The following is a 142618-nucleotide window of genomic DNA, read 5'->3' on the forward strand; positions in this document are numbered from 1 at the left end:
GGTTTTCCTGGCCTCCTGGGAAGAGGAGGGGGAGCTGCTCCCTCCCAGACAGGAAGAGGAGGAGAGCCATCCCCCATCGCAGCATCCATGCTCCCCTTGTAGTGTCTTCTCGGCTGCCTCTTCTGCCTTCCCCTTGGGACACCTGCGAGGGCAGGTCGAGCTCGCCTAATGGAGCTGAAACCTTCCCCACAGCTGCTCTCTGCTGTGGAGGGAGGCAGAGCCTCACAGAACAGGAATCCCAGACAGTGTTCCTGTCTATGATTTCCCATGCTGTGAGCCTTTGTGAAGCCCCTAACGTGTGTACGTGTGTACGTGTGTGTGTGTATTCAGCTCTGTTGGGGGATTATGTCCATGTGGATGTAGGTGTCCACAGAGGCCAGAAAGCATGTGCCAGATCTGGAGCTGGAGTGCCAGGCTGTTGAGACGCAGGTGTTGGGGATTTAATTCTGGTCCTCTTTAAGAGCAGCAAGGGCTCTTCACCACCACTGAGCCTTGGCTATATGTGTGAAATAGAGAGACAGAGGCAGACAGACGGGGTCTCTTCGCTGACCTGGAGCAGTATACTAGCCAAGTGGACTAGGCTGGGTGGCAGCAAGGTCTTGGAATTCAGTTTCTTCAGTCCGCAGTTCTAGGATGGTCAGCCCACACTGCTACTGCTGTTGCTTGGCCCCTCCTCCACTGAGACAGACTCCTGATGCTAGTGTTCGCCTACTGACTAAACTAGCCCCCCCCCACCCCCACATTTTTTGTGTCCAGGATAGCCTGGAACTCACTATCCTCCTGCCTCGGCCTCTGGAGTGCTGAGATCACAGGCATGAAATCACACTAAATTCTTTATCTCCTCTCTTCCTGGGTGACATTTAATATCCCTGGAGGGTGGGAGGGGCTCAATACTACAAGGAAGATCAGTGTCCAGGCGACTGCCTTTTGATGCCCCACATACACCCTGGCGAAGAATGAAGATGGTGGCCAAAGGAACGGAGCTGCAGAGATGGGGCCAGGTGGAGAAACTGGGCTTAAGGCAGGAGTCTGCTCTACAGAGGTGCGCTGTGCCTTCCATGCAGGGCCCTCCTTGCCCACCCTTTCAATACTTTAAGATTGGGTTTGGCTGCCTTCAAGAAACGTCCCCAAAGGTCTGGTTGTCACACAGAAGGATTAATCATACCTCTCCAGGGCATGTGTCAACCTGCTAAGTCCTAGTTTCTTGAGGTCCTAACAGTCTGATCCACCACTAGGTTTCGCCTAAGCAAGGAGGAACATAGGAGACAGACTCTCAGGGTGTAAAGTATACACGTTGGCCTTTTCTGGCTGGGCTAGGTGGTGGTCCTTTCTACTTGGGTTGTCAGAAGGGCTCCCAAAGCCTGTAACCCCACCCACAGTTTCCATGGTAACCAACTGAAGGGCTCTTTGGAGAAAGGGAGGAATGAAGAGGGTGTGACATCCTCTGCGAGGAGGCCAATTAAACAAAACCCAGAATAGCCTTGCTTCCCCCTAGTGGAGGAACTGAGAGGCCAAGTCCTCCATGAACCTGGGCTCTTAGACCGATGGAGTCCCTAGGAGCCTGAAGTAGGAAGACGCTGAGCACAATGAGTGCAAGGCCAGCTGGGGTTATAGAGGAAGTCTGAAGCCATCTTAAGAAAAATAACTTGGGGGTAGGGGCACAGCAGTGACATGGCTCAGCTGGTAAAGGTGCTGGCTGCCCAACTTGAGTTTGGCGCCTAGGTAAAGAGAACTGACCCCCTCTAGCTGTCTTCTGACCTCTACACGTATGTGTGAACATCAGAACAAATAAAACCCAGTGGGTGCTGGAGAGATGGCTTGGTGAAGTGTTTGTTGCCCATTTATCCCCATGGCCCGACGTAGCGGTGCACACTGTAGAACAGCAGTGGGGACCGGCCTGGAAAGATAGGTAGATATGTGGAAGCTGGCTGGCCAGATAGCCTAGCTGCTGGGCAAAGAAAAGGTGGAAGGGGCCTGAGGAATGACAGCAGGGCTGTCCTCTGCCCACTACATCGTGAGTGTGCACACAGAGAAATGTACAGCTGCTGGGCCACAATTTCCTCCTAGTTGGAGAGAAGTGTGTTAGGGTTCGGGATGCTGGGCTGAAGAGACCGCTCCAGGCTTAAGAGCACTTGCTCTCCGGGAGGATCTGAGCTTGGTTCCCAGCACCCACAGCAGCTGGCTTAGAACCGCCTGTGACTCCAGTTCCAAAGAGCTCAGTGTCTTCAGGTTCTGGCTTTATGAGCATCTGCACACATACGGCAGACATTCTCTCCTACAAGCACACACTTACAATGAATAAAACAAAGTTCTGACTCGGGGTGTTCAAGGGGAAGCTCCCGCAGGCTCAGGAAGTAAACAATTCAGGATGTCCTTCGAGCTGAGCAGACGCACTAGGCCCCTCTTGGCCCAGCCTACATCTGCAGTAAGGACTGCTGAGAACACTGGGACAAGCTGGGGATGCCCTCCGATCTGCCAGGCTGCCTGCAAGTCGTGCAGCGAGCACTGGGTCTCCAGCTTCCATGAGCCGGCACAGCTACCTCCAAGTCATTTCTGCTGCTGTGACCGCTCAACGATACTCATTGGTTTACCATGCTGGGATTGGGCAGTGTTGCCACTTGGTCCATTGTTGGTTCTCTGTCTGGGATAAACAGATGTCTGTTCATGTCTTTACAGGAATGGTGTCACACAACAGCACCTGTACACACACGACACATATGTGCACACACTCACACATATGTTTTTTAAAATGGGGTCTCTGGGGTAAAGAAAATGTACGATGAGCGCTGGAGAAATGGCTCAGGTGCGGAGTGCTTGCCCAGCACAAACTAGGTATAGTGACATATGCCTGTAATCTCAACAGGTGGAGGCAGGGGATTCAGAAGTCCAAAGTCATCCTCAGTTACATAATAATTTGTCCTAGAAAAACAAACAAACAAACAAATAAACAAAGGATGTGCACGGGAAGCCTTTTCTCCTGACTTGCAGGGTTCTGGGGCCACAGTTCATCCTTCCTTCCAGGAGTTTCCGTCCCTGCCCCTTCTGTCTTCCATTGCTGGTTATCAGGACTGAGTGGCCCGCCAGACTGGCTTTCAGTGAATGACATTCTCCTTCCCGAGCCCTAAGCCTCTCTCCCTGTGGACATTCCCTCCCCTTGCACAGCATCCAGCCTCTAGGGACCCACACACACCTCTTTGTCTCCCAGACAAACTGCCTCCACCACAATCAGGGGAAATCCACATCTAAAAGCATTAAGTATGGGGCATTAAAGATTAAAATATCTGAAAGCATTAAGTATGGAGAGCTGGTCCAGTGGTTAAGAGCACTGCCTGCTCTTTCAAAGGTCCTGAGTTCAATTCCCCAGCAACCACATGGTGGCTCACAACTGTCTGTAATTAGATTTGGTGCCTTCTTGAGAAAGAGACCTGGTCAGTCCTCCTCATAAATTTTAGACCATGAAACCCAATATGGACAAATTCAATAGAACCTCCATATATGGGCTGCCCATGAGTGCTTCAGCATTGCCAGGGCATAAAATAAGTAAATAAGTAAATAAATAAATAGCGAGGTATTTCAGTGGAGAAGGCATTCACTGTGAAGTGTGCTGACCCAGGCTCAATCCCTACATCCCACAAAGTAAAAGGAGAAAACGGATTCCCACAAATTGCCAGACTTGGGAGTGGCAGCCATGTGCACCCCACATACACATAACACACAGCCACACAATAACAAATGTAAAAAAAATTTAAAAAAATAAATTATTTCATCTGTTTGTTTGAGGACAAGTCAGAACTTGATGGCTTTGAAGGCAGGCTCTGGAACATCTGAGGAGAGAGCAAGGAAACCCACATTGGAGGAGGACTCACCTCTTAGCCAGGACTTGACGCCCCCAGAGCTGGCTCTTACCTGTATCCTCCAGCCTATGTCTATTTCGTCTCAACAGTTTCTCCCTAGAGGTGGTGGGGGACAGATGAGGAGCACAGCTTTTGTGTGCATTAGGCCCCACCCTCAGACTACTCGTTCCCTCCCTGTATGAGGACTTACCACCTTCTTCTCGCTATGGCAGTTCTCACGTAAATATACACTCTAAGCAGTAAGACAGGGACTAACAGCATCACAAGCACTCCCGGCAGGATGGCCAGTAAGCTGGATGATTCTGAGTGCAGAAAGGAAACAGCAATGGGGCTGGGAGTGGGCTCAGTGGGTAGAGTGCTTGCCCTACACGCTCAGAACCCTGGGGCCCATGTAAAAGTCAGATGTGGTGGCTCATGCCTGTCTTCCCAGCAATAGCAAGAGGCCCCCCCTAATCCTAGCCCTAGTGGGTGAAGACAAGTGAATTCCTGGACACTGGTTCAGTTTCCAGCCAGTGAGACCGTGTGTGTGTGTGTGTGTGTGTGTGTGTGTGTGTGTGTGTATGCACTTCTGGAGGTCAGAGGATAACCTGCAGGATTAGTTCTCTATTACCATCTGAATCCCAGGGATCAGATTCAGGAGGCAAATTGGAGACAGCCACGTTGACTCACTGAGCCATTTCGTCTGGCCCCAGAGCCCCTGTCTTAACTAAGAGGTGGGAGACATCTGAACAACCACACCCAGGTTGTCCTCTGGCCTCCTGTGCTGTGCCTGTGCATATTCACACCCTCCCCCACAACAGGGATAGGTGAAAGGGTGGGAGGCTGAGGGAAATGGGAGGGAGCACTGCCTTCAGATCCTTGGCTGTCAGCCTAAGGCATCTTGTCCTCCTAAATCTCTTGACGTCTAGTTCTTCCTCCAGGAGGCTCAGGGACTCGAAGATCTGGATGCCCTCGTCCAATAGCCCTTGTTATCTGCAGTCACAACTCCCTAAGACCATGTGTGTGCGTGTGCGTGTGCGTGCATGCGTGTACAGGAGCAGATGTCTAGTCATGTGTTTATACACATATGTGGAGGTCAAAGGACACCCCCTGCTGGCATTCTTCAAGCATAATCCTCCTTCCCCAGCACTAGGATTGCAAGTGTACGCCCATATTTTCATGTGGTTCTGGGGATCAAAGTTGGGTCCTTGTTCTTTCAGAACAAGTAACTATGTTACTTCCCCAGCCCCCAGCTTCTTGTTTATTTGCTTGCAGCATGATGTCATGTAGCCCTGGCTGGCCTTGAACTCACTATTTTGCTGAAAATGACCTTGAACTTGTTCTGACCTTCCTACTCCCACCTCCCACGTACTAGGATTATTAGCACACACCTGGCTGAACTTCTACCCCTCACCAGTTTGCTTCGCTCTGGCTATTCCTGTTCAGGACCTCTCCATCACCTTTTGACTTTCCATATATATTTGTTATTTATTTATAAGAAATATACATATTTTCCATATATAAAATATATAGCACAATGTCATTTATATTTTACATTTAAAGTATATTAATATACAATGCACCCAAAATATTTATATATAATCATAAACTATATGTGTTAAGTAATCATGTATTTTAAATATCACCTATAGTATATAATACACAATATTGCCTATGCTATATTACTTATCATACTATATGTAATAGCTGGTGATAGATTAATAATATTGTATAGTATACCTATCATTGTCACCCCATCACATATCTGTATACATAACAAATGTTATAATTGTAAGAAAATTTAATTAAAATTAATAAGACACATGAAAATTAAAAACAGAGTAATATGTAATAGATACAATGTATATGAAGATTAAAAACAGTAATTCTGTGGCAATGGCCCCTGGGATGCAGTGGGGTGTAGTTGTTACCTAGCTTTTTTCTGGAGGGGATATCCCGAGGTTCTGTGCAGAATTCTCCTCCATAACCCAGGTCACAATGGCAGATGAAGGTGTCCCCTTGCTCCTGACACCGGCCATCATTGTGACAGGGGTTCTGTAGACAAGGGCTATCTGCAAGGGCAGAAGGGTGTGAGTGGATCCCAATAGGACATCCACAGTGTAGGAGATGCCTGGCTGCGGGACAGCCCAGGGAGAAGCAGCAGTCACCAAAGCTGCTCTGGGGTCCACTCAGCAACCTAAGCTTTAACCCTGTTACCCCGGGTTCAGGGAGTTTGCTTAGCCTCCCAAACCCCCATATGTGTGTGAAGTTCCAGAGGTCAACTTCAGGTGCCATTCCTCAGCTCTCATCCACTTGCTCGTCTGTTTGTCTGTTTGTTTTTCAAGACATGGTCTCTCTGTAGCTCTAAAGCCTGTCCTAGAACTCACCCTGTAGACCAGGCTGGCTTTGAGCTCACAGAGATCCGCCTGCCTCTGCCTCCCGAGGGCTGGGGTTAAAGGTGTGCGCCGCTGTACCTGGCTGGAACCCTATTTTCATTGCTCATAAAGTGGAGTGCTGTGCTTTCCACTAGGTAAGGGTCAAAGTCTATCCTGGGGGCAGAGCTCTGCATGGCCGGTAGTCAACGCCTGGTAAGAGATGGTTCTTTTCATTCAGCCCTTCCTACAAAGGAGGGCACAGACTTCCTGAGACCAAGCAGGAATCCCACTCGGGCAGGAATCTGACTCAGGGAGGAAGGGTACGCCTGGTGTTAGAGACCACAAGGACCCAGGCTCACCCCGGAAGCAGCCTCGAGTAAAGTTGGCCACGGTGCAGGCCTCTCCAGCCCTGCAGCCGTAGGGCTCACACAGCAGGGTCCCCTGGCTGGCGCAGGTGCAGTGCTGGGAGCAGTCATCAGTCACATAGCTGTCACCCAGCTGGAAAAGAGGAAGTGAAGGCAGCAGACATTCTAGATTCACCCTGCATCTCATTCTCCATACCTGGATTCCCAGGCCTCCGCTGCCCAGACCTTGTAATAGATGCCTTTGGCGGTGCAGCCGCACTGTGTCACTGGGAGGCTCTGAGTATCACTGTAGATGTAGCCTGGGATGGTGGCACAGCCTTCCACGCAGGGGCCTTCACAGGCCTTGGGGGTCACAAATTTGGCACAGGATGCTGGGCAGGGCGTCATACAGGGCTGGTACACAGTATTGGCAGGGCATGTCATGGCTGAGGGTATAGAAGCATGGTTAGGAGCTGGCTGGCCTTGGGACTGGTGAGTAAGAAACAGAAAGCAGGGTATACGGTCATTCAAAAGAGCACATGGCTCCCTGTACACAGGGAAGCTAGAGCGAGCAAGCCAGTTCTGCCTCAAGTGTTGTCTGGAACATAAGACATTTGATGAAAACAGATGGGCATGGTCGGGTGGATACAGTAGCACATAATCCCAGCACTCAAGAGCGGATCCGGAAGGAGCACCAAGAGTTTGAAGCCAGCTTGGGCTATAGAGCGAGATTTTGACGCAAAAGCCAAGAACAGGAGCTGGAGACGGAGCTCAGCGTCAGGAGCTGGGTCCTGCAGAGGAGCCTGCTTCTGCTCCCAGCGCCCACATGGCAGTGTGACCACCTGTAACCAGCTCCAGAGGCCCTGACACCCTCCTCCAACCTCTGTGGGCCCCAGGGTGCACACGGTGCACAGAACGCATGCAGGCAAAGCACTTATACATATAAATCAAATAAAAATCAGTAAAGTCTTAAAATAAATCCACCCCAAAGCATACACAGTGAGTGTGGGCTGAGGGATAGCGCTTTTGCTCCAGTCAGGGGTGGAGACCTGAGGAAACCTGGGAGCTGCTAGGCAGTCAGCACTGCCTAATCACCAGGCACTGGGCCAGGGATGGAGGGAGGGAGAGAAACCCTGTCTTAAAAAACAAGGTGGGGCCGTTAGCGGGTGAAGGTGACCTGACTGGATCCCTTCCCACATGGCGGAAGTTGTCTTCTGACCTTCACATGTGTGCTGTGGAACATGTGCACCCACACATACATACAAAATAAAGAAATGTAACTGTCCCCCACCAAACAAACAAAAAAAAACAAAATAAGTGGCTCCTGTTCTCTGGTCTCCACACGTATGTCTGCATGCATCCAAACACACATGGACACACACATATATAAATATACAAAAAATAAAAGAAGAGAAAACACAACAGAAAAAATGGGCAGAGGAGAAGGAGGAGGGGATTGGACAGTGGAGGAGTGGATGGGAGAGGGGTCAGTCTGGAATCACTTGCTGTCTTGAACTAGGGATAGAAGAATCAAGGCCAAAAGGCCACGGTGAGGGCGGTGGCAGCAGCAGAGCTGAGCAGACAGCAAAATGACTGAGGAGTCAGAGCCTCACCACAGTGCGTCTGGTCCCGCCAGCCAGTCGTGTTGGCACCTGCCTCCTGGCAAATGATTGCATATCCACTGAGGACCCGGCATCGAAACTCCTCTTCTTCCTTGGTTTTCCAACCAGAGCACACGTCGGACATACAGTGCCTTGGGTAGAAGAGGAAGGGTGCAGGAGGTGTGCTTTAGAGAGGGGAGCAAGGAGAGCCAGCCTTGCAGAAAAATGGCCCAGGCGAGGGGCTGGAGGCGGGGGACATGGCTCAGCTGACCAAGTGCTTGCCTTGCAAGAATAAGGAAGGGCCTGTTTGATTCCCAGTATCCATGCTAAAAACAAGCAGGGTGTGGTGAGGTGCTTGTAATTCCAGTGCTGGTGATGGGGAGACAGGAGGGTCCCTGAGGCTCACCGGCCATCTTTGCTTAATCAGTAAGCCTTAGGCCCAAGTTAGAGACTTGTCTCAAAACAAGGTGGAAGCTGGGGAGATGCCACTAGGAAAAAGTACCCGCTGTTCAAGTATGAGGAACTGAGTTCGAATGCCACACATGCCTGTAATCCCAGCTTTGTCAGGGAGTAAAAACAAAAGGATCGATGGGGCTCACTCTCTCACAGTCTAGCCAAAAAAACCCACCGAGCTGCAGGTTGGGTGTGAGACCCTGTCTCAAAGGAATAAGGCAAAGAGAGAAAGCAGGACACCTGACTTTAACTCTTGATGACCCAACAACACATATCCACACCCACACTCACACAAAAGGAAAGAAAGGTGGATGGCCCCTGAAGTTGATCTCTGACCTATGTAAACATACATGGCACGTACACTGGACAAACAAGTGCGTGCCCATTCCCCTCGCAAATCCCCCCATATAGATAATAAGCGAAAGCTGAGGATGCGGCCGAGTTGGTAGAGTTTGCTTAACATGCATGAAGCCCTGGGTTCCATCCCCTGTACCACAAAAGCAAGGCATGGTGGTCCATGCCTGTAATCCCAGCACTTGGGAGGTGGAGGCAGAGGATCAGAAATTCAAGGTCATCCTTAGGCATATATTAGCCTGGGCTACACGAGACCTAAATAAATACAGGATAAAATGGATTAAAAATAAAATAGAGAAGAGGGGCCCAGAACCCCACACAGAAAGTCAGCAGGCTAGAGGGGTAGCTTGGGGATAAAGGCCCTGGATTGCAGAAAAACAGGATGTAGAATGGGGGGAGTCAGTAGGAAATGGGGTCACAAGGGAGAAGAACCAAGCCCACAGAGCTAGAGGGGGTCAGAGAGGAAAACCACAGCAGAAATCTGGAACATTCTTGTGAGTACTGGGCCTGTGACTCACTGCTCGAAGGGCTCTGGGGCTACAATCTGGTGACAGGCAGCAAAGGGACCCTGGGGGTCCACCACCACCCTGCAGGCCTGGGTGCTGCTGAGGAGCGCTGTCTGCTCTGGGCTGCACTCTGACGGCAGAGGGTCAGACTCTTCCTCTCCCCCATCTTCTTCTGGTAAGGCCCTGAAGTAGGGATGGCAAGGGGCTGTGTGAGGTTTGGGAGGGAGGTGAACTTGAGGGAAAAAAAAAAAAAACCAACAAGTGTGCAGAAAAGTGAAGGGAAGGACGAGGGCACATGGGGATTTCCAGTGAGAAGCTGTGCCCACTGGTCAGTAAGAGACCGAGAGACTGAGTGCGTCCTCGTTGAGGACCAGAGGGTTATGGCAGTGGAAAAAGAGACTTGCTGGGTAGGAGACACCAACTCAGAGGGACAGTGCCCGAAGAGAATCCCCAGTGAGGGGCTTGGGTGTGGCTCATTGATAAGAGTACTTGACTTTGATTCTCAGTAAGGGGCAAGGAGTGTGGCTCAGATTATGTGACAAGTTTACAGGTTCAATCCTCTACCACCTCCAATGAAAGAGACTCTTAGTCATCTCCCAATCCCCAGCCCTCACCTTGGCAATCGGAAGAGGGCTTTCACCATCTTCACCTCCCAACTGTTGCCAAAGACATTGATGTTTGAGGTGAGTGTTCCACTGGGCAACATCAAGTCATTGGCTCGGTCCTTATCATAGTTTCCACACAGGCCCCGTATCAGCCCACGGTACATGGTAGGCAAGGAGATCACTGCAGGAAAAGTAGTGAGCCAAACTCTGTTCTCCCCTCCACAATCTGAGTCTCCCTTTCAGGCTGGGGGCTCTATTCCCAGGTATAACACATCTTCCTCTGACCTATCTGAGCTGTGCCGTTCCATCCCAGAAATGGGGTTATTTTCTGTGGTTATTGGCTTTATTGTTGCTGTTTTCATTTTTGAGACAGGGTCTCATATAGCCCAAGCTGGACTCAAACAGGCTATGTGGCTGAGGCTAGCTTCACACTCCTGACCCTCCTGCATCCATCGTCCAACTCAGAGACTACAGGTGTGCTCCAGCTGTGTAGCTGAGGCTAGCTCCTCCACACCTGCACTGTCAGTTTCTTGATTAGGGTTTGATTGGGTTCTTTTTTTTTTTTTCTTTTTTCATTTTTTGAGACAGGGTTTCTCTCTGTAACAGCCTTGACTATCCTGGAACTCACTCTGTAGACCAGGCCGACCTCAAACTCACAGAGATCCACCTGCCTCTGCCTCCTGAGTGCTGGGATTAAAGGTGTATGTCACCACTGCTTTACTGGGTTCTTTGAGACAGTATTGCACTATGAGCCCTGGATAGACTGGAATTCACGATGTAGACCACATTGTCCCCAAACTCACTGGAGATCCTCCTGCCTCTGGCTCCTGAGGGTTGGGATTACGCGTGTGAGCTAGATGCCTGGCTCAGAGACAGGTCCTCTGCGGTCTGAGTCTGTGCCCCAGTTACCTGCACTGTGCTTCCCATCGAAGTCCACCACCATTTCAAAGTCAGTGATGAGAAACAGCCGCTGTGCCCGCAGGAGGACCCGCAGGTGGTCATTTGGATTGTAGGGGACTGCCACCTTTTGATTGTTGACCTTGAAAAGGAAGACTGCAGCTGCACAGCATGCTACGTGGGCCACACTCACTGCTGCTGTTGTCTGTGCCTGGCTTTGCCCAGCTCGCTAGAGTTTTCATTACCCCCAGTGTCAGAGACCTCCCTTTACACCCCAGTTCCTTCCATGCAAACACTCAGAAGAGAGATGGCTCAGTGGGTAGAGGCCGCTGCTCTGGCGGACCTGACTGAGGCTGACTCCTCCGCACATGCACACAGCACGTGCACGCCCATGCACACACATGTACAATAAATAAGAACGTGTGACAGAGAGATGACCCATAGGTTGGCAGTGGTTGCTGTGTCTCCAGAGGACCTGCATTTGGTTCCCAGAATCCTTGTTGGACTGTTCACAACTACCTATAACTCTAGGTCCAGGGTTCATGACACCTCCTGGCCTCTGTGGGCACTCATACATATGTGGATATATTTACATAGACACACATAAATAAATAAATGATAAATAAATATTTTAAATGGAAATAAGTGTAAAAGAATGCTGCTTTTCTAGCCAGCACTGAGGCTGCTCCAGCCCTGTTACCACATGCCCGCCATCCTCCCTTCCGCCACGTCGCTCCCTTCATCCTCCCAGCCCTTTGTTCAGCCCTACTGCCCTGTGCCACCTTTCTCCAGGAAGTGGCACCAACTCTGACTTCTGAGAGCATTCTGCACCCTTGGAAACTCCCTGACAATGGGGCACTCTGGTTTTGTTAACCAGTGGTCTCCTGGTTCCCTCCAGGTCTGGTCCTGCCCCTTTACTCACCAAAGCCACCAGCCCTTCTTGGAGCTGTATTTTATAGCCATAGACGGTAGTGGTCACTTCATGCAAGGTTGGACTCCCTTTGGGGGATATTTTGTTGCGCCCCTCTATGACCAGGTGCTCCATCCCCTCGGGGAGTTTGTCCATTGTCTTTATGAGATAGTAGTTCATCCGACCCAGGAAGCGGTAGGAGAAGCCATCAAAAGTGTGGTAATAGGGGTCCCCAAAGATGCTACATTTTTCCAATTCTGTCAAGAAATGTGCACACTGGAAAGGACCTCAACCCAGCTACTGGTCTCTCAAAATCTCTTCCTAACAGTGGTATTTCTGATCACCGTCCCTCTTAGGCCAGGGGCCCTGCCTCTGATTCTTTTAGTCACCACGGCTTCTCTCCCCTCCCCCACAACTCCCCACCAGAGCTCCTCTCCCCTCCCCCTCCCCACAACTCCCCACCAGAGTTCCTCTCCCCTCCCCCTCCCCACAACTCCCCACCAGAGCTCCTCTCCCCTCCCCCACAACTCCCCACCAGAGCTCCTCTCCCCTCCCCCTCCCCACAACTCCCCACCAGAGCTCCTCTCCCCTCGCCCCCCACGGCTCCCCACCAGAGCTCCTCTCCCCTCGCCCCTCACGGCTCCCCACCAGAGCTCCTCTCCCCTCCCCCATGGCTCCCTTACTGTTGGCCGCACAGTTACTGCTGCCATCATCACTGTGCTGGCAGTGGGACCCTGTGGGGCAGATGAAATTCCGGCACTGAACAACCCCGTCCACGCAGGCACAGCTCTGGGTGCAGCCACTGGAGATCCAGGTCTTGCCTGCCTGCAGAAGCCAGGAAGAGAAAGGGAGTGAGGACAGGGGTGATAATTCTAAAGGCTTAGCTTCCGTGAGAATGGTTTGCATTTGACCTCCCTATTTGCAGGTCCCATATCTATCAAGCCAACTAACTATGGGATGAAAATATTTGAAACAATTGCCTCCAGCCTTTATATGTGCCTGGTCTTACTGTAGCTTGCAATGCTGTGTTTGGCTGGTGTCCCTGGGAGGTCTGCTCTTCTCTGAAGGGAAAGGAGGAGAAGTGGATCTGGGGAAGAGGGAAGGTGGAGGGAGGAAGTACTGTGTGAGAAAAGAATAAATAAAAAGAAAACGTAATAAAACTACCACATGGTCCAAATATCAAAAAACTGTATCTATGGTTAGGGGTAGAGCTCAGTGGTAGAGCCCCTAGAATCTCCTAGTGAAGGGCTAGTGTATGGGTCAGTGGTAGAGTTAATAACTACCATGAATGAGGCCCTAAGTTCTAGAAAGAAAATCTATTTGTAATTTTATGTTATTATTCCCTAAATTATACAGCAGAACTATTTGTGTAATCCCAGCCTTAGCCTCCAACTTTGGAGAACTCTCCCCTGTGCCCTTCGAACCTGGACCCCTCCCTGAGGAGGCTGAGGCAGGTAGCCTGCCAAACCTTGACCCCTCCCCAGGAAAGGTCAAGACCATTCTCACAGGCAATTTAAACAGCTCCCCAGAAAATAAACACGTGGTTTTCCCTTTTCCTCTCCAGTGGGTTATCGTGTTGGCGGCTTCCCCTCAGGGTCACCTGGGAGCACAGGTATCTAATTAAACCTGGCTATATTTAATTTGGTCTGATTTGGTTTAATTAGGATTATTGTGTGTTGGCAGAATGGCTGGGTTAGAAAATATTCCTAACATCTTGGAGGTCCCACCAAGGGGCTGTTTTTCCTGAAGGCCCACAACCACGTGCTGGAAACGCCCTTATCTGCCCCCCCATCTCCCCCATGTTCTCTGCAAGGCAAAAATTGGCTCCCGGCTAGATAGGCTTCGTCGTAGTAAGTTTCTTTTTTTTTTTTTTTTTTTTTTTTTGCCTATATTACTAAGGTTTTGGGGGATTTGTTTGTGTTTACTTTTGTTAATTTTGGGCTTTTGTGGAAGACGCTGTCCACGCCAAAAGCCTCACCCATGTGTTGAAAGCTGAGACTTTCGCAGAGGTGAATTTTGTTTGTGCAGGGACGCCTGACATTTGATTTTCACAGCCCTGTTTGGGCCCAAGAGTTATTTCAGTGGACGCACTGTGATAGACTTGAGCCACACAACTGGGCATAGACTTTTAAAATGGGCGCTTGCAGTTCAAAGCCAGATCCGCCATCGCCCCTGGGACACCTCTTACAAAATCCTTATGAATCTGTCCGGTACAGTCTGTCCCAAGCGGCTAATTCTCTGTGCATTAAGATTTGGCCTCAGTACCATCTTGACAACGGGACGCGACGGCCACCGGAGGGAAGCTAGGAGTTTACCGTCCTCCGAGACCTAGAAAATTTTTGTTGCTGTGGGGACAAATGGACAGAACTCTCGCATGTCCATGGTTTTTGGGTTCTGCGTTCTTGCCCCTCCCTCAGTAGCCAGTGTCATGCAGCATGGGTTTTCGCTTCCAGATTCCCAGCCATCTTGGAACTGGGATCCCGATAGCTAGGTCTTAACCATGCAGCCAGAGGCACTGGCCCCTCACCTACTCCCTGGAACCCTTAGTACTCCCAACCCCCCTGTGGACCAACTTTCTTTCTTCTCTTTCTTTCTTTCTTTCTTTCTTTCTCTCTCTCTCTTTCTTTCTTTTTTTATTAAATTATATAATTTTACAAATTTTCACCTCCTCCCCTCTTCCCATTTCCCTTCCCCCTCCCCCCGCCCCCTCCCTCTCTAGTCCGAGGAGCAGTCAGGGTTCCCTGCCCTGTGGGAAGCCCAAGTTTCCGGAGCAACATTCTTTACATTCTTCTCCACACCTACTCCCTCCCTAGCCAAAGTTCAAGGTCAACTTTCCCCTTACCCACCTCCCCCCCCCCCCCCATCTTCCTACCCTTGGACCCCCTCTGCACACACTGGGTTAATTCCCCCCAATCCTCCCTTGTCTCCTCTCATATCAGATCCCACCATGACACTGTCCTTCTCTATCCTCTCTGGAAAGTAGCGGGAGCCCATGGCATTATTAAAGTCCATGTTCCCTTTTCTCTTCCAGATCTTCCTCAGATAGAAAAGCGGCTGGGTTCCTTCTCTGCTAATCCTTCTGTTTACATTAAAGAGTTTCACTATCTGTCCCTGGTCTCCCATCTAAACTGGCCTGACTTCCATGTCATCCAGGATTCTACTCTCACTCCTGGGGAGCGAAGTAGAATTCAGGCAGCAGCTAGACAGGTTGCAGACCAGACTCATCTCTACGGTCCCTGTGGGGGAAGTGGCTGTGGGACTACCAACCTGGCCAAAGCGGTCGACAGAGGTGGAGCATCATGGTTCATTGCCTCCTTCAGGGTATGGAAATGGTCTCGGAAAAAGTAGTTAATTTTGACAAACTTCAAGAGATCACATAGCTAGCTGACGAAAACTCAGCCATTTTTAAAAATTGGTTACAAGAGACCATGGTCCAATTTACCAGGCTGGATCTAGCCTCCCCAGCGGGAGCCATGGTCCTAGCTACCCATTTCATTTCTCAGTCAGCATCAGATATTAGAGAAAAGTTAATTCCTACAGAAGAACTGGTGAAAATGGCCTTTAAAGTTTTTAATGCCCAAGAAGAGAAAGCAGAGTCTTCCCGACAGATGAGGGTGTAACAGGCAGTAACGCTACAAGCCCAAGCCTTAGCAGCTGCCCTAAGGCCAACAGGACTCCATCCCAGCAGAGCTCAGCCCAAGTCAACCTTGCCAGTAGGCTGCTTCAAAGGTGTTCTAAATGGCAGGCCATGCCCTATCTGCTAGCAACCTGGACACTGGAAATCACAATGCTCCCATGGGGGCTCGTCCCCTATGCAACACCACGGAGGTCCAGCCTCACCAACATCAACAAGTGAGATGGTGCCAGCCTTCGAAATTCTCGGCCTTGCAGAGGATTGATGCAGTTCAGAATTAGTGACTCCCATAATCCAATCCGAGCCTACGGTAATGCTACAGGTAGCAGGTAAGTCCATTGCTTTTCTTTTGGACATAAGAGCTACCTACTCTGTTTCAACATCTCACTCGGGCCTTATGTTCCCCTCACCAATTTCACTTATGGGGGTAGACGGGATCCGTTTCTCCCCACTTAAAACTTTGCCACTGCCCTGCATTCTTTTTTTTTTTAAGATTTATTTATTTATTATATATACAACATTCTGCCTTGATGTGAAAGACCCCTGAAACCTCTACCCAAAGACAATAAGCTAGCAGCAGTAACGCCATTTTGCAGGGCTTGCACAAACAGGGCAGATGAAAGGTTAGGGCCCTTAGGCACCAAAAAGATATCTGTGGTCAGCCATCTGGCCCCAAACGGGGAATAGAAAGTCCCTGGGACCCGTTCCACACCCTAGATAGGGCCAAGTCAGCTATTATCTGAGTCCCTTCATGTCTCCAAGGTGAACCCACCACCCTATTTGAATCCACCAATGACAACCCTGTAACCAGGCATCTGCTTCTGTACGCGCGCTTTTGCTTCCCCTACCCTATATAAAGGGGGGTCACCTTGCCTAATGGCGCGCAAGTCTCCCGAGTGACTTTGCCACCCGCAGGTACCTGTGACTACCTAATAAACCTCTTGCAGTTTGCATCCGTGGTCTCGGCTTGATCCTTGGGTCCCGGGGTCTCCTCCTGAGGAAAGGTCTTCTTCGGGGGTCTTTCATGTGGGGGCTCGTCCGGGATTAGAGACCCCCACCCAGGGACCACCGACCCACCATCGGGAGGTAAGCTGGCCAGCGCCCTGTCTGTGTCTCTGTCAGTCTGAGTCTTTTGTCATTCTGTTACTCAGTAAGATTCGATCGGATCTATCAGTGTCTGGCGGGCCGGGAAAGGAGCTGACGAGCTCTGTCTCCCTCCCACACCCCCCACCCCCGCAGCCCTGGAAGACGTTCCAAGGGTGTCTGGAGCCCGATTTTCGATTTTTCGGGGCTCAGCCCGTATCGGAAGGATACGTGGTCCTGGTTGGAGAAGAGGGATCTGGACCCTCGGAGTCTCCATCTGAAATTTTGCTTTCGGCTTTACGCAGAAGCCAGAAGCCGCGCGGCGTGTCTGTTTGGTCTGTGTCTAATTGTTGGATTTCTGTGTCTAATTCTAACCTACCTCTCTTTTGAAATTATGGGACAATCATTAACGACCCCCTTGAGTCTCACTCTAGATCAATGGGCTGATGTCCGGGACACCGAGCCGACAACCAATCGGTCGAAGTTCGAAAGAAGAAATGGGTGACTTTTTGCTCATCCGAATGGCCCACTTTCAAAGTGGGATGGCCACGAGATGGCACCTTTAATCTTGAAATTATTTCACAGGTAAAAGCACGAGTGTTCAATCCAGAACCCCACGGACACCCAGACCAAGTTGCCTACATTGTCACTTGGGAAAGCCTGGCATACGATCCCCCGTCCTGGGTCAAGCCATTTGTCATTTCCAGCAAACCCCAACCACCCCTTACTCCCCTTGCCCCCACGGCACCCCCTCCTCTGCGAAAACAGCCGCTCACCCCCCTTCTCCCTCCCCCCTCCCCAACTCCCACCTCTTCCTCCCTATACCCAACCCTCCTTAGTAAAGAGAAACCTCCAAAACCCTCTGCAGCACCTCCTGTTCTTCCCCCAAACCTTGATTCTCCCCTCATCGACCTCCTGTCAGAAGATCCCCCTCCCTATGTAGCTCCGGAGAGCCCAGAGGGGCCAGAAGCAGCGGTGCAGCGGCAGCAGGTGGATTGCCCCCTCAGGAGTCTTCGGCTCCCTCACCTATGGCCCGACGACTGAGGGGCAGATGTGAGCCGCCCCCTGATTCTACCTCTCATGCCCTTCCCCTGAGGGAGGGTCCGAATGGCCAACAACAGTAATGGCCATTTTCAGCCTCTGATCTTTACAATTGGAAACAGCACAACCCTCCCTTTTCCAAGGATCCAATGGCGTTAACTAATCTAATTGAGTCTATTTTAGTCACGCACCAGCCCACTTGGGATGATTGTCAGCAGCTCTTACAGGCTCTGTTGACCTCAGAGGAGAAACAGAGAGTTTTTCTGGAAGCACGGAAAAACGTCCTGGGTGACAACGGACACCCGACCCAGCTACCAAATGAAATCGATGCGGCCTTCCCTTTAACACGCCCAGAATGGGACTTCACCACCCCTGCAGGTAGGGGACATCTACGTCTTTACCGCCAGTTGCTCATAGCCGGTCTCCGGGGGGCAGCACACCATCCCACCAATTTGGCTCAGGTAAAGCAGGTAATACAAGGAAATGAGGAGACACCCTCAGCATTTCTAGAGAGACTTAAGGAAGCATACAGAATGTATACTCCCTATGACCCCGAGGACCCTGGACAAGTCACTAGCGTATCAATGTCCTTCATTTGGCAGTCCAGTCCAGACATTAGAAGCAAGTTACAGAGACTAGAGGGTCTACAGGGATATACTTTACAGGATTTATTAAAGGAGGCAGAAAGGATTTTTAATAAAAGAGAGACTCCAGAAGAAAAGGAAGAGAGACTATGGCAGAGAATGAAAGAGGCCCAGGAGGAAAGGGACAAAAAGAAAAATAAGGAACTAAGAGGGAGGTAGGCTGGGAGACTGAAAGGGGGCCAAGGTGGACAAAGACCAATGTGCCTACTGCAAGGAACAAGGACATTGGGTCAGAGATTGCCCCAAGAAGCCCAAAGGACCCCGGAAACCTAAAACTCAGACCTCTCTCTTGACATTGGAGGATTAGGTAATTCAGGGCCAGGAGCCCCCCCCCCCTGAGCCCAGGGTAACTCTTAACGTCGGGGGGCAACCAGTCACCTTCCTAGTGGACACCAGAGCCCAGCACTCAGTCTTGACCTAGACACCGGGGCCGCTCAGCGAGCGATCCGCTTGGGTCCAAGGGGCCACCGGTGGACACCGATGGACGACCGACCGGAAGGTTCAGCTGGCTACCGGTAAGGTGATGCACGCCTTTCTGCATGTTCCAGACTGTCCCTATCCCCTATTGGGTAGGGACCTCCTCACCAAACTAAAAGCCCAAATTCATTTTGAGGAAAAAGGGGCCAAGGTAACAGGTCCAAGTGGCGGTCCTCTTCAAATCTTAACTCTCCAGCTGGAGGATGAATATAGACTTTATGAGCCCCCAGGGCACCAGACAATTGACATGACCCCTTGGCTCAATGACTTTCCACTGGCATGGGCCGAGACCGGGGGGATGGGGCTAGCCTTGCAACAGTCCCCAATCGTCATTCAGCTAAAGGCTACAGCTACCCCCCCCCCCCCCGTCTCAATTAAACAGTATCCCATGTCTCATGAGGCATATCAGGGTATAAGACCCCACATAAAAAGACTGTTAGACCAGGGCATTCTTACTCCCTACCGGTCGCCATGGAACACCCCTCTCCTGCCCGTAAAAAAGCCAGGAACTGGGGATTATCGGCCCGTACAGGACCTGAGGGAGGTTAACAAAAGGGTGGAAGACATACACCCTACGGTCCCTAACCCTTATAATCTATTGAGTACTCTGCCGCCGTCCCACGTCTGGTACACAGTGTTAGACTTAAAGGATGCCTTCTTCTGCTTGCGCTTACACCCAAAAAGTCAGCACCTTTTTGCCTTTGAATGGAAGGACCCAGATCTCGGACTTTCGGGTCAGCTAACCTGGACCAGACTCCCCCAGGGATTCAAAAATAGTCCTACCCTCTTTGATGAGGCTTTACACCGGGACCACCCTGATCCTCCTCCAATATGTTGATGACCTCCTCCTGGTGGCTGCTTCCGAGAAGGACATTGGGACAGTTAGGATATCGGGCTTCAGCTAAAAAGGCCCAAATATGCCAGCAGCAAGTCATCTATCTGGGATACCAACTGAGGGACGGACAACAATGGCTGACCGAGGCGCGCAAACAGACTATCACCCACATCCCTGTCCCTCAGACACCTCGCCAATTGAGGGAATTCCTGGGGACATTGGGATTTTGCCGCCTTTGGATTCCAGGGTTTGCAGAAATGGCTGCACCTCTGTATCCTCTCACCAAACAGGGGACAATGCTCAAATGGGAGGGAGAACAACAGGCGGCTTTTGAGAACATTAAACAGGCCCTGCTGACCTCCCTAGCATTAGGCCTCCCCGACCTCACCAAACCCTTTGAATTGTTTATAGATGAGAGACAGGGCTACGCGAAAGGGGTCCTAACTCAGAAACTAGGCCCCTGGAGGCGCCCTGTAGCCTACCTATCCAAGAAACTCGACCCTGTCGCATCGGGATGGCCGCCCTGTCTGCGAATGGTAGCGGCCATTGCCGTCCTTACCAAGGATGCGGATAAATTGACTCTGGGTCAGCCATTGACCATCCTGGCACCCCATGCAGTGGAGGCCTTAGTCAAACAGCCTCCAGATCGCTGGCTTTCTAATGCCTGCATGACTCACTACCAAGCCATGCTCCTGGATGCCGACCGAGTGCAATTAGGACCTGCGGTTGCTCTCAACCCCGCAACCCTGCTCCCCTTGCCTGAAGAGGCAGAGCAACATGATTGCCTCCAGATCCTTGCGGAAATGCACAGGACCAGACCGGATTGACGGATCGCCCTCTCCAGGACGCTGACTACAACCTGTTACCACCGATGGTAGCAGCTTCCTGGAAAACGGGGAGCGGAGAGCGGGGGGCAGCAGTAACTACGGAAACAGAGGTAATTTGGGCTGAAGCCATACCAGCAGTGGTTACCTCAGCCCAGAGAGCAGAACTCATCGCATTGACCCAGGCGCTCCAGATGGCAGAGGTAAGAAGCTTAATGTCTATACGGACAGTCGATACGCCTTTGCCACTGCTCACATTAACTGGGAAATTACCGACGGCAAGGGTTGCTGACCTCAGAGGGAAAAGAAATTAAAAACAAGACTGAGATATTGGCGTTGCTTAGAGCCCTATTTTTGCCTCTCAAATTAAGCATCATGCACTGTCCTGGCCACCAAAAGGGCCATAGCCCAGAGGCAAAGGGAAATCGATTGGCAGATACAGCCGCCAGGGAAGTTGCCCTAAAAACCACCAACATCTCCGGAGCTTTTCCCCTGACTGACAAGGGAGACGCACAACTACCCTGGTGCGCATGGCCCTATAGTCAGGAGGACATTGATCTCCTAAAGAAAATGGGGGCCACCTATGACCCCAAAGAACAACACTGGATTTTTAAAGGAAAGGCTGTTATGCCCATGAGGCTCACCCATGAACTGTTAGAACACCTACATAAACTGACCCATCTAGGAACCAAAAAGATGAGAACTCTCTTGGAGCGACAGGAAATTGGCCCCTACCTACTGAACCGAGATGAGGCCCTACAAGAGGTGACTGATAAATGTAAAGCCTGTGCTCAAGTAAATGCAGGCAAGTCCAAGCTCGGACCAGGGATCCAGGTACGGAGACATCGTCCCAGTGTGCACTGGGAAACTGACTTCACTGAAGTTAAGCCCGGCCTCTATGGCTATAAATACCTCCTGGTGTTCATGGACACCTTCTCAGGATGGGTAGAAGCTTTCCCCACCAAACATGAAACAGCGACGGTGGTGACAAAGAAACTCCTGGAAGAAATCTTTCCCAGGTATGGAACGCCTCAGGTCCTGGGCACCGACAACGGCCCGCCTTCGTTTCCCAGGTAAGTCAGTTGGTGGCTAAGCTTTTGGGGATTAAATGGAAATTACATTGTGCATACAGACCCCAAAGTTCAGGGCAGGTAGAACGTATGAACAGGACAATTAAGGAAACTTTATCCAAATTGGTGCTTGCAACTGGCTCTAAAGACTGGGTGCTCCTCCTGCTGCTGGCCTTATACAGGGCCCGCAATACCCAAGGTCCCCATGGATTGACTCCCTTTGAGATACCTTATGGGGCGCCACCCCGTTTATAAACTTCTTCGATTCAAACATTGCTGATTTCGCTAACAGCCCCTCTCTGGAAGCTCATTTGCAGGCATTACAGATCATACAAAGAGAGGTCTGGAAACCACTCTCTGCCAGCCTACCGGGAACAACTGGACAAGGCTGGTGGTGCCCCACCCTTTTCAAATAGGAGATACCGTGTGGGTCCGCCGGACACCAGTCCAGGAATTTGGAACCTCGGTGGAAAGGCACCTTACACCGTCCTCCTGACCACCCCAACGGCACTGAAAGTTGACAGCATCACAGCCTGGATCCACGCCTCCCACGTCAAGGCTGCCCACACCACCGAGGAGGCCGAGCCAACTGCGACCTCATCATGGAAGATCCAGCGCACCAAAACCCCTTAAAGATAAGACTTGTTTGGGGGGACCTCTCATCCTCCTTATGGGGGTCTTACTGGGAATGGGGGCAGTCACCCTGGGACAGAATAGCCCTCATCAGGTTTACAATGTGACCTGGAGGATTACTAATCTCATGACAGGAATCATAGCTAATTCCACTTCCATGATAGGCACATTGACAGACGCCTTTCCAAACCTCTACTTTGACCACTGTGACCTAGTCGGCTCAACCTGGGACCCCTCGGACCAGGAACCTTTTCCTGGCTATGGTTGTCATCACACAGGGGGGCGAATTGGGACCCGGACCAAGGGATTATTCTATGTCTGCCCCGGTCAAGGCAAAGGAAAAAAAATGTGTGGGGGGCCGGGAGACGGATATTGTGCTCAATGGGGATGTGAGACCAATGGGGGATGCTTACTGGAAGCCCTCCTCCTCCTGGGATTGATCACCTTAGACGAGGAATACTCCTGGATACTCAGGGGGAGGACCTTGGACCTGTGGAGGAAAAGACTGTGGCCCTTGCTATGACTCCCTGACTACCTCCAATGTCCAGGGCTCAACCAGTGGGGGCCGATGTAATCCCTTGATTTTGAGCTTTACCCCAGCAGGGAAGAAAGCTGCATGGGATGGACCCAAGTCATGGGGGCTACGCCTATACCGCCCCAGGGATATGATCCCATTACCTTATTCTCAATAACCAGACAAGTCACTAGCGTGACTCGACCCTCAGCCCAGTAGGACCCAATACAGTCTTAACAGACCAAAAGATGCCTTCTCAGCCAGGAGCAGCCTCTCTACCCCCAGCAGCGCCCCTCAACTCCTCCTTGGCCCCCCCCAAATATTAGCTCCACTCCGATCACCACCTCACCTACCCACCGCCCTGGTACGGGAGACAAGACTACTTAATCTAGTACAAGGAGCCTACTTGGCTCTCAACCTCACCGATCCTAACAAAACTCAGGATTGTTGGCTATGCCTGGTTTCGGGACCCCCTTACTATGAAGGAGTGGCCGTTCTAGGTAACTACTCTAATCAGACCTCCGTATCCCCTAGCTGCTCTTCCATCCCTCGACATAAGATGACTCTGTCAGAGGTATTAGGAAGGGGCTTTGTATAGGAGCTGTTCCCAAAACCCACCAGACTTTGTGTAATTCCACTCGAGATGGTACCCAGTGGATCCTATTACCTATCCGCCCCCCAATTGGACTTATTGGGCATGTAACACCGGATTATAACTCCCTGTGTTTCAGCCACAGTACTAAATATAACCTTCTGATTACTGTGTTTTAATAGAATTATGGCCCAAGGTTACATATCATGATCCTGAATATGTCTACAGCCACTTTGAAGGGAGACCTCGATTCAGGAGAGAGCCCATCTCCCTAACCCTGGCCCTACTCCTGGGGGCGTCACCATGGGAGGGATCACAGCCGGAATAGCCACTGGGACCAAAGCCCTCATAGATACCAGTCAGTTTCGCCAACTACAAGCAGCCATGCAGATAGACATTAAGACACTAGAGGAATCGGTCAGCGCCCTCGAAAAATCACTAACCTCCCTCTCTGAGGTAGTTCTACAAAATAGAAGGGGACTGGACATGGCTGTTCCTAAAAGAAGGAGGGTTATGTGCAGCCTTAAAGGAAGAATGCTGTTTCTATGCAGACCCTAATGGATTAGTAAGGGGACAACAGGGCAGAACTTAGAGAGAGATTGAGTCAGAGGCAAAAGCTGTTCCAATTACAACAAGGATGGTTTGAAGGATGGTTTAACAAGTCTCCCTGGTTTACAACTCTAGTGTCCTCTCTGATGGGTCCCTTAATTATTCTCCTTCTGATACTCCTGGTTCGGGCCTTGCATTCTTAAACCGCTGGTCCAATTTATAAAAGACAGGTGTCTGTTATTCAGGCCCTAGTACTGACCCATCAATACCAAAGGTTACAACAACAGAAACTGAGATTTTCATAACGACTATGAGTAAAAGATTTAACTCAATGATAAAAGAAAATGGGGAATGAAAGACCCCTGACACCTCTACCCAAAGGCAATAAGCTAGCAGCAGTACGCCCATTTTGCAGGGCTTGCACAAACAGGCAGATGAAAAGCTTAGGGCCCTTAGGCGCCAAAAAGATATCTGTGGTCAGCCATCTGGCCCCAAATGGGGAATAGAAAGTCCCTGGGACCCGATCCACACCCTAGATAGGGCCAAGTCAGCTATATCTGAGTCCCCTGAATGTCTCCAAGGTGAACCACCACCCCTATTTGAATCCACCAATGACAACCCTGTAACCAGGCCATCTGCTTCTATACGCGCCGCTTTTGCTTCCCCTACCCTATAAAAAGGGGGGTCACCTTGCCTAGGCGCGCAAGTCTCCGAGTGACTTTGCCACCCGCAGGTACCTGTGACTACCTAATAAACCTCTTGCAGTTTGCATCCGTGGTCTCGGCTTGATCCTTGGGTCCCGGGGTCTCCTCCTGAGGAAAGGTCCTCTTCGGGGGGTCTTTCAGATGTATGCCGCACGCCAGAGAAGGGCGCCAGATTCTCAGTACAGATGGTTGTGAACCACCATATGGTTGCTGGGAATTGAACTCGGGACCTCTGGAAAAGCAGCCATCTTAATCTCTGAGCCATCTCTCCAGCCTGCTACTGCTCTGCATTCTTGCAGGGCAGTTTTTCTTCTCATTCTTCCCTTGTGATACCTGCTTGCCCTGCACCTCTACTGGGTTGAGATATTCGCAGCTGCTTCGGGGCCACACTCCCTTTGGCCCCACACACTCTCTGAAGTCACACTTTCTTCTCACTTTAATGGCCTCACAGGTTCCTATCCCAGACTGTTCTGTACCTACTCTCCTGATCCAGTAGATCCCCAAGTATGGGACATTCTACTCACCACCAGCCCAAAGACCCTTTGTCCTCCCTTCCAGGACCCCAGTTTCCTATTTCTAAAACCCATCACCAAGGCCTCAAGCCTATTATCACCATCTCCTGTCAGCTCACCTTGCAACAGTCCAATTCTTCCTGTTGCATAAGCCCTCTGGCGCTTACCCCCTTGGTTCGAGACCCTCCGCCTCTGTAATAGGCAGTCATTCACAGTTCACCCCACTGGTCAACAACCCATACAATCTCCTGTATAATGCCCCTCCTACCACCTTTCTACTTTACTGTTCTGGACCTAGAAGGAGCCTTCTTTACTGTCCCTTTATACCTTTACTTCATCTTGCCTTCACCTGGGAGGACCCTGACTCCCAGGACAGTTTACAACGAACTGTCTCCCACAGGATTTTTGGGCAGCCCCCAATTCCTTGGCCAAGCTCTGGCTCCGGTTTCCAAGATGTCACAATGAAAGGCCTACCTGCTCTCCAGTCTGTCACACTCATCTCTGGTGATAAAAACAAGACCGGTAAAAGGGTCTCCTAGATACCTGCCTTCTTATCTCCCTCAAGAAACAGAAGGCCTGGAGTTTCTGGGATGACAGTTAAACCTGGATGCCTCTCCAGCCACACCCTTCGTGAGCATGAACTCACCAACACCCAGCTCTTCCCCTCCCTCATGTCTCCCCATGCCTTGCAGGAAGTAGCCAGAACTTGAGTCAACGCCCCTTTCTTCCAAAGAGAGCCTAAAATGTTGGTCATAAATATCACCTTAGTTGCTCTCACCCCTTATACAAACAGTCTTCACCCCTCCCCCAAGAAGAGTCAAGGTACCCCGCCAAACCCTTGACCCCTCTCCATGAAAGGTCAAGGCTACTCCCACAGGCTATTTAAATGTTCCCCAGGGAAAATAAACCACATGGGTTTCCCTTTTCCTCTCTGGTGGCGCATTGGCGACTTCCTGTTCCCCCTCTGGGCCACCCAGGAGTGCAGGTGTCTAATAAACCTGGATATCTTTTTAATTTGGTCTGATTTGGTTTGATTGGGATTATTTTGCATTGGCAGAGTGGCTTGGTAGGAAATATGCTAAACAATTTGTATAACTTTCATAGTCTTATTATAATTCATGTAGAATTACTTACAATCAAATAGGAAGATATATAAGTACTATGTATTTTTATTATTACTTGTGTGTGGATTTCTGTGTCGTGAATGCACTGTGTTATGTGTGTGGTGTGTGTGGTGTGTGTTGTGTTGGTGTACACATATATGCATGTGCATGTGTAGAGGAGGGCCAAAGGACAAGCTTTTCCTCCGGAACTGTTCACCTTGTTCTTTGAGGCAGGGTCTCTCATTAAGTCTTGAACCTTGCCTAAGTAGGCTAGGTGGCTGGCCAGTGAGCACGGAGATCTATCTGCCTATCTCCACTTCTTCAGTGCTGGATTACAAGTAAATAATACTACATCTGACTTCTCAAAAAATAGAAAAATATTTATTTTGGGCATTGGATGCCATAAACATGCGTGGGAGGGGTGGCCAGAGGACATTTCTTTCGGCAGCCCATTCTCTGTGATTCTGGGATCAAAGTAAGGTCACTGGGCTTTGTGGGAGGTACGTTTACCTGCCCAGCTACCTCCTGTTTTTTTTTTTTTTTTGGGGTTCTAGGAATCAAACTGGCACCCTCATGAGCACGGCAAACACTTATGACTGAGCTATCTGCCCAGTTCTGTTTGTTGTTTAGAGAGTTTGCTTGGAGGTTCTAGTAGGAAGCCCCAGCTACCTATACCCTTGACAAAAAAGAAAGAAAAGGGAAAAACAAACAAATAAACAACAAAAAACCCAGTCCTTCTCAACCAAGTGGGCAGCTTTGGGAGGGACACATAAGAAGTGGTAAGGGGGAAGGAGAAACCTGCTTAGCCAGTCACATCATCCAAACCAACCTTGGGATCAAGGGGTGTCAGATGTCACAGCCAGATGGCTTTCACATTCTTCCTCATTTCTTGAAACAGTCTCATCTAGAGCAGGCTGGCCTCCAATTCAAAGAGGACTTTGAACTTCTGCACCCTCTGCTTCTATCTTTCCCGCATTAGGAGGACAGGTGCACATCATCACTCCTGGTTTATGTGGTGCTGGGGATGGAACCCAGGGCTCTGTGTGCCAAGTCCTCTATGTGGGTCATAAGTATCACCTCAGCTTCCTGTCACCCCTTATACAAAGAGTCTGGAATGTAATCCCAGCCTCCAGCCTCCATCTTTGGAAACCCCCTCCCCTGAGCCCGTCAAACCTTGACCCCTCCCCAGGAAAGGTCAAGACCACTCTCACAGGCTATTTAAACTGCTCCCCAGAAAATAAACATGAGGTCTTCCTTCTTTCTCTCTGGTGGTTGTGTTGGCTTTCCATTCCCTACCTCGGGCCACCCGAGAGCACAGACGTCCAATTAAACTTGGATACCTTTTAATTTGGTTTGCTTTGGCCTGACTGGAATTAGGAATATTCCTAACACTCTACCCACTATGCTGCACTTCCAGGCCTACTACATCATTTTATATAAGGGCTTGAACATCTGTACATTTGGGTTTCTTCAGGGTATCCTGGAACAAAGAACATAATTCCGTGGATGCCCAGGAACTGATGCAACTGGCCTTCTCTAGAAGACAGTTACAGCGCCATCTGAACCTTGGTACCATATGTTCCTCCTTCTCAAGACACTGTTCTTGGCATTTTGCTAAGTTTAGTTGAGATAAGATCTTAAGTAGCTCAGGCTAGTCTCAGAGTCACTATGTATCCCAAGATAGCCTTCAACTTCTGATTTTCCTGCTCCGACCTTCCAAGTGATAGGTGTGTAGAACAACACACAGCTTGTTCTTGGTGTCTTAAGTACATTGCTTAAGAGGGGCTACTGGACCCTGATGAGGAAATGGAGCAGCAGAGTTCTTCCTGTTTGGTCACCCTCTACCTTGGTTTCAGCTGTGGGGATTCCCTGACACAGTTCCCATGAGGGCTGGGAATGTGGCTCGATTGGTAGAATGCTTGCCTATGATGTACAAAACCCTGGCTTCCACCCCAGGCACCACATAACCCAGGCATGGTGGGGCAGCATGTCATCCCAGCGCTCCAAAAGTCAAAGCAGGAGGACCTGGAGATCAAGACCATCTTCAGGTATGCAGTGAATTTGAGACCAGCCTGAGTTATAGGAGTCCTTATCTTTGAAAAATGAAAAAACAAAAATTAAAACTCATTCTAAGGTCTACCAGCTTTCACATTCCAGGGCCAACCATATAAACAGGTGCATCCAAGGCTGAGAAAGGCAGAGGGTGCCTGCCCCCCATTCCCCGCCATCCCAGGCTCCACACCAACTCACCGGGATGAGGTCACCCTTGGCATCTTTGCAGCCACATTGGTTTCTGGGTACACACTTGTCCTCATTGAGCAGGTAGCCAGGTCGACAGACACAGCCCTCCTTGCAGGTGGAGGGGACTTTGGGGCTGATGCCCTCACAGCTGCCATTTGGGTTGGAGCAGGAAGGCAGACAGGAGGGAAGGCAACTTGTGTAGAGGCTGTTGGCTGGGCACTGCAGAGCTGTGGGGTGGAAGAGGAACAGAGCTCAGGCCACGCCTCGGATTTCTCCAGCCATGAGCTGGCTCTGTCCTTCCCTTCCCATGGGCTCCCTTACTATCGGAGACACAGTTACTGCTGCCGTCTTGATATTGTTGGCAGTGGGTCCCTGAGGGGCACTGGAAGTTCTGGCATTGAAAGAGTCCTTCCTCGCACACACAAATCCGGGTACAGTCAGTAGAGATCCATGTCTGGCCGGTCTGCAGAAGTCACCAGAAGGGAAAGAAAGAGAGAACATAGGGCTTAGTTTTTTGTCCAAGGGTCTTACATTTGCCCTATACATCTGCAGGTTCCATATCCACTGAGTCAACCAACTGCAGATGACAAAAAAATTCTTTTTAAATTACCACCAGGATTGTGGGCATAACTGAGCCTGACTAGAACACTCAGTGAGGGATGGGAACATGGCTCGGGGGTGTGACCCAGCAGTAGCTAGAGTACTGGCCCAGAATTCTTAGTGAGATGTTGGCGGTACCCAGTGGCAGGCATAGTGCTTGTTTAGAATCCCCCAGTGAATGTTAGAGGTATGGTCCAGCAGAGGATATCTGTCTAGAGTCCTCCATTGAACACTAGGACATGTGGTTCAGTGGCAGAGCAGTCCCCTGGCACGTGCCAAGACTCTAAAACCTTCAAACCCCGGAGCTAACCAGAGAGACAGAGAAAAAGAGAAAGAAGCTCTAATCCTAATCTTAAAAATCTAGGTGTGTGTGCTTGTGTGCGTGTATGAGAGTGTGGGCATACATCCATGTTGAGGTGTCACCTCTTATATCATAAGAAAACTGGGGTCATAGACAGCTGTACCCAGCTTCCACGGGTAGTGGGAACTCAACTCAGGTCCTCACATTTTTGGAGCAACTCACGGAGCCAACTCCCATTCCCTCATGGCAGTCTCCAGGCCTGCTCACCAGGATGAGGCTGCCCCGGGTGTCCTTGCAGCCACAGTGAATTCTGAGCACACACTTGCTGTCATGCAGCACGTAGCCGGATCGACAGACGCAGCCCTCCTTGCAGGTGGAGGGACCCTGGGGGCTGGAGCCCTGGCAGAGGCCCTCGGGGTCCGAGCAGGTAGGTAGACAGGACGGGAGGCAGCTGGTGTAGAGGCTGCGGGCCGGACATTTCAGAGCTTTGTGGTGGAAAGGGAGTGGCATTAGTGTAGAGAACCAGAGGAGCCCAAGGAAGCAGAGGCCACGGTAAACAGGGTGGGGAGAACAACTAAGAAACTTTAGGGCTTCCTCTGCCCCTTTTGTTATTCATCCAGCAAAGATTTACTGAGCATGGACTGTGTGTCCCTCAGAGAACTACTTTCCTTCTTACCGCTGGCGACACAGCTTCTGCTGCCATCTTTATTGTACTGGCAATGGGACCCTGTTGGGCATTTGAAGTTATGACACTGAACAGTCCCTCCCCTGCAGGTACAGCTCTGGGTACATCCACCAGTGATCCACGTCTTGTTTTCCTGTAGAAGCCACAAGAGGACGAAGTCCCCAGTGAACAGCAGAGGGTGGAGCTCAGTGACAGAGCAAGGGGACAGAGCAGCAGTAGGGCACTGGTCCAGCATATGCCAAGAACTGACCACCCTTCAACTCCAGGGCAAGCCATAGAGATAGGAGCATCACATGACAAGACAGATAAAAGGGGAAAATGGCTCCCAAGACCCCTTTCAGAAACGTGTTTGTGTGCGCACACACATTTGTGTTCACGCACGTGTGGGTGTGCATGTATGCATGTACTCCTGAAGGGCAGGAGACATCCTCAGGTGTTGGTCCTTCATTCCACTTTGCACCACAACAGGTTCTCTCTCTCTCTCTCTCTCTCTCTCTCTCTCTCTCTCTCTCTCCCTTCCCCCCTTTCTCTTTCCCATCTTGGTTTTGATGATGTTCACTACTATGGACACCAGACTGTCTAGCCTGCACATTTCTGAGGGTTGTCCATATTTCGGCAGGAGCTCTGGGATTACAGACACAAACCACTGTGCCCAGTTTAAATGGACTATGGGGACTTGAACTGAAGTTTTCACCCCCCCCCCCCCCCAATCCCATTTTCCACGCTCACTCACTGGAACGAGAGCACCCTGGACATCTTTGCAGCCACACTGGATTCTGGGCACACACTCGTCATTATTCAGCACGTAGCCAGGTTGACAGAGGCAGCCTTTATTACAGACGGCAGGGACTTTGGTGCTGGTGCCCTCGCAGTGCCCATCGGGATTCAAGCAGGAAGGTAAACAGGAAGGAAGGCAGTTGGTGAAGTGGCTGTGGGCTGGGCATTGAAAGGCTGTCGGATGGAAGTGGCATGGTGTTAGTGGGAGAGGGCCTGAGAATGATGGTGGGAGCAGAGGCTTCAGAAACCAGGCTAGGATGAATGACCAACACAGCTTGTTTGTGGGTTTCCCCTCCCTTCATTATTCATTCAGCAAATGCCTAGTGAGCATGGACTGTGTGTTGATTCCTGAGAGAGGGGCCTTCAAAGTCAACATGGGAGCTGAACCACTGGGAGGCGAACACTGAACAGAGGCCCTGCTGTGGGTCCCCAGACCCCTCCCCTCTGTGGTAGCTCCTACCTCCCATCTCTAAGGCCCAGGAGACTAGGTTCCTCTTGCCCTGCCTCTGATTCCTCCAGTAACGAGGATACCCTCACCACCTTTCCCAGTAGCTCCCTTACTGTTGGAGGCACAGTTACTGCTGCCATCATCACTGTGCTGGCAGTGGGTCTCCGAGGGGCAGCTGAACTTTTGGCAATGGATGGCCCCATTGATGCAGGCACAGCTCTGGGTGCAGCCACTGGAGATCCAGGTCTTGCCTGCCTGCAGAAGCCAGGGAAGAGAAAGGACGTGAGGAGAGGATGATTCTAAGGAACCAAGCTTAATTTGCAAGTTCCACACCTACTGAGTCAACTACTAGAGTGAGAAAAACTACATCTGAACTTATGGTAGAGTGGCTCAGTGGTAGAGCCCCTGCCTAAAATCCCTCAAAGAAGGGCTAGCTAAGATGCTCAGAGAACATTTGTCTAGCATGTTCCAGGCCCTGACTGATTTTCACAAACCAGGGCCAGCCATACAGACAGATTTATCCAATATGGAGAGAAATAGACAAAAGGAAAAGGTCATCCACAATCTAACTTTTTTTTCGGGGGTAGGTAATCTTAGTGCTTGTGTGGGAGAGCAGGTGTCATACATGTGGGGGCAGGAGGACAAGCTCAGGTGTTGGGTGTGACCTTCTACTTTGTAATGAGACACGCCTTCCCCTTGTTGTCGTTTGCTCTGGATACAGAAGACTAACTGGCCCCCAAATTTCAAAGGATTCTGCTGTGTCCCTCCCATTGCTTAGTGCAGCCCTAGGAGTATAGACACAGGTTGTCGCATTCAGTTTACATGGATAATGAAGATTAGAACTCAGACCCTCAGCTGGGCGTGGGGGCGCACATCTTTAACCCCAGCACTCAGAAGGCAGAGGCAGGCGGATCTCTGTGAGTTCGAGGCCAGCCTGGTCTACAGAGCGAGTTCCAGGACAGTCGGGGCTATCCAGAGAAGCCTGTCTTGGAAAACAACAACAACAACAGAACTCAGATCCTCTCCACATTTTCAGCTTCAGCGTCCCCAACCCCACTTCAGAGGCCCACTCACCAAGATGAGGTTACCCTGGTCATCTCTGCAGCTGCACTGCGTTCTGGGAATACACTTGTCACTGCTCAGTATGTAGCCAGATTGACAGATACAGCCCTCCTTGCAAGTGGGGGAGGCTCTGGGGCTAGTGTCCTTGCAGAGGCCCTCTGGGTCCGAGCAAGAAGGCAGACAGGAGGGAAGGCAGCTGGTGTAGCGACTGTGAGCTGGGCACTGTGCAGCTATGGAGTGGAGGGAGAATAAGATTAGTGGGGAGGACGGGGTGGGCTAGGAAGCAGTGACTAGAGAAACAAGAACGGGCAGAGTGGCTAACAGAACTCATTTATTGTTATTCATTCACCAGAGCATGGACTCTGCGCCAAGCCCTGAGGAAAGAAAGAATGGTTTCCTCAACTCAGTATGGGAAACTATTAAGAGATTAGCACTGGGAAGGGACCGTTGGGTAAACATTTACTGATGTGGGCTATGTGGGAATCCCTAAGAGAAGAAGGTAAGAAAAGGTAGATCTCCCAGGGTAACACGGGACACTAATTCTGATGGTTAGCTTTAACTATCAATTAGACACAATGTAGAATCATCTAGGAAGAGTTGTAATAAGGCTTGTCCAGATCAGACTGGAACCGTCTGGACCACATTAATTGATATAGGAAATTCAGCCCACTGTGGATAGCAGAATTCCCAGGGTTGGGCCCTGGGCTGTATAGAGTAGAGAAAGCTAGCTAAATGTGAGTGAGCGGGCATGCATGCACTGCCCTTTGTCTGTGTGCCTGTGATTAACTAAGTCCCCACAGTGATGGGCTGGAACTGTGAGCCTAAAGGAGCCCTTTGTCCCCAAGCTGCTTTTTGTCACAGCGACAGAAGTGGGCCGTGACATGACCAGGAGGGACTGACACTGACAAGGACACAACCTGGCCACAGTCTCCAGAATCCCTTCCCACCACGTTATTCCTCCAGCCCCTGAACTCCCAAGCCCAGGAAGGGGCCTGAGCGCTTTCTTGCCCTGCCTCTCTTTCCTCCAGGCACAAGGACAGTCTCTTCATCTCTCTTCAAGGTTCCTTACTGATTTCAGCACAACTGCTGCTGTTATCGTCGATGTCCTGGCACTGAGTTCCTGAGGGGCACTTGAAGCCCCGGCACTGAATAAGTCCTCCTGTGCAGGTACATCTCTGGGAACAGCCTGCAGCAATCCAGGTCTTTCCTGCCTACAGAAGTCACAGGAGGATGCAGGAAGTAAGGACAAAGGGGGCAGCTGTAAGGAGACAGGCTTAGCCTGCTGTCTGAAGGGCTTATATTTGCCCTCCTTACCTGCAGGCTCCACATCTATTAAGTCAGCTAAGTACAGAACCAGGGGAAAATTGTATCTGGAGCTGCCTGGTGGGAGAGGGCCTATGTAGACTCCACTAGGAAGAAGGTGGGAACAGGTCTTAGCCACAGATTATCTGTCTGGAATCCCCCAGTGAGGGGCTGGAATATGGCTCAATGAATGAACATCTCTAGGGCCAGTGATATAGTCATGTACATCCCAGGCGTGCAGAACAGGGGAAGAAGGAAGACCCCAGTCCCAGATTCTAAGCCCACTCACCGGGATGAGAGCACCTCGGGTGTCTTTGCAGTCACACTGAATTCTGGGTACACACTTGTCCCTGTTGAACACAAAGCCGGACTGACAGAGGCAGCCCTCCTTGCAGGTGGAGGTGTCTGTGAGGCTGGTGACCTCACAGTGTTCGTTCAGGTTGGAGCAGGATGGGATGCAGGAAGGCAGGCAGCTGGTGTGGTAGCTGTGGTCTGGGCACTGCAGAGCTGCAGGTGAAAGGGTATGAAGTCAGTGCACGGGGCTCCAGAGAGCCTAGGAAGTAGGGACTAAAGAAACTATTCAGGACAGGGCAAGAAGAGCTTGTGATTGTCCTCTTTGTTTATCCATACAGCACACCCTTAGTGAGCATAAACTGTCCAAGTCCTGAAAGAAGAAAGTAAGAAGAGTGGGTCTCCCAAGTCAGTGTGGGAGCCAAATGACTAGGAGACGAAAGCTGAGAGGAGACCCTGCTGTGGTCCCCAGAACCCTCCCCACTGTGGTACCTAGTATCCTGATCTCTCAGGCCCAGGAGACTAAGCTCCTTCTTGTTCTATTTCTGATCCACCAGCCATAAACACACCCTCTCCATTTTCCTTACCAACTTTGGCACAGTTACTGCTGCCATCATCACTGTCCTTGCAGTGAGTCCCAGTGGGACACTGGAAATTCCGGCAACGTATGTCCCCTGCCATGCAGGTACAGTTCTGGGTACAGCCTTTGGTGAGCCAGGTCTTGTCTGCCTGCACAGATCGTGGAGAGAAGGAAGAAGGAGACATCTAGAGATGGCGGTTCTAGGGAGACAGCTGTGCCCTGTCTGCAGGGCTCACATCTGCCCTCCCTGTACACAGGGTTCATTCTACAGAACCAACCAATCGCAGCTGGAAAATACGGAAAAACTATTACAACTGGGAATTTTGGTATAGCTCAGTGGGATTGTGCCTATTTCAAATCTCCAGGTGAGGGACAGGTATGTGGCTCAGTGGTAGAGCCCCTGCCTAGAATCCCGCAGAGAGGGGCTGGAGTGTGGCTCAAGAGAAGAGCACCTGCCTAGGATCCTTAATGAGAATGGATGTGGCTCAGTGGTAGAACCGTGGCTGAGAAATTTCCTGTAGAGGTCTGGGAGCATAGCTCAGTTATAAGGCAAGGCTTTTTAGTATTTGCCTTGAATCCCCAAGTGATGAACATGTAAGGGGATGTGTGGTTAAATGATAGAACACTTACATAGCATGTGCCATGCACGACCAAGTTTCACACTGCAGGACTAGCCATAAAGACAGGAGAACCCCAGATAGACAAAAGCAAAGGGAAAGAGAAATGGCTACCCATCTCACTTTGAAAAAAATCTTACATTTATATTACATTTATATTTTTCTTTGTGTGTGCACAAACATGTACATATGCCATGGCACAAGTGTGGTCGTCAGAAGGCAGCTTGCTGGAGTCATTTCTCTCCTTCCACCACATAGGTTCAAGAAATTGACTTGGACTATAGGCAAGTGCCTTTACCTCTGGAGCCAAGTTCCAGGTACACTACTTTTTTTTTTTTTAAAAATTACTTTTATTTTATGTGCATTGGTGTTTTGCCATGGTGTTGGGTCCCCCGAAACTGGAGTTACAGACAGTTGTGAGCTGCCATGTGGGTGTTGGGAATTGAACCCAGGTCCTTTGGAAGAGCAGTTAGTGCTCTTATAACCTCTGAGCCATCTCTCCAGCCCCTACTTTTTTTAAAAACTAATCTTTGTGTTTCTATATTTAACAATGGCATGCATATGTATGGGGGTCAGAGGACAAATCTTGGGTGTTGGTATCACCTTTCATCCCATATTCAGATATCAGACAACACAGATTAGCAAGCCCTTAAATTCTGGGGATTCTCCTATCTCTACCTCCCATCTCACATAAAACCCTGAGATGACATAAAGGCCTCCGGCAATCAGTTCGCCGGACTGTAGAGATTCCAATCATGTCCTCCACTTGTGCTGAATCAGCCTTACTCACTGAGCCATCTGCCTAGGTCCACCAGGCTTACATTTGGCATACACTCACCGGGATGAGAACACCCTGGGCGTCTTTACAGCTGCACTGAATTCTGAGTATACACTTGCCGTTATGCAGCACAAAGCCAGATCGACAGATGCAGCCCTCTTTACAGGTGGAGGGGGGTTTTGGGACGGTGCCCCCACAGAGGCCCTCTGGGTCTGAGCAGGAAGGTGGACAGGAGGGAAGGCAGTTGGTGTAGCGACTGTGGGCGGGGCACTTCACATCTATGGAGAGAGAGTAGTGTTAGCAGATGGGGACAGAAGGGCCCAAAGATACAGAGGCTGCAGAAACCGAGCTAGGATAAATGACCAACACAACTTGTGTTGTCTGCTTTTTTTGGGGGGGTGTTATTTTTCCTTTGCAACCACTTGCTGATCATGTGCTGTGTGCCAGCCCTGAGGAGAGAACAAATGAATATATCTCCCAAGTCAGTGTGGGAACCTAGCACTAAAGAGACTAGCACTAAAAAGGGATGCAATCCAGAGTGGGGCACCCAAATTCCTCTGTATTGTGCTGGTTCTCATGACCAGCCTCCGAAGCCAGAGACTACCTATGCTCCTCGCCCTGTCTCTGATCCCTGCAACCACAAGCACACCCTCCCTACTATCCCCATTGCCCTCTTACTGATGATTTTGGTGCAGTTAATGTTGCCATCTGGGCCATTCTGGCACTGAGTCCCTGGAGGGCAGTTGAAGCTGCGACACTGGACAACCCCTCCCATGCAAGTACAGCTCTGGGTGCAGCCACTGGAGACCCAGGTCTTGCCTGCCTGCAGAAGCCAGGGAAGAGAAAGGGAGTGAGGACAGAGAGGCTGTTCCAGGGACACAACCTCACCCCTGTCCGAACAGCTTCAATCTGCCCTCCCTATCTACCCATAAGTTCCACATCTATTGAGTCAACCAGCCATAGGTGGAATATATTTGAACAGAGAAATATATGGGGAAGGAGGATTAGCAGTTCATTGGTAGATCATGGTCCTAAATCCTCAGTAGGGACCTCTAAGGATAATAGCTCAGTCACACAACTCACCTGTTTAGAATCCCCCAGTGAGGGGCTGGGGTGTGGCTCAGCAGGTAGAACTACTGTCTAGAGGGTTTTTTTTTTTTTTTTGGTTTTTCGAGACAGGGTTTCTCTGTGGCTTTGGAGCCTGTCCTGGAACTAGCTCTTGTAGACCAGGCTGGCCTCGAACTCACAGAGATCCGCCTGCCTCTGCCTCCCGAGTGCTGGGATTAAAGGCGTGCGCCACCACCGCCCGGCTAGAGTTTTTATAATGAGGGTTTGGAGGTGGGGTTCAGTGGTAGAATCTTCCACTGATGGACTGGAGGTGTAGCTTAGTAGTCGAGCACTTGCCTAGCCTGTGCCAGAACCTGACCATCCTTCAAACTCAAGGGCTAGACATACAGACAGGAGCATTCCAGAAGGAATTAGATGAAAGAAAAGCGGCCTACAATCCAACTTTAAAAAAAAGTTTTGTATGGCTCCAGAGATGGTTTAGCTGTTAAGAGCACTTGCTGCCTTGTAGAGGACCTGGGTTCAATTCCCAGCACCCACACGGCTGCTCATGACTCCTGTAACTCTAGTTCCGGGAATCTGATGCCTTCTTTTGGCTTCTTGATACCAGATTCCCAAATGATATACATGAATACATGCAGTCACCCACACACATAAAATAAGAATAAATCTTTTTAAAGATTGTACAGTGTGTGTGTGTGTGTGTGTGTGTGTGTATGTGTGTTTACATGTGTGAGTGCTGACCCACATGCTAAAGCAGTTCTGGGGTTCTCCTTTCTCTGCCCACCATGTTCTGGTAGAGCGATGGGATTCCAGACACAGGTAACTGCCCATCTCTAGTGAGTTGTGGAGATTCAAACTCAGGTCCCCACACGTGCACAAGAGAACAACCGACCCACTGAGCTAGCACTCACAATCTCTCCTCCACACCCACTCACCGGAATGAGGTCACCCCGGGCGTCTCTGCAGTCACAGTGCATTTGGAGCACGCACTTGTTGTTATTCAGCACGTAGCCAGGTTGGCAGATGCAGCCTTCCTTGCAGTTGGGGGGGGCTTTGGGGCTGGTGCCCTCACAGTGGCCCTCCAGATCAGTACAGGAAGGAGGACATGGGGGAAGGCAGTTTGTGTAGCGGCTGTGGGCCGGACATTGCAGAGCTATGGGGTGGAGGGAGATTGGGGTTATTGGATGGGGGCCTAAGGAAGCAGAGAAATGGCCCACAAATCTTCAGGATTTTTCCCTATTGTTATTAATTTTGAAAATATTTACTGAACATGGGGTGTGTGTCAAGTCCTTAAAAAAGTAAGAATGGATCTCCCAACTAAATGGGCAAGACTAACCATTGAGAAAGCAGCAATGAGAAGGGTCTCAGCAGAGCCAAAGGTCCACAGACTCTCTCCCAACCTCTGAGGCCCAGGGGCTAAGCTCCTTCTTGCCCTGCCTCTCGTTCCACCAGTCATGAGCACACCCTCCCCACCTTCCCCCATGACCCTCTTACTGATTTTGACACAGTTGTGGCTGCCATTATTGCTGTCCTTGCAGTGAGTCCCTGGGGGACACTGGAAAGTCCTGCACTGGACGGTCCCTCCCATGCAGCTGCAGCTCTCTGTGCAGTCTTTGTTGAGCCAGGTCTTGCCTGCCTGCAGAAGCCATGAGAAGAAAAGTGAGGAAAAGGCAGCTCTAAGGAGAAGCCGCTTTACGTGGGTTTGGGACGTAGGTCTGTTCTCACTGAATCTACTGAGTCAGCAAACTAAGAGTGGAAAATCTTTGAAAAAATAATTGCATTAGGGGATGTGGGCGTACCTTAGAGGCACAGCACCTGCCTGGAGTCCTGTAGTTAGAGCTGGAGGTGTGGTCAGTTATGGACAGCCTGCCTAGAGTTCTCAGTGACAGGCTATGACCAGCCTTCACACTCTAGAGTCAGTTCTGAAGACAGGCACATCCATGTGGTGGCACACACCTTCACTCCTAGCACTCAGGATACAGAGTAAGCGGATCTCTGTGAGTTCAAGACCTGCTTGGTCTGTCTAAATAGTAAATTTCAGGACAGTCAGGACTACATAGACAGACCTTGTCTCAAAAAACAAAAATAAAACAAATAAAAATATAGGCACATCCCAGGTTAACAAAAGCAGAGGGAAGAAGCATATTCCACTTTTACTTTAAATCTCTGTGTGCATGTTTTCATGTATGTTCATGTGTGTTGGAGTGTTTGTGCAGATATGTGTGAAAGTAAGTCAGAATATAGCCTGGAATGCTGGTCCTCACCTTCTACCTTGTGTTGTGAGGCTGTCTCTGGGCAATCACAAGACTAGCTGGCCTACAAGTTTCCAGTAGAAGCTAGGAGCTACCACATCCAGCTTACATAGGTTCTGGAGATTCAAACTCAGGCCCTCACACTTGTAAGGCAAACATTTTACCCAGTGAGCCATTTCCTTAGCCTCCCCACCATTCCCTTTTTTTCCACATCTACTCACAGGAATGAGGTCACCCTGGGCGTCTCTGCAGCCACACTGAATTCGGAGCACACACTTGTCATTATTCAATAAGTAGCCAGGTTGACACACACAGCCCTCCTTACAGGTTGCAGGGACTTTGGAGCTGGATTCCTCACAGTGGCCATCCATAATTGAACAGGAAGGTGGACAGGAAGGAAGGCAGCTGGTGAAATGGCTGTGGGCGGGGCATTGTAGAGCTTTGGGGCAAAGAGAGTGGAGTCAATGAGGGGCCCAAGCGAGCACAGGTTATAGGAAGCAAGTCTGGCAGAGTGAGCAACAGCTCTTGGGGCCTTAGTTCTCTTCTGTTTTATTCATTTAGTAAACATTTACTGAGCATGGCCCTGTGACAAGTCCCAAGTCGGTGTGGGAGATCACCCACTGAGAGACTGACACTGAGAGGGGACTCAGCTGCGGGTCCCAGAACCCACCCCCACTACTGTAACTTTTATACCTAGCCTCTAGGCTCAGAGGAAGAAGCTCCTGTCTTGCCTCTGGTTCCTCCAATCAGAAGCACGCCCTCTCCACCTCCCCTATGGCTCCCCCATGGCTCCCTTACGTATTTCAGCACAGCTACTGCTGCCATCATTGCTGCCCTTGCAGTAAGTCCCTTGGGGACACTGGAAATTCCTGCACTGGATGGCGCCTCCCACACAGGTGCAGCTCTGGGTACAGCCTGCAGAGATCCAGGTCTTGCCTGCCTGCAGAAGTCATAAGAAATGGGAGAAAGTAAAGTCTGAGGGTGGCTTTTTATTTATTATTTATGCTTGTGTGTGTGTGCACATGTGCATATACGAGTATGATGGCCCCTGAGGCATTTGTTATAGGCGTTATGGGCATCTGTGAATAGCTGGGGTCAAAACTCCAATCCTGTTGATAGAGGAGCAAGTGCTCTTAACCAAGGAGCCATCTCTCTGGCACCTAGTTCTCAGGAGACAACCTCACTTCCTGTCAGAGGTACTTACGTTTGGCCTCATTGTCTCCAGATTTCACATCAGTTGGGTCTACCAACTATCTCCCTTCACCATCCTGATTTCCCAGCTCACTCACCGGAATGAGAGCACCCTGGGCGTCTTTGCAGTCACACTCAATTTTGAGCACACACTTGTCACTACCCAGCACATAGCCGGGTTGACAGACGCAGCCCTCCTTGCAGGAAGGGACTTTAGGGCTGCTTCCCTCACAGCGGCCAGCAGGGTCAAAGCAGGAAGGTTGACAGGAGGGAAGGCAGTCCGTGAAGCTGCTGTGGGCCGGGCACTGCAGAGCTTTGGAGGAGAAGGATGGTAGGGTTAGTAGAGAGGGCACAAGGAAGGCATGGCTGTAAATACCAAACTAGGCAGAATGACCAACAGAGTTCGCGGCTTTTCCCCTTCCTCTTAGTGTTCATTCACTGAGGATGGGCTATGTGTCCAACACATAGGACAGATGGAAAGAATAGTTTTTTTCTAACTCAGTGTGGAAGACTAACCCTGAGAAAGGAAGGACTCAGCTACACTCTATGCTCCCAGGATCCCTCCTATTGAATTCCAGAATTCCTACTTGGACCCTCGAATCCATGACCTCTTAAGTGTGAACTAAGTGCCTTCTTGCCCTGCTTCGGACTCTTCCAGTCATGAGCACACCTGCTCCACCTCTCCCACGGCTCCCTTACTGATTTTCACACAGTTACTGTTGCCATCGTGGTTGTCCTTGCAGTAAGTCTTCGAAGGACACTGGAAATTCCGGCATTGGACAGTCCCTCCTGTGCAGGTACAGCTCTCAGTGCAGCCTCTAGGAGTCCAGGTCTTGCCTGCCTGTAGAAGCCACAGGAACAGGAAGGGAATGGGAAAGGGGCTGGTTCAAGGAAGACAGCCTTACTGCTATCTGCAGGACTTTCACTTTCCCTCCCATTCTATAGGCCCATATCTATTGAGTCAACCATTAGTACATGGAAACTATTTGAAAAAATACTGCATCTACCGATGAGGCTTAGTATATGATAGCGAGCTGCTGGCAACTCTTTCAACAGAGAGCATCTGTCTAGAATTCTCAGTGAAGGGCTGCGGCATGACTCAGTGGTAGAACAAGTGCCTAGAATCACCCAACAGGGGTAGGAATGGTTCTCAGGGAAGAGTACTTGCTTAGCCTATGCCAAGACAGACTTTTCTTCACATCCCCAGGCCAGCCATATAGACATGAGCATTCCAGACTGACAGGAGCAGAAGAAAGAAGAGGAAGAGGAAGAGGAAGCCCAGGAGGAGAAGACATTCCCACTCTCCAAGCCCACTCACCGGGATGAGAGCACCCTGGGCATCTTTGCAGTCGCACTGAATTCTGGGTATACACTTGTCCTTATCGAGCACAAAGCCAGAGTGGCAGAGGCAGCCTTCCTTGCAAATTGGGGGCACTCTGGGACTGGTGCCTTCACAGTGGCCCTCCAGGTCTAAGCAAGAGGGTGGGCAGGAGGGAAGGCAGTCGGTGTAGTGGCTGTTGTCTGGACACTGCAGAGCTATGGAGTAGAGGGAGAAAAGACTTATGGAGAGGACCAGAGGAAGCCCAAGGAAGAGCTTCTGTGCAGGGGTCAGGGGTCAGACTCGACAGAATGACCAGCAGATTCTTCTCCACCCCACCTGCACAAGCATTCACTGAGCATGCCCTGTTTATCAAGAGAAAAAGTAATAAAAATGGGTCCCTCAAGTCAGTGTTGAGGCTAAGAGTGAGAAGGGACTCAGCCCAGCCACGGTTCCACAAACTCTTTCTCTACTGTGGTAACTTCTAACCCCAAACCTCTAAAACCCAAGCAACAAGAACTAAGCTCCTTTTTTCTCTGTGTAACAGTCCTAGCTGTCCTGGAACTACCTCTTGTAGACCAAGCTGGCTTCAAACTCATAGAGATTCGCCTGCCTCTGTCTCCCGAGAGCTGGGATTAAAGGTGTGCACCACTACTGGCAGGCTCAAAGCTCCTTCTTGCCCTGTCTCTAGTCTCTCCAGCCATCAGTACAACTTCTTCACCTTCCCCCATGACCCCCTTACTGAGTTTTGCACAGTTGCTGCTGCCATCATTGTTGTCCTTGCAGTGAGTCCCTGAGGGACACTGGAAATTCTGGCACTGGATGGTCCCTCCCGTGCAGGCACAGCTCTGGGTGCAGTCTCTGGAGATCCAAGTCTTGCCTGCCTGCAGAAGGCATGGAAAAGACAGAAAGTGAGGAAGGGGAGGTTAGCTAGAGACAGCCTCATTTGTCTGACTTAGGTTTGCCCTCCCTATTGCTACTGCGGATCTACTGAGTCAGCCAACAACAGGTAGGAAATATTTAACAAATATTTCCTTCTGATTCTGTATGCACAACTCAGCAGAACAGAACCTGCCTACAATCTCCCAGTGAGCAGGTGGGGGGCATGAGCGATCAGCAACATTTCTGCCTGGAGTTCTAGGTCAGGACACTGGGGGCATGGCTCTGTGGTAGAATGGTGGCCCTGAATCCTATATATATACTAGGGACTTAGTATAACATAGCTCAGTTGCAGAGCACCTAACTAGAATCCTTAGTGATGGGTGGTTGTGTGATTTTGAAGTAGAATACTTGCCTGGAATTCCCAGTGAGGGCTGGGGAGTGGCTCAGTGGTAGCACATTTGCCTACCCTGTGCCTGGACCTGAACAATCTTCACATTCTAGCACCAGCCATACAGGCTGGAGAATCCCAGGTGCAGAGAAGCAGAAGAAATGAGTTAGTGGCTCCCAACCCTGCATGGGTGTTATTTTCGTTTGTTGATCGGTTTGTCTGTTTTTGAGACAGGTTCTCACTATGTAGTCCTGGCTGGTCTGGGACTTGTTATGTAGCTCAGGTGGGCTCTGAACTTTTAGGGACATACCTGACTCTGCTTTCCAAATACTGGGATTAAATGCATGAGCCGTCACCCTCCCCCACCCCGTGTGTGTACTTAGACATGAAGGATAGAGGATAATCTCAAGTACTGGTACTCATGTTGTACCTTGTATTGAAAAGTTCAGTGTGTCTCTCTGTATCTGTCTTTTTCTCTTTGTTTTGGCCACCACAGCATACACAAGACTAAACTAGCTCTCAAGTTTCTAGGATTCTGCTGTCTTCCTTTCCCATCTCCCAGTAGAAGCACTGGGGTTATGGGCATAGGCTACTGTGCTCATCTCACATGGGTTGTGGGGATTCAAACCCAGGTCCGAATACTTGCAGGATGAATACTTTATAATGCAGCTATCTTCACAGACCCCACTAATCCTACCATCTGTACCCACTCACCGGGATGAGCGCACCGTGGACGTCCTTGCAGCCACACTCAGTTCTGAGCACACACTTGCTATCATGCAGCACAAAGCCAGGTTCACAGACACAGCCCTCCTTGCAGGTGGAGGGGGCTTTGGTGCTGATCCCCTCACAGTGGCCTTCTGGGTCTGAGCAGGAAGCCAGACAAAATGGCACGCAGTGGGTGTAGTGGCTGTGGGCGGGGCACTGCACAGCTATGGGGAAGAGAGAGTGTGGTTAATGAAGAGGAAATCAGGGTCAAAGCAGAATGCTCAAGAGAGAGTGAGGCTCCTGGCACTGGAGAGGTGGCTTAGCACTTGAGACTACTTGTTGTTCTTGTGGACCCAAGTTAAGTTTGTCGTGTTCAAGAATCTCGTGTAAGCCGGGTGGTGGTGGCGCAGGCCTTTAATCCCAGCACTCGGGAGGCAGAGACAGGCGGATCTCTGAGTTCGAGGCCAGCCTGGTCTACAAGAGCTAGTTCCAGAACAGGCTCCAGAAACTACAGGGAAACCCTGTCTCGAAAAACCAAAAAAAAAAAAAAAAAAAAAAGAATCTCGTGTAAGTCAGGCTCCAGAGCATATGATGTCGTCTGTGGCCCCTGCATGAACTCGCTCGGGTGCACATACCATATACAGACACACCACTATACATGGAATTATAAATAAAATCTTTACAAAGAACACGTCTTCCAGGTGAATGTGGAGACTGACAACCAAGAGACTAACAGTGAGAAAGGATCCAGCTTGGCCACAGCTCCCCACAACCCATTCCCGTAGTGGTACCTCTTGTCCCAGATTTCATAGGCTCAGGGGACTAAGCTCCTTCTTGCCCCACCTCTGGTCTCCTCAGCCATGAGCACACCCTCCCCACCTTCCCCATGGCTCCCTTACTGATTTTGGTACAGTTGCTGTTGCCATCCGCCATGTTTTTGCAGTAAGTCCCCGAGGGGCACTGGAAATTCCTGCACAGGATGACCCCTCCCACGCAGGTACAGCTCTGGGTGCAGCCTCTGTTGACCCAGGTCTTGTCTGTCTGCAGAAGCCAAGGGAGGGGAAGTAGGGGCATAAGATTTATTAGGGAGAAACAGCTTTGCTTCCTGTCTGAGGGACTTACCTTTGCCTCCCGTATCTGCAGGTTCTGTATGTATTCATTTTGCCAGCTATGGATGGAAGGTATATGGGAAGAAAATGCAGTGGAGGTATGCCTAGAATCCTCCAGTGAGGGACTAAGGGCATAACTCAGTGACAGAGATGAACCCTAAGAATTCTCAACTGGGGGTTTGGAAGCATAGGAGCACAGTTCAGATGAAGAACTTATGCCTAGAATCCTCAGAAGTAATAAGTGGGGTGGTGGGGAGGCTGTGGTTTAGAGATAGGACATTTGTTTAGAATCCTTCAAGAGGGTATGGGCTATGGCTTAGAGGTAGGAGCCATCTAGGAGCCATCATTGAGGACTGAGAGGAAAGCTCAGTTGTAGAGTACTTGACTAGAATTTCCCAAGAGGGGATGAGCTTATTCTCGAACCTTTATACTTACAGGACTAGCCATACAGACAGGAGCATCCCAGGTGGAGAAAGCAAAAGGAATGAAAAAAAGCAGCCCTTAATCTCACTTTTTACAAAAAGTTTCAAGTGTTTATGGGTGGGAGCAGGAACACATGTATGTTTGGAGGCCGGAGGACAATCTTGAATATTGGTCCTCACCTTTTACTTTGTTCTGAGACTCTCTCTTCTTCCTTCCTCCCACCCTTCTTTCCTCCCATCCACTCCCCCTGTCTTTATTGTCGTTCACTCTGTTTCCCATCTCCTAGTAGGGCCCTGGGATTACAGACGCACACCACCAAGGCCTACATTGACTGGATAGATTCACACTCAGGTCCTCAGTTCTCTTCAGCAATGTTTACCCTGAGCCATTTCCCATCACCCACCACCCCACTTTAGATGCCCACTCACCGGGATGAGCGCACCCTGGGCGTCCTTGCAGCCACAGTGATTTCTGAGCACACACTTGCCGTCATTCAGCACGTAGCCGGATTCACAGACACAGCCCTCCTTGCAGGTGGAGGGACCTTTTGTGCTGGATCCTACACAGCGGCCATCAGGGTCCGAGCAGGAAGGTTGGCAGGAGGGAAGGCAGTTGATGAATAGGCTGTGTGCTGGGCACTGCAGAGCTATGGGGTAAAAATAGAGTGGGGTTAGTGGAGAGGCCCAGAGGTTGCCTGAAGAAGCAGAAATTACAGAAACCATGCTGGGCATAATGACCAAGAGACCTTGGGCTTTTTTTTCTTTTTGTTATTTACTCAGCAAACATGAGCACGGCCTATGTGCCAAGCCCTAAGAGGAGAAAGTTAGAATGGATTCCAAGTCAGTGTCAGAGACTATGGAGAGGCTAACACTGAGAAGGGTCTCAGCAGAACCCTCTCTACAGTGATAGCTACTATTATGACCTCTTAGGGCAGAGGCCCAAGCTCCTTCTAGCCCTGCCTCCAGTCATGAGCACACACACCCTCCCTACCTTCCCCCATGGCTCTCTTACTGATTTTAGCACAGTTGCCGCTGCCATCATTGTTGTCCTTGCAGTGAGTCCCTGGGGGACACTGGAAATTCTGGCACTGGATGGTCCCTCTTGTGCAGGCACAGCTCTGGGTGCAGTCTCTGGAGATCCAAGTCTTGCCTGCCTGCAGAAGCCAGGGAATGAGAAAGACATGGAAAGCGAGGAAGCGCTAGAGAGCCAGGCTTAGCCTCATGCCTGCAGGGTTGATGTAGGCTCGCCCTATCCAGTTTCCACATCTGAGGAGGACAGGAAGGAAGGCAGTGGGTGTACTGCTGTGGGCGGACACTGCAGAGCTAGTGAGTGCACAGATTTCACGCTGGTCCTCTCCACTAACGCCAAAGATTTGCTAAGAGCTCGAGTCCAAGGCCGGGGCTAGAGGAGGCGGTACATGGGAGTCCTGTAATGGGAGCTGCTGCAGGGCTCTCAGAGCACTGGCCACTGTGAGTCAGGCTCTGAGCAGTCTTCTTCCAGGGCCAGTCTTTGAGAATGGAGTATCCCAGGCTGAGAAAAGCACATAAAAGGAGAAAATGACCCTCAGTTCCACTCTCCACGCCCACTCACCGGGATGAGAGCACCTTTGGCATCTTTGCAGCCACACTCAGTTCTGGGTACACACTTGTCCTCATTGAGCACAAAGTCAGGTTGACAGACACAGCCCTCCTTGCAGCTGGAGGGGACTCTGGGGCTGGTGACCTCACAGTGGTTGGAGCAGGAAGGCAGGCAGGAGGGAAGGCAGTCCGTAAACTGGCTGTGGGCAGGGCATTGCAGAGCTAGAGTGTGGAGGGAGAGTGGGGTTAGTAAAAAAACAGGAGCAGAGGGGGCCCAAGGAAGCAGCAGTTAGGGCCACTGTGGTAGGCTGAGTCACAGGTGAGTTTGGGATCTTTTCTGACTTTTCTTATTCATTCAACAATTTTTTTTTTTTTGATTTTTCAAGACAGGGTTTCTCTGTGGCTTTGGAGCCTGTCCTGGAACTAGCTCTTGTAGACCAGGCTGGTCTCAAACTCACAGAGACCCGCCTGCCTCTGCCTCCCGAGTGCTGGGATTAAAGGCGTGTGCCACCACCGCCCGGCTCAACAAATGTTTTTAAGTTGTTACCAAGTCATGAGGAAATAAAAAAAGAAGATGGATCTCCCAAGGAGTAGTAGGGAGACTAAACAGCAGCTAACACCGAGAAGATGCTCAGACCAGCCACAGGTATCCAGAATCCCTCCCCCCACTGTGTTTCCTCCTATCCCTACCTCTATGGCCCAGGGCCTATGGTCCTTCTTGCCCTATCCTGGATTCCCCATCCATGAGCACACCCTCTGGGCTCTCTCACGGCCCCCTTACTCATTTTGGTGCAATTAGTGCTGCCATCATCCCTGTTCTTGCAGTAAGTCCCTGAGGGACACTGGAAGTTCCTGCACAGGATGGCCCCTCCTGTGCAGGTGCAGCTCTGGGTGCAGCCTCTGTTGATCCAGGTCTTGTCTGCCTGCAGAAGGCATGGGAGAGAAAGGAAGTCAGGACAGAAGGACTGGTAAAAGGGAGAGAGCTTTACCTCCTGTCTGAAGGGCTGACCTTTGCCCTCCCTATCAACAGCTTCTGCATCAATGAGTAACCCAATCATAAGTGGAAAAAGATTTTGGAGAAAAAAAAAGATATCTCTGAGATTGTGGACATAGCTCAATGGTACAGTGCATGACTGGACTCTTTCAGTAAGGGGTTGGGGGGTCATTGGTAGAACTAGGGCAGAGAGCTCTCCTTTGCTGCTTGGAAGCACAGCTTAGATGCAGAACCTATGTCTAGAATTCTCAGCAATGAGTGGCAGGAGTTTGGGAGGGGCTGAGGAGGTTGTGGCTTAGAGGTAGACCTAGAATTACCTAATATTCTCTAAAAGAGTCTGGGAGCATGACTCTGAAGTACAAAACTGCCTAGTATCCTCCAGTGAGAGGCTGGGAGTGTGGCTCAGTTGTAGAGAACTTGCCATGGGTCCTCTGAAAGGGCTAGGGGACGGGCTTAGCAGTAGAGCAATGGCTTAGGAACTAACAGGAGGATAAAGGCCTCGCTCACTGCTATAACAGCTGTCAAGAACCCAGAAGAGGTCGTGCGAGGGGGGCTCAGGAGTAGCACTAGGGCACAGAGCCTCAGTGAGGCCCCGGGAGTATATGGCGGTGTTACAGTGAGGGGTTAGGAGTGTACCTCGGCGGTAGAACACTGGGTTAGGATGTTACACCAGGACAAAGTTTCACATTACAAGACCAGCCACACAAACTGAAGAAGAGAGCATAGGAAAGGAGAAAACGGTCCCCACTCCTGCCTTTAAGAAAAAGCATTAGGCAGGGTGGGGAACACAGAGTGTGTGAAGGCCAGAAGACAATCTCTAATGTTGGTCCCAGCCTTCTGCTTCATACTGAGACAGTCTCTTTCTTTCCCTCCATTCCTCCAGTCCCTTCCCTCATCTCTGTGTCTCTCTTCTCTCTGCTATTGCCCCTCACTCCTGCCCATACACTCCTAGCTCTCCTGTTTCTAGGGATCATCCTGTCACTCTGACTTCCCTCCTACCTCCCTCTAGGATCCCTGGGATTACAGATGCACACCAACAAGGCTTACATGATTGTACACATTCAAACTCACGTCCTCACACCAGGGAGGCAAACATTTTACCCATTGAGTCCTCTCTCCAGCCCCAACCAATACCACTTTAGACGCCCACTCACCGGGATGAGCACACCCTGGGTGTCCTTGCAGCCACAGTGATTTCTGAGCACACACTTGCCGTCATGCAGCACAAAGCCAGGTTCACAGACACAGCCCTCCTTGCAGGTGGAGGGGGCTTTGGTGCTGATCCCCTCACAGTGGCCTTCTGGGTCTGAGCAGGAAGCCAGACAAAATGGCACACAGTAGGTGTAGTGGCTGTGGGAGGGGCACTGCATAGCTATGGGGAAGACAGAGTGTGGTTAATGAAGAGGAACACAGGGTCAAAGCAGAATGCTCAAGAGTGTGTGGAGCTCCTCACGTCTTTTGCCAATATTTACTGAATGTGAATTTTATGCCAAGTCCTAAGGAAAACAGGGAGGGTGGAGCTCCTGGGACTGGAGAGGTGGCTTAGCAGCTGAGACTACTTGTTGCTCTTGTGGACCCAAGTTAAGTTTGTCCTGTTCAAGAATCTCGTGTAAGCCAGGCTCCAGAGCATATGATGTCGTCTGTGGCCCCTGCATGAACTCGCTCGGGTGCACATACCATATACAGACACACCACTATACATGGAATTATAAATAAAATCTTTACAAAGAACACGTCTTCCAGGTGAATGTGGAGACTGACAACCAAGAGACTAACAGTGAGAAAGGATCCAGCTTGGCCACAGCTCCCCACAACCCATTCCCGTAGTGGTACCTCTTGTCCCAGATTTCATAGGCTCAGGGGACTAAGCTCCTTCTTGCCCCACCTCTGGTCTCCTCAGCCATGAGCACACCCTCCCCACCTTCCCCATGGCTCCCTTACTGATTTTGGTACAGTTGCTGTTGCCATCCGCCATGTTTTTGCAGTAAGTCCCCGAGGGGCACTGGAAATTCCTGCACAGGATGACCCCTCCCACGCAGGTACAGCTCTGGGTGCAGCCTCTGTTGACCCAGGTCTTGTTTGTCTGCAGAAGCCAAGGGAGGGGAAGTGGGGGCATAAGATTTATTAGGGAGAGACAGCTTTGCCTCATGTCTGAGGGACTTACCTTTGCCTCCCGTATCTGCAGGTTCTGTATGTATTCATTTTGCCAGCTATGGATGGAAGGTATATGGGGAGAAAATGCAGTGGAGGTATGCCTAGAATACCTCAGTTGTATAGGGCATGCCTAAAATCCTCCAGTGAGGGACTAAGGGCATAACTCAGTGACAGAGATGAACCCTAAGAATTCTCAACTGGGGGTTTGGAAGCATAGGAGCACAGTTCAGATGAAGAACTTCGATGTAGGTGGGTCTTCTATCTATCTGTTGCTTTCATTGGTTAGTTAATAAAGAAAACTGCTTAGCCTGATAGGTCAGAACATAGGTAGGCAGAGTAGACAGAATAGAATGCTGGGAAGAAAGCAGAAAGTCAGTTGCCATGATTCTCCGACCCGAGACAGATGCAGGTTAGGATCTTTTCTGGTAAGCCACCACCTCGTGGTGCTACACACATTAATAGAAATGGGTTAATCAAGATGTGAGAGTTAGCCAGTATGAGGCTAGAGCTAATGGGCCAAGCAGTGTTTAAAAGAATACAATTTGTGTGTTGTTATTTTGGGTGTAAAGCTAGCCATGCGGGAGCTGGGCGGCAGGAATGCATCCTGCCGCTCCTTCTACAATTGGCGCTCCAAAGTGATGGACTAAATCCACTTAAAAACCTGAGAGGGCTTTAAATAAAGGAGAGAGAGAGTTTAACACAGCTTTTTGCTGTTTGCTATGGCGTGCTGTAGAGAGATTTCCTGAGTCAGCAATAGCGGCAGAAAAAAAGCCGTAACAGCCATTTTAAAATGTGGCTTCCTAGGCCCTGCCGCCGGTGCAAACTCTGGCTATGGAGCATTTCTGGGCCTGCTTGGGATCAGGAAGACAGTACTAAGAGACTATGCCAATGGCTCAGCGCTTCCTGCCTGGGCAGACTGTGGGATCAGGCTTAGGCGAGCAGGAGAGCATGGCGGATTTCTGCCACCATACAGAGAGATCTTTCCAGGCTGCACAGTACTCGGTGTGGCAGATTTGGATGTAACTCAGATTAAAAGCTCATTCTCAGAGTTAAACTGCTACGGCTTGCTTGATTTCAATGTGGACTTGCTGTGTGCCTGGAACTGTGGGCAGCTCAGGGGCGCCAAATGGCTCTGAGGCAGGAGCGGCTCCGCCTTGCTGAACTGTGCTGAACTCAGGCAGGATCTATCATAATTACCATAATAACAGCGCAGTTAAGGTTTAGGCTGGGCAGGACACAGGCAGTACCGTATTATTCCTCTGTGACGCAAGCTTAAGTTTTTAAGAAGTGCTTAGCATTTTAAGAAGTGCTCCTAGGGCCTGGCGGTGGTGGCGCACGCCTTTAATCCCAGCACTCGGGAGGCAGAGGCAGCCGGATCTCTGAGTTCGAGGCCAGCCTGGTCTACAAGAGCTAGCTCCAGGGCAGGCTCTAGAAACTACAGGGAGACCCTGTCTCGAAAAACCAAAAAAAAAAAAAAAAAAAAAAAAAGAAAAGAAGTGCTCCTAGACAGTAAAAAATTACAGATTCACAATAGGACAGATTCAGACATAAAAGACCTCTAAATGGGTCACAATGTTGGATGAGTGTATGTGGGCTTGAGAGAGAGAAGAAAAAGAATATAGAAAATAAAGTTAATACTTTAAAAAATAAAGGGTAAAGTCTTTAAAGAGACAGAATGAAGTAAAATGATAGAGTAAAAATAAGTCATGTAAAAATGGAAAATTCACAGAGGGTCTGGATTATGTATTTTATTGAGTTTTCTTTAAAACTTTTGACTGTGAAGGGGCTAAGTACAAAAAAACCATTTCATTGAATTGGCTGCTAAACTGAACCTGCATATATGTTCTAAAGGTATCTTGACTTCAGAATTTGGATCTAAGGATATCATGCTTTGGAAAAGAGTTTCTTCTTTTGTTTTTACAGAGGATGAGACCCTGTGGATTGCTTCTATCCCAATAGGGTATGATAGACCACACCCTCCTAAAAAGTTGCTGTGAACAACCACAAAAAAATTACTTCACTCAACTGCCGACTGAGATGAACCTGACACACAGGTTACACCATGAGAGACCTAAATAACAGCGCCCCCATTCAGCACGAAGCAATTTGGAGAGAAATAACTGTGCCCATATTCCCAAATATTGTTTATAAATGTTCTTTTACATTTAAAGGAGGATATGATATATATATATGAATAATTTGCATTGGTATAGATTTTAAGGTTAATTTTGTTATATGTATACGTATTTCTGATCTTAAGGTATTGTGACTGTGTAGTTCATTTAAAAATGTAATGTATAATTAAGAAATATAGATTAATAGATAATCATCTATAATAGTCAAGTTTGTATTCATGTTAGTTAGACTTTCTAGGTGTGCATAGATATACTTCATATAGGCATTCTTCATATCTTTCAAAGACTACAGAATATGGCATTTTAAATGTTTTAATAACTTAGAGCTTTTCATGACAATGAGACACATCTGCTCCTGGCAGCACCAAGCTACTTCCTGAGGAAGATGGGCATCGAAGAGGCTCCTTATGGAGTTTGATAGCCATTTGGGCAAGAAACTGCTCTTGGCTGGACTGTTGCATAAACTGGACACAGAGAACTCACAGAGAGAGGACTGTTGAACTTGCCTAAAGGTGGCATTGCCTTTCAGGGTTCCTGATTCATGAAAGAGTCTGCGAGACATTCTGCAGGACACAAAAGAAAGTGACTGAACTGTCTTTGGAATTTCCTGCTTCATGGAAATATCTCTGGATACTATGGGCCTGAAGGCCGAAGATGGATGCCCCAATGGTACAAAAGAACTTTGGGTGACTGTCCAGGCAGCGAGTTGTCTCTGTCATTCTAGAGTTTTAGAAGTTGCTTACTTCTTGAATAATTAGGTAATATATCCTTCTGGAGTCTTTGATGGAGTTGAAGAATGGATAGTCATAGTTTTAGTTTTCCTTAGTTATGATAAAAGATAAAATAGATATAAATATTGTAACTGTAATTCTTGCTTGATAACTGTTTTGTTATATGTAATTTTACTATGTTAAACTGAAAGCCTTTTTTGTTTAAACAGAAAAAGGGGAAATGATGTAGGTGGGTCTTCTATCTATCTGTTGCTTTCATTGGTTAATTAATAAAGAAAACTGTTTGGCCTGATAGGTCAGAACATAGGTAGGCAGAGTAGACAGAACAGAATGCTGGGAAGAAGGCAGAAAGTCAGTTGCCATGATTCTCTGACCCGAGACAGACGCAGGTTAGGATCTTTCCTGGTAAGCCACCACCTCGTGGTGCTACACACATTAATAGAAATGGGTTAATCAAGATGTGAGAGTTAGCCAGTATGAGGCTAGAGATAACGGGCCAAGCAGTGTTTAAATGAATACAATTTGTGCGTTGTTATTTCGGGTGTAAAGCTGGCCGTCCGGGAGCTGGGCGGCAGGAGCGCATCCTGCCACCCCTTCTACAGAACTTATGCCTAGAATCCTCAGAAGTAATAAGTGGGGTGGTGGGGAGGCTGTGGTTTAGAGATAGGACATTTGTTTAGAATCCTTCAAGAGGGTATGGGCTATGGCTTAGAGGTAGGAGCCATCTAGGAGCCATCATTGAGGACTGAGAGGAAAGCTCAGTTGTAGAGTACTTGACTAGAATTTCCCAAGAGGGGATGAGCTTATTCTCGAACCTTTATACTTACAGGACTAGCCATACAGACAGGAGCATCCCAGGTGGAGAAAGCAAAAGGAATGAAAAAAAGCAGCCCTTAATCTCACGTTTTACAAAAAGTTTCAAGTGTTTATGGGTGGGAGCAGGAACACATGTATGTTTGGAGGCCGGAGGACAATCTTGAATATTGGTCCTCACCTTTTACTTTGTTCTGAGACTCTCTCTTCTTCCTTCCTCCCACCCTTCTTTCCTCCCATCCACTCCCCCTGTCTTTATTGTCGTTCACTCTGTTTCCCATCTCCTAGTAGGGCCCTGGGATTACAGACGCACACCACCAAGGCCTACATTGACTGGATAGATTCACACTCAGGTCCTCAGTTCTCTTCAGCAATGTTTACCCTGAGCCATTTCCCATCACCCACCACCCCACTTTAGATGCCCACTCACCGGGATGAGCGCACCCTGGGCGTCCTTGCAGCCACAGTGATTTCTGAGCACACACTTGCCGTCATTCAGCACGTAGCCGGATTCACAGACACAGCCCTCTTTGCAGGTGGAGGGACCTTTTGTGCTGGATCCCACACAGCGGCCATCAGGGTCCGAGCAGGAAGGTTGGCAGGAGGGAAGGCAGTTGATGAATAGGCTGTGTGCTGGGCACTGCAGAGCTATGGGGTGGAGGGAGACAAATTACTGGAGATGACCTAGAAGGTGCAAAGTGAGCAAGCTGCAAAAAGCAGATTAGGGGGCTGGAGAGAGGGCTCAGCCTTTAAAGATTGCTCTCTGCTCTTACATGGGCCTTGAGTTCAGATCCCAGCATCCATATAAAGTGGCCTTCAGTACCCCCTGTAATCCACTTCAGGGAATGCAGCATCCCTTCTTGCCTCCACATGCACTGCACTCAGGTGCAAAACACACACATATAGGCACCCCATTATACATGTATTAAAAACATCTTTAAAAAAATTTCAATCTGCCAAGTCAATTGGAGACCAACAATGAGGAAGACTAACAGTGGGTTCCAGCCCAGCCATGGGTCCTCACGTACCTCCCCACCATGGTACTCCCCATCCCAGATCTATTCCCCTTTTCCCCCTGCGATCCTTCCAGCCATGAGCACCCTCCCCACCTTCCCCATGGCTCCCTTACTGATTTTGGTGCATTTACTGTTGCCATCTTCGAAGTCCTTGGCAGTAAGTTCCCTGAGGGACCGGAAGTCCTGCCAGGATGGCCCCTCCTACGCAGGTGCAGGTCTGGGTGGCAGCCTCTGTTGATCCAGGTCTTATCTGCCTGCAGAAGCCAAGGGAGAGAAAGGAAGTCAGGACAGAAGGACTGCTTAAAGGGAGAGAGCTTTACTTCCTGTCTGAAGGGCTGACCTTTGCCCTCCCTGTAAACAGATTCCAAATCTATCATAAACATGGAAGGAACAGATTTGGGGAAAAATGCATCTGGGGCTGTGGACATAGCTTAGTGGTATAGCGCAGATCTAGAGCCCTCCACTGGGGAGCTGACAGTGATAGCACTCAAGCAGAGAGGCCTCCACTGATGGCTTGGGAGCATAGCTCAGATACAGAAACTCTGTCTAGGATCCTCCGTGATGGTGGGGGTTAGAGAAAGTCAAGCAGAGCTATAGAACACTTGCCTAGAATCCTCCAGTGAGGGGCTGGGGCCTGGCTAAGCTTCCCCAGTGGAGAGAGAGGAGTGTAGTTCAGGGGCAGAGCTCAGCCCCAGTCTTCAAGTGAGGTCTAGGTAGTGTAACCCAGTCTCATAGTTCCTGACCAGAGTGCCCCTGGGAGGGGACAGAGGCATGGTTCAGCACCAAGGCACTCGCCTAACCTTTATCCATTCACTTTGCAGACCTGGCTGTCATGGAGCTCACTTTGTAGATCTAGTTGGTCTCAAACTTAAGGGGATCTGCCTGCCTCTGCGTCTGTCTACGGAGTGCTGGGCTTAAAGAAATGTGCCACCGTGACCAGTACAACTCAGTTTCATGACAAGCAAGGCTGCAAAGTGAACCCTGTCTCAAAACAAAAGCAAGTGTGTGTGTGTGTGTGTGTGTGTGTGTGTGTTCGCGTGCGTGTGCGTGCACGGGCGCACGTTTGTTTTCTTTGGAATGCCTGTAAATATGACGTATGTATATGTGAAGACAGAGGAAAACCTCACATTCCACTTTTTACTGAGACGCGTCTCTCTCTTCCTCCCTCCCTAGCCCTTAAATTTCTGGGAATTCTCCTGTCCCTGACACCACCACTTCCCATCCTAGTAGGAACCTCTGGGACTAGAGACAGCTAACAAGGTTAGCTAACATGGCTTGTAGGGATTCAAACTCAGGTTCTCATACTTGTAGAGCAATGTTTTACACACTGAGCCATTTCCCATTCCCCACACCCCACTTTAGACGCCCACTCACCGGGATGAGAGCACCCTGGGCGTCTTTGCAGCCACAGTGAATTCTGAGCATACACTTGTCATTATGCAGCACATAGCCAGGTTCACAGGTACAGCCTTCTTTGCAGGTGGAGGGGGCTTTATGGCTGATGCCCCTACAGAGGCCATCTGGGTCCGAGCAGGAAGCCAGGCAGGAGGGAAGGCAGTTAGTGTAGACGGTGTGGGCTGGGCACTGCAGAGCTTTCAGATGGAGAGAAAGCGGGGTTAGTGGAGAGGAACACAATGACGCAAGGAAGCAGAGGAAGTAAGGCTGTACCAAATGACCCACAGAGCTTGGGAGCTTTTTCTTTCCTTTTGTTATTTCTTTAGCAAACATTTACTGAGCATGGGGAATGTGCCGAGTTATGAGGAAAGAAACTAAGAAGAGTGGACCTTGGACTGGAGAGTGAGTGGTTAACTTAGTGGTTAGTGTTGCTTGCTGCTCTTGTAGAAGATCTGAGTTCAGTTCCCAGCACCCGGGTTGAGTGGCTTACAGTATCCTATAATTCCAGGGGCTCCAACACACACACACACACACACACAATCTTTAGAAAGAAGAAAGAGAACGAAAAGGAGGAGGAAGATCTCCCAAGTCTGTGTGGAAGACTAAGATCTGAGAAAGTATCACTGACCCAGCCATGGATTCACAGAATCCTTCCCCTCTGTGGTCTGTGGTGCCCCTGAACTCTCAGAATGTGATTTCTCTGATCCCTTTGGCCATGAGGCCGCCCTCCCCACTTTCCCCATGGCTCCCTTACTGATTCTGGCGCAGCTGCTGTTGCCATCATTGCTGTCAAAGCAATAGCTCCCCGGGGGACACTGGAAGTCCTGGCACTGGATGGCCCCTTCCACGCAGGCGCAGCTCTGGGTGCAGCCTCTGGAGATCCAGGTCTTGCCTGCCTGCAGAAGCCACAGGAAGAGAAAGGGAGTGAGAACTTGGCAGTGTGTTTAGAGACAAGTTTAAGGCCTGAATGGATTACCCACATACTCTAGAGAAGCAGAGCTTCCCATCTTCGGGGTCAACCATCCACAGTAGGTGGGAGATACTTGATTCACAAAGCCGCGTTCAGGGACTGGCGAGATGACAACATTAAGTGCACTTGCCGATATTTACACTCCCCAAGTTTAGACTCCTGCACTCACACTGGGACCCTCAAAACTATAGCTCTCGTTCTAGGCTGTCTGATAGCCTCTTTTAGCCACTTCAGGCACGTGTACTTAGCTGGCATACATTCACACAGACACTCAAGATATACACTAAATGAAGTTATGAAATTTTTTTAATTGCATTTAGTGCTGGTGGATGTGGTTTGACGGTTGAAGGTCCGTGCAGAACACTCCCCCCACCCAGCCCCCAGTGAGGAGTCGAGGGCACGGCTCAGCAGTCGATTGCTTGCCTGGAGCCTTCAAATGAGTGGCTGCTGTGCGGTAAGAGTTAACCCTACCTGGAGCTTAGAGGACTACTCTAGTCCACGGAGCACCAGGCCCTGATCAGTGCACACTCCAGGGTCAGCCATTCGGACATGAGCATCCTAGGCTCAGAGAAGCAGAGGGAAATATGAAGTTATACCAAAACGACTCTCCACACCCACTTACCAGGATGAGGGCACCCTGGAGTCTTTGCAGTCACACTGAAGTCTGGGTATACACTCGTCCTCGTTAAACACAAAGCCTCGGTGACAGAGGCAGCCCTCCTTGCAGGTTGAAGGCACTTTGGTGCTGACTCCCTCACAGTGGCCATCCGGGTTGGAGCAAGAAGGCAGGCAGGAGGGAAGGCAGTGGGTGAATAGGCTGTGGGCCGGGCACTGCAGTGCTATAGGGTGGAGGGAGAGTGGGGTTAGCGGAGAGGTCCAGAGGAGGTTTGAGGAAGCAGAGGCTACAAAAACCAGAGGAGATGGAAGGTTTAAGAGAACTTGAACATAGGTTGCATTTTTTTTCCTCCCAAACAATTACTGGCCACAAAGTGTGTGCCAAACCCCTAGAAAAGAAAGTAAGAAGAACAGATCTAAATTATTGTGGGGTACTAGCCATAGAGACACCCAGACTGAGAAAGTACCCAGTCCAAAAGTACCAGTCCCCAGAATCTCTCCTCACTGTGTGACCTCCTGCCCTGCCCTCCCAGGCCCAAGAAAGCTCCTTCTTGCCTTCCCCTGCTCTGTCCAGCCATGAGCACCCTCCCCACTACTTTCTGCAGCTCTCTTACTGATTTTGGTGCAGTTACTGCTGCCATCCTTGATGTCCTTGCAGTAAGTCCCCAAGGGACACTGGAAATTCCTGCAATGGATGGCCCCTCCCACGCAGGCACAGGTCTGGGTGCAACCTCTGTTGATCCAGGTCTTGTCTGCCTGCAGAAGCCAAGGGAGAAAATGAAGTGAGGGCAGAAGGCTGGTTAGAGGACAACAGTCTCGTCTCTCTGAAGTGCTGACCTTTACCCTTCCTATCTGCAGGTTTCTTATTTAGTTAACCCATCATTGATGGAAAATTTGGGGGAAATGACCTGTGTAATTGGTAGAGCACCTGCCTACAATTCCCATGAAAGTGCTTACAAAACAACCATCCATTGGTGGCCTGGGAGCACAACGCAGTTCACACAGCTTCTGACTACATACAGTCTCCTGGTGGCGTTTGGATGTGGAAGGTCAACTATAGAGCACTTGTCTAGTATATTCCAGACCTGATCAACCTCACACTCCAAGGCAACCATGTGTATAGACAGGCATATCCCAGGTGCACAAAACACAAGAAAAGAGCAAGTCGCCCCATCCCACTTTTCAAAACAATCTTTTATGTGTGGAGATGGGTTTATTTATGTGTGCAGAACTAGGGCACATGTATCTGAAGCGGTCAGAGGATTCCACTTTGTATGAGACAGCTCCACTCCCCTCCTTTTTTCTTTTTACATGTCCTTCTTCACGGAGCACAAAGACTCCCTTGAGTTTCTAGGAATTCTCTATCTTCTAGTAGGAGCCTGGACTACAGAGACAGGCTACCCAGCCAGTTTATGTGGGCTGTGGAGATTCAATCCAGATTCAAACCACATTCTAAGCCGCCTCCCCACCCTGCACCGTCCCAGTCTCCATGCCCACTCACCGGGATGAGCGCACCCTGGACGTCCTTGCAGCCACACTCAGTTCTGAGCACACACTTGCCGTCATGCAGCACAAAGCCAGGTTCACAGACACAGCCCTCCTTGCAGGTGGAGGGGGCTTTGGTGCTGATCCCCTCACAGTGGCCTTCTGGGTCTGAGCAGGAAGCCAGACAAAATGGCACGCAGTGGGTATAGTGGCTGTGGGCGGGGCACTGCACAGCTATGGGGCAGAGGGAAAGTTGGATTAGTGGAAAAGCTCAGAGGGGCTCAAGAAGCAATGGCTACAGAAACCTGGTGGGGCTGAATGGCCAACAGAGCTTTGAGGGTTTTTACCCCTCTTATATTATTCATTCAGCAAACATTTATTGAGCATGGGATGTGTGCCAAGCCCCCAAAGTAATAAAATGTCTTTCCAAGTTAATGTGGGAGACTAACCATGGAGAGGCTAACACTGTGAAGGTACCCAGCTGAGCAGTGGGGCCCCAGAAGTTCTTTACTTTATCCCCCACCTATAAGGTCCAGAGAACTAAGCCCCTTCATGCCCTGCCTCTGATCCATTGAGTCATGCGCAAACCCCCTCCACCTTCCCCCATGGTGGCTTCCTTACTGGTTTTGACACAGTTACTGGTATAATCTTCATTGTCCAGGCAGAAAGTCCCTGAGGGACACTTGAATTTCTGGCATCGAATGACCCCTCCCATGCAGTTACAACTCCGGGAACAGCCTCTGGAGATCCAGCTCTTGCCTACCTGAAGAAGTCAGGAGAAAAGAAAGTCAGGAAGGAGGGGCTGGTTTGAGGTGGCCAGCCTCACCCGCTGTCTGAAGAGCTTCAGTCTACCCTCCCTACTGTACATTCAGAATCTAGTGTGCCAATTAACCACAGGTGGAAAATATTTGGAAAAAGGAAAGAAAAAAAACCACTACATCTTGTCAGGATGTAGTGTCTTGTCAGGATGTAGTGTCTTGTCAGGATGTAGTGGCAAACACTTCTAATTCAAGTGCTTGGGAAGCAGAAGCAGGTAGATATCTGTGAGTTCAAAGACAACCAGAACTACATAGTGAGATTCTGTCTCAGGAAACAAAAACAAACACAAGGGCAAATGCTGCATCTGGGGCTGGCAGTACAGTTCAGGGGTGCAATGCTCGCCTGGACTCCTCCTGAGGGGACTAGAGTATTAACTCACCCTTAGACAATCTGTCTATAATCCGTACTGAAAGGCTGGGGTGGCTCAGTGTTAGAGCTGAGGCCTAGAACTCCCAATGGGAGCCTGGTGTGTAGGTCAGCCACAGAGCACCAGAGTAGGGCCCAACTGACAGGCAGGGGTGGGAAGTGGTGTTGGGGCATGTACTAGAGGTAGAGCCCCTGCCTAGAATCCCCCAGTTTGGAGACAGAGGTGTGGCTCCTTGGAAGTAAGCCTGCCTAGACTATGGCAGGCCCTGACAAACCAGGGAAGGACATCCCAGGTGGAAAGAAGCAGAGGAAAGTAGAAAGTGACCACCAAACCTATTTAAAAAAAAAAAATTTGTATGTGTTTGCGTATGTTTGTGTGGGGGAGTGACTGGGGAAGGACTTATCCATCGAGGCCCGAGGACAAGCTCTAGTTCTGACGCGTTGAGATAGTCCCTCCATACCTCACTCTCTGCTGCTGTTCTCCACAAGACCTGCCAGCTCCCGCCTCCCAGAAGGAGCACCATAAGAGAACTACTACAGCAGTCCTGTGGGCCGTGGCCATCTGAACCCAGATCCTTACCCCTGCAGTGTGTGGCCGTTCTTGGTTGTCAACTGACTACATCTGGAATGAACTAAAACCCAATGATGGGGCACACCTGTGAGGATTTATTTTTTTCTTAATTAAATAATTTGAAGTGGGAAGACCCACTTCTAATCCAGATCTTTGAGATAGGAAGATCGACCTTTAATCTACCTGCTGGCAGCCCATATAAAAGACATGGAAAAAGGAAGCTTTCACATCCTCTCTCTCTCTCTCTCTCTCTCTCTCTCTCTCTCTCTCTCTCTCTCTCTCTCTCTCTCCTTGCTCTCACTGGCAAATCCATTCCTTCACTGGCATTAGGGCCTTCTTTTTTGGGACTCTGGTGTATACTAAAGACCAGCTGAGAAATCCAACCTCACAGACTGAACAACTATTGGATTCTTGGGCCTTCCATTTACAGGCAGCCATTGTTGGATTAGACTTACAGGGTAAACCATTCTAATAATTTCCCTTCCTATATCTAGATTCATTCTGTCGAGAACCCTGACAAATACACACAGCAAGAGATTTATCCACTGAGCCCTCTCAAACCAACTTTCTATACCAACTCACTGGGATGAAGGCACCCTGAGTGTCTTGGCAGCTACACTCAATTTTGAGCATACACTTGTCATCATGCAGCACAAAGCCAGGTTGGCAGACACAGCCCTCCTTGCAGGGGGAGGGGGCCTTGGTCCTGGCGCTCTCACAGTGTCCTTCCGGGTCCAGGCAGGAAGGCAGGCAGGCAGGAAGGCAGTTGGTGTACTGGCTGTGTGCTGGGCACTGCAGAGCTAGGGATGGAGGGAGAGTGGGGTTAGTGGGAAGAACAGAGGCAGACCATAGAAACCAGGCTGGGTGGAATGGTCAGCAGAGCTTGGGGGTTTTCTTCCCCTTTTTGTTGTTCATTTAGCAAACATTTACTGACTGTGTGCCATGGCTTGGAAGAAAAAGGTAAGGCTATGGAATATTGACGTGGATATGGAAGACTAACCTCTGAGAGCTAACGCTGAGAGGAGCGCAGCCACGCTGTGAATCCCCAGCATCCCTCAGCACTGTGGGATTGCCTATCCCTGAGCTTTAAAACCCAGTGGACTAAGCGCCATCTTGCTCTGCCTCTCATCCCTCCAGCCATGAGCACACCTTCCCCACCTTCCCCCATGACCCTCTTACTGATTTTGACACAGTTACTGCTGCCATCATTGCTGTCCTTGCAGTGAGTCCCCGGGGGACACTGGAAATTCCGGCACCTGATGGCCCCTCTCACACAGGCACAGCTCTGGGTGCAGCCTGTGGACATCCAAGTCTTGCCTGTCTGCAGAAGCCAAGGGGTGAGAAAGAAGTGGAGACGGAGGATGCGCTGGAGAGCCAGTCTTAGCCTCATGCCTGCAGGGTTTACGCAGGCCCTCCTCATATTCAAGCTCCATATCTATTCAGTCAACCATGCACCAGTAGAAAATATCTGACTTTTAAAAAAATGGCATTTGGGGCTGCAGGTCCAGAGACAGAAGGCCTGTGTAGAATTTCCCTGTGAAAGTCTAAGGGTGTGGCTGAGCAGTACATCGCTTGCCTAGAATTACATCAGGCAGGGTGTGCTGCATGGCTCAGAGTTAGAAGGCTTGCCTAGAATCCAGTACTAAGATGCTGGGGGCGAGGTTCATCCTTAGAGCCTTTGCCTGCTGTATGCCAGGCTCTGAGGAAACAGGTCTTCACATTTCAGGGACAGCCATACCGACAGAAATTTCCTAAGCAGAGAGAAGCAGAGGGAAGGAGGAACGGACCCCAAGCCCACTCTCCACACCTACTCACTGGGATGAAGGCGCCCTGGGTGTCTTTGCAGCCACAGTGAGTTCTGGGCACGCACTTGTTCTTATCGAGCACAAAGCCGGGGTGGCAGATGCAGCCTTCTTTGCAAGCGAATGGCACCTTGGGGTTGGTGCCCTCGCAGTGGCCCTCCAGGTTGGAGCAGGAAGGAGGACATGGGGGAAGGCAGTTGGTGTAGCGGCTGTGGGCCGGGCACTGCAGAGCTAGGGGAGGAGAGATGGGTTACGGGCAGGTCCAGTGGGACCCAAGGGAGTGGAAATTACAGAGACCAGGCGGGCTGAACAACCAACAGAGCTTAGGAGAGCATTTTCATTCTTTTGCCATTCACTTAGCCACCGTTTACTGAGTGTGGGCTGTGTGTGTCAAGCCCCTAGGAAAAAAAGAAGATGGATCTCCCAAGTTAACGGGAGAGTAACCATTTAGAGATTTAAATTGAAAAGGAACACAGCCCAGCCATGCATCCCCAGAGTCCCTCTCCACTGTGGTGCTGTGGTGCTTCCTATCTTCCACTTCTTAGGTCAGGACACTGACCCCTCTAGCCATGAGCACACTCTTTCTACCATCCCTGGGATTTCCTTACTGATTTTGACGCATTTGCTGCTGCCATCTTCATTGTCCTGGCACTGAGCTCCTGAGGGACACTGAAAATTCTGGCACTCAATGGCCCCGCCAATGCAGACACAGTTCTGGGTACAGCTACTGGAGATCCAGTTCTTGCCTTCCTGCAGAAGCCATGAGAAAAGACATATAGTGAGGGGAGAATGGCTTCTGGAGAGACAGCCTCCCCTCCTGCTGAGGGCCTTGTTCTTTTAGCCTGCAGGTTTCACTCTACCAAATTTAAAAAAAAAAAACAGATAGAAAAATATATATTAAAAAATTGCATCTGAGGCTGGAGGTGGAGCTGAGTGAAGAGCCCCAGTGTCCAGTCCCCCATCAATGGCTGGGAACACAGCTCAGGGTGGAGCGCCTGCACAGCCTGCATCAGGCCCTGACCAGCGTTCATACTCCAGGGCCATGCACAGAGAGACGTTCATTCCAGACTGAGAGAAGTGACGCAAAGGAGAAAGTGGTCCCCAGTCCTGTCTCTACGCCACTCACTGGGACGAAGACACCCTGGGCGTCTTTGCAGCCACAGTGAGTCTTGAGCACACACTTATCATTATTCAGCACGTAGCCCGGTTGGCAGATACAGCCCTCCTTGCAGGTGAAGGGGACTTTGTGGCCAGAGCCCTCGCAGCGGCTGTTTGGGTCCAAGCAGGAAGGTGGACAGGAAGGAAGGCAGTTTGTGTAGTGGCTGTGAGCAGGGCATTCCAGAGCTATGGAGTGGAGGGAGAACAGTATCAGTGAAGAGGGCCAGAAGGGGCCAGAGGAAGCAAAGGCTGCAGAAACAAGGCTGGGTTAATTCATCAACATAGTTTGTCCCCGCTTTTTATCCATTCCACATTGACTGAGTACACATGGGCTGTGTGCTTAGCCCTGAGGAAATAAATAAATGTATAAGGTTCTTTTAAATTAATATGAGAAACTTAGCCAGGTCAGTCAGCATTAGCAAAGTGACCTTCATGTCCTCAGTCCTCCTAGACTTATGAGTATAGGACATACAGCTATAATGGGGACGCAGGGCAGGGAGGAGAAACTGCCAAGGGATTTAAAATGGTCTTTCAGGGAAACAGCTCTGTGTGGTGCCTCAGAGCTGTACCATCAGCACTTGGAGTACAGAGGCAGGAGGATCCAAACTCAAGGCCACTGTCAACTACATAAGTAAGTTTAACAACAGAGAAAGGGCTGAAGAGATTTCCCAGAAATAAAGGTGCTCTTCAGCAAGCCTGAGGCCCTGGATTGGATTTTCAGGATCCGTACAGTGAGAGGAGAGAATTAACTCCCAAAAGTTGTCCTCTGACCTCCACATGTGTGTTCTTACATGCATGCATATATACACACATGCACACACCCACAATAAATAATGTAATAAACAAAGCAAAACAGAGAGTGACCAAATGGAATATACACTGTGTTCATGAGTAAGAAGCGTCAGAAATATGCTGTTTACATCAATTATTCCCCAGCTAATTAATTTGCTCCTCCCCCAACCCCTCACTGAGAGATTCTAGGCGATCACTCTACCCCAGAGCTACATTCCTAGCCTGGCTGACTTAGCATGTATATTATATCATATATCTTAAGCTATTTAGAGATGGTTAAAAGTGTATTGGAGGGTATACATAGGTTCTATGCAGACTCTATGCTATTTATGAAAGGGACTTAAGCATCCTCAGATGTTGCTACCCTTGGGGTTCCTGGACCCAATCAGACCCCTGCTGATATGGACAATTATAAGTACTAAAAAGTTTTAATCATCCCCCTAGCTTTGCATTTTAAGATATCTTACTTATATGTGTATGTGTGTGTGCATGCATGTGTGCATACATGCATGTGTATGTGTATCTGTGTAATGTGTATAAGGGTGCTCACAGAAGCCAGAAGAAGGTATCAGATGCCCTGGAGGCGGAGTTACAGGGGTTTGAGAGTCACCTGATGTGGATGTTAGAAACTAAACTTGGGGTCCTCTGCAGGAGCACTTAACTGCTGAGCCATCTCTCCAGTCCCATGTTTTAAAATTTTAAAGGATCTTCATTTATGGTGAGGGCTACACAATTGTAGAGATCCCCAAAATTGTTCTTATCTACTGAGTCATCTCTCTGGCCTTACTGTTTGTTTAGCTACACAACTGAGCCAGGCTTGGGGGCACAGGAAGAACAGAAGCTCAAGGACATGTTTGCTGCCTAAGGATTCTGAGGCCAGTCTGGGTGGGTGACACCAAGGAGTCAGTATTTTCCAGACACAACAGGTCATTTGCATCTATGAACCCCCATGCTTGTGACAGCATGCACAAGGCCTGCACAAGTACAAGCCAAACAAAATCTCAGCATGGAGAAAAGAAACGGGGTGAACTCCCACCCCCAGCTGAAGACCTACTGGCGGTTGGTATCTGCTGGGAGACAGAGTTGGTTTTCTTTAAGGATGTGGCCCCTGGGAGGTGGACTACACTCCAGCAGATCAAAAGTAAATAAAGAGCACAAACTGATTCAATTGGTTTAAAAAAATTCACAAACTTGAATGGGTAGGTGGAGCGGGGGGAACTTGGGGGAGGGGTGAATATGATCACAATACAGTATATAAAATTCTCAAATAATTAATACTAATAAAACCAACACTAAGGATGTTTGGAAGAGCCATAAGGAGTCACAGTACTTTTATTTACCTAAAATTACATATAATAGTTTAAATGTAGGCGGATCTCTGTGAGTTCGAGACCAGCCTGGTCTACAAGAGCTAGTTCCAGGACAGGCTCCAAAGCCACAGAGAAACCCTGTCTCGAAAAACCAAAAAAAAAAAAAAATAGTTTAAATGTATACATATATAGTTTAAATGAAGTTGTTTCACTTGGGCTGACAATGCTCCCCACAAGAGCAAAAGACTAACAAAAACCCCAGTATCAGGTGTGAGAAATCCCTTTGAAGTTATTAGCCAGGGACATCTGAAAGACTCCCCAAACACTAGAGGCTACTGTCCTTGGTTGTCCTCCCTAGGTAAAGGTAAATCCCTTGGGTTGAAGACACACACACTTGGGATACAGTACTTAAGGATCTTGAGGATCTGAGCTGGCTCCTACCCAAAAGCCTCCTCCCTGAGGACTAGCATTCATGGTACCAACAGATACTGTTGGGGTTCCAAAGGAAGGGAACAACCAATAGCCCTGTCTCGCTGGGACATCCACGAATCACTCCACTGCCCAGCACGAAAGATATTCCCATGGGTGCAGTAGTGACACCCATCTTGGTGATCATCAACAGCTGTCTAATTGGACTTAAGGCCTGCTCAACAACAGAGAAAATAAAACATGCTTGATACTGGAAACCTACCCTTGGGCTCTTAGAAAAGACTCTACCTAGGTTAGGCCTTTAATCCCAGCACTCAGGAGGCAGAAGCAGACGGATCTCTGTGAGTTTGTGGCCAGCCTGGTCTACAGAGCTAGTTCCAGGGCAGGCTCCAAAGCTACAGAAAAACCCTGTCTCGAAAAACCAATAAAATAATCTACCATTTACTAAAGCAGAATGATTTTAAACTGCATTCCAAATACCTATCTGTGTACCAACAGAAGCTTGTAGCTCTCTCTCCTCACCAAAGAAACTTCTCTTCACAATAGATGGGGACCATCTGCATCACAACTTCTGCAGCAAAGGCTCAGGGAATATTGCAGAAGAGGGGACAAAGGATTGTAAGAGCCAGAGGATGACAAGATCAGCTGGGGACAGAAAAGCTTCACTCATGATGCTTCAATAATATGGCTGCCTAAACAAGACCTGCACAAGCACGCCACCAACAGATGTCTAACACGGGAAGGGGGAATCTCACGGGGCCTCAGGCAACTTAGGAATGGTGAAAGTGGGAGAAACAGTTGTCCCTAACAGACTATCCAGTACCAACAGGTCAGCCATGAAATCACACACACATATATACATATACATATGTGTGTGCATATATATCAAATATACATATATATGTTACTTATATGTAACACTAAGTGGACTAAGTTGTATTTATTTATTTATGCATTTATATTGTCATTGTAACAATGATAAAGAGAGGTCACAAAATTTGCAAGGGAGCAAAGGCACAGAACATCAATAGAATTGAAGGGAGAAAAGGGGAGAGAGAAAATGGTGTAGTTACATAGTAACTTTTTAAAAAGACACTAAGAATGTCAGGTATAGTGGTGCACATCTCTAATCTCTAAGTGCTGGGGAGGCAGAAACAGGCAGATCTCTGTGTGATTAAGGACAGCCTGGTCTACACAGTGAGTTCCAGGACAGCCAGAGCTGCACAGTAAGACCCTGTCTCAAACAGAAAAAGAGAAGAAAAGAAAAGAACAAAAGCTCAAAATTCTTCATAGTTCAAGTTCTGAAATCTGAAAAAGCATATAGTAGAAAAAATAAAGAAAAAACTGTTGTGGAATAATCATTTTGTGCACTCTAAAGAAGTGTCTTTGCCAAGGCGCCTTCTGATTGGTTTAATAAAGAGCTGAACGACCAATGGCTAGGCAGGAAGAGGTTAGGCGGGACTTCTGGGCAGAGAGAAAAGAGGAGGAGATGAATCTTGGTGCAGGGCAGACTCCAGAGCACACAGAGAGGAAACAAGAGGTGCAAGATGGAAGAGTAGTAAAAAGCCATGAGGCAAAACGCAGATTAATACAAATAGGCTAATTTAAATTATAAGAGCTAGTGGGGGCTGGGCAGGGGTGGCACACGCTTTTAATCCCAGCACTCAGGAGGCAGGAGGATCTCTGTGAGTTCAAGGCCAGCCTGGTCTACAGAGCTAGTTCCCGGACAGGCACCAAAAAAGCTACAGAGAAACCCTGTCTCAAAAAACCAAATAAATAAATAAATAAGAGCTAGTGGGATAAGCCTAAACTATAAACTGAGCTTTCATAATTAATAATTAGTCTCTGTCATTTCTTGTAAGCTGGTGGCTCACAAAATCCACCTCAAAAGGCAGAAAAGAACTTCAGAAAGTCTCCAGACAGCTAGGGATGTGGTTCGGTTGGTAGACTGTGAAGTCCATCATGAAACCAGGCACGGTGGTGCAAGTCTGTAATCCTGGTACTCAGGGTGGAGGCAGAAAGATCAGGAGTTCAAGGTCATCCTTGGTATATAGCAAGTTCAGGACAAAACTGTGCTATACGAGACCCTATCTCCTCCTCCTCTTCTTCCTTCTCCTCATCAATATATAAAAGAAGGTACCCAGTCTAGTCTAGAGGTGCAAAGAGCTTTCTAGGGATATGTATGAAGATAAACAGTGTGTGGGAAAACGAGGTTTTTGGTGTGAGCTGCATGCAGATGAGAGGTAATAGAGCCAAGACAGTCTTCGGGTCTTAGAGTCACAGCACAGAATTTAAACTTAACTTCAAAGGCAGCAGCAACCAGGCAGGATAGTGATAACACTGCCTCCGGAGAGGTGAAAACGGAGAGGCTAGAAGTGCCGCTCAGTGACAGACTGTTTATCGGTATGAGAAAAACTCTGGGTTCCACCCCCAACAGTACAACTTCATTCACAAAGTTCTTGTATTAGCTGGACTGGCTTGGGGATTTATTAGTCTATATTGCCTTCCCACAGCAGGAAGACCCAAATTCAATCCCAAGAGCCCACATGAAAGCCAGGCATGGTGGACAGTGCCAAGAAGGCAGAGACAGAAAGACCCCCTGGGGCTCAGCAGCCAGCCTAGCCTTAGTGGCAGAGGGCCTATTGGGACCCTGGCTCAGGAGACAGCACAGCTGGGAGAGTGCTTGTCATATAAGCACAAGGACCATGTTTCTCCCCCAGCACTCACATAAAAACCCAGGCATGTGGCATGCACTTGTAATTCCAGTGCTGGAGGCAAAGACAGGCAGATCTGCTGGTCAGCCATTCTAGACAGTAACTGAGCTCCAGGTTCAGTGAGAGACCTTATTTCCAAACAGAATGTAGGGAGGAGAGAGAAATGGCTAAGTGGGTAAGAGCACTTGAAGCTCTTCCAGAAGATTTTTCCTTATAGTCATCTAAGGTACTGGGGCACACACACACACACACACACACACACACACACACGGTAGATTGCTATACTGAAGAACAACACCTAAGGTTGGCTTCTATGCTTCCTGTACACATGAATATGATCCTACACACACACAAACACACTTATTAAAAAATATTTATTCATTCATTCATTTATTATTTATTTATTTATTTATTATGTATACAATATTCTGTCTGTGTGTATGCCTGTAGGCCAGAAGAGGGCACAAGACCCCATTACAGATGGTTGTGAGCCACCATGTGGTTGCTGGGAATCGAACTCAGGACCTTTGGAAGAGCAGGCAATGCTCTTAACCTCTGAGCCATCTCTCCAGGCTCCCCCCCAACTTTTTAGGTTATAGTGGAACACACCTATTACCCTGGTGTTCAGGAGGCAAAAGCAAAAGAACCTTGAGTTTGAGGCCAGCCTAAGCTACAGAGATATGTGGAGAGAAATGGGGTTTGGGAATAACTATGGGGTGACTCCAGGGGAAACTCACGGCAGAAGCTGCTGTTCCTCCAGATAGGTGGCTTGAGCCCCTGTTTTTGGCAGGCATCCTGGAAGGACTGCAGGGCCTCACAGAGGGCACGGAAGAGTTCTCTAAATTCACAGAAGTTGTTCATACATCCCAGCAGGAAGGGCTTAAGGGATACCCGGGAAGCACACTGGGCCCAGGTAGGACCCTGGAGAGCAGTCTGGCAGTTTGCTTGGGCTTTCTCGAAGTCAGTGGGCCTGCAGTTTCCGTTCATGATCTCCTGTTGTGCCACTTGGATATTCTGCTCTTCAATTTTCTGGCAACTAGAATGGGAAAAGCAAGGGCTCAGAAGAGCTGGGCATGGTGATGGATGCCTGCGATCCCAGCACTTGGAAGAGGGGAGGCTGGAGGATCAGAAGTTCAAAGTTGAGGCTGGTGAGAAAGTTCAGCAGGTAAAGCACTTGCCACCAAGCCTCAGGACCTGAGCTTGATCCTTGGAACCTATATAACAGAAAGGGAGAGAATGGATTTATATAAATTGTTCTCTGACTTCCACACATGCACCATGTCACGTGTACACACACAAACACAATTCATAAATTAAAATAAAATGTTTTAAGTTGCTCAAGGAGGCTGGAGAGATGACTCAGTGGTTAAGAACTTGTTGCTCTTGCAGAGGAGCCAGATTCAGTTCCCAGTACCCACACGACAGTTCACAAGCATCCATAACTCCAGTTTCAGGGGATCCAGTGTCCTCTTCTGATCACAGTGGGCACCAGGAACACATATGGTACACAGACACACCTACAGGCAAAACACTCACGTAAAATACAATAGAAATCTCAAAAAACACAAAGTTGCTGGGTAGTGGTTGTGCACGCCTTTGATCCCAGCACTTGGGAGGCAGAGGCAGGTGGATCTCTGTGAGATCAAGGACATCCTGGTCTACAGATTGAGCTCCAGGACAGCCAGGGCTATGAAAATCAACCTTGAAAGAAAGTTAGTTGTTCAAGGTCATCTTTAGCAAAAGTGAGTTTAAGACTGTTGTGGACTATGTAAGATTTTGCCTTAAATACACAGACACAGACACACACACACACACACACACACACACACCATATATAACCAATAACAATAAATTAAAAATGGAAGTTGGGAGTGTAGTTGGAGGGTAGGGCCCTTGCCTTGCATGTCTGAGGTCCCCTGTACTGCAAAAATAAAAGAAGCTAAGTCTGGTGGTACGTGCTTGCAATCCCAGTGCTCAGGAAGCAATGGCAAGAGGACGTTGTTGAGTTCAAAGCTAACCTGGTTAATTTATTAAGTCCCAGGCCAGCCAGGGCTACACAATGAGACCCTGTCCTGAAAGGGCAGAAGGAAAGAAAGGAAGCTGAAAGGAATGGAAGGAAGGAAGAAGGGAAAGAGGAAAAGAAGAGGTGGCCAAACGCAGAAGACCATTACTTTGGGTCGATGTGCTTATCTTTCCAGCTGTCCATGAACTCCTGCTCATCCTGGGCTAGTTCATCACTGGATGTCATGAGTTCATCCTCTTCTTCACCATTGAAATTCCCACACACACCGCAGACCTAGGAGGGCAGAGAGGAGTAGGTTTTCTGGACTAAAAGGGTAGAAAGGTTTTTTTTTTTCTTTTTCTTCTTTTGGTGCTGGGGGTGAAACCCAGGGCTTCAGCAGGTTTTCTACCACTGAGCTACAGACCTCATTGCCTTTTCATTATTTTAACTTTTATTCTTTGGAAACAGAGTCTTCTGTACCCTAGGCTAGCCTCAAACTTGATGTGTAGCTGAGAATGACCTTAAATTATTGATCTTTCTGCTTCCAGCTCCTAAGTGTAGTGTGTACCACTACACATAGCTTATGCATTGAAGGAATGAACTCAGGGCTTCCTGGATAGTAGGCAGGCACTCTTCCAAAAGAAGTAAAACTTATGCCTTCTAATATTTGAGACACGGTCTCTCTGTGTTATCCTCTCAAGAGCCAAAATGCCAGGTGCTAAGAGCATTTTTCATTGATGCATACTTGCCATCTTTAAATAGACAGGAACATTCGGCCTTCTTCCTCTGTGCTGGGGAGTGACCTCTTTGGTGTGTTCGAATGGGGTACTATTCTATCCCCCAAAAAGTCACCTCCCCACCAACACAGCCAGTTGTTTCCCTTCTCACCTTTCCATTAGAGGATGCAGGGATTTTGATATCTAAGAAATTGTTGCTCTCAAATTTGACTTGAACTTCATCCTTAATTGTGACAATGGTGTAGACGTCTTCGGTCGTGATGCTGACTCCTGGGATCTGGGTCGTGGCAGGAAGGGTGACCAGCGTGTCATTGATCTGAAGAGGAAGACAGAACCATGAAGAGATGACGAAACCAGAAGCCTCTCCTTCCAGATGTTGCTCCTCCTCCCTCCCACTGTACCCACTCACCAGGACTGAATGGCGCTTTTGCAGAGTGACTCGGAAGCTGAAGATGTCAATATATAGCTGATAGACACTGAAGGTCTTGGGTTTAGTGCGGGCATCCTTGTCAGCCTTGGCACTGATCGTGAAGAAAGGCAGGTTCATGCTGGGGTGGCACACTTTGACCATGATGTAAGTACACATATCTTGGATAGGATGGCTATGGCCATCGAAGCTCACGATCTGGGAATCCTCTGAGATATGACACTCTCCCATCTCTGAGGAGAAAGAGGTGGATGAGGGATCATTCCAAGATCCCTAGGAACACAGTTCATCCTTCTCTCTGGTCCAGGCCAGAGAGACCCAAGAGAGCAGCGACCACATTAAAGAAAAGAATCAAAGGGCAGGTGGGGTGTGACTCGCACTGCTGGGGACTTATGCCATGTGTGGTAGTGTGAATGTAAGTGACCCCCCATAAGCTCACAGAGTGGCTTTATTAGGAGGTGTAGCCTTGTTAGGGGAAGTGTGTCTCTGTGGGGGTAGGTTTTGAAGTCTCCTTTGCTCAAGCTACACTCAGTGTGACAGACAGTTCACTTCCTATTGCCTGCAGACGAAGATGTAGAACTTTCAGCTCCTTCTCCTGCACCATGATTGCCTGAATGTCATCCACCATGAAGACAATGGACTAAATCTCTGAACTGTAAGCTAACCCAATGAGATGTTTTCCTTTATAAGAGTTGTTTTGGTCATGGTGTCTCTTTGCAGTAACTGAAACCCTAAGACACCAAGGGAGAGCAGGTGTGGGCAAGTGAGATGCGGAAACAGGTAGGACACTTGCAGCCAGGCCTGAAAACTCAGCTTTGATTCCCAGAACCCACATGGTGGAAGAAGAGAACTGACTGACATAAGCTGTCCTCCATGTGCACAGGGTCCTGCTGACTTCGCCACACAAAACAAATAATAAATGTATTTTTAAAAAAATTAAAGAAAGAGCTAGGTATGGTGGGACATGCCTAAAATCCCAATACTTGGGAGGTAGACAGAGGAAGATCAGAAGTTCAAGACCAACCTAGGGTAGGGGTGAGGGAATGGCAGTGTGAGTTCTGCTACGGGTCCTTCAGATATAGTCAGGCTACGTCAGACTCAGCACAGCAGGGGATGTAGGAAGGAAGGTGGAGGACTTGGAAAGCCGCTCCTAGTGACTGAGGGCTCCCTTGCAGCATGCCCTGCTTACCTGCAGCACAGCGCAGCAGCCCGTTCTGGCGCAAGCACACATGGTTGGCCTCACAGGCCGTTTGGGTGCAGGTGACATTGCTGTGGACCGAGCACGTGCAGAGGGTGGTGCAGGTCTTCTCTGTGTACCAGCTCTCCCCCAACTGTGGGGCATGGCCAATCCAAAAGGGTAACTGCATTTGGTCTCTTCCCCTCCCCCATCTTTCTCCCTTCCTTCCTTCCCTCCCTCCCTCCCTTCATTTTCTCCATTTTCCTCCTCTTCCCCAACCTCTGTTCTCCTTCCATCTGTCCATCTATATTTTCTATGCAACAGAGTCTCACTATGTAGCCCAGGCTCTCCTTGAGTTCACGACTCTTCTGCCTCAGCCCTCCCCAACACCTGGGTCTATATCTCTATTTTTCTCAGTCTCTCAGTATCTAGCCTTTGTCCTGATCCCCACTCTGTCCGGTCCCACTTTTTCCTGCACTCTGAAGCTTCCACTTCCTCTTGCCTCCCCATACCCACATGAAGCCAGGAAGGGAGACCATCCCCTGCCATATGGCCTCTCACCAGGTGATAGGAGCCGCCCTGGTCACTGCAGCCACACTGTCTGAGGGGCACACAGGTAGTTCCACTCAGGATGTGGCCTGTCTGGCATTCACAGCCCTCGACACAGGGCAGGGTTGGACAGTCTCTTGGGCTGCTTAGGGTGAGGCAGGTGGCTGGACAGGGGTTGGCACATGGGTTATAGCTGCTCCTGGGTGGGCACCTCAGAGCTAAGAAGAACACACATGTTAAGAACGGCAGAATGGCACTGCTAGCTCCTGACCTCGGAGTGACAGTCCCTGGGAAGGCTCACTGATGAGTGAGGAACCCTAGTCCATCTGGGGGATAGGTTTTTAAATCTTTTTCTGTTTTCAAGGCAGGGTCTCATGTAGCCCCAGCTAGCCTTGAACTTGCTATGTATTCAAGTATGATCTCGAATACCTGATCCTTTTGCCTCCATCTCCCCTGTTCTAGGATTAGAAGCATGTGTCACTATGCCTTATTTCATTAATTAACTGGCTGATCATTACAGGGTTTGGTTCTGTAGCCCAAACTGACCTCATAATCCTCTTTATTCAGCCTCTTGATTCTGGGTTTGAAAGCATGGACTACCACACATGGCTCTCATAGCTCTACAATGAACTATTATGTAGGCTTCCAACGGAAGTATGACCTGGGCATGGCAGGCAGGACACACCTAAAAGCCCGAGCTCAGGAGGCTAATGCACAAAGTCTGCTATGAGTTCAAGGTCAGCATGAGCTATATGACACCTGTCTGAAATCTTATCTTCCTCTTCAACCATGATGAATGCCCTGGTATGTGCTACAACATGGATGGACCTGGAAAATCACGCTAAGTGAAAGAAGTTAGTTATCTTAAGACACACACAATATGATTCTGTGTGTGTGCAAATGTTCACACATGTGGATATATGTGTGGGGATGGGTGTGTATGGACAAGGATGTGGGGTAAAGCCTAACTTCTGGTATCATTTCTCAGGTGCTGCCTACTTTTTATGAGAGAGAAACAGACAGACATGCACAAAGAGAGGGGGAGAGAGAGAAGACAGAGAGAGAAAGAGGAGAGATAAAGAGAAAGGGTATAAACTATGCAGCCCCTACTGGCCTGGAATTCCCTAAGTAGCCCAGTCTGACCTTGAACTCTTGACCTTCCTGCCTCCACCGCTCAAGTGCTAGGATTACAGGCATGAACCACCACTCCTATTCTTACAGGGCTGAGGTGGGGGATGGAGTGTTAACAGGTCAGACTTCCAATGGAAAGAAAAGGTTTGGGTGATGGTTGGTCGTAGGGATTGATGGCTGGAGAACAAAGTGCATGCCTTTCTTACCACTCAATTTTTTTTGATTTGTACACTTAAAAATGCCCAAAATGGTTTGGACATTTATACAAATGGTGTCACATACAATCCTTTGTGGCTTCTCTAGTAAGCAGAGTTTTCAACATTCATCGCTGTTGAGCTAGTATTTCATTCTTTTTCCAGCTACATAATTGTATGAATGTGCCCTATTCTGTCTACCCACTGCACAGTAGATAAGACATTTGAATTGTTCCCAATCTTTTTTGCTCTTGGTATGGTCTTGCTAGATAGCACAGGTTGGCCTCCAACCATCCTTCTCCTGGCTCTGCTCCCAAGTACAGGGATTACAGGTAAGCACCTAGCCCAGATTTGCGTCCACTTGTTGGCTGTGATGAAAGGTGTTGTAGACCTAGGCTGATGAATTGTGGTTCAAATAAGTTATTGTCCTCAGCACGCATGCCAGACTGAATTGCAGGTCAGATGATAAATCTACTTTAATTATTTTTAGGAACTGCCATACTGTTTTCCCCAAATGGCTAAAATGGGGTTTAGCTCCATGGTGCTCCATGGTGGTGGGTCTGTCTAGTATACACAAAGCCCTGGGCTTGATCCTTAGCACTATGAAGAGGGAAAAGGAGGCTGTAAATCTCAAATCCCAGCAGGCAAGAGGGTGTTTTTTTTTGGGGGGGGGGTCAAGACAAGTTTTCTCTGTAGCTTTAGAGCCTGTCCTGGAACTAGCCCTTGTAGACCAGGCTGGCCTTGAACTCACAGAGATCTGCCTGCCTCTGCCTCCCTAGTGCTGGGATTAAAGGCATGTGCCACCACTGCCCAGCAAGAGGGTGTTCTGAGAACACTCCAGACTGTACAGAAGTTCAAGGCCAAGCTACTTACCAAGGCAATGTCTCAGAAATCAAACAAACGGGATTGGGAAGATGGCTAAACGTGAGAAGTGCTTGCTAAGTAACTGCAGACTAAAATTGGGATAGCCCAGCACGGCATAAAAACTGGGTGGGTGTGGCTGTCTACCTGTAATCCAACAATTCAGAAGGCTGAGACAAGGGATCCCAGGTTCAAGCTGGCTAACTGGACTAGCCCACGAAAAAGTTCCAGATTTATTGAAAGACCCTGTCTCAGCAAATAAAGTGGAGAAAGATCAAGGGAGACACCTGAGGTCAACCTCTGGTCCTCTCTCTCTCTCTCTCTCTCTCTCTCTCTCTCTCTCTCTCTCTCTCACACACACACACACACACACACACACACACACACACACACGGGCATAGATATCTGCATACATGTGTGCCTACACATGTAAAAATAAATGCACAGAGGCCAGTAATGGATCAGACGGTAAGTAAGTGTGCTTGCTGACAACCTGTTGACCTGAGTTTCATCACCAGGACCCTCATGACGGAAGGAGAGAACCAACTGCTGCAGTTGTTCTCTGACCTCCACATGCACACTATGGTTTGCACATACATGCACTCGTGAAAGAAAGGAGTGCATACCCACATGCACACCACATGCAAATACACATTAAAAACCAACAAATCCAAGCAGAAAACAAAATAAACTTAAAGCAATTAAAAGAGTGCTTCTGGGCAGGTGGTGGCGCACGCCTTTAATCCCAGCACAGGAGGCAGAGGCAGGCGGATCTCTGTGAGTTCGAGGCCAACCTGGTCTACAAGTGCTAGTTCCAGGACAGGTTCCAAAGCCACACAGAGAAACCCTGTCTTGAAAAACCAAAAAATAAAAAAAAAATACTTTCTTAAAAAGGAAGAAAAGGACAATAACTAGACACAAGGCCAAATTTTTGATGATATAAAAATCAGACAGAGTCAAGCATGGTTGGTATGTACCTGTAATAATCCCAACTCCCCTTCACCTACTCAGCAAGTTGGAGGCAAGCCTAGGTTACACGAGATCCTGAAATCCTGCCTCAAAAAAGGGGTGTGGGGTGTGGGGGAAGGGAGGCTCTGGCACTGTAAGACAGAGCCAAGCTGAGAAAGGCAGAATGGGGAAGAGAAGAGAGCTTCCTGTGGGTGAGGATGCAGGCTGAGGGGCAGAGCTGCAGGATGGGACAGGATGGGGTTCTCAGGATTCACCAAGGGTGTAGGAGCTAGAGGGGGGATCACTCACGGCAGAAGGTGCTGTTGCGCCAGGTAATCACTTGGCCAGCTTGGGCACACAGCGATGCATAGGCCTGCAGGGAGCGGCACAGGGCCAGGGTGTCTCCTTTGGTCCCACACTGACCGTACACACAACTGGAGAAGCTGGCCTGCGGGGGCACTGCCTCGTGGCAACTGGAGAAAGGTCCTGGAGGACAAGACAAGGTTGGGGAGAGGAGAGTGAGCCCTGTGAGCAAGCTGGGCCTTGAGGCTTCTGTATAGCTGGTTTAGAGGATGCATATGTATCTGTATGTGTGTGCAAATGCACACATAGGCCAGAGGACAACCTCATTCCAGTCCTCAGGATTCATCCACCTTGGGGTTTAATTTTTATTACTATTATTATTACTGCATGTCTGAAATATGTCTGTATTGGCATATGTGCTATGGCATGTGGAGGTCAGAAAACAACTAGGTAGAGTTAGTTCTTTCCTTCCAAATTTACATGAATTCTGGGGACAAAACTCAAGTCAGAGCACGAACCTTTACCAGCTGAGCCATCTCACTGACCCGCCTCATCTATACTAATTGTGTGTGTTTGGTGTATAGAGACACATGTGCCGTAACACACATGTGAAGATCAAAAGACCACCACAGGAGTCAGTTCTCTCCTTCCACATGGGTCACAGGGATCAAATCTGATGGCAGGCACCTGTGTCCTGCAAATCATCTTTCTAGTCTTCCATCTTGCTTTTCGAGACACGGTCTCTCATTGCCCAGGCTGGAACACACCTAGTCAGCTAAGCTGGTTAGCCGTGAGCTCCAAGGATTCGCCTATCTCTGTTCTCTTATCCCCGGGATTACACATGTGGACCAACATGCCTGGGCGTTTTATAAAGGTTATTATTGTTTTGTGAGGAAGGGGTATATGTGCATACCACAATACCCATGTGGAGGTCAGAATACAACTTTCTGTAGTTGGCTCTGTGGGGATTCCAAGGATTGAACTCCGGTTTTCAGGTTTGACGGTAAGTGCCTTTACTCTCTGAGCCATCTTTCCAGCCCCACATTTGGGTTCTAGGGACCACACTCAGGGCCTGTGCTTGCAACACAGGCCCTTTCCAACTGCGCTATCTCCTCCGCTGTTGCACAGCGAACTTCATGTCCACTTGCACCAAAGCCTGGATGTAGTCGGGCATGGAATCCTAGGCCTGTAATCCCAGCACTGGGAGAATGGGGGAGGAGGAGCACCATGGCTTGAGCTACACGGTGAGACTGCACCCACCCTGGTCTGAAACAAGCATGGCCTAGAAATGTAGCTCAGTTGTGCTTGCCTGGTGCACCCTGGCTTTGATCCCCAGCACCACATGAACTGGATGTGATGGTGAACATCTGCAATCCCAAGCATTCAAGAGGTAGAGGCAGGAGGATCAGAAGTTCATTGCCGTCCTTGGTTACACAATGGGTTCAAGGCCAGCCTGCGACACACACACACACACACACACACACACACACACACACACGGGACCTTGTCTCAAAACGAAAACAAACAAAAACCAAAACAACAATGGCAAAACCAGGAGCACTGGGAACCTGTGGCTGAGAAGGCCTGCCAGTCATGGCTCCTAAGAGACACATAGTCTGTACTCCTGCCGGCCTCCCTGCCTTTCTGTCTGCTGCTTCTCTGGCTTTATCCCATCATGACCTGTTCCACCTCTTGTCCAGGGCAGAGGACAAAGGGCACTGGGAGGAGACGCCTCTCACCAACAGGGTTCATCAAGATGGCGCATTTCTTAGTCCAAGCGTCGTCCATGCTGTTCTCTTGGCAGCTGGAGGACCTACCCCCGACTACAAAGCAGCTGCAGAGGAGGAAAAGAGAGGTTAGAAAGGCTAGGTTTGGGGGAGAACCCTCCAAACTGAAGCTAAGCCATGGAGGGGGAAATGGGAGGCCAGGGGACATATGGGGAAGGAAGAGGCTGGAGGCCAGCAGGGCTTCTCAAACCTCTGTGTCAAAGGCAAGCATGAGAGAAGTCAGCTAGCACAAGCCTGAGGAGCTAAAACCATTTTACTTAACTTTTTACATTTTTTTGAGACAGGGTCTCTCTACATAGTCCTGACTGTCCTGGAACTCACCATGTAGACCAAATTGGCCTCCAACACAGAGAGATCTAACTGCTTCTGCCTCACAAATGCTGGGATTAAAGGCATGAGACATATGCCTGGCTTGTTTACATTTTATTATTTATTCTTTAATGTTTGGTTTATTATGTTTAATTACATGCATGTGTGTCTGTGTGTGGATGTATGCACGAGTGCAGATGTCTAGAGAGGCCAGAAGAGGACATCAGAACCCCGTTAGCTGTAGTTATAGGTGTTTGTGAGCCACCATGTGTGTGCTAGGAACCAAACCTGGGTCCTCTGCAAAACAGGCACTCTAAATGCTGAACCACCCTCACCACTTTTCTGAGACAGGGTCTCATGTACCCCAAAGTAACTTTGAATCCATTATATTGCCCAGAATGACATCGAAATACTGAGCCCTCTGCCTCCATCTCCCATCTGCTGAAATTACAGTTATGTACCATCATGCTTGATATATGCTAGTAGATCACTTTCCCACTGGGTTACACCCCAATATTGTTGGAACCTTTCAGACTTGCGGTCTTAGGTCAGGAATGTGGCCCTAGCCATTGGCTATGTGTTTATCTGTCATAGGCAAAGCCCTGAGTTCCATCTCCAGCACTGGAAATTCAGAGAGGATAAAGAGCAGAATTGGCTGGATTCCAGGCAGTCCGATGTACAGCACAGAGGAAACCCAGACAAACAAAGGACACTCATGTGCAGACTTCCCCCCAGAAACTAGTTTCCCTAAGCCCAGCTCAAAGACGCCAGGTCCCCCAAGTTCTGATCCCCATGTCCATCTTCCTATGCCCATTTTTCCCTAGACCTAGCTCGCTTGCTAAGGCTCAGTCCTCACCAGACCTACCTCACCCAAGCACAATTCACCCAGGCTCAACTCACCTAGTCCCAGATCCCTACACCCAAACTCACCCAGGCTCAGAAGCTTCAAGTATTTTCCAAGCTGCTCCCAGAAGAAGTGAGTTGCCTGCAGGCTTCCCATCTGGACGCAGATTGTCATCCAAACTGTTATTGTTGTAGTTCCCTAAGGAAGAGAGACGTCATAGCGATGGCGTACATTGCATAGGGTCACCCTTGAACTCACTAAGTAGCAGAGCTTCAGGTCCACCTAGTTCTGAGGCCACTTCCTTCCCAACTAGAAGAAGACGCATTGCTTAATGCCATATCAAAGCTAACCCTTTGGTCTTTTTGTGTTTCTTTTAGATGACAAGGTCTATATATAGCAGTCTAGCCTTGAACTAACTGTAGCTAGGGATAGCCTTTCAGGTTCATCTCCAAGTCTGGTATTACAGACATGTACTACCGCCTAGGTCATGCAGTCCTGGGATGAGACCCAAGACTCCCTGCATTCGAGGCAAGAGCTCTACCGATTGAGCTGCAGCCCCATTCCACCTGCCATCCTTGTTCTGAAACAGGTTTTTATGAAGCCCCGACTGCCCTTGACCTCACTGCCTTACAGGATGGCCTCTACCTGCTGAGGACCATGGTTATAGGCATGTGCCATCGCATCTGGAAACCCTTTCCTCTTTCCCTCTGGCTTTCCCAGACACCTGCTCTGGGGTGTCCTCAACTCATTCATTGGTTAACAAGTTCTGAGGACACCGTGGAGACACGGGGAGTGGGGGAGATTTCCCCAAGGGTCTTACCACACAGCCCACAGAGCAAGCCAGCGTATAAGGAAGGCACTGTCACCTCCACCAGGTGCTTTCCGTCATATCGAACCTGAAGCCCAAAGTTCGTGTAGAGCAGGACAAAGATGCCGCTCAACCTGATGGTCACCCGTCCTTTCAGAGGCCACACAGGTAGTGCTACCCGTTGGTTGTTCAGCTACAAAAATGGGTAGAACATAGTAGACAGAGTCAGAAACTTGGGACAAAGATGAAATGGGGCACAGTGAAAAAAATGGAGAACAGCATAGAAGGGTTTGGAGCTCAGCTCTTGGAGGTGGAAGCAGAGGCAGGGGTAGTAGTTCAAAGTTCTCCTCAGTTACATAGCAAGTTCTGGGCCAGTGCGGACACATGAGACCCTACCTCAAAATAACAAGTGAAAGAAAGGGGAAGGAGAAAGAAGTCGGGTGGTGGTGTGGGGTTGCAGAGGCAACAGAAGACACATACCACGACCGTTCGACCTTTGAACAGGGAGACTTTGAGGTCGAAGACCTGCACGTGGACAGCTTTGACATTGGAGACTTCCAAGTTGCCGTCATGAACCTCGTTGGTGACACTCACTACAAAGTTGTTGTCGTGAGCACTGGACCAGCAAGGCTGCGTCAGTACGTAAGTGCAGGTGCCCATAAAATGATGCAAAGCTCCATCAAATGTCAGGTAGTGGGGGTCACCTGAGGCAATGCAGGTGGCTGCACCTAGAGAAGAGAGGTCAGGCTTTGGTGTCTTGTTGCCCCCCAAACCAGAAGCTTTGAGTCAAGGCTGCCATCTTAGGGAGGCTGTTTTGAGGTGGTACACATCCTTGGATTTCAGTTCCTTCTAGGGCGATTTGTTGGATTGGCTCAGGAAGGTCAAGGAAGGAGACTACCTTCCTCAACTTCACGTTCTCAGCCCTTGAAGATGCTGATCCTACTTTGAAAGTTTGGATCTGGAATCCCAAAGACACATGCATGTGCCAGAATCTTGATTCTCCAGCTCAGTATTATTGGGAAATGGTAGAAACTTTAGGAGTGGCAGAAGGTTTGAGGTCAATTGGGGGGATGTTGTTGAAGGGGATTGTGCTTCTTTCTCCTTCTTTCCCTCAAGTCCCAGACATGATGCAAGGAATGCTTTGGTCTGCTGTTTCCCAACAGGATGTGCTGTCTAACCTTACAGGACCCAAAGCAACAAGATCAAACGATCACAGACTGAAACCTCCCAAACGGGGAGATCAAGGAAAACGTCCTCCTTGTCCCCCTCACCTTTCTCCTCCTTCCCCCTCCCTCCTTTTATTCAATAATAAAACATTTGTTGATTTTTCACACAGTCCAATTACTTCTACACAAATGGCTTCAAAGTAGTTATATGGCCCCAAAGGATTGTGGGTTAACAGTCTAGCCAACAGTCTCAGGACATCTGCCCCTCTGCTCTCAACTGTTCCCCTCTCTCTGCTATCACTTTGAACACTTACTGATCCTAGGGGGAAAGAAACCCCCTGAAGCGTCTATCTAAGCAGTGATATTTCCAAACCCATAAAAACTCAGGGAGATGGAACTGAGCATCACAGTGGACAGCCTTAAACGTTGGGTTCTTCTGCCGTCATAGCTTCAGATAAGACCCTGACACACTGGGAAAGAGGGCATCTCATGGCAAAATCGCCTCCACCAGTTTGGCCTGTGAGTACCCTTTGGGGCATTTCTGTGATTCTTAGCTGATGTATGAGGGCCCGGTTCCCTGGAAGCAGTACAGTCCCCATGCAAGCGGTGCTAGGCTGTTGAAGACAGCTGAATTTGACTTTGGAAGAAGCCAGCAGCATAGTTTCTTCAGCTCCTGCCTCCAGGTTCCTGCCTCAGCTTCCCTCAATGAAGGACTGTTAACCTGTAAATTGAAATAATCCTCTTCCTCCCCAGGCTGTTTTGGTCCTGATGTTTATCGCGGCATAGAAAGCAGAGGAGAACACTTTGAGAAAAACCTTGCTTTGTTTCATGAGGTTTTAAGTAAAGTCTGAAAGCGCAATGCCAAATCAGAATTTTACAGCTAAACTGTACTCTTAACAGCGACTTCTCTCAGTTAGGGACTGATTTCCAATGGAAACTGTTCTGCACATTGACTCCCCGGTATTGCCGGAGGGCTCTAAAGTTTCAGTCTCCTGATAGAACATGTAATAATCATGCAACAACACAAACCAAGAAACCCTTTGCAAGTAAAGATTAATGTGACATTTAGGCCAAAGAAAACATCAACGTGGCCTTAAAAATATGACCTCTCCACAGAATGATCAACCAATTAAAAAATAAGAGAGGCCTAATTTTTGAACCACAAACTGCTGCATTACTCTTATTTCTGAAGGCAATAAATCAATAAAAACTCCCCCAGTGGAAGTCCTTAAACAAACTAAATGGCTTACTTCTTATTTTTGTTTGTTTGTTTGGTGTTTGCTTTTGGTTATTTAGATGATGGTGGTTGTTTTGGGGTTTTTCGTTTTGTTTTGTTTTTATCTTTTGAGACAGGGTTTCTCTGTGTAGGTTTCATTTATTTATTTATTTATTTATTTAGTATACAATGTTCTGTCTGCATGTATGCCTGCCCGCCAGAAGAGGGCATCAGATCTCATAGATGGTTGTGAGCCATCATGTGGTTGCTGGGAATTGAACTCAGGACCTCCGGAAGAGCAGTCAGTGTTCTGAACCTCTGAGCCATCTCTCCAGCCTTCTCTGTGTAGGTTTCTTGTTTGTTTTTGTTTTTTTGTTTGTTTGTTTTTGGTTTTTCGAGACAGGTTTTCTCTGTAGCTTTGGAGCCTGTCCTGGAACTAGCTCTTGTAGACCAGGCTGGCCTCAAACTCACAGAGATCCTCCTGCCTTTGCCACCAGAGTACTGGAATTAAAGGTGTGCGCCACCACCGCCTGGCAAAATGGTTTATTTCTGAAAGTATACATCATATCTGCTCCAAAGAATAAAGACACCCAGCTTGTTGGTGGCGCACACCTTTAATCCCAGCACTCGGGAGGCAGAGGCAGGTGGATCTCTGAGTTTGAGGCCAGCCTGGTTTACATAGTGTGTTCCAGGACAGTCAGGACTACACAGAGAAACCCTCAAAAAAAAAAAAAAAAAAAAAAAAAAAAAAAAAAAAAAGGGATAAAGACAGACACAACAAAGAATACCTCACCAAGAATGTTCGCAGTAGTAGGAAGTAATGAATCGAATGTAGCCAAGGATATGGAAGGAAACGCATTCTAAGACCAGAGAGTTTTCCCATAACTGGGAGAACAAAAGTTATTACTTGATACCCGGTGTTTCTCATTTCTTTCTTGAAACCTTGGTAAATGTTGGGGTGTCGACAATGTCCATTAAAGGCAGTATACTCAGAGAGGGTTCGAACGTACTGGATCTTTGCCGAAGAGTCAGGCTCCAGGCCCCGCAGGTAACTGTCTTCTCGGAATTTTCTTCCCTCTCCCGGCGACCTCTGCTCTTCTCTTTCCGGCTTGAGTGTTCGCTGAAGATTTTCAGAGGCCTCTTCCCCGGCGCTCCTGATGGATACTGTTGCCTGGAAGTGCCTGCCGAGCTCCTCACAGGTTCTTCTCCCGGAAGTGCCTGCCGTGTTCCTCGTGGCTTCTCCCGGATGTGCCTGTCACGTTCCTGGGAGCTGCTCTTACCGGAAGTACCTGTCGTGTTCCTCGCGGGTTCTCCCGGAAGTACCTGTCACATTTCTTACAGCCGCTTCTCCCGGATGTGCCTGTGGCTTTGCCTACAGCTGCTCCTCCCAGACCTAGAGGTACTCGCTGGACACCTGGAATTTCCTGTTGCACTCCAGGCTCCTCACAGCTCAGAGCAGAATGTTCTGTCAAGCTCCTGGTTTCATAGATTCACTTCTTCCCAGGAACCATCTTCTGCAGTCTTCCTCTCCTTTCCTTCCTTTTTTTTTTTTTTTTTTTTTTTTTCTCTGTAGCTTTGGAGCCTGTCCTGGAACTAGCTCTTGTAGACCAGGCTGGTCTCGAACTCTTTCCTTCCTTTTTATTTGTTTGTGTTTGTTTTAAACAGCCTCTGGGCTGGAAAGATGGTGCAGGATAAGTGAAGAGCACTTGCTGCTTTTGCAGCTAGAATTCAGTTCCCAGGGCTCAGGATGTGGGGTTAGGGGAGTTTCCAACTGCCTGCAACTGCAACTCCAGGGGATGTGGCGCCCTCTCTGGCTTCTTCAGGTACTTACACTCACGTGTACACCCAGTCTCACACAGAGAGACACAAACACATACATTTACAATTAAATATCGAGACAGTCACATGTAGCCCGGACTGGACTCAAACCAGCTATGTAGCTGAGGATGGTGACCTCAAACTCCTGATCCTCCTGCCTCCAACTCCCAAATGCTGGGGTTACAGGCAGACACCACCACCGCCACAGCTAAACCTTTCTTCTTCATAAATGGTTCTTTCTCAATATTTGTTCCCATCTCGGTAAAAATGACCAACGCAAATCTGTAGTTGAGTCCCTAGCTTTGGGGAACACTGCTTTTGGCAATGTTTTCCATGTTACTTTACTAAGTTCTGCTTTCCACATTACTGTATTACCAGATCTTGACAAAAGCAACGTAAGCATGGGGCTTTCTGGCATGCAGTGTGCAGGGGAGGCCACCGTGGTGGGAAGGTGTGGTGAAGAGGATGTCAGATAGCTCCTGTGGCATCCTTATAGCCAGGGAGCAGAGGGAGATGGGTGCTGGTGCTCGGCTCGATTTCCCCTGTTCACGTGGTCCAGGGCCGCAGCCCATGCAACCATGAGGCTTCCATTTAGTGTGGGTCGTCTCACTTCGGTTAACTGAATCTAGAAACTTGCTAACAGACGTGGCCAAAGGCTTGTTTCCTAGATGCTTTTAGACCCTGGCAAGCTGACACTCAGTATTAACCGTCACCATCCTCTCAGATGAAGGCTCTGCTCACCTTCCACGGTGACTTGACTGCTCACCTTGGGCGTGACAGCCTAACACACCATTCTTATGGCTACAGACTTCCTGAGCCCTACACTTCCAGGGCCGGCAGCGAACGCTGTTGTTGCCATCACAAGTGCAGATCTCTTTGCAGTCTGGATTAAACCATTGTTCCTGTACCTGGGTGCAGAAGGGAACGCAGTAAGAGATGGCTTCCTTGCCTGGTTATTGTGTCTTCCTGAAGCTCTGGGCTTAGGCGCAAAAGTCTGGTATCAAATAGGCTTAGTAGTATACCAAGTGCAGTGGGAGGACCCTGTTCTGGAAAGCGATGGAGAGGGATGCCTGCATCCTCCACAGGCCTACACACTACACACACTACACAGACAAATTAATAAGATGCTTTAAAAAAAAAAAAAAAAAAGAGGGCCAGCAAGGTGACTCAGTAGGCTGGAACACTTAGTGCCACAAAGCCTGAGGATCTGAGTTCAATCCAGAGACCCACACACTAAAAGGAGAGCACCAACTCCCAAAGATTTTCCTCTGAGCTTGGCATGTGAGCCCAAGCACACCACATGCTCCCAGTTAAATTAGACAGACACCCAGGAAAGCTTCCCTCCATGACTATCCACTGTCACCAGTTAAAGTAGACAGACACCCAGGACACCTTCCTGCCATGAATATCCGCTATCAATATTTGCTACTAAAATAAATTTAAAAAGAATTTATCTTTCTTTAAATGTAAATGTAAAGATACACTCTTTTTTTAACTTATTTTATGTTGTGTGCATTGGTGTCTCGCCTACATGTATGTCTGGGTGAGGGTATCAGGACTGGAGTCACAGACAGTTGTGAGCTGCCACATGGGTGCTGGGAATTGAACCCAGGTCCTCTGGAAAAACAGTCAGTTCTCTTAACCACTGAGCCATCTCTCCAGCCCTGAGAGATACATTCTTTTTGTTTGTTTGCGATAGAGTAGCTCAGCTGGCCTGGAGCCTCCCAAATACTGTAATAACAGGTAAATGTCACCACATAGATGAGAGATGTCCCTAACTTAGTTGTCAGGAGAGCTCCAGGCAGGAGGAAGGGTTGCAACAGAGCCTCAAAGGAGGTGAGAGATTCCAATACAAAGAGGTGACTTAGAGGCAGAGCAGGGTGTGCAGGGAAAGGCTTGCAAAACAGGTTTGGTGATGGTTACATGTAACCCTAGCACTGGGGAGGCAGAAGCAGGAGGACTGAGTTTGAGGCCAGCAAGGGGTACATAACAAGATCTTGTCTCAAAAATTTGTGGTAAAAAAAAAAAAAGGAAAAGAAGAACAAGTAAAAAGCTAGAGCTGGGGCTGGAGAGATAGCTGGGCAGTAAAGAGCACTGGCTGCTCTTCCAGAGGGCCTGGGTTCAATTCCCAGCACCCACATGGCAACTCACAACTGTCTGTAAATCCAGATCCAGGGGATCTGACATCCTCAAGCCAATGTACATAAAACAAAATTAAATAAATCATTAAAAATTTCTTTTAAAAAAGCTAGAGCTTTGGTACATTAACTGGTACTACAACTTGGTTGGTAGAGCTCCTGCTTAGAATGCCCTAGTGAGGGGCTGGGTGTGGTTCAGTGGTAGAGCCCCTGCCTAGAATCCCCTAGTGAGGGGCTGGGGTGTGGCTCAGTGGTAGAGCCCCTGCCTAGAATCACCCAGTGAGGGGCTGGGGTATGGTTCAGTGGTAGGGCTCCTGCCTAGAATCCCCCAGTGAGGGGCTGGGGTGTGGCTCAGTGGTAGAGCACCTGGCTAGAATCCCCTAGTGAGAGGCTGGGGTGTGGCTCAGTTGTTAAGCTCTTGCTAAACATACATAAGGCCCTGGGTTCCATCTTCAGCAACATCAAAAAAAGGAAAAGAGGGAGGGAAGGAAGGAAATTAGAGTAGAGCCAGGAGAGAGAGAGAGAGAGAGAGAGAGAGATAGAGAGAGAGAGAGAGAGAGAGAGAGGGAGAAAGAGAGAATGGATCCAATATGCCAGCCTTAGCTATTCTTGCTTTTGCTCTGACCTTCTCTTTCCCCTGCCTATCCCCCCATTGCCCTCCCCCACCTCAACTCAGGGCTTCAGAAACTCAGAGCAAGTCCTTTCTGTCTGTAGGGCTGAGGGGTTCACGCCAGCTGCTCACCTTGAAGTAGCGTCCCTCAAGGCTGGTGCACCCACACTGGATCTGAGGGACACACTCAGAACCACTGAGCACGAAGCCAGGGTCACACTCGCACGCTTCCACACACTTTTCTGGGCAGGGCTGGAGAGCAGATCCAGGATGGCAGGTGTCCGGGCATGGTTTGGCACATAGGGAGTACCTGCTATTTTGAGGGCAGACCAAGGCTGTGGAGGGAGAAGCTTAAGTAAGAGAACAGGCAAGCTGGCTGTGCAAGCCTGTACATCCAGGACTCGAGGAGGCTGTGGCAGCAGGGTTGAGAGTTCCAGGACAGCCTGGGCTGCAGAGTGAGAACCTGTCTCAGAAAATAACTTCAAAAGGAGATAGATGAGGCCAAGGGACAAGAGGAAAGAACATGCTAAGAAGGTCCCAGCTAGAGATGCCAGGACCAAAATTGAGAAATAAGCCTTGGAGACGATGAGCCCAGGAGCTCAGCTGACAGCTAGGGCTTGCTGCTGAAGCTAAAACAGTGGCCTGCAGTCTGAGGATACAGTTCACTCGGTAGAGTGCTTATATGCATACATGAGGCCCTGGGTTCCAACCCCAGTGCGACATAAACTGGTTGTGATCGCGCAGGACTGTAACCCAGGACTGGGGAGGTGGAGGCAAGAGGATCAAGAATTCAGTGCCATCTTAAACTCCATGGTGAGTTCAAGTCTAGCCTAGGCTACATGAGACCCTGGCTCCAAAACCAAACCAAACAAAAGCCAAGCCTGTTGCTTGGGTGCTACCAAGGCCCTCTATGGAAGGCAGATGAGCTCCGAGTTAGAAGATACACCCACTCTGAAAGATAGACATTCTCAATAAGCAAGTATGGTACCCAGCAAGCAGAGGACTTGGGGGTAGGGGTGGGGTCCATGCCAGAGCTTCAACACAGACTCGGGGATTCACGACTTCATGCATGAGGACTTGGGGGAGCACAAAAGTACACTATCTTTTCCCTACCGAACCAAGTACCATGCACCTAGCCCTCCTTATGCCTTTATGTTTTGAACCGAGCCTCCCTAAGTTGGCCAACTTGGCCTTCAACTTGAGATCCTCCTGCCTCGGTCTCCCCAGGAGCTGAGGTTACAGAACCTGCTGTCTGGCCAGCTTACTCATTGTTCTCAGGCATCCTTCCAACTCTCCTCACTACCCTCTCCTCATAGGTAACCGGAGTAGAGGGACAACAGGCATACCCTGTCTGTATCTATAGGAAGCTCTGCCAGATCATCCCCCAATGCTTTGGGTCCTAACTCACGGCAGAACTGGGGTCTCCTCCAGGGCTTCACGGCATAGCCAGCATCTTGGCAGACAGCAGTCATGGCTGACATATGAGTACAAAGTGTCTGCTGGAGCCCCTGGAAGCTACACATGTCCGTCGCACAGTTATCCAAGAAGAATGAGGCCTTCATGTGGAACAGGCATGCCCTGGGGAGAGAGGTTGAGTCAAGACGGCAGGAGAGGGCAGAGCCTCTGTTCTCCACCTCAGAGAAACCCTAGTGCCAAGCAATCCCAGGCAACCCATCCGCCTTCCTCCATACTCAAAGGTTCCTCTTGGATCAACAAGCTGGCCACATAACTTGAGCCCCGACATAGTTCTCCCCAAGGCTGCATCACAAGATGGGGGGCTCTTCTTGTTCTGACACCTGGAAGAGACCCAACCCAAGCAGTCAACAAGACTGGAAGAGCCCAAAAGAGGTAGAGCAGCCGGAGTCTCCAGGTAGGGAAAGAGAAAAGGACAATGCTAGTCATCTTTTGTTCCTTTTGAGACAATCTTACTATATTAACCCAGGCTTGACTTTGACCTTCCTATAGTCCTGGATACCTAAAGATCACAGACCACCCCCCCGCCCCAGTCTGTTAGTTTTGCTTCAGTTTTTACATGGCTGAGGATCAAACCCAACACCTGGAGCATGCTAGACAAGATCTCCACTAAAAAGCCACACCCCAGCCCCTCACTGGGGATTCTAGGCAGGGGCTCTACCACTGAGCTATATGCCCAGCTCTTAGTATTTAGAAACCAGATCTTGTTATGTCTGTGGCTCCAGACGAATAACAGGCAGGAACAGCTAAGCCCAGCTCTGATAGATCTTAAAATGGGCAAAGGCCCGAGAACTAAGAAAAGGAGGGCCACCCCTAGCCCCCAGTGGGGATCCTCACTCACTCCTTGTTCTCTTCCTCTTCCAGCTGCCAGCTCTTCCCCAGCTCATCCCCATCTTGTGTCCTTGTGCCGTCTGGCTTCTGGTTATCATTGCTGCTGTCCCCGTCATAGTTCCCACAGAAACCACAGAGTTTGCTCGAGTAGGTACTGTGGGTCCAGGAGAGGGATGAGTCATGACTGGGAAGAAGGGTCTCAGTCATCAGAGACCACAGCAAGGGGGCAGTGCGCTGTGTGCCCTGATGGTGAGAGGCAGGAGGAGGTTGAGAATATCCACTGATAACAGATTCTGTGGCAGGCCCCAGCCTGAGCCATCTATACAGGATCTGCTCTGTTCTTTCTGCTCAGCATCCCTTGTTGCCCCTACCTTCTCATGGGTTTAAACAAGAATGTTTCTCTCTTTCCTCTCTCCACCTCCTCTCTCCTCTCCTTTCTCTCTCTCTCTCTCTCTCTCTCTCTCTCTCTCTCTCTCTCTCTCTCTCTCTCTCTCTCTCTCTCTCTCTCTCTCTCGTGTGTGTGTGTGTTTATGCACAAGTATGCATGTATGGGTTAGAGGTCAACAATGGGTATCTTCCTCAGGTGCTGTCCACCTTATTTTTTTTGTATATACATGTGAATATGTATTTTAGTGTTTTTCATTTTTTTATTTGTTTTTGAGACAGGGTTTCTCCATGTAGCCCTGGCTGTCCTGGAACTCACTTTGTAGACCAGGCTGGCCTAGCACTCTGAGCTCCACCTGCCTCTGCCTCCCGAATTGAAGGAGGGCACCACCACTGGCCAGCGTTTGCTTTTATTTTATGCGTATGTGTGTCTTGCCTGCACGTATATTTGTACACCACGCTCATTCAGTGTCCACAGGCGTCAAAAGAGGGCATCATGTCCCTTGGGACTAGAATCACAGACAGTTGTGGGCTGCCGTGTAGGTGCTCAGAATTGACCCTGGGTCCTCTGAACTCTCCAGCCCTGGTGAGTGTGTGTTTTACATACACACTCTCATGTATTTACATGTGCTCTCAGAGGCTAGAGAAGGAAGATGGATGTCTTGCTCGATCACTCTCCACTGTACATCTTTGAGACAGGGTCTCTCACTGAACCTGGAACTAGGCTGGCAGCCAGCAAATTCCAGAGATCCTCCTGTCTCTGCCCTGCACAGCACTGGAGTTGCAGACGCATGCACAGCCATGTCCAGCTTTTAAGATTCAAGCTTGGGGCCTCGTGCTTGTACAAGAAGAGCCCTTGCCCTCTGTGAACCATCTCCTCAGCCTCCTCCAGCTTCGCTTTTGAGGAAGGGTCTCTCGCCGACCCTGGAGCTCAGCGAGTCAGAGTGGATGGCTCACAAGCCCCGAGAGTCCTTTCATCCCTGCTTCCCCGGCACTGTAATTATGAACACACCACTGCACCCAGCTGTTCTTTGTGTCTGTGTGAGTTCCAGGGTTGGGATTTAGCTCTATACCAGATGTGCCACCTCTAGTCCCCACGTCAACTTCTCCACAAAGCCTGATTTATCCCTGTCTGGGGAGCCATGCTTGCCTCAAGAATGGTGTCTGGCAGCAGCTCCCTGACTGCTCTCCAGCACATTCCCGAGGCCTTGTGTTTGCATCCTGCTGTTATCTCACTGCCCTGACCCCACTTCCTACTGTTTCCCTTCTGTTGCTCAGGTTAGATGCTTCCCAGCTTTGAGGACGTCTGTAAATGATTAACCCTGAGTGACTGGGACAGTGCAGGATGGAGCATTCTGGGAGAGGAATGTCAGCTTCCTAACTAGGCTACCCCCCTTACCTGGGCACAGTCATAAAAAGCTGCTGGTCACCGTCCCATTTCACACGCAAACCAAATGTCGTCCTCAACTCCACAAATCGCCCACTCAGACCCACAAAGATGTTATTAGAAGGTATCGCTGGGAGGGTGACTCTCTGGCCTCCAATCTGGCAGACAGAGGAGACAAAGCGCGTGATCCAGGGGTCAAGGAGAGCCCTAAGACTCTGACATCACCCCTCACACAGCATCCCTCCAACTTCTCTTGCCCGGGCTGGTTTGAAAGACCACCATCAATGTTCTGCTGAAGCCCATCCCTAACAGGGTGTGGGGACGGGGGGGCTGATTGTAGCCTGGCCTGGAGGAACTCACCAGTGTCTGTCTACCACTGGCCATGGTGATGGTTGTCTCCGGCAGAGTGATGAAGACTTTGTCCAGGGAGGCTGCGCCTTCTACTCCCCGTTCTTGGGTGCTTGCTGTTATTTTAAAGGATGAATCTAGATGGAGAGAGTAAGGGCCACGTTTCAAATGTTTGGTTGGTTGGTTGGTTGGTTGGTTGTTTCCAGACAGGGTCTCATTATAGCTTAGACTAGCTAAGAATGAACTTGTACTCTTGAGAGTACTGCCCTCGCCTCCCCAGTGCTGGCATCATTGTAGACACGTGTCACTCTGCCAGCTGAGCCACACCCTCAAGCAAGAGTCCCTTTACCAGTAATTGTCACTCTGCCAGGGGAACCTCTCCCACAAGAGCAGGCAGTTGGTACATCAGCGGCCTTTCCCCAGGACTGTGGGGCTGAAAGCACGGCCTCTGTGTGTGTGAATAGCCCAACCGCTGCTTACCAGAGGGCCTTGGTCCAATGCAGCCCCTTCCCCAAGCCTGACCCTTATTCTATCATCCCAACCCCTTCCCACACCACCCCACCCCCCCCCCCGCCGCTCGGGCTTGAATCTCCTACCTGTGGAGTTGTCACAGGTTTGGGCCAAGATATAGGTGCACGTCCCTGTGAAGCTAACATGCCTCTCATCAAAGGTGACAAAATGAAGGTCCCCATAGACCAGGCAGGTGGCACTACCTGCCAGAGAAAGGGAACGGAGATGTAGGAAGCTATTTCCAGTGTCCAGCTTGACAAAATCCCACACACCAGCCCCTCCTACCCAGAGACAATCCCAGCTCCACTACCCAAGGCAGATGTGGGGCCCACAGGCTCTCACTGACTCTGACAGGGTGTTGATTTACAAAGACATTAGGGATGACTTTCTGGGGTCAGAACAGCACATGCAGACGTGGGGGTGGGACTACCGAATGCATTCGAAAGCGTCCCACGCACCCTGCCACTCTGTCAGCGCGAGGGGCGGTGCTTACCATAGGGCTGGCATTCGTATTCGCCGGCCTTCCGCAGGCACACCGTGTAAGTCGCACACTGGGAGATCTGACACTCCATCCGGCTACCGGGTAAGCAGCGGCACCGTTCTGTGCAATTGGGACTAAACCATTCTTCCCCAGGCTAAGGGCAACAGATGGAGTGTCAGAAAGCCGCAGTTCTAAGGGTGTGTGTGTGTGTGCGCGCGCGCGCATGTGTTTCCATGAGACTTGAGCCATGGCACAAGTCTGGAGATGAGAGAACAACTTTCTTTGGGAATCTGTTGTCTCTTTCCGCCGTGGGGGTCCAAGGGGTGGAACTCAGGATGGAGGCTCGGAGGCAAGGGCCTTTACCTGCTAAGCCGGTCCACCAGCCCTCCTGCTTTGTTTTGTTTCTTAAACGGGCTCTCACTACATCGAACTCAGGTAATTCTCCTGCCTCAAGCGCCCTCAAGTTGGCCTGCAGACACCTCTGGGGGTATCGTCCTATTGCCTTATTGATATGGGAAGACCTAGCCTAAAAGTGCATACCCTATTCTCTGGTTGGTCCTGGACTACATGAGAGTGGAGAAAGCCAGCCGGGCACTAGGCGTGCATGCACTGATCTCCCTGTGCTCTTGGCTGTAGATAGAGTATAAAAGTAAAACCATCTATCTTTCATTCCTGCTGCCTTGACTTCCTCTCAGTGATGGTCTGTTCCTTGGAACTGTGAGCCACAGTAAACCCTCACCTCCCAAGGTTTGTTTTTAGTCTGTGTGTTTTTATCAGAATATTTTATGAAACCAAAACATATCTTTACCAAAAAGGAAATTTTTTGTTGATTTTTTTAACACCATGTCTCATGTAAGCCAGGCTAGCCTTAAATTCCCTTAACCAGCTGAGGATGATCTTGAACTCCTGATCCTCCTGTCTCCATCTCTCTAGTGTTATGATTACAGGTGTGTGCTGGCACATCTAACTTTATGCACTGTGAGGTAAGGAGAGAAGAATCTTGAGCCAAGAGTAGTAGTGCACACCTATAATCCCAACATTTGGAAGACTGAGGCAAGAGAATGGACACAAGTCTGTGGGCAGCCTGGGCTACAAAGTGAGTTCCAGGCCAGCCCAGAGCAGTGAATAAGACTCCGCCCAGAATGGCAGCAACAAAATGGAATAGCTTTTCCCTCCTCTTGCTGGAACTGAAACATGGCAGAAGAAGAGGAGAAGGAGGAGAAGATCTGAATGTAGCTCAGGGACTTGTCTGACAGGCTCAAAATCCTAGGTTCAATCCTTAACACTGACCGCTGCACAGCTGGAACCCAGCATGTGGAAGGTGGAGGAGAAAAAGCAGGTGTTGAGGAGCTCAAGGTCCACCTGGGACATATGAGACTTGTATCTCAAAAGAAACTAAATGAGTCAGGCAGTGGTGGCACATCATTTTAATCCCGGTTCTTGGGTGGCAGAGGCAGGCAGATCTCTGTGGGTTTGAGGCCAGCCTGGTCTACAGAGTGAGTTCTAGGACAGGCTCCAAAGCTACAGAGAAACCCTATCTCTAAAAAGAACCAAAAATGTGATAGTTGTGTAGCTTGGCCCTCTTGTGGGACTCCTAACAGTGGGAACAGGGGTATCTCTGACTCTTTTACTGTCTTTTGGGACTCTAATCCTCACACTGGGTCATCCTGCCCAGCCTTAATACATGAGGAGATAGTCTTACTGGAACTTAATATTCCATATGCTGTTGATACTCATGGAAAACCCGTCCTTTCCTAAATAGAAATGGAAGGGGTAATGGATTGTAAAATAAATAATAAATTAATTAAAATTAAAAATAAAATAAAGCTAAATAAATACAAATGTAGGTCTTACTGTGCATGTTATAACCATGGGAAACAGATTTAACAAGATAAGCATTCCCAAGGTCATGCAGAGGGTGTATGCTGCATCCATGTCTCAGCTCTGCTACCCAACTCTCCATCTGTCTATTATGCCAGTCACCAGCCATGCCTAGTGACTGAGCTCTGGTAGAGCCCCTGCCTAGAATCCCCCAGTGAGGGGCTGGGGTGTGGCTCAGTGGTAGAGCCCCTGCCTAGAATCCCCCAGTGAGGGGCTGGGGTGTGGCTCAGTGGTAAAGCCCCTGTCTAGAATCCCCCAGTGAGGGGCTGGGGTGTGGCTCAGTGGTAGAGCCCCTGCCTAGAATCCCCCAGTGAGGGGCTGGTGTGTGGCTCAGTGATAGAGCCTCTGACTAGAATCCCCAGTGAGGGGCTGGGGTGTGGCTCAGTGGTAGAGCCGCTGCCTAGAATCCCCCAGTGAGGGGCTGGGGTGTGGCTCAGTGGTAGAGCCCCTGCCTAGAATCCCCCAGTGAGGGGCTGGGGTGTGGCTCAGTGGTAAAGTGCCTGTTCAAAATCCCCTAGTGAAGAGGTGGGACTGTGGGTCCTTGGCAGATCCCTTCCTTAGAATGCCGGCTGTCCTTGGCTCCATCCTCAGCACTGTAAAACCAAAGCCAGTGCTGAATGGATGGCTTTCCCATTTTATAACCAGTTCTTCGAGCTTATACCCTGGAACTTTCTAGGCTCTTCTCACACAGAGAGAAAGCAGGGGCACGAGATCCAAGGTGTTCTGGCATCAATTCCCCTTTGGAAATCTGGGCGTCCCCGGAGTCATACCTTATAATATTTGTTGCTATAGAAGCAATTGCAGGAAGAAGCATTAATACATTGATAGTTACTAAACAAAAATCCAGGATTGCAGACACAGCCAGTTCTGCAGGGGGGGGTGGCAGCGGGGCTTGGGGTTCTCGCAGGATGCAAGGCATGCACACGATTCCAAGTGGGCATTTGGAGGGCAGCTCTCTGGAAGGAAAGCACAGCCTTCATCGGGCTTCCATTGCACAGATGCCTCCGGCCCCAGTAGCCTCCCTGTCTCTCTCCTACTCTGAACTCCCATTCTTTTCTAAGTAAGCCTGCCTTTATCCTCCCATTAAAAAGAGTGAAGTAGCTGGGCATGGTGGCGTCTGTGGGAAGCCGCGGCGGGAAGACTGCCAAGGGTTCAAGGCCAGCTCCATAGTGGATTTGAGGCCATCCTGAGCTACATAACAGGACCTTGTCTCAAAAACAAAAAGTTCTGACCAATGTTGTAATGAGGTCGAAATCCTGAAGACATTGTGCTCAAAAATATGTTATATGGTTCCATTGATGTGGAATATTCAGGTCCAGGTCAGGTGTGGTGGTACGTGCCTGTAATTCTATTACTCTGGAGACCAAGGCAAGGAGATCATCAATTTGAGGCTAGCCTGAGCTATGTAGGAAGACAGGAAGGTAAGAAGGGAGGGAAGGAGAATGGAGTCAGGAGAAGGAAGAAAAGAGGGATGGAGCTGAGGATGATTCGGTTTGTGGCTGGTGTATCTGCAGTCTGTGTATGCCTTTTACTTCAAGTACCTCCCTCCCTAATCTCCTCATTGTCTTCTACAGAGTGCTCCAGGTTCATGCTCTGCCCTCTCCGTACCTGTGGTAGTTATACCTGTAGCCAGGGCCATGCCAATCATCGAGACACCTGGAACCTGTGACGGTCCTGGTCAGGGTGGTTTACCTGTTGTGGGCATTTGAATGGCAGTAGATTCCTCTGCAAAGACAGTCGTCTCTTCATTGGGGACAATGGTCCCTTCAGGAGGGGTGGCAGTCTCCTCAGGAGGGATGCTGGTCTCTTCAGGAGGGAAAGTGGTCTCTTCTGGAAAGGTGGTGGTCTCCTCAGGAGGGACACTGGCCTCTTCAGGAGAGGCAGTGGTCACTTCTTCAGTGACAGGGGTCACTTCTGTAGTGACAGTGGTCACTTCTGTGGCAGCAGTGACCACTGCTGTGGGGACAGTGGTCACTTCTGGAGAGGTGGTGGTCTCCTCAGGACGGACGCTGGTCTGTTCAGGAGAGGCAGTGGTCACTTCTGAAGTGACGGTGGTCACTTCTGTAGTGACAGTGGTCACTTCTGTGGCAGCAGTGACCACTGCTGTGGGGACAGTGGTCACTTCTGGAGAGGTGGTGGTCTCCTCAGGACGGACGCTGGTCTGTTCAGAAGAGGCAGTGGTCACTTCTGAAGTGACGGTGGTCACTTCTGAAGTGACGGTGGTCACTTCTGTGGCAGCAGTGACCACTGCTGTGGGGACAGTGGTCACTTCTGGAGAGGTGGTGGTCTCCTCAGGACGGACGCTGGTCTGTTCAGGAGAGGCAGTGGTCACTTCTGCAGTGACAGTGGTCACTTCTGTGGCAGCAGTGACCACTGCTGTGGGGACAGTGGTCACTTCTGGAGAGGTGGTGGTCTCCTCAGGAGGGACGCTGGTCTGTTCAGGAGAGGCAGTGGTCACTTCTGTGGTGACAGTGGTCACTTCTGAAGTGACGGTGGTCACTTCTGTGGCAGCAGTGACCACTGCTTTGGGGACAGTGGTCACTTCTGGAGAGGTGGTGGTCTCCTCAGGACGGACGCTGGTCTGTTCAGGAGAGGCAGTGGTCACTTCTGAAGTGACAGTGGTCACTTCTGCAGTGACAGTGGTCACTTCTGGAGAGGTGGTGGTCTCCTCAGGACGGACGCTGGCCTCTTCAGGAGAGACAGTGCTCTCTTCTGTAGTGACAGTGGTCACTTCTAAAGTGAAGGTGATCACGTCTGTTGCAGCAGTGACCACTGTTGTGGGAACAGTTGTCTCCTCATGAGGGACACTGGTTCTTTCTGTGGAGGCCATGGTCTCTTCAGTAGGGACAACAGTTGTTTCTATGGGGAGCATAGGGACCATGGTTTCAGAAGAGCCGGTAGGTGGACTCAGAGAACCGGAAGGAGTCTCCATGTGTGGGAATGCTACAAAGAAAAACAAACCCCTGTAAATTCATCAAAATTAGACCACCTCCCTTTCACTCACCCAAATAGGAGTGGGTGGGCTCAATGGGGCACTTAGTCACCCCTATTTCTGTTCCCAATCCCCAACCTTCACTCTCTTATTCAAGAGGCAAAGTTCCCAAGACACCTAACATGGTACCAGGTACAGGAATCACAAAACTGAGCAGGAGATAGGTCCTGCCTTCAATACCACTAGACAAGGAACGGTGTGGATCTGGCGACAGAAACTCAAGCCATCAAAGACTCCATCATAGTGCCCCATCTGACATTGAGGCAAAAGGATCACAAGTTTGAGGCCAACAGGGCTACACTGTGATCGCCTGCCTGACAGTGAAACCAAAACAAGCCCGAGAACACAGTTCAGCAGGAAAGAACTTTCCTCGGATCCCCCTGGTGAGGGGCCGGCGCCGTGGTTCCGTGGTAGGGCACTTGCCTAGAATCCTCTAGTGAGAAGCCAGGGTGTGACTCAGCACTAGAGTGCACCTGCCTGGCAGGTCTGAGCCACTAGGTTCTAGTCCTCATACCGGGGAACAGGGAAGAAGCTGGGCCCTCGACTTTTATCTTAGCTCGACACGGTCCATGACTGATCAAGATGAAGTTCACAGCGACGACAAAGGCAGTGCTGGTACCCCGGGTGGCCTCAAGCAGCAACTGAAGGCAATGGAGGACAAAGGAAGAAGAACAGGAAATAAATCCCCAAAAACTCAAAAACTCCACAGTGCCTGTCCTCTACCCGCGGGTCACTTGGTTAGAACCTCAACCATCCATCACACCCCCAGCCTCTGGAGCCTTAAGTCTGCATCTTCTCTGGGCTCTTCCCCCATTATAACCTGACTCTGAAATGCCTACTCTGAAATGTAGTTGCAGGTGGCTACTACATGCTCCTGGACCCTACAAATGCAAGACCGGGACAGAAAGCTGTACTTCTGAGTCCCCTGAAGCCATTCCAGTGGCTGCCTGACCCTGTCTTTCCAATACATAATGCGTGGCCTGTCGGCTGGCGAAGGCCTTTTTGCCTATGCTTCATTCTTAGGTTAGAGGAGATCGTTGACCAGGGTGCGTCTGACAGACGTGTGTAAGCATACTTGGTCCCCATCTAGTGGCACTGTTTTGAGAGGTTGTAGGACCTTTTAGATATAGGCTACTGGGAGCCAGGCGTTTGATGACTGTAGCCTGGCCTTGCTTTGGGTGCTGGTCCCTGCTTTGGGATCTTTATAAGTCACTCAGCAAGCTCATGCAGAATGAACCCAGCCAACACGCCTTTCCCACCATGATGGGCTATACCCTCCCCCCCACCAAAAAAAACCCACCCAAAAAAAAAAATCCTGAGTCGAAATAACCCTCTCCCTGCATAAGGTGCTCCTGTCGGGTGCCCAAGAGAACTAACATATCACCTTCCTAACTCAGTTTATTGCCCACCCCCTTAGTTATGAACCCCCTTACTAAGCCCCACCCCCAGATACATACAAGGCCCACTCTCCATCTCTCACCTGCATGGGCTGCTGATGTCCCTTACGGATGGTGACAGAGCTGTTCACCCAGCCAGTGCTCTGAGACCCAACACGTTTCCACAGAGAAATGGGAGAACTGCCCGCAGGACTCCCCAACAAGAGCTTGAGCGTGGTACCTTCTCCAAGGCCGTACATGTGGTAAGCAAACTCCACACAGACATCCCCAGGGGCACAGAAGGGTGGACTCACCAGTCTGGCAGACTGTCCCACCTCGGGTAACATGACTGAATCGAAGTAAATATAATGCTCCCCTGGGTGAAGGAAGGGAACCAGAAAGGTGAGACTCCCCCCACACACACTTATTTCTGCCTACAAGGTAAGTCTAGCGGCTTGCTGCAGTCATCCCTAACTTTCTCTTTGCTGTTTTCTTTAGTTTCTAAGACAGGGTCTTGTTGTATATCTCAGGCCGGTCTAGAACTTACAATATCCCCACCTTAGCCTTCCCATCACATGGAGGCTTCACAACTACACTCTGCTCCTTTAGGACTGACTCTTAGCTGAGGAAGACCCAAAGACACGGGGAAACCCAGTCTACAGATTCTATTGGCATCACCTGCAAATGTCTTGGCTGAAAATAAGACAGTGGATTTTGAAGTCTTGGGCTCAAGGTAGAACAAAGACTCTATTGCTCCTCTCCATCCTACCCCCAAAGCCACGGGTGGAACCTAGGGACTTTCACATGCTAAGCAAGTGCTCTGTTGTTGAGATGCACACGCACACGCACTCACACATACATGCAAAGACACACACCAGCCCCTCTTCGGAGGCCTCTAAACAAACGCTCTACAACTGAGCATGCCCATATGGGGAAGCCTGGTTTCCTGTTGGGCTGCAATGACCCCACTGTCTTGAGCATCCTTGGTATAGTCTGCTTTCTGGGTCTGAGTTCTCATCCACAAACACCTGCAGGAGGTTGTTCCCTACATCCTCCATCATCCCTAATTCCTCCATCATCCTCATGACACCACCGAGTCCCTAGCTAGATGTACATGCAAAGATCCATAACCCCGAGGGGTTCCTCAGTCTCCTCACCTCCATATGGGAACTCTCTTGGGGGTCCTGAGATTGGGGTGGGTACACTTTTACTCCCCCAGTTCCAGTGTCCAGCGTCTCCTATCACCTGGTTCCAGTCACAGAAAGGATGAACTCTGTCTTCAAAGTTGCACTGGGGAAAGCCCTCTAACAGATTCCAAGAGGAAAATTTGAGACACAGACTGTGCCCACCCTACCCCCTGACACCCATTACTCCAACCCCTAACTCAACAGAGGTTCCCCAGGTCTGTTTTTACCCCCACAGGGAGAAATGCTGATGGAATCCACAGCTATTGCTGGCTCTGGCTTCTCTCCAAACACACCCACCAGTATGAACTGAAAAGAAGAGGAGAATAGGCCTGGAGTAATCTGGCCTATCAACCCTCCATGCCCTACCCCCAATCCTCCAGTCCTCTGGATTAACCATCAACTTGATGAACTCTAAAGTCACCTTAGTAGACAGGCCTCTGGACATGCCTATTGCGGGGATTAACTTGGTTGTGTTCATTGAGGTGGGGAAACCCGCCCACCGTGGGCGGCACCCTTCCCTGGCTGGGATCCTGGACTGTACTGGTGGTGAGAGGAAGCTGAACAGCAGCGAGCTCTTATTGCTCTCTGCTTCCTGACTGTGGGTGGGACGGGACCAGCTGCTGCAGGCTCCTGCCGCCGTGAATTCCTCCCTGTGGTGTACTGTACCCTTGACCTGTCAGCCAGAACGAGCCCTTTGTCCCTTAACTTGTTTTGGTTAGGGTATTTTGTCACCTTGACAGGAGAAGACACCTCCCATCTAGCATTTCCACTAAGACCCAGCGCCTGCTCCTGATGCCGAGACCCTCAGCTCACCCAACCCTACGAGAACCTACCACACACAAGGACTCCTAATGAGGACCTTGCCCCTCTGTACCTGTATCTGTCCCTGTCCTGTATAATTGACAGACACAGACTGCCAGTTGAGTCCAGGGTGTCCTGAGAAGAGAGTGTGTTTCCGGATGTTGCCTAAAATGGAGAAAAAACAGAAGAGAAGGAAGTTTATGGGGACTTGGAGTGAAGGACAAGTTGCATGGAGAACTCTAGGGCAATATTCCTCCAGATGCAAGAAATCTTCTAGCCTCCCCCCCCCCTCCCTTCTCCCCTTCTCCCCTCTCAGCTATCTATCTATCACCTATCTATCTATCATCTATCTATCTATCTATCTATCTATCTATCTATCTATCTATCTATCTCTATCTATCATTTATCTATCAATCACCTATCTATCATCTATCAATCACCTATCTATCATCTATCTATCTACATTTCTCGTGTCTCTCCTGCTTTATTTGTATGTGCACAGCACATGTGTGCACCCTTGCTCCCACTCTCGTTTTGTGTGTGTGCATACATACTCAAGTGTGCATTCTTGCTTTTGCTGCTGCTTTGTGTATGCATATGTGTACAAGAGCACACAAATGCATGTGCATACCCATAAGTGTATGTGTGGGCAGGTTTATATGCAAATGTGCATACACATGTCTTTCCTTGTGTATGGATACCAGAAGTCAAAGTGAGTCATCATTCCTCAGGAGCTATCGGTTTTGTTTTTTGAATGAGTGTCTCAGACCTGGGGCTTACTAGTTAGCCTACAGTAGGTGACCATGGAGCCCCCAAGGATCCTGTTTCTGCCTACCCAGTGCTGGGATTGTAAGCAAGTGTTACTATGTTTAGCTTTCTCCGTGGGTATTGAGCATGGGAGTCAGGTCCTCAAACTTGTGTGACAAGCACTTTAACATCTGAACTGCCTGACTGGTTTGCTTCTGTTTGACAGTCTCCTGTAGTATAAGATGGCTTCAAACACACTTTGTAGCAAAGGCCTTGACTTCCTAATCTTCTGTCCATCCATCCCAAGTGCTATGGTTATAGACATGGCCCACCATGACTGGCAGAGCTTTTACTTTCTAGAACCCAGAGCCCTTCTCATTTCTAAAACATGGAACAGTCTCACAGTACATTGAGTTTTCCTAGATCCTGAAGAGATATTCCTCCTTATTTACCCATCAATCCAACCCTCCCAGACGCACCCTGGTCAACGATCTCCTCTAACCTAAGAATGAAGCATAGGCAAAAAGACCTTCGCCAGCCGACAGGCCACGCATTATGTATTGGAAAGACAGGGTCAGGCAGCCACTGGAATGGCTCAGGGGACTCAGAAGTACAGCTTTCTGTCCTGGTCTTGCATTTGTAGGGTCCAGGAGCATGTAGTAGCCACCTGCAAACGAGAGTCAGTGAAGTAAAATGTTTGGGATGGAGAGGAGGCGGTAAGCAAGGCAAAGGCGTAGGGACTTGGGGAAGAAAGGGATTTGACCGTGGGGAACTCCAAATGTCGCCTTAGAACGTGGCAGTGGTGAGGGGGTTATACCCAGTCACGACTGGCAGAGTGCTTGGACTGAGTAAAGACCTGGTGTCCCTATAGCAAATGCAAACATCCTCGCAAAAACAGCCACACAACCTTGTCTCTTCAGTGCTGACTCTTCAGGTCTCTTAATCTTAGCCAGACAGCCAATCAGTCTGAGCTTTGCTTAGTGAGGCAACTAGTAACCAAGGGTGATGTAGGTGGGTCTTCTTTCTATGTGTTGCCTTCATTGGTTAATTAATAAAGAAACTGCTTGGCCTGATAGGTCAGAAGATAGGTGGGTGGAGTAGACAGAACAGAATGCTGGGAGGAAGAAGGCAGTGAGGCAGATGCCATAGCTCTCCTCTCCGAGATGGACGCAGGTTAGAATCTTCCTTGTAAGCCACCACCTCGTGGTGCTACACACATTAATAGAAATGGGTTAATCAAGATGTGAGAGTTAGCTGGTAAGAGGCTAGAGCTAATGGGCCAAGCAGTGTTTAAATGAATACAGTTTGTATGTTGTTATTTCAGGTGTAAAGCTAGCCGTGCAGGAGCAGGGCGGGAACGCAGCCCACTGCTCCTTCTACACAAGGGGAGATGGAGTAGGGTGTGCATGTTCATACACACATGTGTACTCATGTCCAACACCCATTGGCTCCCTGAGAACCTTGGGCTGAGGGAGGCCAAGAAACCAAGAAAAAGAGCAGGTGTCAGGAAAACAGAAGGGGGTGGGTGACAAAAAGCAAAGGAGAAAGCAAGTAAGAGGAGTAGAAAGTGAGGAAGAAACGGCCAGGCTTGCTGGAGCCTGGAGTTTCACCTGGCTAGCGAGGCCGGAGATTGGAACTCAAAGCAAAGATTAAAAGCCCAAACGACCACCACTAACATGATTGATTTAAGACGCGATGTTAAAGGCTAAAGGGTCCAGAGAGGAAATGACCATGGGATTTACCAGGGGTTTCAAATGAAAGGAAAGAGGAGGTTGAAGAATTTTCTAGAAGGTAAATCTCCCAGACCAGGAAGATGAGTATAAACTGGGAGTGAAAAATCAAGAAACATTTGAGGTCGACCTCCATCTTGATCCTTGGAGGATCAAGAACTATGTGGCCATAAAGAGGAGGGCCTCGTGTGAGAGCACAAAGGAAGGAGAGGATAGCGGAAACCGGAAGAGATCTCCCAGGCAGGAGGACAGGAAGGAGGAAGGCAGAAGGGATCACCATGGAATGAATGGGAAGGAACATTTTGGCTTAAAAGACTCAGAAGTCCTCATCAGACCTTGCTGTTCCAGACAGCAGCTTCTCAGCAGGAAATCCACATGGCAGAGTGTGCTCACCAGGCTCCGCTGGCCTGAACTCACAATCTTCCTGCCTTGGCCTCCCAAGCGCTTGGGTTACGGGTATATATCACCATGCCTCCCTGTCTCCTTCCATCCCTCCCCTTTTTGTTTTTTGTTCGTCCTGGAACTAGTTCCTGTAAACCAGGTCTTGTAGACCTCGAACTCACAGAGATCCCCCTGCCTCTGCCTCCCAAGTGCTGGAATTAAAGGCACCACCACCACCCGGCTCCCTCCCTTCCTTTCTTTTCCCCCCTTCCCTACCTCTCTCTTCTTTCCGTAGCACTGAGAATGAAACCCAGGGCCTTATGCATGCTAGGCAAGTACATTACCCCTGACCTACAACCCTAGCCCTTATTTTTTGTCTAGCCCAGGCTGTACTTGAACTTGCTGTGTAGACTAGGCAGTTCTTGAACCTTAACTCCTCTTGCCTCAGCCTTCTTGCCATGATCTCCGAGCTGAAAGAAGCTTGGAGCTGCTGGGCTTCACCTAGCCTGACCTAGGAGTGCTACTGCAAGAGATGCAGAGGTCACAGGAGCCCAGACAGTCAAGAGATATGTTCAATACTCACTGCCAGGGCTAGAGAAGTCGTCATCAGGTCCCACACCCAGCAACCCTGACGATCCCTTCTTCTGAGTCCACTTGGCCCCAGTGGCAGTTGGGACCCAGCTCCAGCCACAGAGATTGTTTAGAGCATCAAAGGTGCACACCTGGGACATGCATACTGAGAGAGGGGAAAGAAGAGAAGGGGTTGGGGTGTGGCTCAGTGGTAGAGCACCTGGCTAGAATCCCCCAGTGAGGGGCTGGGGTGTGGCTCAGTGGTAGAGCACCTGGCTAGAATCCCCCAGTGAGGGGCTGGGGTGTGGCTCAGTGGTAGAGCCCCTGCCTAGAATCCTCCAGTGAGGGGCTGGGGTATGGCTCAGTGGTAGTCCCCTGCCTAGAAGCCCCAGTGAGGCGCTGGGGGCATGGCTCAGTAGTAGAGCAACTGCCTGGGATCCCCCAGTGGGAAAGTGGGTCATAGCAATAGAACACCTGCCTAGAATTCCCCATTGAAAGGCTAAGAGTGGAAGCTGGAGAGATGGCTCAGGGATTGAGAGCACTGGCTGCTCTTCCAGGGCACCTGGGTTCAGTTCCCAGCACCCACCTGGCAGCTCACACTTGTCTTTAATGTCAGCTCCAAAACATCCTCACACAGACATACATTTGGGCAGAACATCAATGAACATGAAATAAAAATAAACCATATATATTTTTAAAAGAAGCCCATTTGTTAAAAAAAAAATGCTAAGAGTGCATTGTAGCCACAGGACACTTATCTAAAATCCTCCCATATGGGGCTTAGGACAGGGCTCAGCAGTAAATTTTCTTAAGACCTTCCCCTGAGGGACTGAGGCCCTTGTCCAGAATTCTCCAGTCAGAAGCTGGGGGCATGGCTCAGTGGTAGAGCATTTGCCCAATATACACAAAGCCCTGGTTAAACCCCAATATCAAAATGAATGAGCTTTCTGCCAAAAACAAATGCCTCTGCTTGGGGTCTAAACTCCGAGGTTCACTCTCAAGGCCGTAGTGAGCTCTAAAAAGCTTTGAAGCCCACCTCTCTCTTATTGCCCATGAAAGCTACTCTTGACCCAGATTCCATAACCTGGCCCATCTCGGGCTTCTCTCTGTAACCTGGGAATCAGCTCTGTGTGAAGCTGTAAACTGAGTTATGTTTGTGGAGCATCTGGCCTAGGCCCCGTGTTCGATGAGTTTTCCCTTCATAGCTTCTGGAATTTTCCTTTCCTTTCCAGTCAGTCTCAAAGGGCCATTCTGTATGTATCAGAGTAATTAATAGGATGGGACCAACACCTACGGTGACTTCAAATTCAGGTTTTCGTGGAACCAAAGCCTAATTTTATTTTAGAGACAGCGTGGAATGAGGCCCCGGGCCATGTGGGCCAGGATGACCTTGAACTTGGAACCCTCCTGCCTCTGCCTCCAGAATGCTGGGATTAAAAGTGTACGGCACTACACCTGTTGTTGAATGCAGAGGTGGGGATGGAACCCAGGCTCTGTGCATGCTAGGCATGTGCTCTACTGACTAAGACACAGCTCCCACCCCACCAAGGGTTTCTTGACACATGGGGTGTTCCAGTGCTAAGATAGACCAGCCTGTGGTCATGTGTGCTGGTCAGTCACTGTAGACCGGATATCCCCTATACCTCCATCTCGAAAGGGAACCTCTTACAGAGCGACTGCCTTAGGAGCCAGGGTTCTGGGGCGAGGTAGCCCCAGGAAACCCGGAGCCTCAGTTCATGAGAAACCAGGATTCTGGTCGCTGAGCTGTCTCACCCCTACTTCAGAATGTTTGACGGGGGTCAGGAGAGGGAGAGGCGCCCAAGAGGGACAGGAACTCACTCCGATTGCAGGTGCCCTTCCGGATAGAGAGGCCATCCAGAGAGATGTCCAGGTAGGCGGTGTTGCCCCTCGTGCCCTCAAACATCAGCTGTGGAGTTAGGAGCAAAGAGACCTTGACCCTGTGAGTCACATGGTTGGCCTCCCTTCTCTGCTGCGGCTGCTGATGTCCACCCTGAATTCAGATGACTGGGGATCCAGGTCTCTTTTTAAAAACTACATTCACTTATAGCACATGGCACAGATGGAAGAGTCAGAGGACGTCTTGGGAGGAGGCTCTAGACTTCTACCATATGGGTCCTGGAGACTGAACTCAGGTCACCAGGCTTGCTGCAAGAAAACTCCACGTGTGCCTTCTGGATCCCGCCCCCCCCCCTTTGCCATTGCCTACCTTCCTAGGCCCCTTCTTCCAGACCCTTCCCTCCCAAATCTCTAGATCTGCTCTTGGCCTCACCCAGCTCGGTATATCACGATCCGCGGGCACGGCGACAGTGGTGGGCATCCAGGAGGGACTCTGGGTGTTCACATGCTTCCAGAGCACGTGGGGCCGGTGGTGCCTCCGACCCCTGAGCAGCATCAGTCTGAGCTGCGCACCCCATGACAGCCCAAACATGTGGAAGGCGAAATGGATGCAGAGCGGGCCTTGCTCCCATATGTCCGGGCTGCGCAGGCGTGCCACTCCACCCCGAGGGAAGGTGCTGGCATCCATGTGCAGGTAATAGCCCTCTACGGGGAGACAGAATGGGGGAGGTTGAGACCTTGCTGTCCTCAGGAGCTGACCCCTCCACCCTCCCCTCAGCTCAGCTTCCAGTAGTCCCCTCCCAACTTCATCCCTTTTCCACGGTCCTCCAAATTTTAGGCTTCCCTCAGACTCATTACCTCCATTGGGGTAGCCCCCGGGGGGGCCAGAAGTGCCAGTGGGGGAGGGCCCAGCCGTTCGAATCCAGTCCCCATCATCCGAGGACATTTGAGACCAGTCACACAAAGGTCTGGTGCTATCTTCAAAGTCACACTTCGTGAGAATGGCTGAGAAGAAAGAGCCTCCGTGAGGCCTCAGAGAGGGCAGAGGAGGGCAGAGAGGGCAGGGGTCAGGTCACAGAGCCACACCAGGAGATGGGGTCATCAGGGTCACTAAGCTTAGAGAAGGCCACCACTAAGCGTTCACACCCGGAGCAGAGGTGCAGGAGATAGAATTCCTGGGGAGAAATGCAAAGCTAGGAAAAAGAGTAAGTAGTTGACAAAGTCAGGGAGCGCAAACTGGAGTCTGGACTGATTTAGTCAGACAGGCCCTGTCTTGGCATGTGTTCTTTTGTGGCTATTATCATTATATTATCTTGGGGGTATGTATGTGTGCATATGTGCACATGAGCACGCTCAAGTGAGTGCACGCTAACATGGTGCATACATGTAGAGAGCAGAGGTTAACACCAGGTGTCTTCTTCAATCCACCTAATATTTTGAAACAGGGTCTCTCATGACCCAGGGCTCATTGATGCTACTATTCTGACTGACTGGCTAGGGAACACTAGAGATAGGTCCTCCTGTCTTTCTGCTTCTCTACTGCAGGGACCACAGGGTGTGCTCCCAACCCAGCTTTTTAGGTAGATACTGGGGATCGAACCCAGGTCCTTACGCTTGTGCAGCAAGCACTAACTTTGCCTACTGAGTTATCTCCCACATCTCTTCCTGCTTAAATAGTTCTCACATTCTCGCATAGTTCAAAGTGGCCTTGAACTCCAGACCCTTCTGTCTCAGCCTCCGGAGAGCTGGGATTACAGGTGTGCACTCTAATACCTAGCCAATTGCTTTGTTATTCTGAGACAAGGTCTTGTTACTGTGCAGCCCAGGCTGGACCTGAACTTATGATTCCTCCTGCTTTGGCTTCCCCAGTGCTGGGATGACAGACCTGTGCCACCGTATCCAACGCGCCTGTCATATTTCATCTGAACAGAATCTTTGAGGTGGAGTTGACAGTTTCTCCACTGTTCCCTCAGCCCTTGGCTGTTTAGAAGCCGCCCTTAGCACATTTATCCTGTGTTGTGCCCCGACCACAAGCCCTGTGCTAGGGACTGGAGTTCCCCGTGGGAACACGGAGCTTGAAGGAGGGAAAGGAGGCCCGAGCAGCCCTGGTCCCAACTCACAGCTCTCCCTCGAAGTGCGCACCATCGGTTTCCAGTCCAGAGAGTTCTGTCTCCTTGGGATTGGTTTCCAGAAAGCAAAACACATTGCCTTTGTCATTATTAAAATTATCATAAGACTATGATTATATTTTAATACTATTTCTTTTTTTCTTCCTTCTTTCCTTCCTTCCTTTCTTTTGACACAGGGTCTCATGTAACCCAGCCTAGCCTCAAGCTCCCTGTAGAATGGAGAATAACTTATGTTCATAATTCTTCTTCTGCCTCCACCTTCTGAGTATTGGAATTACAGGAGCTCACTACCACACCCAGCTATTTTTTTCTTTTAGAATCAAAGGTCTTTGGATGAGTAGCCCAGGCTAGCCTCAAGCTTTCAATCCTCCTGCCTCCCTCACCCCTAGTGCTAGGACTGCAAGTTTGCACCACCACAGCCAGCCCTCCTCCACGCTTCACAAACCCCACAGAGAAACCCTTCCTCTTCGATCTGCAGCTTGGGTCATAATTCCACACAATTCACCTGCTCCTTGTCCAAAGCCCTGCACTCAAGCTCAAGGGACCTAAGCTACCTTTCATTTTCTTGCCACCTTGTGCTTGAACTCAGCTAGGCCCACCCTGGGGTGTTGGGGACTGTAAATTCTTTGTCTTTCCCTCTCGGTTTGGCATGTCACCTCACTTTCAGGATGTGGAGATGTAAGGCTCTCCCCATCCTGGCCAGTAGGTTGTCTTCTCCCCAGTCCCACTCGTCTTCTGTCTTCTCGTTTTTTTGAGGGAGGGTCCCCTGTAGCCCAGGCTTGCCTAAACTTGATGTGTAATCAAGTGTGACCTTGAACTCCCAATCCTCCTGTCTCCACCCTCCAAATGCTAGTGTTGCATCCTGAGTCACCACACCAAGTTCATGTGACGCCGGGACTTGAACCCTGCGCTTTGTGTTTGTCATGTGGGCCCTCGACCAACAGAGTTACATCCTTAGCTCTTTTCTTTTTTAGTTTGTTATTTTGAGGCAGGGCTTCACGCGGTCGAGGCTGGCCTTGAACTCCTGATCCTCCTGTCTCTGCTGAGATGGCAGACATGCACTCCCATACTGAGCTAGGCCTCTTTGTTATTAACCTTCCTGCTCCCTCTGGCATCCCCAGATGCCACCCAGAAAACCCCTGCCCCATTCGTCACTGCCGGCCCCCAGTCCAGCTTACCGCACAGGGGCAGGTGCTTGGTCCTGGCCCCAAGCAGCCCCTACCAGCAGCGTCAGAGTCCAAACTAGAGGAGCCATGGGGGACCTCGGAGGTAGACCTCAGGTAGAGAGAAAGATTACGGCGAAGGTCCTGGGCCACTTTATAAAAACCTGGCCCTCCTCTCTTGTCACCTTGCCAATAAAAAGGAAAAAAAGTCACAGAATTAAAGAAGTCCCTGGGAAGTTAAAGTTACCAGAGTTGACACTGGAAAACCGACAGAAGGGTTATAGAGAGAAATAGTGGGGAAAGAAGAAGGGAGAGAAACCAGTCCAGGATGTCTAACATCAAACAAAAGTAATTAAAAAAGAAACAACAAAGGAACGGGAGAGTCTCACAGAGCCCAGGCTGGCCTCAGATTCATGATGTAGGCCAGGCTAGCCTTGAACTCCTGATCCTCCTGCCTCCAAATTCTGGGATTATAACTGTGGTAGGGCCAGCTAAGAAAACACAAGAGAACTGTCCCCAAACTGAAGCACCCAGATCTCTAGATTAAAAGGTACCTAGTACCGTGGATTCAGAGAGCCACAGAAACTACTTTGTGAAACTTCAGACTACCGGGGCCGAAGGGAAAATCGGGAACCCTTTTAGTTAGTAAGGAACAAGTCACATACTAAGGACCAGGGATCCTCATGGCCTCCGTTTCCTTAGTAGCAACCATGGGTTCTAAACGCAGCGGAACAAGAGCTGCAGAATTCTGAAGGAAAAATCATTCAGACCTAACATTCTACAACTGGAGACAGCGGCAGATGCTGTTGAGGGCCAAGTGAGCAGCTGGAAATAATGAGGGACAAAGAATTGAAGGACATACTCATAGAGGAAGAAATGCAGGTTGCCAGGAAGCATTGGGAAGGGTGTGTGCGTGTGCGTGTGTGTGTGTGTGTACACAACTTGCAGGCATTGTTCTGTCCTTGCACTGTGTGGGTTCTAAGAATCAAACTCAAATTGTTAGGCTTGGCAGCCAGTTGAGCCATCCAGTCAACCCCTTTTTCCGTTTTCTAAGACAGAGTCTTGTAGCTCAGGTTGGCCTCCAACACTTCATTGTGAAGTTGAGGCTGGCTACCATGCTAGTTTATGTGGTGTTAGGAATCAAGCTCCAGATATCACGCCTACTAGACAAGCCACCCACGCATGAGCTTCATCTCCAAACCTTTCGTTTGGTTTTGCAGACAGGGAGTCACTCTGTAGCCCAGGGCTAGCCTGGAGCCACCTCCAAATTGCCTCAAAAGTGGCTATTCTCCTGTCTCAGCCTGTAGATGTAAGTCACAAAACAATCCCACACCAGTTTGAAATTAGGATTAATAAAAGGGTTGTTTATTTAAGGGGAAAAACTTACAGATCACTGTCCTAGACAACAGCCCTCTGCACGACCAGGAACAGAGTCTAGTAGTCGGAAGTGGAGCCAGAAGCAAGAGAGAGAGAGAGCAGGGCTACTGCTGCTTTTTAAAGCAAAAGAGATCATGCCCAAGTGGGCTATTATCTTAAAGGCTATTGGCTGAAGGAGCAGAAGAAGCTTCCACAGCACCTCCCCCTTTTAAGTAAGAGAGTTCCAAACCCAATACAAAACAATATACACTAGGAACAGATATCAAGTATAAGATTAGAATTACAATTAGCATAAACAATATTAAGCAAGAAACATATGCTAAATGTTTTAATAAACATTCTATCCTAAGGAGTCTGAGTCTTGTATTGGAAATGGCTTGGCTAGATCATAAGAGGACAGTAACTATGACTATCTAATCTTCAACCCCATAAAAGGCCTGAGAAGAGAGATAATATTACTTGAGCAGGCAGGAAGTACAATCAAGTAGCTTCCAAAGTGAGCATATATGACAGAAACAATTAGCTACCTGAGCAATCACCCAAAGTCTCATTTTGCAACATTGAAGCAACCAACTTTGGCTGTGGCCTAGCATAATTGACAGACCATTTTCAGAGGCAGGAAAATTTTCAAAACCATCTTATCTTGTCTTGGCAAGATTTGACAGTCCTGCTTATCCATTTCCTGATATCATGTAACTTGTCGGTGGTTGAGGCATTGTCAGTTCCTTGCCCATAGGCCAGTTTTGCCAAGAAGAAAACAAGCTCCAAATGGAGTGTCTTCGGTGCTTAACATTCTCTTGGGAATAGATTGGTGCTGTCAGAAGCAGTCATGTCTCATGTCAACAGAACCCTAAGTTATTTAAATGCCATGTTCCACAGACCCTTGAAGTGGTTGAAGATTACCTATCTAGGCAGAATACAATCTCTATATATCTAAAGAACCTAATTGATCTGACATAAACAAATATTGACCTATAATAATTAATAACTGTATAACTTAAAGACTAAAACTTCATGTCAGAATATTAAATAACCTGTAAACAAATGTTCAGCAAATGAGGACAATGACCTCAAAATGTAAATAATATATAAATAACTTGATCAGAGGTAGGAGTAATATATAATGCAATATGAAAATATATCCTAAAAGTTGTATCAATATACAAAATGTCATCAGTCAGTGGTGGCGCACACCTTTAATCCCAGCACTTGAGAGGCAGAGGCAGGCAAATCTCTGTGAGTTCAAGGCCAGCCTGGTCTACAAGAGCTAGTTCCAGGACAGGCTCCAAAAAAACTACAGAGAAATCCTGTCTTGAAAAAATATATACAAAACGTCATAAACAGAGATAATAACATAAATATATTCAATCTGACAAAATAACTTTGCATAGGTGTACAAATAATGTAGACAAAAGTAACAAATAAAATTTGAACTTGTATCAATATACAAAAACTATACCAATGTAAATTTTCCATGAATAATAGCTCACAAGTATTCATTCTATTACCCACTATTACTATCCCCCACTTTTTAACAAACATATTTTTCACCCCAACCCTCTATCTAATACAAGTAATAATCAACAACCCCTAAACAGTGTTCCCAACCCTATGGACAAGCTTTTTTGGGATGGGGGCATCGACTTCTAGAATTGCTTCCTGCTGTCATGGGAGCAATGTTCTCTTAATGGGATCCTGCAAAATTAAAGTGATGGTTAAGTTTCAAAATTACTGTCTAGTATAGTTGCAAACAATTTCCAAGCATAGGTTTTATTTTTTTCTTTCAAAGTTTTTATTTGGAGTTCTGGCCAGAATGTCATGAGAAGGTGCACCATTTGAGCAGCTGGTACCCCCCAAAAAGAAGCGGTCTTATCGTAGCGCTGTCTGCATCGCGATGTCATCTCAACTAGGTGGAGTTGTTGCTGAGGGGCCCCATCTTCTTCCTGGAAACTTCAAAGATTACTGCAGAAAAAGAATCTGTAGGAAAATCTATTGTTCATCATGAAAAACTTAAACATCATTCATATAAACATACATTCAAGGAAGAATATGGTATAGACAAAAAAGCAGGGAGAAAGTAAAAAATTTTTCCTAAAGTCTTTCTTCTGTCCCATACCAGATGGCTCCTGATATGAGACAGAAACTCTGAATGTTCCTTTTAACAACACGCTTGGATTTAGAGAAGTACAGAGCTAACTCCAAAACCAGCTGAATATATTAATATGTGTGTGTAAATATAAGTGTAAACCATACTTGAATTCATAAACCATATTCTGTTTTCTAGATGCTCCTTAGTGGATAGTTATTTTCTTCTGTCAGCATTCAAACATCCAGGGTCTCTGGAATTTTTGATGATGTGTATTTTCCTGCAAAGATTAGAGCAGAACCCTGCCCCAACCCTATATGGCTTTCCTTACCACCTGTATGGTTATCACCAGTGTGGATGAGCTGTCATTTCTCTGTTTCAGTAGGTTTCTCCTTTTCAAAGCAAATCTTTATTAATTTTGATGGTATCCATAATTTTTTCTTCTCCTGTGGAACCAAGAGCAAAGCCCCTTCCCCAACATAGCACATCTCCTGGTTTCCATTGTGAGGTTAACACATCCTTGAAATACACCAGCTGATTTAATTCAGGTTTTTTCCATTATCCAATGCCTCTCTACTGCTGTTGTTCCTTTCTCATTAGCGTTAAGAAAATTCAAGGTTAATAAAGCATTATGCCATCTATTTCTGGGGGTATTTTCCATCCCTTTCGGTTTATTCAGTATATCCTTTATAGTACGACTTGAACTTTCTATAACTGCATGACCTGTAGGATTATTTGGTATACCTGTAATGTGCTTTAGATTATAATAAGCAAAAAAAAAATTTCATTTTTTAAATACATATGCCGGACCATTGTCTGTCTGTATTTGTGCAGGTATACCCATGATGGCCATAACTTCCAATAAATGTGTGATTACCGAATCAGTCTTTTCTGAGCTCAGGGCAGTTGCCCATTGAAAACCCACATACATGTCTGTGGTGTGGTGTACATATTTTAATTTACTAAATTCCATAAAGTGGAACACATCCATCTGCCAGATTTCATTCCTTTGAGTACCCTTTGGATTACTTCCTGTAGGCAACGGTGTTTGATTATAGAAAGAGTAAGTAGGGCATCTCTTTATAATCTCCTTAGCTTGTTGCCATGTAATAGAAAACTCTTTCTTTAAACCTTTGCTATTGACGTGATGTTTTTATGAAATTCTGAGGCCTACAACATGCTTCCAATCAATAATTGATAAATTTCTGTATTACCTTGTATTAGAGGACCTGGCAGACCTGCATGGGATCAGATGTGTGTTATGTACATAGGACAAAGCCTATTTCTGATTATGTCTTGCACTTGGATAAACAATGAAGTCAATTCTGTGTCATCTGGTACAAATTCAGCGGTTTCAATATGCAAGATAACTCTTTCTGCATATTGTTAATCAGTAACTATATTAAGAGGTTCTTTAAAATCCCTTAGCACCATAAGAATGGCATATAAATCTACCGTCTGGACAGAATTATAAGGGCTTTGCTCCACCTTACTCAAGTCTTCTGATTTGTAGCCTGCCTTCCCTGATTTATTTGCATCAGTATAAAATGTGTGCGCTCCAGTTATTGGAGCATCATGTACAATTCAAGGAAGAATCCAAGAAGTTCTCTTTATAAGGTTAAGTCTATTGTTTTTGGGATAGTTGCTATTAATTTCTCCCAAAAAACTTAGCACAAGCTCTTTGCCATGGTTCATTGTCTTCCCATAACTTTTTCACTTCATCAGTAGTGAAAGGTACTATAGTTTCTGCTGGGTCTATACCTGCTAATTGACAAAGTCTCAGTTTATCTTTTATAATTAATTCAGAGACTTCCACATAAGTTTTTAATTTAATTTTTTACTTGGTTTATGTGGTATAAAGATCCATTCTAAAATAATATCTTCCCTCTGCATTAAAATTCCCATAGGAGAAATTCTGGAAGGCAATATGACTAGGATGCAACTAAGATTTGGATTCACCCTATCCACATGTGCCTCCTGTAATTTTTCCTCAACCACTGTCATTTCCTTTTCTGCTTCAGCTGTTAATTCTCTGGGACTATTCAAATCTTTATCACCATCTAAGGTTTTGTTTAAATGAATTATTAGATCAGGTGTTATTTCAACAGCCAGTCGTAGACTGGAAATGTCTCCTAACAATCTTTGAAAGTCATTAAGGATAAGTAACCAGTCTCTCCTAATTTGTGCCTTTTGTGTTCTAATTTTCTGTAAACCTATACTGTAACCTAGGTAATTAACAGAATCTCCTCTTTGAATATTTTCAGGAGCAATTTGTAATCCCCACTTAGGCAAGACTTTCTTTACTTCTTCAAACATCCTTTCTAAAGTATCTATATTTGAATCAGATAACAAAATGTCATCCATGTAATGGTAGATTATAGACCTAGTAAATTTTACATATTATTTCCAATGACTGGCTGACAAAGTATTGGCACAGTGTAGGGCTATTGAATATTCCATGTGGGAGAATAGTACATTGATTATTATAAGTAGGCACTGTAAAGGCAAACTTTTCTCTATTCTTTTCTTGTAAAGGTATAGTGAAGAGACAATCCTTTAAATCAATAACTATGAGGGGCCATCCCTTTGGTAACAGAGAAGGCAGAGGAATTCCAGATTGTGGAGGGCCCATAGGTTGAATAACCTTGTTGATATCCCTGAGATCTGTCACCATTCTCCATTTTCCAGATTTCTTTTTAACAACAAATACAGGAGAATTCCAAGGACTATTAGATTCTTCTATATGTTGAGCAGCTAGTTGCTTTTTGTACCAGCTGTTCTAAAGCCTGAAACTTTTTCTCAGCTAGAGGCCACTGCTTAACCCATATTGGTTCCTCAGTTAACCATGTTAAAGGTAGGGCTGTTGGTACCTCTGGAGGTTTATCAATTGCTTTGTGTTCTTATACAGCCTGAATGGCTAGTGTCCATCATCTATAATATCTTCTGATATTTTCCTCAGAAGCACAAGTTTTTGGTGTTGCAGGAATGTTAATCTGGGTATTCCATTGCTGCAATAGGTTACGACCCCACAAAATTACTGCAATATTGGCTATATGTGGCCTTAGCTTCCTATTTACCCTTCAGGCCCTATGCATTCAACCTATTTCATACTTTGTTTTAACTGAGATAGGGTTCCAATTCCCATGAACTGGAATTGGAATTGAAGAGGCCAATTCAGATGCCAAGATTCTGGAGTAATGATACTTACATCCATACCCGTGTCTAATAAGCCTTCAATAAAACTGCCATTTATACAAACTCTTAGCTTTGGTCTTTGATCGTTAATAGAAGTCTGCCAAAATATACTTTTCCTCTGTCCTACTGGATTTTTTGACTCATCCTCCACATTTAACCCATCATTCAGACCAGTATTGCTTTTTACAGCAGGCACTGGATTTTTAAATTTTCTTGGTGAGACACGTTCTCCACTGTAGCTGGGAATGACTGGGCCACTTTTGGCTTGGGGGCCTGTGAGAGGCCCCTCAAGGGGTTTCCCGATGGTATCAGGTTGCCTTGTCTGTCTGTTGTTGACCTTTATTCATTGGTCCAATGTCAGCCTTTACCACACCTTCTACATATACCTGAAGGCCAAGGTCTCCTATTTTTGCCATTCCCAGAGGAGATATTATTCCTAGAAATTCCTTGCCTACAATCCCTTCTCAGTTGTCCTATTTTACCACAACTGAAACATTTGGCAGTTTTATGTCTCCTCATTACTTTGGAAATTGCTCCTCCTACCCAAGATTCATCATTATAGTCAAATGTCTCCACATTCATTGTATGCAGAATCCATTCATCTATAGGTGCTGATCTAAATCTTAAAGGCCTTTTTGCATTCTAACTTTGCATTTTCAAAAGCCAGAGATTCAAGAATTATTTGTCTAGCTTCCGGGTTTGTTAGTCCTATTTGTAGAGCCTTAATTAATCTTTGTAAAAGAAAATCAGTAAAGACTTCTCTCTGTCCCTGCCTAATCCTCATATACGATTCATCCTTTTCCTTAGTTCTTGAATCCTATCCCAAGCATTCAAGGCTGCTTTGTGGCATAGGGACAATACTTCTTCGTCGCAAAGGGCTTGGACCTGTGGGTCAGCATGTGGTCCTTTGCCAAGAAGTTGATCTTGGGAAACCTCAAGACCTTTAGCTTTTCCCTGTTGTTCCATATGTTTGGATTCTTCTCTGAAATAAATTCCAAACATCAGCAAAGGTCCATCATCCAGGACTGCTGAAACTAACTGAAAAATGTCATGGGGGGTTGTCCTGACGTTAGAAGCCAGGTCTTTATCATCTCCTTAACAAGTGCAGAATGCAAGCCTTACGTTACAACAGCTTGCTTAATTTCTTTTAGATCATTCATTTATATTGGTGTCCATCTACCTTCTTTGGCTCCCTTCAAGCCTTTAGAAGTTGATGCTTTGTCAGAGTAAATTACAGGGTAGGACACTAAAACCCTGGGTAATCCAGTTCTGACAGCCAATGGTGATATTGTATCCTGTCCTTGTGCCTTCTTTTCCTGTTCATCAGCTCCAATAATTTCCTCAGTCATTTCAAATTTTTTTAGCATTTTTTTTTGTAAAGTCTGAATCTCCTGGCCTGTATATATTTCTAGTGATTTCATGGAGGCAACAAATCTCTGGTCCTTATTCTGCACCTGTGATTCCAAGGTTTTAATGTTCTCCTTTAAAGATAACATCTTTTCCTTGGACTTTTCTTGAATATCATGTAGATTGCCATCGTGGAGGTACATTCTGTCTGCTACCTTATCAAAACTTTTTGATAACTTTTGAATGTCAAATTCAACAGTAGGAATTCTTTCGGATAACTTCCTAGTACCCTTAGATATGGAGTAAATTCTGTCTGTCATAGTATCCACTTGTTCAGATGACCTCTGATTTTTTTATTTTAATCCTGTCAACTAGCTGTTCATTATTAGTCCGTAAAGATTGTATCATTCCTAGGAGTGCCATATTCTTCCTTAATGATAGAATATGGAGAAAACTGAAACCTAGTTAACCAGTAAATTGAGGTATCCCCATAGTCATAAAAGCCTCGCATGATATAAGCCATTGTATTAGTAAAGAAAGCAGTAAAAGTTGCATTTGAAATGAAAACTGCCATATTACCTGTTATCCAGCAGGTGGCGCTGTTGCCAAGTCACAACTAGAACCAATGCAAAGGTGACAGAAACAGTCCTGTTTCCGTGTCTGCCTTGGTATTTGTTAAAGACTGGGAAATATGAGTTGCTCAACAAAGTAAATGTAATTAAATCAATTCCACACGAAACCAGAAACCCAGAATCCAGGGGCAGAGAACAACAACCTGGAAGCCACATACACCGCCATGTTACAAAGAGTCCCCCCCGAGGGGTTGCAGCATTTGGCAGCCACTTGGGCTCTGACTAGCACTGCACAGGCACTGCACTGTGACAGGGATTTAAAAACCGCTCAGGAAAGAGCAAACCAGGCAGGCAGAGACTGTCTGGGCCCACGGAGCCCGGGAGGCGTGAAGTTTAAATCCATGTGGGTACCAGGTGTAGACGTAAGTCACAAAACAATCCCACACCAGTTTGGAATTATGGTTAGTAAAAGGGTTATTTATTTAAGGGGGAAAACTTACAGATCACTGTCCTAGACAACAGCCCTCTGCACGACCAAGAACAGAGTCTAGTAGCTCGAAGCAGAGCCCAGCTGGAAACAAGAGAGAGAGAGGCCACGTGCTGGGGCTACCACTGCTTTTGAAAGCAAAAGAGACCACACCCACATGGTATCTTGAAGGCTATTGGCTGAAGGAGAGGAAGGAGCTCCCGTAGCACACATCTACCTCAACTCAAACCAAACAAAGCAAAAACCTTCTAGGCCTGATAGCCCAGGTCTGTTTTCCCAGTGACTCAGGTGGCTGAGGCAGGATGACTTCAAGTTCAGACCAACTTAGACAGCTGAGCAAGACCTTGTCTCAAAATGAAAAAAAAAAATATTGTTTGGTTTTGCTTTTGTGTTGTGGTTTTGTTTCTGTGTGTGTGTGTGTCTGTCTGTCTGTCTGTATGTATGTACGTATGTCTCTGTGTGTGTGTGTATACGTGTGTGTGTGTATGTCTGCGTGCCTGTGAGTGTGTGTCTGTGTGTAGGTTAGAGGACAACCTCGAGTGTCATTCCTCAGGAATCTTCCACCTTTTGTTTGAAATGGGGTCTCTCATTGGTCTGAAGCTCTTCAAGTGGGCTGGGCTAGCTGTCCAGTGAGTCTCAGGATCTCCCCCCCCCCCCCCGTCTTCACTTCCCCTCCTTCTGTCACTGGGATTACCACCAAATCCATCTTTTTACCTGGCTCTGGGGTCCAAACTCAGGTCCTTGTGCTGACATGGCAAGCATTTTGCCAGCTGGTCTGTTCCAGCAAGACGTCGTTCTGCTGTCTCCGAAGAAGCCCTAGAGCCCACGCTTGTTTTAGTTGGAGTTTTCAAAAGGAAAAGAACTGACAAAGCGAATATATACACACATACATATACACACACAATATATATATACACATATACACACTATATATACATATACATACACACAATGTATATACACACTGCACATACACATGTACACATATACACATATACATACACCACATATGCACACACATACACATATATATGTACACATAAGGATATACATACATGCACACACATATACACACATACATATACAAACACATGCATATATGCATAAAGACATACATATACGTGCATATGCCCATACATATACACCTATAAATATACATATACATACACACATGCATATACATAAGTACACATACATATACACATACACACATATACATACACATGATATACATGCACATATACACATATATGCACATACATTCATGCACACATGTGCATACACACATACGCATGCATGCACTCATATATACACACCTATAAATACATATATGCACGCACACGTACATATACATATATACACAAATAAAACAAATCCCCTTTACATTTATATTCATGTACATATGTAAAGGGGATTTATTTGTTTGACTTACAGGATGAGGCTGTCTTGTGGTAATCATTCTGTAGTAAGCACTCTGACACCTCTGAGAATAGAGGAGAGGAGATGTTCCCAGTGAGCCAAAGCCAGGACGGCTCTTGAGAGGCTTCGATCCCTGATCCACTTTGTCTTCTCATATTACACTCTAAAACCACACGGTGGGGCAGGCAAGCGAGGTTTTACAGTCTCACACGTGGCAGTCGGCAGGTTGCGAAGGGCAACGACCCGCTGTATTAGCCATTTCCCCAGGTCATTCTGTTCCTGGTAGCGAGCGAAGTCACGCTCAGCAAATAGGCAGGGCAAGCGGCGCTTTAAGCAAATCAGCAAATAAATCAATAAATCAGTATCTAATAATTGGCCCTTTCTGCCTAATCCTCCTTCAGCCTCACATTAGAGAGACCTAGCGGTCGTTCTGCTGACGAGGATGATGTCTCAGCCTTCCTAATACGGCTCGGAAGGACGGGTCTTCGGCCCACACCGGAATCCCAGGAAGCTGGCTTCAGACTTGTCAGTGAAAGTGAGGGCAAGCATACAAACTCCGTGTTCTTCTTCCGTGTCCTTTTCTGTGGGCTGCCAACACTCAAGCCAGGTGGTGGCGGCGCACGCCTTTAATCCCAGCACTCAGGCAGGAGGATCTCTGTGAGTTCGAGGCCAGCCTGGTCTACAGAGTGAATTCCCCAAGACAACCAGGGCTACCCAGAGAAGCCGTGTCTTGAAGAAAACGACAACAGAAGATCGGTTATAACAATATTCAATTGCTACTAACAAACAGCGAAATCAGGATGACTCTTCTGCGTAGCCCAGGCTGGGCTGGAATCCCTGCTCCTCTGCCTCACACACTTGAACGCTGGACTTACAGGCTCGCGTCACCCAAATGTGTTTAACATGTGCAGTAGTGAAATGTCTGAAGAGAGGCTGGAGGATAGGGTCAGAGGCCCCGAAAAGAAAGCTAGTTACTTAACCATTTAGACACCCGAGCCTTAAAAACAAGCCAAGCTAAGCTGATGTGGTGTCATTGTCAACTTGGCAGGGTCTAGAACCGGCAGAGAGCCCAGCCTGTGGGCACATATGCGAGGCAGGGATTGCCCAGGTCAGGTTTGTTGAGGTGAATGTGGCCATCATTTCCTGGGCTGGAGTCCTCAACTACATTAAAAGGCGAGCACAAGCTAAGCAGCAGCATCCATCTCTCTCTGCGGCCCGACTGGGGATGCCACGTGACCAGTCACCTTGTGTTCCCACCGCCGTGCCTCCCTCGCCATGATGGAGTGTGCCCCCTGGAAGTGTAAGTGGAAATAGACCCTTTCTCCCCCGAGTCGCTCCTTGTCAGGTATTTGGTTGCAGCAATGAGAGAAGTGGGCAAGACGCTGGGCTTGATAAATATCGAACTCACGGTTGGGTGCCAGCTGTTTATTAGTGCTTTTCCTTGACCTTAAAAGCAGGACTTCAGAGGTCACAAGGGCGGGTGAGCTGTCCCTGACCCCACCAGCTGCAGCACTCAGGAGCAGGTCCTGCGCCCCGAATTCGTGAGCATGGGAGAGCTGTCCCCATTACTCTCGTCTGGCATGCAGCAGTGTGGGTGAGAGAGAGATGCCCTCAGCCCCTTGTCCCTTACTGCCCGCAGCAGAGAAGTGAGCTGACCCTCTCCCTTACCAGCCGCAGCACTCAGGAAATAGGGCCCTGCTCCTCACTTGGGTAGCACCGTAGGGCTGACCCTGTTGGCCAGTTGGTGGGTGAGCCAAGCCCGATGTTGTGAGCATGGGAGAGCTGTCCCCATTACTCATCTGTCATGTGGTGGCAGGGGAAGGGGAGAGGTCCCCACAACCCGTCAACACCTGAGGCAGGGGGAAGAGCTGGCCGTGAAATCCCCTCCTCATGCACAGCACTTGGAAGAGTGTCCCCTACACACCTCCCCTGGACAACACGGTAGAGCTCCCCCTGAAAGTGTAGGCGTGAGAGAACCGACCCTGGGGCTGTGAAAGCCTGGCCCTGCCCCTTGTTCGGGGCAATGCTGGAGAGCTCCCCCTGGTGGTGAAGACCGAAGAGAGCTGGCAGGCTGACCAACCCTGCAACTACCCAAACCCAGAGTTGTATGCTGACCCGCCCCAACAGCCACCCAATCTATGATCTGCTGGAGCATGGAGCGGGTGGTGGGGTGGGGTCAGTCCTGTGGACCCAGGGCTGCAGGATCTCCATGATACAGGGCAGCAACAGGATGGCCAGGAAGAGTTCCAGTGAGGGCCCAGCATCAATGGTGTAGCAGAGACCAGGGCTCTCAAACCAGACCAAAGATTCTTTGCGATGAGCGTCTGCACATAAAGATGTAAGGATAAAGGGGTTTACTGTGTGCCTCACTGTGTCACATTGCAGCTGCCACGATGAGATTTTTCCCTTCCTCCTTTTCTCCCCTTTTATTCTGTTAAATTTTGTTTTGTTTTAATCTTGGGGGGGGGAGGGGAGATGGGTGAGATGAGGAGGCATGATGTGAAAGACACAAAAAATAAAAAGAAAGTTTAAAAAAAAAGCAAGACTAAAGCCGGGCATGGTGGCACACGACACGTCTTTAATCCAACATTCACCAGGTAGATGCAGGCAGATCTCTGTGAGTTCAAGGACAGCCTGGTCTATGAAGTGAGTTGTAGGACAGCCAGGGCTATGTAGTGAGATTCTGTCTCGGAAAACAAAGAACAACAAAACAGCCGGGCGGTGGTGGCGCACGCCTTTAATCCCAGCACTCGGGAGGCAGAGGCAGGCGGATCTCTGAGTTCGAGGCCAGCCTGGTCTACAAGAGCTAGTTCCAGGACAGGCTCTAGAAACTACAGGGAAACCCTGTCTCGAAAAAACCAAAAAAGAACAACAAAACAAGACTAATGTGGCTGGAGGGTCAACACAGTAGTTAAAGTGCTTGCTTCTCTTACAGGGGACCAGAGTTCAGGTCCCAGGATCCATGCTGCGTAGCTCACACCTGCCCGTAAGCCCAGTTCTAGGGGAACTGGCCCTCTTCTGGCCTACACACACAAAGAATAACACATAAATAATACCAACATCAACCTTTTTAAGAAAAAAAAAAACAAAGCTAAGCCAGATGTAGTGGTCCACGCCTGCACTCTCAGCACTTGGGAAACTGAGGCAGGAAAATTCTAAGTTCCAGGACTGCCTGAGCAATTTAGCCCATTTAGTCTCAAAAGACAAACAAACAAAAACACCAGCCCCACCCCCAAGTCTATTAGTTGCAACTCCAACAACCTACAAAGAGATCTCACCCTTGCCCATTCATAGCAAGGGAGGCAACAATCGGATGTCTGGTCTGGAAACCACAATAAAACTTTGAGGAAAGCGATCGCTTGGAAGGCTCCCTAACAATTCCCAGCTGCGCCTGAAGAGGGCACTGTAGTTCCAGAGCTAAGTTCGCCTTCCCCCAAATTCCTTTCAGGACACATGAGTATACAAACACACACACACACACACACACACACACACCCCTAATAAATTCTCTCCAGCCCCTAACTCCTTCAATGTGTGTGTAATTTTTTCTGCAGTGGACTGTAGAAATAATCTCTTTTGAATATTGAGCTGAGCTTTCAGACTGGATTTTAAAGACCTTGTTTTGGAAACAATGAATGACAGCCACACAGGCTAATAGCCAGGGCTGGGGTCCTGGTACAGTGTGTGTCGTCTTTGACGGGTTGTGCGGGTCTCTCCTAAGCATGCTTTCCCTCATGAAGCACTACTTTAGGGACGGAGTCCCAGGAACAATATGGAGTCACCCTGATCCCCTGGCTGTGGTACCTGTCACTCCTCAATCTGTTGACTCTCGGAGAAACCCTGAGAGTCAGACCCTCAGAGTGACACCTCTCAGAATACGAAATACAGGTGGTTGGATTCACAAGGGGTCTGTATCCTGAAGTAGGTGACTTGTGCTAGGGACATATTGATCCATTAACTGGGGTTGGCGTTGCCACCGACCTCTAAATGGGAACCCCTACATACTGGCTCCTGTTTCCTCGGTGGTATCCCCAGCTCACCTAGCACTTGTCCTGGCAGGTTGGCAGCTGCCTACTAAGAGACAGCCTTGAATGGAGCCTGCTTATTGACCAGCGTGGGCAGGCATTGTGGCCTCAAGCCCAGGAGGGTCAAGAGGTCAAACAGGCCATGCGAGGCAGCACGTAGGGCCCCACCCCCTCCACCTCTGGTTTCCCAGATCTGATGCTTTGCTACCAGATTGGGGGGAGGTAGAGCCAGGAGATCTGGGAGGGGGGTACCCATGAAGATAGACAAGCCAGGAGTCGTGTTGGTGATTTCAGCTCTTGCCAGTGGTATTTCAAAAAGACACAAAACTTCAAACCCCTTCCCACCCATGAAAGCTAAGAATCAGTTACATTCTGTCTTCATGGTTCCACCTCCTCTACTGTCCAGTGGGACACGTGTCAGGGAAGACCCCATGAGACCTGGAGAATTCATGGCTTGCCCCCTAAATCTCCAGTCCCTGTATTCTTTGTAGGTGCCACAAGGATTGAACCCCAAAGCTTGTCCTGTGGGGATCACAGTTCCGGCAGGACACTGAGTTTATTTTAGATCTCTGTCCCTGAGTTATATGTTGGTTTCTGGGTGCCGAGGATATAGTCCAGTTGGTAGAGTGCTTGCCTAGCATGCATGAAGCTCCGGCTTCCATCTCCAGCACCCCATAAATGGGTAGGTGCACGCTTACAATCTCAGCACCTAGGAAATGGAAGCAGGAAGATCAGGAGTCCAAAGTCATCCTTGGCTACACAGCGAGTTCCAGGCCAGCCTGGGCTATGTGAGACCCTCCTGTCTCAATAAAAACAAAATGGATAAATCCAAGATGGCTGTCTGAATCTCTCCTGCTCTGGGGCCTCAGGTTGGCCCAGTGACATCTTTATAGACTTCAGAATAGAGCTCTGAAAAGTTCTGACTCCCCAGGATGTCACTGCTGATGCTGGAGTGTCCCAAGGACAAGCTGGTGAGGAGGTCACAACCCCTTTGATGAGGGTTGGGAGTGGTGGAAAGTTGGCGTGACACAGGCAGTGACGGTGAGCGAGTTGGTGGACACATCACAGTAGCAGCAGCAGGTCACCTGTCCCCTCTCCTGCAGGCCTCCCCCGTGTACAACTTCAGTTTGCCCCGGAGGAAGTTGGAGTAGACTCGGAAGAGTTTGCAGAAATTCTCCACCGTGAGCGTTCGGAGTGGAGCAGGTGGGGTGGCATCTGGAGGTGATTTCGACTCCTTCTGTCGAGAGAAAATACGATGTCACTGCAGTGCTGAGGACCGCGGATGAAAATGTAACCAGAAGCCGGGCGGCGGTGGTGCACACCTTTAACCCCAGCACTCGGGAGGCAGAGGCAGGCGGATCTCTGTGAGTTCGAGACCAGCCTGGTCTATGAGAGTTAGTTCCAGGACAGGCACCAAAGCCACAGAGAAACCGTGTCTCGAAAACCAAAAAAAAAAAAAGAAAAAGAGAAGAAAAAAGAAAGAAAGAAAGGAAAGGAAAGGAAAGGAAAGGAAAGGAAAGGAAAGGAAAGGAAAGAAAAGAAAAGGTAACCAGGAACAGAATGGGAGGATGATGAATGCCCTCAGTATTATTTGTGTGGGGGTGTATGTATGTGTGTGAACAACGTGTGGGAATGTATGTATGTGTGTGCACAATGTGTGTGGGGGTGTGTATGTGCGTGCACATGTCGGAGTGCATGTATGTGTGTGCACAATGTGTGGGGGTGTGTGTATGTGCGTGCACATGTGGGAGTGTATGTATGTGTGTGCACAATGTGTGGGGATGTATGTATGTGTGTGCACATGTGTGTGTGTGTGTACACAATGTGGGGGTGTGTATATGTGTGTACACAATGTGGGTGTGTGTGTGTATGTATGTGCACAATGCATGAGGTGTAGAAGCAAGAGGTGTGTCTTCCTCAGTCACTCCGCATTGCCTATTTCTATTTGTATGTTTGGATGTGTGCAGGAGCTCAGGGAGTCTGGGATCCAGCCTCAGATCCCCTAGAGCTGGATTCAAAGGCTACTGAGAGCCTCCTGATGTGGGGGCTAGGAACTGAACTCCGCCAGAGCAGCAAGCCGGCTTAATCGCCGAGCCATCTCTGCAGCCCTTCCACCTTAGTTTCTGAGACAGCAACTCTCATGAACCTGGAGCTCACCAACAGAGTTAGACAGTGAGTCCCAGGAATCCCCGTGCTCTGATGCCCCAGCTCTGGGATTACATGTGTATTTCACCTTACCTTGTTTTTGTTTTGTTTGTTTTGTTTTGTTTTTTAAACAGAAGTGATGGAGATTGAACTCAGTTTCTCACATCTGTGCAGCAAGCATGCCACCCCCACCCCATCTCCCAACCTGAGCTCTCAGTGTTCCTTGTTTTAGATTTGTTATTACATGAATTCATTTATGTACGCATATGCACCACAGCATGTAGGTGGAGGTGAGAGACCAAGCTTGAGGGAACCAGCTCTCTTCTCCCAGGGTGGCTTCCGGGGATTTTAAACTCCGGGCATCAGGCTTGGCAGCAGGTACCTTTACCACTGAGCTATCTTACAGGCTCAGCCCTCAGTATTCTTTAATAACTCTTGCTACTACTCACCTGGGCTCCCAGCACCCGGAGCAGGGAGGTGAGACTGCGCAGGCCACTGATGGCTTTGTCTATGTGCAGCTGAAGCATCCCTGATGGCTGGGAGGAGTTGGCCAGCAGGGCCTGGCCACGCAGGATGGCTTCGGAGAGCAGGGACAGGCCTTGCCAAACTTCAACAGCCTGTTCTTCCACCTAGAGGAGGCAAAGACTTAGAAAGGGCCATCCAGTGTCTCCCTGGCTATCAGACACCCTGGCGGCTAGGTAGAAGGAGCAGTAAAGCAAGCAGTAAGGTTTGTTGAATGGATGCCGACATATCCCATCAGCCATTGTCTTTATCATTCTTTCTCCCACACTATCGGGGTGTCAGACTGAGACCCACCCACCTCTAGGAAGGGGAAACAAATAGAACTCACCTCCATTCTTTTCCAAGCATTGAAGTTGACTTTGGTGTCTGGGACTGTAATGTTCTCACTCAGTCTGGGACCTTCTGCACAGCCCATCTAAAAGACACAGCACCAAGTCAAGGGTTTTGTTCTGCAAAAAGCCGGCGGATACTCTCTGTCTTTGAATGCTACTGGGCATGCTTTGGGAGCCACCAACTTTAGCCTTCTTCCTTATTTACACAGAGTTTCATGTCAAGAGTTTCAAATTTGAGGCTAGCCTCAGCTTATGTAGAAGAGGCTCGCCTTGAATTTCTGATCCTTGTACTCCACCTTCCAAATACTAGGGATGTAGGTGAATCGAACCCATGGCTGCTTGCACAGTAATCAAGCACTGCACCAAACTGAGCCACATCCCCTGTCCAGCTTTATCATTCTTGTGGGGGGGGAGGGCAGTGGATGAGGTTTGGGACTAAACATCTCATCTTGATCCTAAAGGCAGGGCTAAGAAAGAACCCAAATTCCTAGACCCCTAAGAACCAGTTTCTTTTGTGGGGCCGGGGACCTTACCGTGACATTCTCGGCCTCTCTGGCCTCCAAGATGTACCTCTCCAGAACGCGACTGTCGCAGATGAGGCGAGGGGGAGCACAGAGGACTGGGAGGCCCAGAGGAAGCAGTAGCAAAGACAGCAAAAGCAGCAGGGTGGGACGTTCTAGAAGAAAGGCTGAGAGTGAGGCAGGGAGGGGAGGGGGCCGTGGTACTGCAGAGGCTGGTTTGCTCAGCGAGGCTCCTCTGCCCTTCCAGTCTTTGCTGACCCCGACCTTGCAATTGCTTAGGCTCTCTCTGCCTGAGTGGCCTTCATTCTGCCCCTCGGCGCTGCACACCCCACCCCCCAAGCGACCGGCATCCACTTCTCGGTCAAACTTCACTGTGGGTGCGCGCCAGAGGCTGGCAGATCCCGAGAAGCTGGGACTCCTGGACGCAGGTAATTCTTTGAGCAGCTTCTCACTCACAGAGCAGCGCCTCAGCTCCCTAAAATCCTAAACTTTGTCCCTGCTCTGGATCTCCCCCTTTTTTGTCATTCACGAGGGGGCTCCCCAAACCCCTGCGTGCACGTGGAGGAGGCTGCCCCACCCCCTCTCTCTTCCTTGATCCTTGGCTAGTCGCTGGTCCTTGAACACGGCTACTTCCTGGCCAATAGCTTCAGATGTAAATCCTTGCTCAAACAGGAGCCCCGGAGGTCACAGGTTCCTAGCCTGTGAGTACTCACCGGGCACCCCCATCTCCGCGCCTGGCTGCCGGAGCCCCTTAGCGACCCGGGGCTGGGCCAGTGTCCACGCTGCTAGTCTTCATCCTTGGAAGATCTGTGGGACCTGGTCACCCCACTAGCCTGGAAGAAGGTGGTCACCGTTCAGGGAGCGCGGGCAGAGTGGAGACGCGGTGGCTCTGGCCAAGGGTCTGTTCGGGAACACAGCTAGAAGCAGCCACCGGCCTGGCTTGGTCCGGGGACACTGTGGCTCCGGCCGGGGGTCGGGGATGTTATCAGCATGTGTGCGTGCGCGGATGGGGGTGGGGGTGAGGCAGTGTGTGCGTGAGGGGTCGCCAGGGGTGGGGGCCACCTGGGGTCAGAGCAAGGGGCAGGACGCCTGGGTCTGGTGCTTGCTGGGGTGGAGCGGGTTGTTCCAGGCACGCACGCTGTCAGGGGGGTCTTCCTTGAGGGGGAGTGGACAGATTCCGATTTCCAGGAGGGGAGCCCAGTGGGGTGCACGTCTGTGAGATGTGCGGGAAGCCTAGACTGAGGTGAGGAGCTGATCTATGAATTGCTGGGCACCAGATCACTTCCTCTGGGGGGCGTCCTTATCCCAGGACAGAGACTTAGATCAGAAATACCTAGGGGCTGGAGTCTGGAAGTAGCCCAAGTGCTTTTGCTCCTTACAGTCTCACGACTGGCTCTAAAAGCCAGAGCTGTCCCTGTTGAGGAACCAGATGCTAGTGAGTAAGGACTGTGGGGTTCCTCCCCGCACCCTTCCTCATTTTCTAGGACCCTAAAATCCCAGAAAGGTAACTTTCAGAACAGAAAGCCTATGGCACATTGCTTAGGACACATGGACATGTTGATATGGGGTTCTTGCTTTTGTTTTTGCAGTGCTGGAACCCCAGGCTTTCTGTACGTTAGCAAATGCTCAATAACTGAGCTCCCACACTCTTACTGAAGGATTCTAGGCAAGCACTCTGCTGTTGAGCCACACCCCTAGTCCCTCACTGGGGGCGTCTTGGCAGGCACTCCACTGCTGAGCTACACCCTTATATCCCCTCACTGGGGGAGTCTTGGCAGGCACTCTACAGCTGAGCCACACCCCCAGCCCCTCACTGGGGGATTCTAGGCAGGTGCTCTACCACTGAGCCACACCCCAGCCCCTCACTGGGGGATTCTAGGCAGGTGCTCTACCACTGAGCCACACCCCAGCCCCTCACTGGGGGATTCTAGGCAGGGGCTCTACCACTGAGTCACACCCCAGTCCCTCACTGGGGGATTCTAGGCAGGGGCTCTACCACTGAGCCACACCCCAGCCCCTCACTGGGGGATTCTAGGCAGGGGCTCTACCACTGAGTCACACCCCAGCCCCTCACTGGGGGATTCTAGGCAGGGGCTCTACCACTGAGTCATGCTTCCATCCACACACTGGGACCGTCTATGCAATTGCTCTACAGAGAAGTCAGGTCCCCAGAACTAATGTCTGCTTTGTGCAAGACTCTTATTCATTTTGTAGGCTAAAAAAGCTACATTAACATACTAGAGAGATGGCTCGGTGGTTAAGAGCTCGTGTTTCTTTTCCGAGGATCCAGGTTCTATTCCCAGCATCCATAACCCCATTTCCAAGGAATCAGATGCCCTCTTCTGGCCTCTGTGGGCACCAGGCACATATGAGGCCTACATACACATGTGCAGGCAAAGCGCCCTCACATAAAACAAAGCCTATAAATCTCACTTTAAAATGTAAAGATAAGAGAAATAAATGGTTTTGGAATATGGAATGCTGACTAGGAAGGGACCTGAGGACCTAGTCATGAATGCCCGCCCTGGTGACATTCTAGTGGGGAGGGACCAACAATGGCGTTAGATGGCATTGAGACCAAGTAGAGGAGGCTGGAGAGATAACCGGCATTAGGAGCACTTGCTGCTGTTGCAGAGGACCCAGGTTCAGTTGCTAGCAGCCTTGTGGTCACTAATAACTATGTGTCTCTCCAGACCTAAGGGATCTGATGCCCTCTTCTGGGCTCCACAGATCCTGCCCACACATGGTGCGCAGACACATAGGTAAAGTATCCAAACATAAAATAAAACTTTAATATATTATATAATATACACACACATGTTATATATATACATATATATATATATATACATACATATATATATAAATGAATAAGGGGAGGGAGTCGGGTAAATGACTTAGTAATTGTTTGATTCATATACACGAGGACCTGATTTAGATTTCCCAGCTCCCACATTAAAAACTGGACATGGTGGCCTGTGATTGCAATCCTAGGACTGTGGAGGTGGAGACAGGAGGATCCCTGGAGCTCACTGGACAGCTAATCATCAGGCCCCAGGTTCACTGAGATACTGTCTTAAAAGCTAAGGTGGAGGGCCAGGGAGGTGATGGTTCAGTGGGCGAAGGTACCTGCCACCAACTCTGGTGACCTGAGTGTGATCCCTGTAACCCGCATCCCGGAAGTAGAGGATCAGCGGCTACAAGCTGTCCTCTGACCTCCCCATATACGCCCTGTGGCGATGAGACACAGAGATGCACACACAGTTAGTTAATTAATGTAATAAAAATTAAGTGGAGAAGCAACTGAGCAGGACATCGCAGAGTCAACCTGTAGCCACCACACTTACACCAGCACGCATGCACGTACGCGCGCACGCACCCATGCACGCACCCCTAAGGAGGAGAGACTCAGAAGGTGTACCCGGAAGTTGCAGTTGTCTGTAAACAGTCAGGATTGCCAGGCTGTCAGTGTAACAAGCTGGGGGGGGGGGGGGGTGCAGCCATGGGGTTTGGCTGGGGAGAGCGTGATCAAAACACGGGGTAGAAAGATGAAGACAGGAGGGCCGGAGGCAGCTTGTTTGAGATGGTGGCAAGTCACGTGAACCTGATTCTTCTGACTCTGATCTGTCTCCCCGATTGGGCTTTCTCAGAGTCTCTTCCTGAACCTGCCATCCAGGCTCAGCTCAGCTCCCCAACTGTGGTCCAGCTGTGAGCCATGCACACGGACACACGTCCACACGTCCACACACGTCCGCATGGGAGCTCTGTCCCGACCACCGCACCCCTCCCGACAGGCTGCTCTTTCCAGGGCCCCTGACTCCTGCGTCACTGCTCTGACCTATCCTCCAGAAGAGAGAGAGAGCCAGGGGCCATTGGGGGCAGGGGTTTAACATGGCCTGACATGGCCTGAGTCTCAGAAGGAGGAGTCTTTTGGGCTGTAGGACCTGTTCCTTCTCTCTCGGTGACTTTGCCGAGAATCCTAGGAGAGGGGGCCAGGCCACCAGCTTCTATATGCTGGAACCAGCAGGATGGTGTGGCCTGTCCCCCAGGGTTTTGGAGAGAGAGCTACCATTGTATCTGTGGGGAAACTGAGAGAACAAGTCAGTCTATGACGCCCCGATTCTAATGCCACTCGATTCCCCTGAGTGTTGAGGGGCTTTGGGAACCCAGCCTCCGCTCAGATGCACTGGTAGACTGCCAGACACAGTCAGTGCATCTGATGGCAAGTGACTCTGAGGGACAGGAAAGAAAACAGGAGGCTACTTCAACTGTGCTGGCACGTGCCTACAATCCTAGCACTGGAAGAAGAAGAGGCAGGAGGACCACCGCGAGTTCAAGGCAGTCTGGGTTACAAAGCACGTTCCAGTCAGTGCTCCATAGCAAGATCTGCCGCCTAACAAAAAAAACAAAGAAACTGGGGTACAGCAATGCGTGCCTTATCGCCTCGCCATCTTCTGATACAAAGTAAATTGTAGGCTAGCCTGGGCTATGTGAGACCCTGTCTCAAAAAGAGGAAAAGGAGCTGGGCGGTGGTGGCGCACGCCTTTAATCCCAGCACTCGGGAGGCAGAGGCAGGCGAATCTCTGTGAGTTCGAGGCCAGCCTGGTCTACAAGAGCTAGTTCCAGGAGAGGCTCTAAAAAAGCTGCAGAGAAACCCTGTCTCGAAAAACCAGAAAAAAAAAAAAGAGGAAAAGGTAAAAGAAGGCAAAACAAAATTCTATATAGCGCCCCCTCCCAAGGTCCATCATCCTGCCTTTCAGTGTGCCCCCAGTTTGCTTATATTCTACTCGCATAGTTTGTCAGTGTCCACACATACCACAGAGAGTCCCACAGGCCCTTCTACTCCCTTCCTACCCCTGCCACTTATTCCATTAATTCTCCCATTGAATAGTCTCTTTCATGGCATGGTCCTGAGCAAGGATCTTTTTTATTTTATTTATTTATTTATTTATTTATTATTTATTTACTTGTTGTTGTTGTTCTTTGAGTCAGGTCTCATATATCCCAGGCTGGCCTCAAACTCCTTCTGTAGCCAAGGTTGACCTTGAAGTCATGTTACTCCTGCCTTCACCTCCTGAGTACTAACTAGCACTATAATGATGCACCATTGCGCCCGGTTTATGCGATGCCAAAGATCAAACCCAGGGCTCTGTGCATGCTAGGCAAGCTCTCCATCAGCTGAGTCGTAACCCCTAATGTGAGCAGGAACCTGCAGTGGTTTCCCTTTGCCTCAGAAGGGAGACCACCCCCCCCCCAAGCTAGTCACACTCTCCTTCCTAGTCAGTTTACTTACTTAGTCTGTGTGTGTGTCCACGGGCATGCTCACGTGTGCATTAGCATAGGTGTGGAGGTCAGAGGACAACTTACGAGAGTTGGGTTTCTCCTTCCACCTTGTAGGACCCGGGGATTGAACTCGGGTCGTTAGGCTTGGCAGCAAACCCCTTTACCAGCTGAGCCATCTCACCAGCCCCACACTGTGACCTTCCCTCATAGGAACTTGGTTAGCCAATTTACGGGACTTTGCTGCTTCTGCCTGCCTTGCCCTCCCCACTGTATCCCTCTTCAGACCCCACACCCGACCCGTCTTTCCTCCTCACAGCCTTTCCCCACACCCAGGCAGGACGTTGTCATCACTTATGAGCGTGCGTTAGTTTTTGCCGTATCGGTCACTGTGCACATCCAAGTCTGGTCCTGCACAATTCCAGGAGTTATCTAGTCATGAAACGTCGGTGCTGGGAGTGGAGTCCTCTGTCTCCCTGTGCGTGGCCTGGAACATCAAGAAGAGAGCCAAGGATGGACAATGGGAGGCCTCATGGCATCTCTGCTGCCAGGCTCCCAGCATGGTTCCTCCCACACTCACCTCTTAGCTGTTGTTCTCTGCTTGTTTGTTTCTCTGTAGCTTTGGAGCCTGTCCTGGAACTCACTCTATAGACCAGGCTGGCCTCGAACTCACAGAGTTGACCTGCCTCCCGCACGCTGGGATTAAAGGTGTGTGCTACCACTGCCTGGCTTGTGGGTTGTTTTCTATGATCTCTCCACGCCAGGCTCCTTGGATTGAGATGATGGGAGATCTAGAGAGGAGATTACCCCTAGCTGCCCTTGTTCCCTGGGATCTTGGTCTTGAGGAGTAGCTATTACTATCAGAGCTGAGCTCTAAAGAAACAACAGGCATGAGCCCCATTGTGGGACAGGAAAGCTCTACCTTTTGGATCCCCCCCAAAAGCAAATTTACAACCCTTCTCTGAGCTGTTGCAAACCCGAGGCAGCACCGAGCCCCCAGCTGCCTGGAGTCCCTAAGGAAGGGGGCGGGGGACTCACAGCTTCCAAGCTGTGGCTTCTGGGCTTGGGAGTCCAGCCAACGGCCTAGGAGACCTTCTGTGCTGGAAAGTGAGTTGGCTGGGTGGGGAGGGGGCTGGGAGGGTGTTGTGGACGGAGACTCTTGGCCTTGGGGGAACTGAGAGGAAATAAGAATGCTGGAAAAGGGATTTCTGTCAGTTAACGGTCCCAGGGTTGAGGCTACATCTGTAATTTCACCTACTCGGGAGGCCAAAGCAAGAGAACCATGAGTTCTAGGCCAGCCTGGACTACAGCTTATCTTGAAAAGAAAAGACACGGGCTGGGGAGATGCCTCACTTGGTAAAGTGCTTGCTGCACAGATAGGAGGTTCTGAGTTTGAGCCCCAGCGTCTGAAAAGCTAGGTGCAGTAGCATGGCCTTGCGGTTCCAGTGTTGGGAAGTCAGAAACAGGCAGATTGCTGGAGCTCACTGGCCAGCTAGCCCAACCCAGGTCCCAGGTCCCAGACACATACTCTATCCAAAAACAGGGGACAGTTCCTGAGGAATGACACCTGAGGTTGACCTCTGACCTCCATGTATATGTGCACACACCCCCAAGGGGGGTGTGGAGGGAGAGTTCAGGGAGAGACGAGGCCCTGTCTTTGGGATAGGAGAAGAAAGAAATTAAGTCTGTTTTCCTTCCTATTAGATGTCACACGATCAAGTTTATAAGTTTTTCAGCAGACGTGGTACCTGATACAGTTACCTACAACAAGCAGATGTTCAGTAAATGTCACAGGTGATAAGCAGGTGTCTAGTGGCTGACCAGATGGGCCAGTGAGGAGACGTGCTTGTCGCCAAGCCTGACCACCTGAGTTTGATCCCCAACCCCCAGGACCGACATGATGGAGGGGGAGAACAGACTTCCCCAAACAGATACGTTTTAGAAATAAAGTCATTTAAAATTACATGTTTATCTCTGCCAGGTAGATTTTTTCTTTTCAAAATTTTGAGATAGGGTCTCTAAATTGCTCAAGCTGTCCTGCTGTAATTTATTACATAGCCCAGGCTAGCCTTGAACTTGTAACAGTCCTCCTGCCTCAGCTTCCTGAGTATCTGGGATTGCCAGCATGAGCCATGATGCCTGGCTTGGGGATCTGTCTCTGCAGGAAGAAACCATTCTGTGCTCCCTGTGAGCTCTGTAACTGTTCAGTAAAAGGAGGAGGAAGGGTGCTGTGTTGGGACACACTTTCTACTCCTGGCCTACCCTGACAGGAGTTGCTCAGTAGAAAACAGAAGTGGAGCTGGCTACTCTGAAGGCCAAGGACACCAATCCCCAGGCTTTCCAGCCTTGTACCCTACGTCATAGCTCTACCTGCTATGCTCTCCCTCTCCACCCCTGCCTCCAGCCAAGTTTTCAAACAGCAAGCCTCCCGGGGGCTGGTCTTCCTTCGGTAGCATCCCTGAAGGCTACGTCTGCGGACAATGACCCAGGGAAGCCCCAACTGCAGCACTGGGGAAACACAGAGAAGAAACAACAAACAGAGGCTGTGTGCGAGGGAGCTGCCAAGACAAACCAAACGAACGTAGGAAGGATGCGAAAGGGCTGCCTGCCGCCAGCCCGGCTGGGCTCTGGCCAGGGGAGCAGAGTCAAGAACACATACGTGCAGGGAGACACATCGGCAGCCCAGCTTCCTACGGGCTCCGTCTGCTCCCAGGAGGTTCCAAGATGAGGAAACCTTGACGATGGGGTTGATGGAGGGCTACTCAAGCCTACAATCTTAGCACTTAAGTAGTGAAGGCAAGGGGATCCAGGTCAGTCAGCCTGGCCAGCACACGGAGAAACCGTGTCTTGAAGGAACAAGAAAAGAGACAGCAAGACGGCCCAGCAGTTAGGTTTCAAACCTAAGCTTGGTTGGCATCATTCACATTAGGTGGCACACGACCACCTATGACTCCAGTTTCCTGGGGGTTGTAACACCTCTGGCCTCTGAGAGCACCTGAATATATCTACATACCTACCTGAAAATATGCACAGAGACATATGCATAATTAAAAATAAAATAATATCAACCAGTGTGGTAGTGCATGCCTTTGATCCCAGCACTCAGAAAGCAGAGGCAGGCACATCTCTGAGTTCAAGGCCAGCCTGGCCTACAAAGCCAGTTCCAGAACAACCCGAGTTACAAACCTTTGCCCAGTCAGTGAAGTGCTTACTGCCCAAGTGTGGGGAATTGAGTTCTACCTCCAGCATATAAAAACTGGGCTTAGGTTTGTGTGTGTGTGTGTGTGTGTGTGTGTGTGTGTGTGTGTGTGTGTTATCCCAGTGCCAGCTAATGCCAACATAGGCAAGCGAGTTCCAGGTAAAAATGAAGCAAAGCAGCCAGGAGTGTTGTTACAGGCCAGCACTTGGGAGGAAGAGCAGCTCTGTGAGTTCAAGGTCAGCCTGATCTATAAAGAGAATTCAAGCCAGGCAGAGCTAGTGAGACCTTGTCTCAGACAGAAACAAAGGAGGAATGAAAAGAAAGAAAGGAAGGAAGGAAGGAAGGAAGGAAGGAAAAGGAAGGAAGGAAGGAAAAGGAAGGAAGGAAGGAAGGAAGGAAGGAAAAGGAAGGAAGGAAGGAAGGAAGGAAGGAAGGAAGGAAGGAAGGAAGGGGAAGGAAGGAAGGAAGGGGAAGGAAGGAAGGAAGGAAAGGGAAGGAAGGAAGGAAAAGGAAGGAAGGAAGGAAGGAAGGAAGGAAGGAAGGAAGGAAAGGGAAGGAAGGAAGGAAAAGGAAGGAAGGAAGGAAGGAAGGAAGGAAGGAAGGAAAAGGAAGGAAGGAAGGAAGGAAGGAAGGAGGGTGGGTGGGTGAACGGGGTCCTATAAATAACTCCCTCTGGCCTTCACGTGCCCCTTCACATATGTGAGCAGGTACAGGCACAGACACTACCAGGAACAACAAAAAGCCAGGTTGATGGAGGGGGTGCCACCGTATGTCATCAGCCTTGTCCCCCTAGTCTCCACAGCCACTCTGTGTCCCTCCTAACCCACAATGCACCCTGCAGGTTCATAAGTCCCTCCCCCGACACCTCTGCCCATGTGGCCTCTTTCCTTTCTTCTGCCCGCCAAACTCCTAGTCACCCTGCAGTACCTGAGTCAAAGGTTAAGGCGTTCCCGACCCCACAAAGAACTTATTCTTTCCTCTCCCGCAATCACGTATCACGGCAGCCATCACTACTTAACCTTCCCAGCTACAGGGTGAGCCGTGGCGTATGCAGAAGCCATGGGAAAGGGTCTTGGCTAACTAGGACCTAATTGAGAGCCACACCAAGTTACCCCCATGATAATTGGAATAAAATTCAGTTCCTGGTTCGTAAGGACTGTTAAACTCTTGTGATGTCTAACAATAGTAGACAATACAACGCATAGCCTGGTCTGCATGGTGAGTTTCAGGCCGGCCTGAGTTACATATCTCTACCTGTATATAGTAGTCCTTGGTATCTGAGGGGAATGAATATGGGAACCCACCCCCTGAGAACACCAAATACGGGACACTCAAGTCCCTGTTATAAAACCGCACAAGTGGTGGCATGGAAGAACTCCCAGAACTCAAGACGCCATCCCAGAACTCAAGACGCCATCCCAGAACTCAAGACGCCGAGGCAGGAGGATGTTGATGTGAAGTCAGCCTGGACCACACAGCAAATCTCAATTAAAAACAAACAAAAACAAATAAATAAATGCGAGTGTGGTGATATAAACCTGTAACCCTAGCCCTTGGGAGGCAGAGGTGTAGGATGGCCCACAAGTGTGGGGTTGGCCTGAGCTACATAGTGAGCTCCAGGACACCCAGGACTACATAACAGGAACTTAATTCAAGCAAGCAAGCAAGCCGAGAAGATGGCGCAGTAGATACATCACTCCTTATGTGAGCATGGGGACCAGAGTTTAGAGCCTCTGAACTCACGTAAACGCCAGGCAGGTGTAGTTGTGCCCTTGCAATCCCAGCCCTCAGGAGGCAGACACAGGGCTGTCTAGGACGAACCGGCTCTCCGTACCAGCTGGAATTAGCAAGCTCTGGGGTCATTGAGAGACAAAGCCCTAAGAAGAAATGTGGAGAGCAGGTAAGGGGATGCCCATTGTCAGCCTCAGGTCTCCACACGGACACTGCATACGTTCAAATTGCATACACACACACACACACACACACACAAAAACACACACACACACACGTGCCAGCACCTGCACTGTAAATACATATGTATATTAACAATGAGCCCATACGGGGAGCTCCTGGAACCTATGGCCACTCTCTCATCTGTAGATTTTTTAAAATACAGAATTTTATATAAACAGTAGATATGATGCATTGTTTAGGAGATGATGCTAAGAAAACAACACTTGGATATGTTTGTAGACAGTCTCTCTATGTAGTCATGGCTAGCCTGGAACACTATGTAGACCAGGCTGGGCTTCAGCTCACAGAGATCTGCCCGCTTCTGCCTCCTGAGTACAGGGATTAAGACTCTAGATCACCTTAACTGGAAAATTTATTTTTGGACGTCCATTTTATTTTTATTACATGATGTCTGTGTGCAGGTGAGTGCAAGCTCCAATAGAGGTTTGCAGAGAGCATCAGAGCCCCTGGAGCTGGAACTGCAATTGTGAGCCACTCAACTTGGGCGCTGGGAACCTTTCTTGTGTCGTCTGCAAGAACAGTACTCACTGTTAACCTCTGGGTCATCCCTTCAGCCCCTCTCCAGTTTATGTACTGAGCCAGGAATTATGGGCAGGAATTCAATGCTCCATGCTCCACTTCTTTGTTTGATTTTGGTTTTTCAAGACATGTAGTAGGAGGCCCGCTTGTTCGTTCCTAGCTGCCCAGACTTGAAATAACCACACAGAAACTGTATTAATTAAAACACTGCTTGGCCTATTAGCTTATACATATTTCTAGCTCACTCTTGTCTCTTAAAATTAACCCATTTCTATTATTTTATATTTTACCATGAGGCTCGTAGCCTACCGGGAAGATTCCGGCTAGTAGCTTGCGTCTTTCTCCTCTGGCGGCTCCATGACGTCTCTTTGACTCCGCCTATATCTCTTCTACCTGGCTATATTCTGTTAAGCCATTGGCTAAAAGCAGCTTCTTTATTCATTAACCAATAAAAGCAAAACATATACAGAAGGACTTTCCACACCATTTCCCCTTTCCTGTTTAAGTAAAAAGGAAGGTTTTAACTTTAACATAGTAAAATTACATATACCAAAACTTACATATACCAAAACTTATCAAGCAAGAATTAGTTACAATATTTATATCTACTTTATCTTTTATCATAATTAACAAAAACTATAATTATCTACTCTTCAACTCCATCAAAGACTCCAAAAGGATATAATATTACCTAAGTAAACAGAAAGTGCATTGTAAGCAACTTCCAAAACTCTAGAATTGACAGAGACATCTCACTGCCTGGACAGTTACACAAAGTTCTTCTGTATCATTGGGGCATCCAGTCTTCAGCCTACAGGCCCATAGTATCCGGCAGACTTTTCCATGGAGCAGGAAATATGAAGATCTGTTTTGCCTTGTAATGGCAAAGTCTATCAGTTGCTTTCTTTTGTGTCCTATAGAATGTCTGGCAGACTCTTTCATGAAGCAGGAATCATGAAGGATCGTCTCACCTTTAGGCAAGTTCAGCAGTCATTTCTCTGTGGGTCCTGCATGTCCAGTTCACACAGCAAAACATCAAGCAGTCCAGGCAAGAGCAGTTTCTTGACCAGATGGCTAGCAAACTCCATAAGGAGCCTCTTCGATGCCCATCTTCCTCTTGAAGTAATTGGTGTTGCCAGGAGCAGATGCGTCTCATTGTCATGAAAAGGCCTAAGTTTTTATAACATTTTAAATGGCATATTCTAAAGGTCTCTGAAAGATACCACAAAGACAGAGTTTCTTCTTTTTTTAAAGATTTATTTATTATGTATACAGTATTCTGTACTGCATCTATGCCTTTATGCCAGAAGAGGGCACCAGACCTTATTACAGATGGTTGTGAGCCGACATGGGGTTTCTAGGAATTGAACTCAGGACCTCTGGAAGAGCAGCCAGTGCTCTTAACCGCTGAGCCATCTCTCCAGCCCAGAGACAGGGATTCTCTGTATAGCCCTGACTGTCCTAGAACTCAGTCTGTATACCAGGTTGGCCTCGAACTCAGAGATCTGCCTGCCTCTGCCTCCTGAATGCTGGGATTAAAGCCTTGTGCCACCACCACCTCGCCGCGCTCCACTTTTTGTTAGCATACAAATAAATGGTTTCACAGTGACATATATATATGCATGTGTGTGTGTGTGTGTGTGTGTGTGTGTGTGTGTGTGTGTGTAGTCTCATGCATCCCAGCCTGGACTTAAACTCACTGTGGAACCCAGAATGATCTTTAGCTCCTGATCTCCTGTCTCCATGTTTCAAGCATTGCAATTACAGGTTTGTGATTCCATATTCAATTTATGAGATGCTGGGGATAGACCCAGGGCTTTGTGTGTGGTAAACCAGAACTCCAACACGGTGCTACGTTCCCAGTCCTTTACTGTGGTGTCTTCGTACATATAGATCAGTATGCTTTCTTCTCATTTGCCCTCCCCCATTGCCCTCCCTGCTGCTCCCTCTCTCCTTGCTGACCCCCTTCCTTCTCACCAAATAGCTTCACTTCATATACACATATATGCTTATACATGTATGTATGCATATGTGTATGTATACATATATGTGTGTGAATATATATTCACATTGCACACGTATATAATGTGTATGTTAGAACATGAAAGCATGCACAGACATGGCGTTGGCTACATCTTGCTATGAAGACAACAGGAAGAGAACTACGGCCATCTCTCCGGCCCTGAATCACATTTTCTTTATCTGTTTGTCATGTGTGGCTTGACATCTAGGTTGGTGCTGTGTATTGTGCATAGCACAGCAAGAGACATGGACAGGCAGACATCTCTGTGTCATGGTGACTGGGAGCCCTTTGGGTACATGCCAAGGAGCGGTATAGCTGGGCCATATAGCAGTTGTTGCTCCACTTTTAGTTTTTGGAGAACCCTCTGCACTGATTCCACCAGTGGCCCCAGCAGTTCACCCTCCCGCCAACAGTATATAAGGATTCGTCTTCCCCACATCCCACATCCTTGGCAGCATTTAACTTTGTTTTCTTTTCTTTTTTCTTTTTTTCTTGTTTTTCGAGATAGGGTTTCTCTGTAGCTTTGGGGCCTGTCCTGGAACTAGCCCTTGTAGACCAGGCTGCCCCCTAACTCACAGAGGTCTGCCTACTTCTGCCTCCCAAGTGCTGGGATTAAAAACCTGCCCCACCACCGCCAGGCTTAAGTTTGTTTTCTTGACAGCCATCCTGACTAGGGTGAGATGGAATCTCAAGTCGGTTTTAATTAGCATTTCCTGGTAGCTAAGGATGTTGAATGTTATTTCAAATATTCATTGGCCAAACTATTCCTTTGAGTGCTTTCTTTAAAAAAAAAATTATATGTAACTGGGCAATGGTGGCACACTCCTTTATCCCAACACTCGGGAGGAAGAGGCAGACTGATCTGAATTTAAGGCCAGCCTGTCTATAAGAGCTAGTTCCAGGACAGCTAGAGATATTACACAGGGAAACCTTGTCTTGAAAACCAAGACAAGGCTTCTCTGTGTAGCCTTGGCTGTCCTGGAACTCACTCTGTAGACCAGGCAGGCCTTGAGCTCAGAGATTCTCCTGCCTCTGCCTCCTGAGTGCCCAGACTAAAGACATGCAATACCTCTGCTCAGCTAAGATCTTTGTTTTTTTATAAATGAGAAAACAGGCTGAGCAAATACCAAGCCTCCACGTGGGACTTTTCCCTCCTACTTTTATAATGAATATTGCCTATTGGAAACCTCTTATTTGAATCCCAGCTGGGATTAAAGGCATGCACCACCACTGCCTGGCTAAAAATTCTATTTATGTGGTTTGTCTGCAAGTATGTGGTTTATCTGCAAGTATGTCTGCACCATGAGCATGCCTGGTGTCTAGGGAGGCCAGAGGATGGTGCTGAGTCCCCTGGATCTGGAATAGTTATATGGGTTCTGGGA

General features: G+C 49.0%; 2 protein-coding genes across 3 annotated transcripts; both read right to left on the minus strand.

Moving 5' to 3' along the window:
* Nucleotides 1-3786: 3786 nt before the first annotated feature.
* On the minus strand, nucleotides 3787-110305 carry Zan (zonadhesin). The gene is given in 92 exon segments (XM_038344470.1): nucleotides 3787-3824; nucleotides 3907-3950; nucleotides 4018-4156; nucleotides 5765-5905; nucleotides 6568-6706; nucleotides 6799-6998; nucleotides 8166-8305; nucleotides 9479-9649; nucleotides 10081-10252; nucleotides 10981-11110; nucleotides 11891-12135; nucleotides 12562-12703; nucleotides 28344-28561; nucleotides 28656-28797; nucleotides 29503-29720; nucleotides 29912-30053; nucleotides 30654-30871; nucleotides 31259-31400; nucleotides 32220-32437; nucleotides 33277-33418; nucleotides 33799-34016; nucleotides 34388-34529; nucleotides 35836-36053; nucleotides 36454-36598; nucleotides 37779-37996; nucleotides 38281-38479; nucleotides 39317-39534; nucleotides 39894-40035; nucleotides 40385-40599; nucleotides 40986-41127; nucleotides 41605-41822; nucleotides 42347-42488; nucleotides 43589-43806; nucleotides 44482-44619; nucleotides 45539-45760; nucleotides 46126-46267; nucleotides 46705-46913; nucleotides 47473-47614; nucleotides 48840-49057; nucleotides 49627-49768; nucleotides 53949-54166; nucleotides 54648-54687; nucleotides 54689-54757; nucleotides 54759-54788; nucleotides 55909-56126; nucleotides 56684-56821; nucleotides 57348-57366; nucleotides 57536-57738; nucleotides 58129-58270; nucleotides 59016-59233; nucleotides 59621-59758; nucleotides 61334-61555; nucleotides 61935-62076; nucleotides 62571-62788; nucleotides 63166-63307; nucleotides 63684-63901; nucleotides 69698-69996; nucleotides 71132-71256; nucleotides 71851-72015; nucleotides 72109-72359; nucleotides 73316-73457; nucleotides 73865-74070; nucleotides 77296-77472; nucleotides 79029-79123; nucleotides 80316-80427; nucleotides 81050-81230; nucleotides 81518-81765; nucleotides 86004-86145; nucleotides 88118-88320; nucleotides 89394-89563; nucleotides 89677-89814; nucleotides 90300-90443; nucleotides 92073-92218; nucleotides 92421-92545; nucleotides 93005-93121; nucleotides 93412-93553; nucleotides 96051-96158; nucleotides 96160-96236; nucleotides 96889-96943; nucleotides 97016-98186; nucleotides 98795-98913; nucleotides 99753-100024; nucleotides 100806-100952; nucleotides 101063-101141; nucleotides 101710-101801; nucleotides 102886-103050; nucleotides 105078-105230; nucleotides 106904-106991; nucleotides 107355-107626; nucleotides 107780-107926; nucleotides 109042-109087; nucleotides 110234-110305. Coding segments are annotated over 92 exon segments (15555 nt in total).
* Nucleotides 110306-125802: 15497 nt separating this feature from the next.
* Nucleotides 125803-128967, minus strand: Epo (erythropoietin). Of its 2 annotated transcripts, none has more exons than XM_038344322.1 (5): nucleotides 128955-128967; nucleotides 128254-128396; nucleotides 127717-127803; nucleotides 127316-127495; nucleotides 125803-125955 (listed from the first exon to the last, which is right to left on the minus strand). In XM_038344322.1, the coding sequence occupies exons 1-5, from the start codon at nucleotides 128965-128967 to the stop codon at nucleotides 125803-125805; spliced, it is 576 nt and encodes a 191-aa protein (XP_038200250.1). The 2 variants fall into 2 exon arrangements, with proteins under 2 accessions (XP_038200250.1, XP_038200249.1); XM_038344321.1 differs by having other exon boundaries at nucleotides 125803-125958.
* Between the last annotated feature and the right edge of the window lie 13651 nt (nucleotides 128968-142618).

Source organism: Arvicola amphibius, chromosome 10, assembly GCF_903992535.2.
Source record: "Arvicola amphibius chromosome 10, mArvAmp1.2, whole genome shotgun sequence".
Classification (NCBI taxonomy): Eukaryota; Metazoa; Chordata; class Mammalia; order Rodentia; family Cricetidae; genus Arvicola; species Arvicola amphibius.

Bases quoted from the DNA above. Each gene is read 5' to 3' on its own strand.
- Epo (XM_038344321.1), bottom strand. The intron at 127,496-127,716 runs GTGAGTTCTATT...TGCCTCCTCTAG, and splicing joins ATGCTTGGAAAAGAATGGAG to GTGGAAGAACAGGCTGTTGA. The intron at 125,959-127,315 runs GTGAGTAGTAGC...TTCTCTCGACAG, and splicing joins TCCGGGTGCTGGGAGCCCAG to AAGGAGTCGAAATCACCTCC.